We start from the raw sequence: 143,435 nt of genomic DNA, 5'->3' as shown, positions 1-143,435 counted from the left end.
TTCAGCAGAATTGTGCTGACAGAACAAAGCTGGCCCCTCACAACTCAGCTCCAGATGTCGGCCCTGTGCTTGGCACGCCTGCTGCACAAGATGATCTTCACGTACGTCTTCATCGCTGAAGACTCCCTTCATGTGGAAGACATCTGCTTAATCAGCAGCAAAGTTCTGGCCGTGTTTTGAAGTGAGAAAACTCTGTTTGCTTTAGAAGGTTCATGCAATTCCCAACTGTCTTCAACTGCCAATGACAAAAATATGACCAAAAAACCCTTCCCACTTCTCTAGGGATGTAAGTCGTAACCCTTCTCTCCAAATGGGGGAGAGAGCAAAGACACAGCAGGCCCTGAAGGAGGGGATCTGCACTTCCATTAAATGCCTGAACAGTAACTGCCTCTAAATAGCCAGAGCACTATTCATTTCTGTCTTCGAAGCTCTGGAAATCCATCCTGCTTTCTAAGGATAAAACAAGTAAAGCAAAAAGATGCTTATTTACAGAAATGTACAAGAAGTTGTAGCCAAAAATCCGTTTAACCTCATCTAAAAAACCAGAACAGCATATCCCAGGGTCTGCTTGACCATTGAGAATGGGGCGATAAAGCATTCTTGGTGCGCCAGAAGCAAAGCCTTGTGCAGCAGGTCCTTCACTGAGGTCCATCTGGGGACACGTGTGCAGCAGGGACAGTGAGAGGGCACTGCTCTGGCTGGTGAGCAGCAGGCCTGGGTGGTTGAGATTAACGTTCTAGTGTCACCAGAGAGTAAATCCTGTCTGAGGGATTTACTGCAAACTGGCAGATGGCTGTGGTAAAAGGATTACTGTGAGTCAAGTTAGATGGCAAGAGGAGCAAAGCAATAGCAAGTAAAAATAATACTGCTTTTCTCATTCCTGTTAAAGACTGAGTGAACACCCGTAGCTCCACAGCACATTGAGTGACAGCAGCCTTGGTGCCAGCTAGGAGCTCACCAGAGCTCCTCTCCACTTTCCCGTACGCCGTCCTGCCCTCCCAGTGGCTCGGTCCCTGCTGCCTGCACTTCCACCGGTTGCCTGGAAGTTTCTTCCCGCCGAGTTGGTCTGACAGCATCTTGGCTGCTGCCCGGTTGGCGCTGCGGGCAGAACTGCCCTTTCGGTGCCCCGAGAGAGGAACGTCCTTTGTTCTTCACATCATCTCCAAAAAGCCCCTGTAAATTGAATATACCAAGCTGTTGGCCATCCCGGTGTCCAGACTCTGCGTACGGAGCGCTTGGGCGTGGGGACTGTTCATTAACATGCGTGTTTGCTCTGGCACCTCTCTTTTGTCCTTGCAGTGTCTGGTGCCGTTCGGCGCCACTGCTGTTGCCGAGCAGTGGAAGAGCCCACTCCAGATGGATCCGAGACAGCCTGCGTTAACTTTTAATGAGGTGATCCCCTGGCTGGCAAGAGAGGCTGGAACAGAAATCATCTTTTCCTCTGCTTGCCGCACAGGACACCCAGCCCTGAGGTGGGTCAGGGGAGAACGAGCTGGTGGTGGAGAAGGCATCTGGGTGCCATTTCCATCTCCCCTTCCCCGGCACCAGGGTTACCAGGCTCAGCTCCTGAAGCTCTTTGGCAAGAACTTCAGAGGACGTATTTTCCTCGTTTGGGCGGATAAGGTTAGCAGTTATAAATGAAACGTGAATGGATGGTGATGACTGCTTTTCTTGGGCTGCTGATTCTGAATTATTAATTCTGTTCGGCATCTCGTTTGCCACTGGAGGTGCAGCTGACGGCCGGTGATGAGCGAGCTGCTCGGCTGCGTTCACACTGCTGGGTCTGGGACACAGACACCCTGGGCAGTCTGACACCGCTGCCCGCTCCCGTGGCACACCGTGTTAATAATGCGTCCTGTGTCCCGGGGGGCTGCAGCGTTAATGCTTGTCTGATCTTCCTAATTAGCTAACAGATTGGGAGGTCAGAGCCCTGCTAGAAAGCTTCTGCCAGGTTAGTCGCACCATGTTACTTTACTGCTGTATTTATCACGTGCTAGGAATTCCTAAGTGCGGTGTCAGGTGTGTTCTGACTTGAGGAAAACCTGGAAAGTAAATTTGGGATTCACTTTGAAAGAGCTTGCTTGTTAAAGGTAACAACAATTACTTAATTTCAGTCAGATTTTCCACTGCTTTCTTTGTGCGTTTACAAATTAAAGAAAAATTGGTATTTTTTTCCATCAGAGTAACATTTAATCTGGGATAATGTCATTAGAAAGATATCACTTCCATTAAAAAGTTAATAAATAATAACAATTCAGTATAGATGGTGGCTTGTGAGAATACGCTATCGTGTTGTACTGCTACAGCTTTACGCTTTGTGGGAACTGCGGCTTGTTGCCAGAAAGTGGGAAAAATCAAATCTTACGCGTATCAAAATGCGTTTAGCATCTTAGCTGGTGATGCTCATCTGTAACTGCAATATAAAAATCTGCCGTGGGAAGCCAGCTAGTTACTTCTAAAAGGAAAAGCTGGCATGAAACCATTCAGGTTTACAGCAGTTTTCATTGATTTAATATTTCAGAAGTGAGTGTGTGCTTTCGGAACAAGGAGTCACTGATCCCTCTCCACCTCTCTGACAAAAAGAAGGTGGGTGTAGAAGGAGGCAGGTTTGTGAAGAGCGGAAGGCGTGCCTGGCTCTGCAGACCATGGATTTCACGGGAAAAAGCAGAACTGGCAGAAAGCTTGCTGAAGGACAGGTCTAATGGGCACATCAATTCCTTGATTTCTCTGTGGTAATTATTATTTAGTTCAGATAATTACCCTAGCAAGGCCACAGTTACATGTGGCCTTATCGTGTCCAAATTTAGAAAAGTATAAAACGAACATTTGGCATCTGGAACCCAAACCCCTAAATTAGCTCAGCGTTAAGGTTTCTCATAGCCCACAGGCAGGCTGTTGCAGTACCAGGTCTGTTCTCTAAGCAGAGTTTGTGCGAGCTCTGCACTTCACTCTCCGCTGGAGACCGTTCCACAGCACTGCTGAGCAGGAGGCGCAGTTCTGCGGGGCGCTGGATCTGCAGACCACCCCGCGGCCTGGAAGCTGTGAACAGCCAGTGAGGTGATGCCCAGGACTCGGCTCATGGAGTTTGTCACCTGCCGAACAAGGGATGTCTGTTGGTCTGTCTGTCCCTGAGGGCAGCACTGCGGGTTCCTGTCCTGGTGATGCCCACAGCTAGCCAGGGGAGCACGGGTGACTCTTGGGGAAGGCTTCGTCTCAAGGAGGACAAGTCTTCCTGCCAAGCATTGTGCAGTACGGAGTTTATTTGTCACATTTATTATACGTACAGTGCAATGCATTGCTTATTTTTGAAGTCATGTGTATGTCGCAGATGCGTATGAAGTAATTCAACAGCAAAGTTGAATGAGCAATTGTACTTTGTTCTTGCTTGATAAACCTCAGAAATAACAGTTTGTTTCCCTCTCTTACTTTACTGGTCATGTGGCCGTTTGGTTTCAGGCTTAGATTTCATTCGTAGCGAGATTGCGCCATTTCTGTTTCTATATTCTAGCTGCGGCACGGGAGGATGAGCCCACACGATGCATCTTCTGTTATAAACACTCTGGTCGTTTCAGAGCGCTGCACCCCAGATGAGTTAAAAGGTGAGCTCATATTTTTCAAAGCAAGCTAAAGCATTAGAAGAATGTGATGTGGCATGAAATACATTGCTTTTTGTTGATGAACTCTGTTGGTTCCTTCATTCTCTCTCTCAGATTAATTTGAGAGCGTTTTCAGCAGTAAGAGTCAAGAGTGCGTTCAGGCATGTGCTCGTATATTGCTCAATCCGAAACTTTTGTAATATTTCTGCAATATCTGCATTGCAGTTGCTGTGGCTGAGAGGACAGTGAGCAGGTGTATGAGTTAGACACAGCACTTTTCCTGAGTTAAGACTGTGTTTCAGTCTCTAATGTTGATTACTCTGTTTTTTTTACCAGGCAGGATCCGGGAAGGCCCAGTAAGGGACAGGGCAGCTGTGCAGAGGGTGAACAGAGGAATGACCACCAGCCCAACAGTGTCACTGACTTTCTGCCCGCTCTCGTCTCAGAACGTGCTGGAGGACTTTGTTCCCCGCTCAGTTATCATACATTTCCATTCTCCTGTAAGTATCAGAGACACTCTTCTGACTAATCGGTAAGGCGATCCACAAAGCAGAAGAGTCTGATCAAAAGATCGGTCACCTGCACCAGCTCTCTTGCTTCCCGTTTCGCTTTGGAAAGGCACTGTATTGCCTTTTATTGAGAGAGTTAGAAATTGCATTGGCGTGTTTTTTCCAGCAGAGATTTTGTATAAATACCCGCCCCCTCAGATTTTACTGGCCATTATTGTTTCAGATGAGTGTTTTCACAGTCATGCTATATTAACAAAAGAGTTTTGCATGATCTTCATAGTGCCTATAGCCCTTATATTAATCTTTTCTCATAATTAAATTATTTTTCAATTTTTTTAATTTTCTTAAAATTATTTTAAAATTATTTATATTTAAATACATACATTTAATGCATTTATTTTAATAGCGGGCTTTTTTCCTATTTAGAGATAAGCTTTCATTTTGACAGAATTATTTTATATCAATTTGTCATAACACCATCATCATAATGTATCTCTAACCATGGATCTTAATCAAATGCAATTAGAAAATGACTGGTTAAGGATAAATTGCCACTAGCTGTGGTGTAACAGGAACTATTCAAGCAGTGAGCTCTAGAAAGAGGGAGTGTGAGCTGGTGGTTGCCTGGGCATGAAAAGCAATTTGATTTTATTTCAGACTCTCTGGTGTCCTGAGTGGCAAGGGCCAGCTTGCCCTCTCTGTACTCATACATAGCAAAAGTGATTTTTTTATGACAATAAGGTGATTAATACCAGGAAACTAATGAAGCTCTCTTACCTGTTTAGAAATCAGTAATGAACCAGCGTTGAGACATTTCCATGGCCCCCTTCTGTACAGCACTTTCTTACATCCTCAAAAGCATACCGTACACGTATTGCTGTGAATAGTCCTTCTCTGCCAGAGAAAGAAAAGCTGGTGCTCAGTTGTTGGGCAGTTAGGGATTTCACACATCCAACACACTACAAACCTCTGAGCTCTGCTAATTTTTCCAAGAGTCATTAAAGGAAAACTTTCCCAGAAGAAAGCGTACAGAAATGAGGCGATAGGTGAGTCCCTGTTGCGCCTTCCTGGGCAGCATTTGCTTTTGCGTTTGGTTTGTTTTTCTCCCTTGAGCTCTGCAGTAAAGATGTTGGCTGACTTTTCTCCTCCCACTCCATCAGCTGGCGGTGCCCAGCTCCGTGTGGGGCTTCCACCCTGAACTGCTGCTTTGGGGTCCACCCGCACCATCCCCCTCAGTGGGCAGCCTCCAGGGGTGCTGCCAAGTACTTACAGTGACTTTCGGGAAATAATTAGATGTAAACAACCAACAGTGCTGGTTGGGAAGCATTTCAAGCCCCGCAGCTCTCCCATGGGCCATCTCATGGAACTGAAAACCCCAGCAGATTTCTGGGTTCTTCTTTACGTAAACTCTTCCTTTTATTGGGAACTTTCCCTGAGAGCTTCAGGCTTCTCTTCTCTGTCCCTTTTCTCCATTCCATTTTTAGTTCCTTCAGTTCTCACTCCACGGCTCTCCCTGCCTGCAGCTGGGGGCTGTTCTTTAGTGACTGCAGTGAGACTGGGACTGGGATCATGACTTCTGCGTTGTGGGATCCCCCCACCAAGCCCTGGCTCATGGCAATGCAAGGCGAGGCTGGCTCCAGCTGATGGACAGGGCTCGCAGCTGCTGAGAGCAGCAGCATTTCGGTGGCAACAGATCATCCCAAACTGGTTCTTGGATGAGAGGGAAAAGGTAACTGCAGGCTGGGAGGGGAGGTTATTTGCCAGCTGGCGTGGGCGAGCAGGACTGCTCAAGCCAGCCGTCTCTCCAGGTAGTGGTACCGAGGAAGGCAAGAGCAGGGGGTGGGCCAAGCCAAAAGGTAATCCTTGCTGTGGCCACGGGGCGTGTCTGGATGCAGTGTCGGGAGCTGGCCTGTGCGAGCACAGCTGGAAGAGTGTAAATTCCCCATGGATGTACCAGAGAGCTCAAAACTGCCAGTAAATCTGGGATTCTTGGCAAGCTCTTCTGGGAAGACTGCTTGGTCATAGCCTTGAAACTTGAGATGAATAAGGACAAAGGTATGATGCGTTTGGCTACTTCAGAAATTGCTCTTTTCCCCCTCACTTTTGGGGAGATTCCAGCTGACGGCCTGTGGCAGTGAGGCGTGCGCAGCCTCTGACAGCCCTGCCAGTGCAGGGTTTGTTCTGGTCGAAGGGAGTCTGCTGTGGCACAGCCCGCGGTACCGGTGTTTCATCACCAAATCCCAGGCGCCTTGGGTTTTACGCAGGGAGTCCAGCATGAGGGTAGGCAGAAAGGTTTTAGACTGACTGTAGACATAAGGCATGTCAGTAGTGGAGATAAAATAGAAATAGCTTTAAATTTGTTATTTTGGTGCGGATATAGGCACCTTTCCTTAGGAAGTACACAGAGGGTCTTTTTGGTTTTCCCTTTTCTGCGGCGTGCTCCCCGGCGCGAGTCCCTGGCCAGCGCTCCCTCACAGCGCGGGGCAGGACGGCGTTCCTGACTGCCGGCAAGCAAAGGCCAAAGCTGATCGCACCTCCGGTACCACCGTAACGGAGCCCAGGCAGTAAGTCTGTCTGTTTGTGTAGGGGTATACACCTGTGTGTGTGCACAGGGAGTGGGGGAGAGTTACAAGACAGATGGTCCTTTACCTGCCCTTGACGTTGTTTTGTAAGCGGTAAAACTTCTGATGGTTAGACTGAAGAGCAAAGTGTCCTTCAGCGTACGGTGCAAATGCTAAGTGCTACCCATTAGAAAGCAGCAAGTGTAATTATATAAAACTTTACTTGTTGCTAACATCAGCGGAGATCTTTGCAAAACTTTCAGTGGCCCAAGCCATTAAGTCCTCAGAGGATGAAAGCGCACTTGGTTTTGGGGGACTCTTGCTGTCCTTATTTTTCTCAGAGTTGTGTTTCCACTGCTCGGTAACGAGTGACTTTGACACTTTAGATTTCTGCTAAAGCTAATGTACCATTTTACTTCTCATTGGTTCAGACTAGCCAAAAGCTGGGAGATGGACTAAGCAAAAAGTACTGCAAGAAAACGTTTTTGCGATGGGAACAAGGCAGGAAGCTCCCATCTAAATGGCTCGTGTGCGTTTAACAACGTGAACTCTCTGTAGGGGTTATTACGATATGAGCAGACGGGAATTAGTGGTGACTCAGTGCAAGGCAAAAAAAAAGCTGTCTGTCACCAGTTCTTCATCATCTTCTGACTTCATGAATGGCAATTGCTCTAGTGCCACTTCGTGGTGAAATGGAGAAACAGAGACACATAAACCTTCTCACATGAACCGTTACCGGAGCGACAGCTGAGGTTCTGACCCATGGGTTAACTGCTCAGCTCCGCAGCCCTGGTGCCCCGGTCTCTGAGCGCAGTGACCTCCCCGGCGTCAGCTCGGCATTGTGAAGGGCCACAGTCTTCCACCTGAGGGTGTGATCTGCAGGTGCTTTGGCCAAGGAGGGTGGATGTTCCTAAAGCTCTGTGGACTTCACCAGAGTACCACCACCCTTCAGCCTCCCAAGAGCGAGGACATGTCCAGCCTTTTGAGCTCAAGCTTGGCCTCATCCTAATCTACACTTGACTTTGATCCAAAGATCTTTCCCGCTGTGCCAAATATTTTTAGGCTGTAGTGTGTTCTAAATTGTAAATTGGCTGCAACTGGTAAAATCTCAGCCAGGCACTTGCACCTTGACTAGGGCACTGGGAGCTGAGTGGAACAGAGCCATCACGGCAGCTCCTCTGGTTACGTCTGTTCAAGTTGTTGTATTCATGAAACCAAAAAGAGGGGCCAGGATTTATTGTCTCTTCTGGTATAGGCAAAAATATACTCTAAAAAAGCATTACATATCTGTAAGATAGGATCAACTCAGAACTCCATGAACTTTTATTTTTTAAAGTCAGAAGTTTCACTTTGCTAAAACTGAAAGCACATTCTCAAATCTGTTTCTCAGACTTGAGCTTCATGTTCAGGTATCAGTGAGCACTATCACATCAACTATCATGACATCAAAATTAAATCCATTTACATTCCGTACAGGCTGCTCACACACAGTGCTACTCCTCCCCTGTCCACCAGCACCGATGCAATTTCCCCAATTGCAGTGGGATGTTACTTCTGAAGTGTGCCACCGTTTGGTGCTACAGCAAACTCCTGGTAAACCCTGACCCAGTAGAAATGCCGAGTTTCACTGAAGATGACAGTACCATAGGTACCTGCATTGCAGACGAGATGTTGTTGCTGTGACTGTTCCTCACATAGACATGTAATATTAATGCAAAACCCGCGGCCCAATAGAAAGGGAATGTGTCACTTCCTAAACCACTTGCAAGGTTTTTTTGCAGTCCGATTGTCACCATAATGCGTAGATTCCAGAGTTAGGTATTGGCAATCATTTCATTTTGCTGGTGATTTAATCTCCTCTTGTGCTTTTATAGTGCGTCCCTGTGACTGAAATCCAGGGTCAGGAGCTGGTGTCCTCGCAGGAGTCCCACAGCAGAGCTGTATGTCAGGAAGCGTGCTCGGGGCGTTCAAGGTAACGGTAAGTTCCTGACGTGGTTCCATTGAGGTCTCAGAGGGTGAATGAGCTAGGACAAAGCGAAACATTTATTCCCCAGTTAGCATGCGAGGGAATGTTTTTTTGTACCCTGTGCTTTGATCACGTTTTGGGAAACAGATCAGTAGTTTAATTTCAAATTAAAAATGAGAAATGTTCCAGGTAAAGTTAATTCTTACTCCTGAGTTATTGCTTTAAGTGATGATAATGAACAACCTTCTGTTTCGACGTTTTGGGCAATGTCTTAGAGCCAAAATATCCAAAATGTGTATTTTCCTCAAAGTTTATGAACATCTGATATCTTGGGTACATGAAGAAAATAAACTCATTGTGTCCATATTGCAGTATCTAACCTTCATTCCAAAGTCATTTTTCTAAGTATGTTTTTCAAAAGATTATATGTGCAAATGGCTTTGGCACCAGGATTAGCAGTCTTAAAATTTGTTTTCACAAACCTCCACAAAAATATGGCAACAGAGATAAAAAAAAAACTCGGGGCAGAAGGCACAGTGAATGGCAACAATACTGCAGAGGGTTTTGTAGGTGAGAAAATATGCAGCAAGGCCTCTATCCTCTGTAGCTCTTCTAGTTGTTATTTGTAGACATGAGGTCAGAATGGTCCACATTCAGGAAAGGTCTCCCATTAATCTGAAGGGACGAGATCTGGCCTTGGCCTCTAATTTCATCATAAATAATGAATCTCTTTTAAAATGTAGAGATTTGAAGGCTTTCAAAAAAATCCCATTTTGAATAGCAAAAGGAGCAAAATCATTTGGATCACCTGTATTCAGAGAAGATCCCAAGACTTGCGTGCCATGGTGGCTGCCAGCTTTGGCAATATGGGAATGAGAACCAAAGCCAGCTGCAGTGAAAACAGTCTCTGAATCACGTCAGAGTTTAACATGAATAGACTCCAAGTCAATACCACACAGTTCAGCTGGAATTTGGGGGAAGGGAAATAAAGGAACAGCAGAGAGAGGGAATTTCTAGTCTTCAAATTCTTGCTAGGGAGTAAAAGCTATGAATTAAGGAACAAGGTCATTGCTCTACGAAGTCTTTTCTAAGGTTTGTGAATTTTCTTTTGTACCTGTCTCGTTCAATCTGTCCACCCAGAGTGCCCCAGGCTCCTGTGTTTGGCCACGTCAGCGGTTTTGCCTTCTGATCCTATGAGCTGTGTATCCACGTCTGTGTCTTTCTGGCAGGGTTTCTCTTACACACCTGCTGACACTTCCTTCTGCCTTACACACCTTCAAAATCAGAGTAATCCTTTCCAAAGATCACCAGAGATCGTTAATCTCCCCCTGGATATGACTGCTTCCTTCCTGCTTTCAGCTACAAATTCTGCAAGAGCTGAGAAGGTAATAAGTGTAGGAAATGTCACCGAGTTCACAAGCTTTACAGAAATAATTAGTGCTGGAAATTGCAAATACCAAATTACATTTGTGTAACATGCTAATAGCCAGGCTGTGCCCTGTACTTTGCCCGGGGCAGAGGTGGAGTTCAGGTCTTCTGTCCTGAGCAGGCAGAGAGCAGGAACCTGCCACCCGCCTCCCGACCCACTGCTCCTGCCGGCAGCGAACGCGCTCCCTGTAAGCTCTCTCGGCCCCGTGCGCATCTGTACCGGCACAGCGGGCGTGGCTCGGCCTCGGGTCTCAGTGGTGTCTGAGGGGAGAAACACTGGTGGCAGAGCAAAACCAAACTGTGTATTCAGTGCCTGCTTTACTGTCCAAGGGGAGTAAGGAACCCCAAGTCCGGCTGGGTACTTCTGCCTCACCTGTAGTTATTGCTGAGCTTGGCTTGATTATGGTAGGAGGATAACTGGGGGAGACGCCTGGGTTTGACTGGCATTTGATAGAGAAGTGCAACTGCAAATTTGTAAAATATAGCTTTCAAAAAAATCCACACAATAATTCTCCATTAAAACTTCACAGAAAAATTGACTTGATAAATTATTCACTTGTGGCTTAAAAATACAGTGATATTTTTGAGTCCTAAAAGTAAAAAAGCTCTAACTGCTGTGCTTTGTCAAACAGCGTTAGTGTCACAGTGGCAGTGGGTAATGCTGGCAGCAGCCCTCTGAGTGACGCAGACGGTGGAGGCAGAGGCTGCCACGGGACGAGCGGCATGGTGTGTGTGACATGATGACAGGCAGCCCTCCGAGAAGGGACCGGGTCACTGCGGGCTCTGGTGAAGCGCTGCCGCCGCGGGCTTGCTGTTCTCCAACTCCCCGCACAACGGAACTTGCTGTTCCCCAGCTTTGTCTTGCATCGCACTTTCTAAGTCACCAGGCTGCCGTTACCGGCAAGTGGTGGTTTGGGGGTGTTTGGGGGGAAAATGAAGCGTTAATGGGATATCCCTGTGTGCGGCTGTGCCGCGGCCCTGTACAGCCGTGCTGGAGGAGCCTGCAGCTCGCCGGGAGGAGACGCTGCGCTGGGACCAAGGCAGGGACTGACAGAAAATAAGTGTGGAGGTAAGATTTAGCTGAATAAGTGAAAAGAAAGAGCCAAAGCTTTTACAGGTAAGTTCCTAAGCAACAAATGCATTACCTAAGGTCCTGAGGTGTGATGACTTTAAGTCCTCTTGGAGCCTTTACAGGTCCCTAGAGAGCCCCTGGCCTAGCACAGGCAGCTACCTGCTGCAGCACTTATTGTGCCTGACACCGAAACAGAACCTGAAAACCCACGCCCGATACCAGCAGGGAGATGAGTTACATTTTTTGATAATGCTTATACCACCCCTGTTCTGTATGTGGGCTGTACGGGAACGCTGGCTTGCAGGAGCCGGCTGTGGCCTCACAGCTGTTTGAGGCGCAATCGCAAGATGAAATCAATGCTGTAGCTGCAGCTGCAGAAATTCCAGAAATTCCTGCTCCGGGTTTCCTGCAATGCAAATCAGGGTGTGAGGCCAGGAGAACCAGAGCTAGTGCTGATCTCTCTGCTCCCTCCCAAAATAAGTGCTTGCTTTTCCTTAAAGAAAATGCGTTTTACCCCAAATTTATCACCAAAGACTGAAAAATTTTATTAGATAAACTGGCATCGCTCCATGGATGTCAAGGAGGCTTTAATTTCTGGGGTAATTTCTGCATTACGTGGCAGGAGGAACTGCTGCTTTGTGGCGGGCAGCGGGGCATGTGGATACTAAAGCCTATGCGGTAAGACATACTCTTACCTCGCGATTAAACTACAGTGTTGTATTTTGGCAAGTTTGAATTATCTTAATTGTGCAATCCAGCCTGCTGGCACTCACACCTAATGCCTTTCCGAATGTCTGTTACCTACCTGGGATTAAAACGTCTCTGTTTTTCAAAGGTACCATTGTTTGCGCCTTTCCAGAATTCTGGCAAAATGTCTTTGACAGTGAACTCTCCGGCCAGGGACGTGTCACAGTGCTCTTAGATCTCCAGATGTTTTGCTTATTTTCAAGTCCAACATGTACACTGTAGTTTAACCAAGGAAAAAAACAGATTTATTTTTTTCCATCTGTCATCTCTTTATCACTAGCTCTTGGTGAATGACTCGAGAATTTGAGAGACGCAGATGCAGCCCTCGGCTCCGGCGATGAGATTATATATAGCGTAGTGCAAAACCTCCACCCTGGCTGCAAATGCCGTGCAGTTGTTGCAGTCATCTGCCAGCTTTCTGAAGGAGTCTATGACACCAACTCCTCCTGGATTTCTGGCATATCGCTGGCCTTATAAATATTCTGAGGTTAAAAAGATGAACAGCTCTGTCTAGTGGCAGTTTCCCTAACTACATCAGCAGGTCATTATTCCTAACAGAACTCAGCCCATATGTGTTGAATCAAGCGAGTTTAAAAATAGCCGGTTGGCTTGCGTTTACCCACGGCAAACGCTCCACGTACTTCTGGAGAGAGAGTGGGTAAACATGCGAGGCCACATTCTGCCATGAGCTTTCTCCTTTCTCACGAGAGATTTGCTGCCTTTATTTAACTGTCACCAAAAGCAATAAAAATCCCTGATGCTTTGCCGTCCCTAAAGCTGTGTTTGTAATCTGTAAGGCTTTGTGCTTTCCCTCCCCCCTGAAGTATTCGGTGCTGGACGTTCAAAATCCCTCTCATGCTCACAGGGCTGTCTGCGCTGGAAGCCTTGCAGGACCAGATGTCCTTTTGGTGTGGGTTTTGGGCAAATTCCATCATACTCCACAAAACCACATAGATGAGTAATTAATTCTGGGCCCTGCGAGACCCTCAGGGCAGAGGATCCCCCTCTTGCCCAGCTGTAAGCCTGGAAAGGTCCTGTTTCACACCGCCGCTGGAGAACTCCCCGTTTCAGGCTCTCTGTGCACTCACCTGATGCAGAAAGCATACGTATTTCGTAGTGGGTTTAAAATACTTTTTTTTGGAGGCGGAAAAAAAAAACCTGGTTGCCAATAGGACATTAATATGCCCCTCTCTGTGCAGAGATCCTAGCTAAGAGTACGTGTGTTCAAGGGTTATAACAGATCATGGCCAAAGGGTAAATTATCTGCGGGCTGTTTCTTTGTACGGTGAGTAATACATGTATCTAAGGATGCTGTGTGTTCTTCATGATAGCCCTTTGGATAGCTTGCTACAATCTGAAGGAAATTCTAACCCTGTAAAAAATCTAAATCACTTAAAATTTTCTCCAAAGTGTCACAAAAAGGTGACATTTCCTGAAATATCAAAATGATGTATAAAATTGGTCTTTAAAGAACTTCATTTAACCTCAGGATTTTGGTACTGTAGAATGTAGCGTATGATGTATGCAATGGGAACAAAACCACACAAATCAGCTGGAGGCTATTTTGTTAACAATTTTGTTTTTTCTGTCTCAAAGGATGCATCTGTAAATTCATACAGGCTAGCGGGACACATCCATAGTGTCTGTTCCTCGTCATCTGTGCTACATCGCTGTTCTGTTTACGAACAGGGGTCCTGTGGGGAAGAAACAGCCAAGTGCAAGCTACTTCAGGTGAACTTTACAGGGATATTTGAAGCTACCAGGGAACTAAGATCATACCTGTAGCAACTTCAAATGGCAAGAAAAGCAAAAATTCTTTTTCTATAGCGTGCTCACAGAATATTCTCGGTTCCGAGTTCGCGCATCGGGTTTTGTCCAGGTTAGCACAAAGGCAAGTGCTGGTGTTCCACTTGCTGGAAGATGAATGGGGACAGCAAATCTTTACTTTATTTGCAGTTGATCTGGATACCCCAAGCTTTTGGATGCAAACACTATTAGCTCTGTATTTTGAGGTTCGGTTGAAGAAATGTGCTGGAGCCATCAGCCGGTTCAGATCCATCTGTGCTGTAACAGAGGTTGCTGGGGCTGCGGCGTTTCGCAGTCAGGGTAAGTACTGCCTCGGGAGCCGACGTACTGCGCAGAGATGCTTTGCGCTTGGTCCTCAGCCGTTCCCAGGTGCTAAGGTGTTATCTCTGGGCTGTAAAGGTTTAGCAGCCTGACGCCCACCTGCTCGGTCTTGCTTTTCTTGCTCTGTCGTACGGAGTTGCGTGCTCATCAAGATGAGAGGTTTTTGAAACCCAGAGCCAGCCCACCTGCCCTCCTCCACACCGACCCGCTCCTTCTTACCTGTTTTAATTGGTTCTTAGAGAATGATTCAAAGTAGACTTGTACTTAAGGTGCTGATGGTAAAAAATACCTTTCTATCAAAAGGGAAGATGGGCGTGAAGGGAGAAGTTAGTGAAATTGTTGGACTTAGAATTGATTTGCAGATTTGTGTTGTGTATGTGCATATGCATCTGCTGCCAAGATCTGAGAGCAGAACTGCCTCTGTTAGTTGTGGTGAATCAAAATAAAGAGATTGCATAAAGCATTTCAGGGTGAAGATTCAGGTTGCCATCCTTGTCTAGTGACTCCAGGTTACAGGAGGAGCAAAGGTCAGAGCCTAAAAGATAGAAGATGAGCTCACTGGAAGTTGCTCAAGGTTTCAGGTGAACCCAGCCCCAGCCGTGGAGCAGGCAGCAGGTCTGTGCTGCAGTGGGCGGTTGGAGCTGAGAAGCAGATGCTGCAGACATCAGAGATCGCAGAACAAGTGGCACAATCCTTTTATATTTCAAACTCTTGAAACAAGGATGCTGCTTTTTCTGGGCAAGCAAGGCTTTATTTCTTCATCATGGCGAGCAGGTAGAGACAGAAGTAAAGCTGTGACTAGCTGGAAGAGTCCTGTGCAGCAGAACTTTAATGTGAGGTCTAAACTTGCAGGTTTGTGTGAGCTCTCCAGCGAAGGCAGCAGGATTTGATAAAAGGAATGCGTTCTCGTTAAATGGCTCCACCCCTGCAGCACCTCCCCTCGGCGCATGGCCTGCAGCCTTGGCTCCCTTTCTGCATGAGCAAAGGCTGAAGATAAGGCAGAGAGCTGGTAATAGAAACCTGCAGGCAAATCGCCCTGCCCAGAAGGAATTCAGGACTTTGATTCAATTGCTTTCCCTGGACTATAGCTTTATCCCGGTTCTGTGCCAGTGCTTTTCACGGCGTGCCTGTCCCTTTGGTTGTCGCCTTTCTGTCAGATACCGAGTTGAATCTGGCAAATGAGGGTTTTCAGTTATTTTTGTCCAACATTTTAAAGGTACAGGTCCTGGATCATGTCTCCTTTTTCTCATTCTCCCCTTGTGCTGGGTTTTCTTTCTTCTCTCTCCTTTCAGGAGTCCTGACTCATTTCACTCTTTGTGTGCTCTCATTTGGCGTCTCCCTCGACGTCTGCCTGCCAATTCCTCGCTATCCCCATGTCCTCCTCTGCGCTCAGCGTGTTTCGTGGCCGCCTGCCAGTTCTCAGACTTTAAACTTCAGTATTTCTAGGATCTGCTCTCTTGAGACTTTTTTTTCCTTTTTTATTTCCTCTCCTTTTAAAATATTTCTAATCATTTCTCCTTTGGCCCCCCACCGGACTCTCTAGGCACAAGGAAAGTAATGTTTTTTTGCAACCTGCCGTGGAGCACACTGGATTCAGAGGGTGGCACGGGGATGTGTTTAACTGTGCTGCTGGAGGCTTTATGAAAGCACAGGGGTCTCTGCTGCCTCTCTGAAGAGCAAGGTCTGTAAATGACCCAAAAGTCAAAGTCTTAATGTGCTCCAGTGATCGATACATGCTGAACACTTCCATTTGTTGACAAACTTGGGGAAGGCAAGAGATGGCAGGCAGCACTATGCTGGCAGTTGGATTTTGTTCTTCCTATTTGCCGTAAAGGGCGTTTCCACAGCCGGTCACGAACAACCGCACGGGAGAGGCTCGCTCATTGGCAGGGGAGACGAAATGCTGGGATTTTTTTTCCATACCAAGACTTTGATTAATATGTCAATTAAAATGTTCACATCTGTGCCTTTTTACTAATGGCTCTTTTATTCTCTTCACAAACACACTTCTAAACCTTCCTCCAAGCTCAGTGCTGGTTTGAAATTCTGCTGCTGTTCTTGTGGTTCCAGCTGGTGTCAAATGGCTGTTTTCCTGCTTTTTTATAGAACAAAAAATGTGCGTGTTGGTAACATGTAAAATGAACTTGCATATTTTGACATCAAAGGGTCACAGTTGCTGTCGCATACTCTTCTTTTCCTTTGTCTTTATTTTATTTCTGTGGGAAATGGTGGCGCAGAAGGAGATTAAGTCTGTGGATCCAGAAATACATATGTGCTGGCAGAAGAACTTGCCAGTCTGTAGGTGAATTGCTGCAATCTGCATGAGGATCTGTATCAGCATTAGTAGCTGGAAGGACATTTGTTGCAGGCTTGCTTTTTAAGCTGTAATATTAACTTCTCATGTCGTATTTGCCCATTATAACTCACACCATAATCACATAGTGACACGTACAAATTGAGAGGGAAACGCTCATCTCATCCTCAGGCTAGAATAGTGTGTTACTCATTAATCTATTTATAAACTTGCATAAATAGGCCATATGGACATTCATTAGTGAATGTGCTTTGCAAATTTAACCCCTTCTTTCTGCATGTAAGAAGTCAGTCTTGACTTCTGCAAAGTATTTGTGTGATTGGAATAGCCTTATGTGCTGGACTCAAAAATTGTGTAAGTCAATGAGAAGCTCCAGGTCTTCCACCAAGCTGAAGTAAGTTGTACTCATATACAATATAGATATATTTGATATCTTTATAATCAGATCTTTCGATTATGGGGTTTTTGCGTACTAATTTTGCTCATATTGATCACTCATGATAAATGACTGATCAGGTAAGTCAGACACTACTATTTTTTTACGTAATTAGATATTTATAACCTCTTTTGTAGTCATGTAACCCTCATCAAATTGCCTGGGTAAGATGTCTACATCTATATAGACACACAGACAAGTGCCTATGTATATATTTAAAACACAAATTCCATTCTATGTGCATGGTTTCTTTGTAGGCAAAAAACCAGTGCAGAGCCAGTGCTCCCAGCGCTGCTGTTTCGGGAGGAGGCAGAACTGGTGCTGAGCTGTCCCCTCCAGTCCCTAACGCACGCTGCACGCTCAGCAGCCCTTCGGCGTTCTCGCGCAGTGGTCAGCGCCCTTCGCTGCGCCGCAGCCTGACCAATGGTATGTTCGTGCTGGGCCGTGCTGGGCAGTCACCCACCGCACAAGGCCAAACCAGACGTGCGGTGATAAACCGTGCGGATTCCTCCTCACGGACTCTTCAATACTCCCTTAATGGTTCAGTGTTTTTACAAATAACTGTTTTCTGTTTAATTTCTTGGGTTGCGACTGACAGCAGAGGGACCCTTGTTAAAGCAGCTGTGTCTCTCATTAATGCCAGATGTGTGTGTCACAGCTGTGGTACTGCCGTGGATACCGGAGGAGCTGGGCCTTTAGTGGAGTCTGAAACTTCAGTCTCAGGGTACTGTCCTCCAGCGTCTCATGCAAACCGCCTTTCATTTGTTTGCCCCTGAAATTCTTGCACTGAAGATATCGCAGTCTGTAAGTATGTCTGTCACTTCACAATGCTTACGTTTAACGCGCTCGGCTGAGGATCGCTGCTCTTGGCTGCAGCCGGGGTGAACGGAGCGAGCAGAAAGGTCGGAGACCCAAACCCTGAACTTTGCTGAGGGGGAAACCTGGAAGCACAGTGGATTTTGTATGGGGGTTTGGCTGGGTACATTTTTCAGGAAGAGTCAGCACCAGGGCACCAGAGCAAGGAGTGAGAGGCTGGGGATTGCTGCAGTTTGCAAAGTGAAGGTTGGGAAAAGGACCGTTCCCTCCTGTCTGCTCAGCAGCGGGCACCAGCCCCGGGGGTGCTGGGCAGGAATGCAGGGCGGGCGGCTGTGATGATAAGGACAGTCTGCAGTGGAGGCATCCCAGGAGTCAAAGGCAACGAGAGGAGAAACGGCGTCTGGAGCTCAGGGTCAGTTGACATGTTTGCACATAGTATGTGTTGCTCGCTGGATCTGTTTAAACTGGTTTATCTCTTACAAACCAGTTTTTTGTAAGTTATTTAATTGCTGGTTGGATGAATGCTTGTAACTGCATATCACTGTTTAAAGGGTTGTTTCCATTTTTCTCTCTCTGATGTCTAGCATTAATTCTGGAGTAATACGATTGGCAAACTAACATGCATATTATTCTGAACTGTAAATGAAAATAGCTATTAATTAATGACCAGTAGTGATTATCACACTGGATGTCTTGGCTGCAGCTCTATTTTATGTGGGCAGAATTTCAATGGGATTGGGTCAGCAGTAACTGAGTCTGGTTAAGAATCTGGGTTTGGACTCTTTGATGAAGGCTTATTGCTGAGCTGTATGCAGATCTGAAAAGAGCACAGGGAACTTGTGTGGCTGTAAATGAGAACAAAACTTAATCCATAGCTGGTTTCTTTAAGCATCCATTTCTTCTTTTGTATGCGCAAGGGAAAGGGACGGTTAAGAAAACGTAAATGCGTGATTATGTGATCTGTGAATTAATTGCATTGATTGATTTATGACCTCACCCTATGGAGAGAAGTGAAGAGAAATGTGTACTGGATACGCTGCTCTGTGGACAAATTCCATAGTACTGTGTATTATTTATTTTAGGAGAGGATTTTCTCAAAAACTCCGATTGCTGACTTAGCTCGATTCTCAGGCAAGGATACAAATCTTGCCACTCGCCTAATGAGAGCAAAGTTTGGCTAATGATGACCATTTTAGAAAGTTCTGGACCTAATACATATCTTGCATAACAACAAAGAATACAAGTTGTCCTCCTTTCCTAAAGGCAGTTGTGTAGGTCAGTTTGCATCCAGGCACGTTGCCTGTGTTGACCAATGGCGTTGGGTGCAGGTTTGCCTGGCTGCTATTTGAGGCCTTTTCCTTACGTACTGCAAAACACGGGCCGCCACAGCTTTCTGCCACACCAGCAGAAAGCAGATCAGAGGGCATCATATCTTAATGGTTCCTGGAAGGAACTTTAGTATTCTAGTTCAGGTCCTGGATGGGACTCAGAAGACTTGCTCTGAGCATGACTTAGATTTGACCTGTGCACAAACAGCAACCCTTGTAGACTGGGGACAACGCTGCGTGGCCCCGGGACCACCCTGCGACCCACGTTACAGAGAACGGAGGGAGCCGCTTGCGAAGCTGTGTTGGGGAGGTGATGGACCACACCGAGTCCTTGTCACTGCTGGTGGACCCTGTCACCGCGGGCCTGCCAAAGGCCTGTGCTGCAGGAGGCATCGCAGAAGGCAGAGGAAGAAGCCTGACAGAAACTTTCTCTCAAACCATGGAAATCAAAACAGAGGCAGTATTTATTAAAATGATTAAGTCATGTATTCTTTTTCACTGACTGGGTTTTGGCCTGTGAGTACAGAATCTGGAACTGCCTGTTCCTCGCTTGTTTTTCCATGGCTCGGACATTCTCACTCCGGTCATGTTTTGTTCCGTCCACATCCTTTTCCCTGTCAGAACACGGCATCTGCTGAGCAGCGGCTTTAGAAAAGACATGAATCTCTAAGGTAGGACACTTGTGCTTTTTGCCTTACCTTAGTAGGTGTTGAAATGTATGAAATAATTCCCAAGTGTTTTGGGAATCATAGCAACTATCCCTACTTTACATGTTATTATTTTTTAAAAGGACTCCTTTACTAATCTTACTGTTTATTAAGTGAACACCCTTTAGTAGTGTTTATCACAAATGCACATTTAAATCTATTCTGTTCCGTTCTGTTTTTTCAGAACAGTCTTTTCACTTCTCCAAAGGAAACAAGAATGGACAAAATGTGAAGCGTGTGTAAGTGAAATTATGGTGTACAGCCTGGGGGGAAAGTGGATCTTTAAAAAAACCCAAAATCTGGAAATCTTCCTGTTAATGGATTCGGAGGCTGCCTGCTTCCGTGCTTGTTAATGTGGGTCTGTCAGAACTGCTAGCTCAGCTGCCTCTGTTCAGCTTTGTGAAGAGCTTTTCTTACTGTATTTTTTAAGTACAGAACTAAAACCATGCTGAGCTTTTCTTGTGCCCTGACAAGAGCTGTTATGTGTGTGCAGCGGCTGCCTGCCATGCGCTGTCTTGTTCCTCAGCCCTGGGCAAAGCTCTGTGCATTCCAGAAACAGAGCGCCTGCATCCTGGCATCACCTCTGGTTCCTTGGAGCTTCTGGAAGGAGCAGCCCATTTTTGGAGTCATTATTTGCCTGTCCTCCCTTTGCATAAGTGAGAGAAATATCTGTTCCTTTTTGCAGGGATAGGGACAATGGAAAAGAGTACCCTTCTTGATAGAGAGACCTCAGATGCTTTGTCAGTGACAAGTCAGCCGTGAATATTTGTATTTCCCCAAACAAACGCGTACTGTACAGATACGCTGAGAGTCTGTGAAATCTCCTACCCTCAGCTGCTCTGTCCGGCGGGTTCGGAAGTACTCAAGGCATGCAGAGTGCTCTTCTGGCCGGTACCGGTGGTGATGGGGTGAGAAAAAGAACCTATGACAGTGTGATTTGTAAGCTAACTCTTTTTTTAAGAAAAGTATATGTGAATATATGAATACATACAGGTACAAGACTGATGAAAATAAACCTGCTAAAAGAGGAGAAGAACTTGCTTTAACTTTGACTTGCTAAGCAGGCATTGTTTTGTACCTCTCCGTACAGTCTGAGTGAAGAAATCAAGAGCTGAGTGGGCAGAAAGCCAGAGCTCCCCTCTCAGCCGTGTTTCCCTTTGGGACGGCTCTATCATTCCACAGGGAGCTTTTCACGTGCTTTCATAGCCCTGCCAAGGGCCTCTCCAGTCCCTTCCGTGCAGCTTGCCTCCAGCTTCTTCAGCAGTCCCATCCTCGGTAAAAGGGATGTGGCCATTCGCTCGGCCCTTTCAGCTTGGGGTGCGGCTGTGTAAGTGCCCGGAGCGGTGCGGTGGCACTGTCCTGGTCCCTGTTCCTGCCTGTGCACCTTCCTCTGAGCAAAGTCTGGGAAAGCCCGGCAGCTGTGGATGCATTTGGTGAGTGTGGACAGAAGGAACATAGATCACTAGGGAAAAAAAATACGTGCATGTATACATATGAGCATATGTATTTAATAATGTGTCTAAAATGCCCAGATAATTCATTACTTGAATTATGTAGAATAATTCAGTGTTTAAATATTCATCCCCAAATAAGGCATCCCTCATTGCTGTTCCTGTGATGAAAGCCAGCGCAGAGCGGCCTCGGTGAGGGCTGTGGCCACATTTCCCTTACACGCTGCTGGAATCGGGACAGGGAATTCGCTGTGTGCTGGGCTCCCGCTGGCCTCTCTTAGGCGTGGGGAGGGCTGCCAACGAGATCTCCGAGGTGTGTGTTATCACACGGATGAAATTCCCATTACAAGGATGGAGCCAAAGGCTCACAATTTAAAAATCCCATTTAATGATTTTAAGGGATGAAGGCCATACTTTCATTACGCTTTCCTCCAAGGGAAAAAAGAACTAGAATTCTACTGAACAATAGTGAATAATAAGATTTGAGATAGTTCGGGCTGATCTTTTTAAGCAGACATCATCTAGTGTAAGGAGCAGAGTAGCTGCACTCCATTGCTTTAATTTTTTGAAGATTGTGCAATTAATTGAAACATGCTGGGTAAAGTTAATTGTGTGGGCTTTATAAAAGCAAGGTCTTGCAGGATGAAGATGCATGAAACTGGAAAGGAAGATTTTTGTGTCATTACCTTCTCCCTTTCGTAATAATTTCCTATTTCTATAGAACTTCACATACCAAATGCAGATTTTTAAACTGAAGATCTGATTTCCCTGCGGTGTTTGAACTGTGTATATGGTGACCCAAAATAGAGGAGAAATGAGAAACCCTTCATTTATTCCCCCCCCTTCCCAGACTGTTTGGTTCCAAATATAAACAGTGTATATAAAGCCAAATATATTTGTACTTAAAATCCCTCCGGGTACAAGAATGCAAGGAGTTTATGAAAATGGGAATGTTGTTAAAACACAGTTTTCTTTCTGAAATCATAACCATGAATTAAATCAGTTGGGTAATCAAGAACCAGAATTTGATTGTGTAAAGGGCAAAGAAAGGTTTTGAATTCTATTATAATTTAAATAAATCTTTCACTCAGAGTAGGACTCTGTGAGAAAGGCTATTTTTAGACTTAAATATTAGAGCAGACCTCTTTTGTTGAAATACAGTGTACTAATAAAGTACATAGTACAATGTACCAAGAAAGTACGTTGTATTACAACAAATACCTCCTGTGTTTCAAAGATCGGCTTTCAAAACTTCTGCGTCGTAGAAGCCTGCTCTTTATATGCTTTTTCCTCAGTTGGAAGCGTCTCAGCTTTCGTAGCGTTAGTTTTGGATGGCTAGTTACAGTTAAGTAGTTTAGTCCCAGAATAGTAGTGTGGTTTTTATCACTGTGATTGGACTGCTCTGTTAATGGTTTACTTAAAACAAAGATATGTATTTGCTGGGGAGTTTGCTGGCCAGCCATAACTATCTGGAGTATTTCAAGTATTTCTAGGTTTTCACTCCCAAGGATAAGAACATCTGCTGTCCTTTCTAATGTCTCTTACTTCTAGCTTAAATGTTTCTTTTGGAATTCTGAGGAGATTTGGGAATGCCTTTTAAAACTTTAAATTACTGATAATTTGTAGCTTGACACCTAGCAGGCTGGTCTGAGTGACACTGTGCAAGACTCCGTTGCAAAGCCGATTAAAACAAGCGCAGAGGCTTCCCATGCCTTGGCTCGTCTGCCCTCTGAGTGATGCCCAGCTCACGATGGCAGCAAACAGTTCATTTCAAATGCCTTGTGAAAGATTTTGTTTATCCTTTCCAAGGTAGGAAGGGCCATCCAGACGTTTTCCCTGCACATTGCCATGGACGACTGGTGCAGCTGTCGTGACTACGGCTGGCGTTTGCCAAAGGTCTCTTACCCCGCGCGGCCGGATTCTGCCCTTGGCGGGAGCCAGGTGCCTGCCGCTGGTGGTCGCAGCAGTCACGACACGGGGCCGTGGTTAATGACTTACACAGCAGTGATTAGCGTTGTGCGGCTGTCAAGTGGTTCTGCCTTGTCTCCAGGTAGGATCTGAGTACTTGTAGTTCTCGTGCTTCGAGATAACATATCGTTAATAGAAATGAGCATCAATGCAAGGAAAAGAGAATCGGGGTACAAGAGGAAGGCTCTTTCATTAAGGCATATGCATGTCTTTATGTTCTGCAGAAAACTTTCATACATTTATTTTGTGTTTTAATTTATTCTTCAGATTCCTCCAAGAAGTTAGTTATTTTTATTCCACTAAAAAAATGAAGTTAAGAAAACAAAACAAAAAAAAAAGCTGTCATGCTGTTTGTAGTGGATGATAGCTGATTTGCACTTTGCTGTTTCTCCAGATGGCCTGAATTCCGCGTCGAAGCTACTGCAGAACTCACCCCGTGTCCCAGTTGTACATGGTGAACTATAACTTTTAGTGTGTCTCCATTGGATGCACTTAAATCTGTTTAAATCTGGCATATATAAATTGAGTGTAAAAATTAATTCTAAATCATTAAACTCATTGAGGAGTATTTTCAGAGGAGTTTGGACAGGCTCAACTGAAGGGATCATAAAGAATTGTTAGTTACATAGCTCGAGAGGTGTGGACTGTGCCATGGCTCAGACTGTAATGTAAGACCAAATTCCTTTCCTGTGAGCTTTACCGCACGGTTATTGCCAAGTCACAAGAGTCCATAGAGGCACACGCACGCTAGCCTACGGTAGAATCCATAGAAAGTATCTGGGCGGAAAAACATCTTGCTTGACAAAAATGAACATTCTCTCCCATTGAGGACATGAGAGTTCACCTCTTGTGAGCACTTGTATCTGACATCCTTGAGTTAGGTCTTAAAAATAATTGCTCATATCAAAGAGCCTATATAGCTCAGTGAGATGACTAGGATAATTTATTTTGGTAATTTGGCTACTTGAAGAATTGATTAATTGTGATACAGAGCAACTAGATATCAAGCTAAGTAAACTGGCTTGTAACATGTGTTCTTCTCTTTGGTCTTAGAGAGAAAAATGTGTTCTCTGTTTCCTTCCAGCTTCTGGCTTTTATCAGTGAAAAAACCAAGAACATAAACAGCATCATAACAGCGCCTATCATAACTGCAATGTCGTCCATCGCCTCAGTAACCCCTCGGTCAGGCACAGAACACGCTGGCACTGCCGTGGGGTAGTTCTAAATGCTGGCCTAACAAGTCCCAGCTTAATTCAGTCCTGTAGGACAGAGGATGCCAGCAATTTAGTATCTCTTCTCTTATGTGTCTCATTTTTGAAGAGAGAAAGAACATGCAGCAACAAGAAGAACAGGAAGCACTTTACAGTATCACAGACAAACTGCTGCTTGCAGTTCTCTTTTTAGGTTTTCCAAGAAATGACACAAAGGTTAAAATTTTTTTCTCTTGCTTTCAGACTGCATTTTATAATATTTTCAGCCACTTTATTTTTCCTTCATCTCCTGAGAAACTTTGAATGAAACTGTAAGTGAAACATAAGCACTTTGACACCACACATGAAACCAGATGTGTGTTTAACAGCACAGAGCTCGCTCGGAGGAAGCCAGGTAAAATTTTCTGAGATACACGAAGAAACGCTCTTGCTGTATGGGTGACTACCTTAATCCAATGTTACCTTTTTTTCTTCTATACCCCAAAGGAGCATCATTCAAAATAAAAAAAACCTCTGTACAAATACAGCCTGTGAAAATAAAACCCCAACGCACAGTAAGTAAGACCACGTACGAACATGAGCAGTGTTGCAATAGGAACCACAATCCACAGAGCTCCTTCTAATCACTTAGCAGACCACAAAGTATGGTCATCTGTGCTGTAAGACCACTGAGAAGTCTCAGTCCCTCTACTCACTCAAATTATATTTTTCAGCTCCCTACAGCCGGCTGAAAACCAGCACTGCTGATTGTTGCTGCTCAGCTTAATGGATTGTGAAAACATGCGAGGGGGCGTCCCAGCGCATTCAGGGCAGCTCACGCTTTGATTGCATGGCCATCAAGTGACGAGTGCCGTGCTGGCTTCCAGTCTCAGGTACTTGTAAGGTCTTTACAAAGCCGGTGGAACCCAGCTGAGTAAGTCCTCGTCCTTTGAGAAAGGCTCTGGCCTGTTAAAGCTCTTCCCAACTAGGTAAAGTATGTGGGCTTGAGACTGCCTCAGCAGCCTGCTCTTTATTAGGCCCACGCTTGTGCGCGCTGGCCAGCTGACCTGCTGGAATAAATCAGTTCACATGACTCTCATGCTAAGTCTTTTCAGAGTAACTTGAAAAGCGTGTAAACTCTTTATTAACATTTATAAAACAGCTTATTCTCCACGGCAGCTACGCTGGGCAAAGATTCTGCTTATTTCAGGTCCAGTATTGTCTCTCTGGAATAATGCCTTTTTCAAGGTCTTGATCACCTTCAGTTTGATTTAAGGGATAAAAGTAGTCTGTGACTAATTTTGAAACCAACTGAAAAGCAATAAAAATGTTTTGTCTAAGGGGAGTTGTTTCACAGATAAAATTAATACTCTCGGCCAAATTTACTGCTTAGGCAGAGTGCACTAGCTGCTCTCCTTCAGACAGGGGCCTTTGGCCAAATGGCTCTTTGTCCATCCTCTTCTTTTTCTTCTTTCCTTTTGAATCCAGAGTTCTTCTCTTTTGGGATTCTGTTCTGCTCTTGGCTCAGTTAGTCTCTCTACCCCCACCTTCTCTCTCTCTTTTTAGTCTTGTTAGAACTGTTGTATGAATTCTCAGACTTCTCACTCTGTTTCTCACTTGCTGTGTTTCAGCTGAAGGTCTGTCTTTTCTTTCTTGTGATATTCTGTTTTACATACCCCCTCTCCTCTTCCTCTTCCTTTTGGCTGCACCTATCAGTTCCAGAATTTCAGTTGCCAGAACCACCATTTACAAACTATGCAATGAGTCTGCTTCGTAAATTGGGCTTCTGTAACATTTTGTGGTACCGAGACCTGGTACCGAGCACGTTGACGTCTCCGTCTGTTGAGACATTGACCGGCGCTGTGCTGCTGCAGGAGGAAGTGCTTCCTGGTGCCTGTTACAGTGGCAGCTGCAGTGCTAGCGAAGCTGTGTTTGAAAATAAACCCAGATTCTCCGCTGTTGCTTTTACTGATCTGCACTGCGCACAGGCCATTGGAGGTCTGAATGGGCAGCTGGAGATCTCCTTTGTGTAGGAGAGATGCTAAGCCATAGAAAGCTCTGGTGTTGCCAGTTTTACATTTCTTATCGCAGCAGTGATGTAGCAGATGTGGAGCTGAAGTGTATGACCAGTCCTTCTTTATCTCATGACTCCTGGCTGGTGATGGACATGTCACTTATGTCTTCGTGACTTGGCAGTAAGCTGGGGAGAACGGTCCTTGCCAGCAGAGCAAAGTGCAATGACAGCACTCCAGGTACTACAACAAGTATTTCTAAGAGATGCGTGCGTTGCTTGGTTAATGCTTGTGCTTTCAACACAGACGTGCTACATCTAAGTGCTGAGATGTGCTTTGGGGTATTGTGTACCTGTTTTATGTATACATATATAGAAATATACGTACACACATAAAACATGTATAATTTAACTATGAGAATTATTTTGGTAGAGCTATACAGGTGTCTGTACAGTGCACTGCGTATCTAATTGTGTTCACTATTAATAGTCTCCTGTCTTAATTAACAAAGTTATTTGAGAGAAATGAATGATTAAAATTATTTCAGAAGGGTTTATTGTCTGAAGAAGAAAGATAATCAGTTCTGAAAATGGTGGTGCAGGAGATAAGAAAAGGTTCCGTCTGGGATGTGTCTTTGCATTCTCAAGGATCTTTTGAGAAGCAGAGATGGAAGTGAACTTTGAAGTTCTCTGTGGTAGGCTGGGAAATAAGCCACAGTCAAAGTGAAGGATGAAAAAAGGGCTTGGATAATATGACAGAAAGTATTTCCAAACGAGAACACTACTTAAATGACTGCTAGAAAATAGAGCGTGGATCTGACTAGAAAGGAGACAACTTCAGAAAACTTGAGCTTAGAGAAACCATATAGCTGAATTTTGGCACACAACAAAGGACTAAATCTCACTAATTAAAATGTATTTGAGCTAATTAGTGGGTTCAGAAGTGAATTAGGAACACTTCTAGTAGCTTGAAGAGGAAAGATAATAAAAGAAGTGCCAAATTTTCAAAATGCTTAGGAAAGGAACAATCTTGCATATACTGCTATTGACCAAAATAAAGTTTATTACGGAAAAACTTCTTGCTCATTATTTGGACAATATATTGTGTGCAGTACCCTGCCATGTAGGACTGTGCATTGTAAGAATGGCCTCTCACTCAGTAGAGGGGGGAATTCTCTCAAACTTACGGTTATTCAGGTCCAGTTAGTCCTGCTGTGGCCAGAATCGTGGTCTTGTTGAGGTCAATAACAAAGCTCCCACAGCCTTTCGCAGAACCAGGATCTCACCCGTTATGCATGCGTTGATGCATAGTTTCCACTGAAGGAACTTCAGCCAAGAAGCTAAATGAAGCATGGAATCTGAATGCAGAGAGTACAAATGGGAAACTTGAATTTAAGGAGGAAAGGCATGCTTCAGAGTTTCATCTCATTAGTGAAAAACAGATACAAGCTTCCATGCCTCCACTCCAGAGTTCCTCATCTTCTGATTCTGTTGCTATGACAGTCGTAAAATTCCAGCGTTTTAATGCAGCAGAGGGGAAATCTGGTGCATAACTATGAGTTAATCACTTGTCCAGTTTCTGAAACTAAACCAGGTTCAGCATTTCTGAAAACGAGCCCAGTTTAGGTAAGCCATCTAACCTGTGAGGCTCAGGCTTGAAAATCTCAGCCTCCTTACAACCGCTGCCCCGTCTGTAGAGGCTGCAGCGCTGCGTTCAGAGCGGTCCTGTGGAGTTACCCACAGTAATGATCCTGTCTTCCTCCTGTCGCTTGTTCAGGCACTTTCTGTGCAACATGCAGACAAAGAAAGAATAAAGAAAGAGCAGACACAGAAAAGAGCATCCTTTAGCTGCAAAGACGTGGTTTTGCAGGCTCCCAGGCTTTCTTTAGTTTCTCATAGCAACCGCAGCATGTCTTCGGCTATGGCAAGCAAAGCCTCAATCCTTTGGTAAGGAATGTTTGAAGTACCTTATCTTCCTGCTAAACTGTTTAAATAGCAACATCTTATGAACGACAGTAATCAATTAAAAGAGTTTATATCTACATTTTCAGAGGCTTCTCCTTAACTGTTCTCCTATAGAAAGGATGTTCTTAGAATTATTGAGATGGAATTCACTGTCAGAATTTCAAACATGTAAATGGAATCCTACAACTAGAAAAAATAATGTATATAAAGAAACTAGAGATGAAGGGACCCGGTTTTCAGTTTCATAATTCTCCTTTAAAATTCACAGGCATTACACATTCGCTGAGCAAAAATCAGAAATAGATGTAACTTTTGGAAAGTTTTATAACCTTTTACAGAAGTTACCCACTTTAACAAGAGAGACCTAATCCTACTGGACCTCATTATCTACACTGAAGTCCATGGAGTTTTACTATTGAGAGTATTGTAGATATAAACTTTGTTGGAAAATAAAAAAGTATCAACAAAGAAGGACATACAATTCAAGCAAGGCGGGAAGTGTTTTTCACGTCAACATCTAAAATCTGACATGCACACACACAAAATTTGGTTAAGACACTGAAATGTCAGATACTTCCTGTTGGAAAATGCCCAAGCACCTCTACAAGTGATGGAGTTGCCAGGTAGCTTCCCTCTCACAGCAGGAGATGGTCTCTGGACTCACTTCTGATGCGGTAAATGAACAGACTGCTGTTGAAGTATCTGGGCAACAAGTAATACCAGCCTAAGCGTTAGTACCAACACAGGGTTATTGTCATGATCCTGTAGACGAGAAATTCGTAACTTCCATTAGAAGAACCAACGAGGTAGCATGACCGTTGGTCATGTTTCTCAGGGTACTCATTCTTTCTTACTCTTTTTCTGCTGTTCTGTTCCAAGCTGCATCTCAGTGTAACAGTAGGAAGAGCATCTTGTTTCAGCTTGGATACTCCATCAGCATTAACAGGTTCTTTATTGCTACCGTACAATGCGATTTGCTTTTCCCCTAAAAGCTGCAAAGCTTTCTACCATTGCTGATTATTTTAACAACAGCAAAAACAACTAAGAGGAAAATAGAAATAATTAAAGAGCCTGTCTTCTGCTGTCTTTGATTTATGGTTAATATTTAGCTAAGCATTATTGAGAGTGAAATCTCTCAGTCTGCAATTGTACAGGAAAGATGGAGGGGGGAGAAGCTAGGAAGGCTCTGCCCTTTCTACACGGCATGGCTGGAGGTGCATCAGACTGCCCGTGTTGCTGGAGTAACAAGTGTCCCCTTCAGAAAATTCTGCTGCTCTGCTTGGCAAGAAGCTCCGCTCCTTTGCGGTTCGTGTCCCTGCCAGAGTGGAGAAAACAGTAACAGAAGTATGTCGCCAGTGGCCTGGCTCCGTCACACTTACATCTCGTGTCTTCAGTTTGCGGTGACCCCTGTCACTCCTGTTGTTGTGGCAGGGTTTTTGTGAGACAGTAAGAGTCTTATTCCTTCATGCATGCTAATTATGAGATAGAGATTTGCACTAATCCTCTGAGAACAGCTGGCTTTTTTTCAGCTGGCTGTAAACAGACTGCTCAAAGTCATGAAAAGAGTTTAAAAAGGATGTTACTGATATGACTGTTTCATAGCTGCCAGTTAATACAGATGGGACGTACAGCGGATTTCACTGCAGGTTAAACAGGACTTCGGCACGGCCCTTGGAGCTGTTTTGTCCCCTTCTCTTCTGCTGAAGGCGCAGAAGGGGACAGATGCTGCTGGAAATGCCAACTGCAGGAGGCTGGCTGCAGCTGAAGAGTTGTGAACCCCGCACAGCGGCGAAGCTCATCTGCACAGTTTTGGGGTCATGGCTAGTTTGGGACCTGGTTTTGGGAAAGGACAGTTTCCAAAATAATGCAACTCACAGCACACACACGGGAATTATTTCTGCGGCAGTCTGTTTCCACGAGCACAGGTTCTTGCTTCACACCTCCTTACGCCCTAAAGCTGACTGCGAGATAGAGGACTGATAAATGTATGGATTAAGAAACACTGACACAGCAAACACAATAAGTCAGTTTATTTAAAAACACTGAGTTACAGGTATTTCCTGAACATCTCTAGGTATTGGCAAGGTTTAAGAGCTATAGCCCAGCACACACCAGAGAGACATGATAGATTATGATAGATTTTAAATGGTTTTGAAATTGAACATATAAACTCTGCAAGTATTTTTCTTCCTCTTGTGTTGTTTGCCAGAAAGCACAGTCCCAGCTCTGAGTTTTTACACGTTTACAAGTTACTACATGAACATTTAAATTTTATTTTTACATAAAGATCTTACAAAAAGGTATATATTAAAACCTGTCATGTTTCCAAAGCTATGTTTAATCTTACTATTACTTGTTGACTTGTTATCTTGAGAGAATATCTCATTTCTATCTAAATGACAAGATATAATTCTGCTGTACTGAGTTGCAGAGAAGAAAATGGTGTATTTAATATACTTAAAATATGTAGAGTATGGTAGTGATTACGCTGCCTTCTATGGAAAATTATCTGACAGGACGCATACAGTGAGCACTGCATTTGGGACTGTGAAGGACAGGCATTTAATTCCCAAATAAGCCGGACTCTCACTAATGCTTTTCTTCGATTTCACAGAGAGGAAAAGTATGCTCTCGATTTGGATGTGGGGAAAAGAAGGATGATCCTCCACTTTCCTTGGTAGATTTTCAGGGAGTAGCCACATTCACCACTGAAAATACCTGTGCGTGTCTTCTAGTCTCTCTGTGTCTCATCCTGGTATCTGGTTTAGCGGCCAGCAGGTACAGAAATGCGGTCTGGTTTGGTGCAAATGCCTAACACTAGCTATTAGGTCTCTGGTACTAGCTAGGAAATGGAGGATTGACTTAAACCTTTCACTAGTGAATGGCCAAGCTCATTATGTGGGTTAACCTGCTGCGGTGAGGGGAGGGCTGAAAGCTGCACTGCTTTTCTCCCCTCTGCGGGACGGGTGTAGCGTGTTGCGGGCTTCGCACTGAGGCAAGGGTGCTCGCTCTGCTGTAGCCGTACCGAGTTCATTTCAGGTTCTTTCATGTCTAGAAAAGCACCTCGGTGGTTTCATAGTGAGACCTTGCTCCGTAGGAGGTGTTAATGACTACATTTACATTTCTTTCTTGTCTTAAATTATATAGTTGATTTTACTTTTCTTTACTGTAAGGGTTTTATTTCTTTTTTACTCTGTATGAAATGGAGCACTGAGCTGGCTGTTCAGAAACAAAAATTATGCTTGTAATTGCATCATGGTTAATAACTGTGTAAGAGACTAATCTTGTAAAAGCTGATTACCTAAGTTATTAATAATTAGGATTTACGAGGTAAGTAATATGCTGCAATTATATCCAATTCCTTGGCAAGTTCATGTGGAAAGTTGAGAGATAATTTTAGAAGTAATCCTGTGTGTGAATTTTCTTTATAATTAATGCATAAGGCTGTGAAATCCTAAGTGATAACTGAATTAGCATTTTAGGTTATGCCTGTGGCTTTTCCTTGTGTGCTTTGCTGTTTGAAGCTGGGGTGAACTGAATTAGCATTTTAGGTTATGCCTGTGGCTTTTCCTTGTGTGCTTTGCTGTTTGAAGCTGGGGTGCCTCTCTCATTTGTGAGACGTACAAATTTGTGAATTTTAATATCATTGTGCTTTGCTTAATTTTATTCTTAGAAAGATTTTTGTTTTTCCTGGCTTCTTCTGGCAGAAGAATTAATACATCTGAAGTTTATCTGTGTGTACATGCGATTGGCTGTTCTTTATGTTTTTTCTATAGTTTTTCTGATTGTTTACTACCTACTAAACAGGCTTAGTATAAATAATATCTGTTTTTTTTAAAAAAGACAATGGTGGACTTTTAATCTACTCTTGATTTTTCTGATTCAGTGATATATGAACTCTTGCAAGCCTGGAGAGGACAATCTAACAGTTTTTTTTCTGGCCCTTCCTCCTTGAAGTTCAGCCAGGAGCTCAAGCGGGTGCCCATCTTTAAATAAACAAGTTATTCTGTAGAACTTGACTTGGAAAATTGGCCCTCTCGAAAGCCAGGCATGTGTCGATGCACCAGAGTGAATTACGGCCCGCGTGAGGCTGCCCCGGGCCCCTTCTCCTGCAGTTCTGTACCCACGCGTACGTTTCGGGGGGATTGGCTGGACAGCCTTTGCAATACGGCTTGCCATCAAGTCTGACGCTAGCCCTTCTCTTGGTACAGGTCTCTCCTCTTTTCTAATGAAATTCCTTTCTTGTAACAAACACGATCATTACCTCAGCTTTCGGATTTCCTAAGTATCAGTTCAGGATTTGGCATCTGCCAAGTAGAAACCCGGTGGCGCTTTTTGGTTAAACCTACTGTCAGGGAAAGGTTGCTCCACCTTGCTCCTGCCAATCGTAGGAGAAACTTGAAGAGTTTGCTAAATCTGTGTGCTTGTCCTAGGCCGAGGACAGAGCTCTCGTCCCTCATTGCTGAACCGCCTGTGTCACAGAGGCACAGCACAGAGCCCGCTCTGCACCCCCAGGACCCTGTCCTACCACCCCCAGTCGGGTCTCCGGCCCCAAAGCTGCTGGGTGCCGGGGCTCCAGGAGCCCCTGCCGCATTGTATTGTATTGTATTGAATTGAACTGCTGGTGTGGGGCAGGCCCAGCCTCCACATCAAAGCTTTCTGTGTTTCTTTCAGTTAAAATCCGTGGAGAAATCAAGCTTGCATCTTGCAGGTAAGGAAAGCAAAATGCCCTCTCAGCCAGGTGTGAGGAAAGGCGGTCAGCCTAACAAAGCCTTGGCTGCTTCCAGCTACTTGGCCATTTCCTGAGGTCACTTAGATGTAAATAACCGGATACTTCACCGTTAGTTTGGGAAAACCTGAGAGCCAAGGGCGAGATTAACAGGAATAGGTGTGCGTCGTGTGTCCTTCAGTGCCTTTTTGTCCCACCTGCAAACCTCTGGTGTCCCGGGCCATGAAGGCAGGGCCTGGGCTCCAGCATCTTTAGGTGTCCGCAGTATTTCTGTTCTGCCGCTCCGGATTATGCAGGAACAGAAATCACACCTCCATCTGGTCTTTCCTGCAGCTGAGGGAAGCCTGACAAATAATTCAGTTTTGTGATTCAGTACTAGGAAAGCATTCTGAATTATTTTTGATGTTGATATCCAATGTGACAATTAATAGCAGAGCTAAATAATTACTCATGCTAAATACTCCATGCACTGTGAGAAGATGGCTTTGAAAATACAGGGATCGTAATTTTTTTCCAACAGAAGCAGAGAGAAATTTTAACTGCAGCGGAGCAGGTAGTGCAGCAGGGGCATGCTGTAAGGACTGCTACACGTAACCGAACACAAACCGCGTCCCTGTTACCTGCGGGCCTGGCCTGGCCGCGCAGGGCAGGACAAAGGCCCCGCTCTGCCTCTCCGCCCGCAGCAGCCCGCGCCGCACGCGACTTTGCGTTACCACGGCGGGAAGCGAGTCCCGCGCTGGCCGAGGCGTGGCTCCCGTCGCGCCCCGCGCTCCCCCGCAGCCGGGCCGGGCCGCCCCGCCCGCAGCCCGGCCCCTCCCGCTACCTGCGCGGCCCGGCGCTGGCCGGCGCTCCGCGGGCGGCGGGGCGGGGCAGTAGCGCGGTGGCGGGGGAGGGCAGGGCTGCGCGCCGCGCTCCGCCCCAGCCGAGCCGCAGGTGGGGCGGGGCGGGGAGGCGGCCGTGCCCCCCACGCCCCCCGGGCGCCGCGATGAGGTGAGGCCCTGGGCGCTGCGGCTGGGACCGCCAGCGGGAACGGGCCGTGCCCTGCGCTCCCCGCCGCCGGGGCCGGGCGGCTCAGCGCGGGCTGCTCGCAGGTGGGAGCGGCGCCCAGCGGCAGCCCCCGCCCGCCGGCGGGAAGCGCGCGGCGGGCGGGCGGGTGGGCGCGAGCCGGGGCTGCGGCTGCCGCCCCTTTCCCGCCTCCGCGGCCCGGCCCGCGCTGGCCCGGCGCCCGCCGCCCCGGGGAAGCGGCGCTGCCGCGGCCCGAGGAGCCGGGCCGTTTGCTTCCCCTTCGCCGGGCTGCTGCCGCCGGCGCCCTGAGGCGGCGGAGGCGGCCCCGCGGAGCGGGCGATGGACGAGGCGGATCTCCCGGGCCAGGCGGAGCCGCGCTGGAAGAGGAGGTCGACCCCCCGGCCGCAGCCCCGCGCCTGGAGCAAAGCCCGGCCCCAGTCCTACCAGAGCCCCAACGGCGTGCTTTTCACCGACTTCCCCGTGGAGGACAGGTGCGCCCTCACCGTGACTCAGCCCGCCGGCACCGCCAGCACCTGCCCGGGCAGCGGAGCGCTCCGGCGGGGCCCCTCGTTTTCCAGCCCCGGGATGGGATCGGTGTCCAACGGGAAGGTACGGCCTCCCGCCCGGCCAGCGGGCTCCCCTGAGCGGCCCTCGGTGCCGGCTCTGTTTTCGAACAGCTCTGTCGGTCTGACTGCCAACGGCTCCATTACCACCCCTGGAAGCCGGCTGGGTCACCCCCCGAGGGTTTCCAGCCAGCCGGCGCTTACACCGCAGCGGGAGCAGATCGTGTTTGCAGCCAGCCCTCAGCCCTCGCCGCCTGGAAACGCGCCTTCCCCCGGCCCCGCCGCCCTGCTCTCGCAATGCAACCGGGCTTCCAAAACACCTGAAAGAGTGCAGCCGGGGTCCGTTTCCCAGGCCGTGTCCCCGGAGCAAGGCGCCGCTCCTCAGGACCAGCCCGTGGTCCTGAGCACCCACAGCCCCGCCGCCCTCAAAGTGGGCACGCAGCAGATCATTCCCAAGAGCCTGGCTTCCGAAATAAAGGTGACGGGCAAAGCCAACAGCCAGAACGCGGAGGCGAGCAGGAGGGTGCTGAAGGTCCGCAGCATGGTGGAGAGCCTCAGCGTGCCCTTGGTGGCCGATGCTGAGGAGGAGGCCGAGGGCGACCTGGACAGCCCGGGGACGCTGAGGCGCGGGCTGCGGTCGACGTCGTACCGCAGGGCGGTGGTGAGCGGCGTGGACTTCGACAGCTCTGCCAATTTCAAGAAAAAAAACAGAATGTCCCAGCCCGTGCTGAAGGCGGTTGTTGAAGATAAAGAGAAGTTTTCCAGCCTGGGGAGGATAAAGGTAAGCTGCGCTGATCGGTGGCGCGGTGATGTGAACGGCCTACGCCAGGAGCATGATTTGCAGTCTCTGTATTTTCCACAAACGCTGGCCTTTTCTTCAGTTTGCTTTTTGCTGTCTCAAAACTTTTTCTAGTTAGTGCTGAGTCCTGCAGATCACTTACAGGTGTTGTTTTCAAAGGGAAGTGGTGGAGGCTTCAGGGGACTGCTGCAATCTGAGCAGCTCAAAACTGTGCTGCTGGCAGCCTCCTACATTTCCTGCTGGATTCCCCAGCACGTCGAGATTTTCTTTCACAAGCGAATTGATGTTTTAAAACCTGTTTGCCAGAAAGTAGTAAACAGGAAAAAAAGAGACATTGGCTTAATAAAGTCTGCCTGCTAGAGTAAATAGCCTGACAGAAAAATAAACTTCCTCCCTTATTCCTGAAAGATCTTACTTTGAAAATGTTTTTAAAAATCAGAGTGCGTGGTTTTTTTGTTTGCTTTGGTGTTTTGGTGGGGTTTTTTTGTTTTTTTTTTTTTTTTTTTCCAATTGATAGAGGCCACTTCAGGTATCTCTTTGTAGTGTAACTTTAATGTCTGCAAGTAATGCTTTTAAATCTTGGTTGTAATCCCGTAGGAGTAGTAGATTTATACTGAATATTAATGTATTAAATTGTAAAGGCTTACTGAAAATATTCTTGTACTTGAACATGTCATACTGTAGTCTTGTATTTCCTTCTTTTTAAATATAATTTGTTACTTTTAAAAAAATATATTGGTACCTTTCTGTGTAGTGTTTGGAATTGTGTAATAAAGTATTCAGGCTAAGGGCTAATGCTGTAGCTGTTAAAGCAACTATCAGCTTTATGACAGCTTTGAGACAAATTAAAAATTATGGTTGTGGAAGCTTTTGTGAAAATGCTACAAGTGGTGGAATAGTAACAGATGAGATTGTGAGCTACTACTGACTAGGGAGGTGGTTTGTTTTGGTAGTAGACTTTAACAGTAACTTATGTTTAAAATTGGAGAATGTGACATTGTCCTGCCTTTTCACGCAAAGCTGTTCTTGCTAGAAGCATTTTTTTTTTTTAATAGACTTCTTAGACCACAGGACTTGTTGCACCAAAACAGCTGTTTTATTTCAAAAGTTTGTTTTGGTCTCAAAACGTTAGTTTACAAAGTACTTACTGTGGATGTTCTTTGCAGAGTGCATGGAAGGAGATAGCAGCTCAGTCGTGCACCTCGTAGAAAAGCCCAGTGGCGGTGGAATGAGTTACAAGTTCATTGAACTCCTGTTAAGCTAGTGTACTCTGCTTTTGAAACATAGGAAACACTAAACACTTGGGACAAATACGTATAAACAATGGATGAGAGAAGGAAAATTAGAGTAGCTTTTCACTTTCTGTGATGAAACAATTGTTTTCATGAGTACTTGTCCAACATCAGAAGCTTGCAGATCAGGGCCTGTTAATTTGGTGCCTAAGTATCAAATGAAACAGAAGTTCTTGTTACTGTTGGTTATTGTGCATTCTTCTTTTAATGTGTATATATCTCTTTCCTGTTAGAATTATCAGAAGAAAATACTGAAAGGACAGGGGACGTTTGATGGGGAAGGTAAGACCTTTTCTATGTAGACTTGATAACATGCTCAGTCACAGGAGAAACGAACTTCAGCATCACTTTGCACACTTCTTTCATATCTAGCCAAGGACTAAGTGCCTAGTTTTTCAGTAAACTGACTACAATATGGAACCGTAATTTTGGCACTAGATGTACTTTAGGGAATGTTTTAAAGAACATAGAATGGCAGCCTAAAAATGGGGGTTTGTTTCAAGGGCTTCTCTTCAACTCCTGTCCCTCCTGATGAGCTGATTGGTGTGTCCGTCTCAGCCCTAACAGTTCTGTGGAATCACACAGGTGAGGCTTGTTCCTCCAGCTGGGGCTGCCTTCCTGCCTGTTCCCAGTGGCTCTTCCCAGGTGCAAGACATAAGCAGTTCTGGATCAGCTTAGGGGCTTGGGGTAGACACCTGAATTGTTATTCTCTGAGTTCATGGTTCGTGCAGCTGTTTCTCTCTTTTCCTCATAAGGCAAGGGTGCTGTGGTGAATTCTTTGACTTGTCTTGCTAACTAGGCTTCAGGTTTAAGTGTCAGAAAAACACTGTCTGTCTATCTGCTTTTTTATGTTGCTGATTAATTCTGGGCTTTGCCAAGTTTGCTGCTTATCCCAGTATTTCAACAAGAAAAAAACCAACTTCTTGGCTATCACTCCATGGAAGTTTCATTATAATAACTGCTACTCTCTTGGCTTTTCTCTGCTTAATGCCTCCTTAAGGTCATCTCAGCTGCTGTGTTACCTTCCTTTTGCTCTTTTTTTCCAGTTTCCAAACTTTGCACTGTGTTCTGTTTGCATCACCCCTGTCTTTCTCTTATTTTCATCTTTTATCACGTATCACCTGGTGATACTTTCCAGATTCTCTTGCAATGGCTCCCTTCTGTCTTGGACTTATCCCAACTAATAACTTTCTCTGTAATGCCTCTCAGAATTCAATTGCTGTACACAATTTCCTGTCTTAAAAGTGTATAAACTGTATAGACACATTCCAAAGAAAAAGTACAAAAGGCCAGACCTCGTGTAATACTCAGCCAGGGCTGGATGGTCTGAGCAGGTGGAACAGATCCACCCAGCCTGGCCTAAGACCTCAGGAGTCGCAGCTGTGCCTGGAGCCGCCACACCTTTTGCTTCTTTCCCCTTTCTCTTGTAGGGCAAGATTGGATATTGTCCAAAGCATAGTCTGTGTCTAAGGTACCTTTTAGAGCCTGCTTTCTTAACAGCTTAAGCTGTCTGTAGGTTATTCTGGTCTTGAATTTCTCTGTCCTTTTCTGTCTGCTTTTGAAAAGGGTGTGTGGTTGAGGAGGCTGCGGAATGGAAAGGGTATGCTCCGCACCTGTGTTGCTTTGCCATTGATGTACTGAGTTAATACTGGCGTACAAAAGGTTCATAGGCCTCGTGCTTATTCGAGCAAGCTTTGAAGTTTCTATTTGGAATAGTTCTGACCTCAAATTCTGAAATTTGAGAAATCCAAATGTCTTATTTCCTTCTCTTAGTGAAATGTGAGGATGATATTTAATGCTGACAGAATAAAAGCTGGCATGGGTAGTGGACTTATAATGATCTTGTAGATTAAAATAGCTAGACCTCCAGATTAGTGACTCTGCTCCACTGACATGCTTGTTCCATTTTTAAATTGCTGGCTAATTATGATACATTGTACAGCAAACCAAGGAAGAAAAAATTGTTTTCTGTTTTTTCTTGACAAAGGACACATCTGTTCTTTAATTCAGTCAGTGTGGATCTCTTTGGTAGTGGTACAGTGATCCATTGTTGCTGTGCTGCACCATTGTCCATCCCAAATAAGATACTAGCTTTGTCTCATAGAATCATAGAGTTTGTGAATCACACAGTGACATTTTCCTTTCTTTCATTCTTTATGTGTTACTTATATTTTTTATGAAAGCAACTAAGCTAACTTTCTAGCAATTAATGACATACTGTTATTGTTTTATAGAAAATGCTGTATTATATCAGAACTATAAAGAAAAAGCTCTGGACATAGATTCTGATGAAGAGTCTGAGCCCCGAGAGCAGAAATCAGATGAAACGACAGTTTTTCACTGTAAGCCCCTGAGATCAACGTGGAGTCAGCTGTCCATTGTGAGTATTTGATCATCGTGTAGCCAGACAAAGAGTATCTAAGCATGTATTGAAGCAAGGCTGTTTGCTTGCTACAGGAGTTTTAGCTGAAGCTTGTCATCTTCTTTCCCTTCCAAAATATAAGATGTCTCCTAATATTTTTTTTGTCTACAAGTTTGCAACTATTTTGAGGTTACTAATCCAAATCTGGAGATCTTCATTTAGGTTCAGGGTAAGGTAACTCCAACAGCTTAACGAAGGCATAAATCTATTTTCTCAGTCAATTTTAGTAGGTATTGCCTGATGTTCCTGCCAGAATCAGTTTCCCTAGTTACCTGACACCTCCCTTTTTCTAGAGCAATGTAGGCTCAGGTGCCACACAACAGACTGGTTAGGGTATGTGATTTGAAATTACCAAGAAAAAAAATTCAATGTAGTTTAAGGCGAAATTAAATACAACTTTGATATGCAAAGGGATTAATATTTTGTGGTTTTACGCTTTAAGACACACTTCTATTATTTTTTTTTTTTTTAACCTATGCTAGGCAAAAAACCCAAGCATGCCTCTCTTGCCCATTGTATTTCAGTCCCTGACTTTGTCCTTTCCACAGTCTCCAGAGATGGCTGCTTGGGCCTTGCCTGTGTGGGGTACTGGCTGCTGCACTGATGTGGGTCCTTGCAAGAGTTAGGGTTACGCTAGTGCGTGTTACTGCATCTGGCTCTTCTGAGTGGCCTACTGTCATTAAATCCTGACAGCAGGGAAGCTCGGAGTGAAATCTGTGCTTCATAGTTCTTTTCAATAAATTGGAGTGTCGTGGACCAAACCTTAAACGGGGTCTCGTTCTGGTTTTTTGGTTGTTTTTTTTTTTTAACTTTGTTTTTCATTTCATAAGAACAGGGAAGTCCTGATCAATTACTGGTCTTTGTTTTATGTAAAAAGCAACACAATTGAGGAAGTTTGTTTTAGGGTCATGTATTTGGCAAAGACAAAACTTAACTTATTCTTAAAAAAAAAAAAATAGAAGAGAGAGTGTGTATGTGAATTCACTAAAAGGGAGAATTATACTAAAGAAAAGCTTCAGTTGCAAACAAGTTTCTGCTGAATTGTTCTAAATTGCTGCAAGCCAACTCTGAGTTGATTTGCCTACGTATATTTAATGGAAACCATTTTTAAAAAGCCAAGCATTCAGATGGTGGTGTTCTGCTATCCTTAGCACGGTCTGTGAAGCATCTGCAGTGGCTTGTTCTTAGTAGCGTTGTTAAACAAAGCAGAATTCGGCTGTTTTAGTCAGTGCTGTAAGCTTGCTAGCTTCCCTGCTAATAAGCTGGCAAATTAATGACACTAGTTGATGTTTCTACAGGCTGTCATTGTATGCATGGTTTTGAGACTGAAGAAACTGTAGGAGTTCTGTGGTTAATTTTATCCTGTGGTAATTTCTGTAGCTTCTGGAAGGACATCCCTAAAATGAAGGGTTTGGGTTTTTTTGGGAGTTTGGTTTATGTAACTTGTGAAATGTTGTAGAACCTCATCTCTAGATGTGGCATGAGAAAGATTTATTACATGGCACGATCACATAGAATATTTGACAGGTGGGGTCACTGGCTGTGTATACCCTGTATAAATTAGATATTGAGCATCAGCGAGATCTCCTAATGCTATTTAGATTGTCTGCTCAGAACTGTCCTACACTTGTTGATGACCTTCAGCAGTTTAAGGTTTTGAAATATGAATCCCTCCTTGATTCAATAATTGTAAAGAAGACAAGACAATGTGGTTTTGAAAATATTTGCTTTAGATTTTCCTTCGACAAATCAAGTACTTTAAATGTAGTTAATTGCTTAACGTTGTAAAAAGGTTTGTTTATAACGAAGTCAAATTGGGGTTTTCTTCTGCCTTCTAGGCAAACTAGCAGTTAAATGTTCAACAGCTGAGGTATTTTGGAAGGAATGCTGTTCAGTAATAATGATTTCAAACCCACTAATTTTTTGTGAGACAAAAATAGTGTAAAGATCATCTCAGTATGAGAATCATTCTTGTGCCATGCTTACAATTACATAAACCAAATTGTTCTTTACGATTTCTAGCACAGCAGACTTGTTCAGTGTCTCTATTTGATTTACAGGGTTGGAAGCAGGGAGTACATGGGAAAAGGTAGTTCACTGCATTAAAAAAAAGGGGATCTTAATCTCATAGCGTCTGTGTTTATAACTCTGGAAAAATTACATGCTGTCTATGTGTATGAAAAAGTGAGTGTGGAATTGTAGCAAGAAGTCAGCTGGAAAATGTCAAAGTACTGGGTTTCAACATATGTTGGGAGAGAAGGAGCATAGTATGTTTATGGTATTTGTTAGCAGTGGCTGCGCTGGGAAATCGAGGGGAAGGCAGCAGAAGGAACCCTCTGGCTCTGCTGGGTGTTTCTGTGGCTTACAGGCTCGACAGCTGAGGCGGTGCTGACCAGACTGTCTGAGTGGGGTAGCGAGACATTCGTGTATGGAGTTGTCAAATCTTTTATGATAATAATAAAAAGAAAGTGTTTGTATTTTTCTGCAGTGTGTGCACACATGATAATCAGATTGAGCTTTTCAGAGAATATTTAAATAGTGTGCCGTTTAAATCCAGTTCCTTTCAGATTCCTCTTTTGAGCCCTCTTCCTCTTCAGGTTCCTGTTACAGATTAGGCAGCTAGCAGTAGCAAAGCAGATGATTAAGTAAAGAGCTGCCTTGTCTGCTACCTCTGCTCCTTCCAACCTTCATCTGTTAACTTAAAAGTTTAATTTAGGGAGAATAACCAATACTTCCAAAAGTTATTCCAAAAGTATCTTTAGATATTTTTCAAGAATCTCCTGCAGATCACAGGCAGTGATCTTAATTTGTGCCGTACAGTAGATGTATTTACTTTCCGACAAATGCAATGTTCAGTTCGTTTCATGCCCAGTAGGTTCAATGTATTTATGTAGTGCTGCATCAAGATCTTGCATGTTCTCTCTAACGTGACACTCTTTCCAAGCTTTGCTCATCCTGTGTTTCACTTTTCTGATCATCGCTTTCTCTGGTTTGAGACAAGCGCAGTTGAGGTTTTTCTCATTAATTTAAAAAGCTGCTGCAAGTTGCTTTATTGAGTCGCTGACACTGTCTGTTTTCCGTGACTCTCTCTTCTCTGTGGTATCAAACTACCTAGTTTTACTGTCAAGGATCTTTAGGGCTAATTGCTCCATTAGCTCTCGTTTCTCCTCCAGTATCAGAGGGCTTATGTTCAGTAAGAGGCTGCACCATAAACCAAACTGTATTTCTCAAAGAAATACTTCTAGTGAGTTCCCCCCCCAGTATCTCTTTATTTTGGGGGAGCTTCTTGAAAATTCCCACAGAGTTAACCTGTCGTTCTTTCATCCTTCGCCTCTCCGTGGTTGAATCATTTATAACTGAGTTGCTGGAAGAAAGCAGTCCAGTGTGACAGTAAGAGGATGTTAGTAGCTGTAGTGTTGGACATCTTATTTTTTTCTAGTTATCTTCTTAGCTTATATTAAGTTTTTGTTTGCATAATATCACAAATGTGATTTTTAGGCTATTTCAGCTAAAACATTTTGGTCACCTCAAAAACAGGAATTGAATTTTATTTTACAGAGTGTGCCACAAATAGTCTCTGTATTTGGGCCTCTCTCTCTTTGGAAGTGTTGTTGTTGATTAAGAATATAAGGTTGAACCGTTTGCTTATGTGATTAATTTGTGTACTTTGTATGTACACACCCATACATGACACAATAACGATCATGAAACACAGCTACAGTTTCTTGAACTGCGTTGACCTGACTGCAGATTTGCAGTTGCTGTATTAACAGGAAGCATTGAAATCTCTTGGATATGTTCATAGGTATTTCCTGTGGCGTATTTTTAGAAAAGTCCTCCACTGCATCCAGCAAAAAGTGACATCGTACTTGCTAGTGAGTGCTTTACAGCTTTCAGGTGGCTGATTGAAAGGTAGTGTAATAGTTTAATAGAAAGGCATCCAATTAGTTGGGATTTGCACCAGGAAAGAATAAACTTCAGGGGTCTCTGGTGTGGGCTTTGGTAGCTGAGCGTGTGGCTTGAGGATGTGGCTATGGCTGGAGTTCGTGATGGCTGTATATGGAGAGCTGGTTGGGGTGTGGGGAGAGACATCATCGTAGGGCTGAGAGCAGAAATACAGGGCTTTGCCATGACTGCTTAGGGTAAAGCCAGAGCTCCTCCAGAGTAGTTTTTTGGCCAAGGAACTGCCTGTCTTGGTAGTTTGTCTGCTCCTTTAGGTGTGTTTAACAGATAAACACACTAAGATTTTTCAGGCTGACTCAGTGAAGAAATTTCACTTAGCCATTTTCATGCTTCTGTGTGTGTAAAATCCAGGGAGGCTTTGCATGGTGACTGTGATTCAGCTGTGCAAGCTTCTACAGCAGTAGTTCTGTGTGTGCAGCTTGGGATAGTTTTAATGAAATTGTTTAGTTCTTTTGATAAGTCAAATAACAAATGTTATTGACTTAATTTTTCTATTTCTGCTGGTTCATTGCTGTCTTTCTGAAGTGGACAGATGCTTTAGCTGAATTCTTAGTGTAATGTTGTGATGGTCCTGGATTTTTTAGTCATATTTTTCTACAAAAGACATTAATTTTTTTTTTTAATTTATTTATTAGGTAAAGAAGAATGGATTATCAGAAGCGATCAGCCAGGAAGAAAGGAAAAGACAGGAGGTACTCTTTAAAGCAACGCATTCTTTTTCTTTGATTGTTTAGGGATGCACTGCATGCCTGATTTAATACTCTCTCTTTGTGGATAAGCAGACAATTTGATCACACCGCTTCCTGTCCTGGAGTGAAGTGTCTTCTCTCCTCACGGAGAATAAATAAACACAACCTGTTTGTTGCTGATGTGTATGTGTCCCTGCCAGTGTCCTGCGGGCCTTGCTGGAGGAGCGGTTCCTGGGACTGCTCGTTCCAGCTGGTGTAGGCTGCTTGGTGGCCGCTCAGGAGCAGCGAGTCGCTGCTGTGTGCTGTCCTGGGGAAGGTGTAAAACTAACCTTGCGGTCACGGAGGGCAGGAGGTGGCACATAAATTTTTAAAGGCAGTGAGGAACAAAGAGCAGCTTTTTACAGTGCCACTTAGTTGTAACTAATCCTGTGAACAACGGTGAGCACTGTGTACCCGGTGTAACGAACCCTTTTCCTTTCACGCTGAAATGGAGTAGGTGCATCCATGCTGTCAGCTGTACAGACAACAGCAGCAATTACTGATGGTAGTTATCTTTCTCTGTCGCTTTCCCCTTTGTTCCTTTTGTCCACTTTATCTGCTTTACCCTACTTCATTACAGGGGCTGTATCAAAGGGAATGAGAGGTGTTGAAAAGAGTAGTCTGGCCTAGCCAACTACATACCTGCAGTTCTGGAGGGATGGCCTTCAGTAGGAAAAACCTCACGTTGTTTTTTATTTTAGTAGAAACACTGTGGCATTACCTGCCATGGTAATTTGTTCCAAGATCTTCACTTTGCCTCAGGACGTGCCTCCCTGAGTGTAGCTGAGCGAGACCTGACTGAGGCTTCCTGTGAAGTTCAGAGGTGTACAGCGAGCAGCAAATATTAATTTAGCTGTGTGACCAATAGCTGTTCTGTTCATGCCGCAAATAAAGAAACATCTTGTTTTCCATACAAGAATTTTAGGCAATAGTTTGTTGGATTGTTTTTTGAGTTTTTTTTAAATAATGCTACATCTCTTTGGCTATCTTCTTTCACTTTTTGGGGGATGAGGATGTGCAACAGTTCAGGCCCTGTGTTCTGCTTTTCTGTCCCCTCCTGCTGGGAAGCCGTGAGACACAGGGCATTTATCTCAGTCGTAGCCTTTAGGAGCCTTTAGTCTATGTTTCCCGGAGTCATATTTACATCCCTTCAAAGAGAACCGGTTCCTTAGATGCCTTTTAAATGTAAAGACTGTAATGTTACCAAAAATGTGTTCAAGCCTGAGGGGTTTCTTATTTGAATACTGGAGGCCCATTCTTTCAGGGGAAGCCTAAGTAAATATTCTTAAGATGTAGTTGCACTACCAAGTCATGCTTTTGCTGTTTTTCTTTTCAATTGCCTTTTATCAGTTACTCTTTATATATTCTTTAAATGGCTTTTTAGAGCATATTAGATTTTTTTTTGTGTCATAATGCATTGTCACTGCAGGGGAGAAAAATATTTGTTTGCTTTCTACCTTGACTAAATGTCAATGTCATACATTCATACATCCCATCTTTCAGAACACATTAGTGGAGACGGATCTCTGTGCATCTTTTGTCTAAAGAAAATGTGTCATAGACAGACTGATTTCAACTAAAATAATTTTCGATAGATCTAGTTTTCTTGCAAGCTGGAAACCAACTGTGTATGTGTGTACAAACTGCAGTATGCATCTGGCCTCTTAAGAGTATGTACTGTCCATCAGGATTCAAACACCTCCTTACCTTGATACCGTGCAAATGTACCGCAGTATGATTCGAGATGGTACTCAAACACTGTCAGCAACCATCTGCTAAGTGCCACCCCAGCCTCTGAAAGTGGTGTAGTTACTCCACGTCAAAGTGAAGATTGTTTCTTAATTTTATTTTTTTATTTTCTGAAATGTGTTTGGGTCATGGTAAGGTGGTATTCTCTCCCATCCTTACACATTAGAAGTAAAGAATCTTTCTTTATCCCTTTTATTTTTGACTATGCTAATGACTTTCTGTTACCAAACTGGAAGAAGTCCCTGAGGGCCCTCAGTAATACTAAGCATAAGCAAAACCACTCCAAAACAATAATAATAAGAAAGCTTGTATATTTTCTTGTATTGAAAAATGCCTGGGTAGAAACCAATTAGCCATGGAATTCTGCAGCAATCGTTAGGTAAATCCTTTCTTTGTGAACACAGCTGGGAGAAGTACAATGAGACTGAAGATTTAACTGCTGGGCAAAGGCCACAGTGCCCTTTTTAGGCACCTTTCTGCACATTGTTAGCCAAGCAGAAGGTATATTTGCCACCAGAGTTTGACTGATGTACCTATATGTTCTCTAGATTCTTCAGGCTGCCAGAGTCCGCAGGCAATTTAATGTTACTTAAGGCATCCCCTTCTTGCACAGCAGAGCTGACTGTTGTGAATAACATGTAGTATGTTGGAGCTGTTACCTAGCTGCTGCTGTGTCTCTCACCAGATCCCTTTAGCTTTTTAGATGGGTAATAAGAAATAAGATGGAGAGACTACTGATATGTACATTCGACTTCCTGTCCTTGTATGTCTCGTGGCCCTGTAGTTCTTCTGTGGAGTGCAGTCATCTTTGCACTGCATAAGCCTTTAAGGCTTCAGCTAAAGCAGATTTTCATTTATCTATTTATTTATTTTGTTCTAAGAAATCCAAAACTTGTTATTTCATTATGAAAATATCAGTACTTTTTAGAAGGGCAGGAATAATTTTGAAAGCACAGCCTGGGAACACTGAGACTCAGGATACCCAAGAGGAAATTATATTTGATGAGAAGCTTACCTTAGGAACACCAGCAGAATTCACTAGACTTGAACTCTTTAAGAAATCTTAAGAAGTGTTCCCAGCAGAATGTTTTGGATTTTTTTTCCTGTGTCATTGGGAATATTGAGGAAGACACCCTGCCCAGAGTCTGCCTTGCCTTTATTCCTGGTCAGAGGAGAAGAAGAGGGTTTCTTTAGGGTGCGTATGTCAGACCATCTCAGTGAGCTCCTCCTGGACACTGAGCTGCCGGACCCTCTCTCTATCTCTCTGTGGCACTAGCCTTTCTAAATACTCAGATCTGCACCGTTGCATTTAAAGTATGTATTTCTCCTGTGGTTTGAGAATGCCTAGAGAAGTCAGTTGCAAGTACCTAATGAAATTATAAATGCAAGTATTAACTTTATTCTCAGTTATGTCTGCTGATGGCGTTCTCTGCGTTGGTAACGCCTGGAAGGTAGCGCTGATGCCAGATGTGACTTGGTGGAGCTCGTGACAAAAGGGTTCATGGAAACTATTTAATTTTTTCCCTCTATATATGTATAAGAACTCTAGTAGGTTAACAGCAAGTAAAACCTAGAGAGGTAAAATATGTCTAAAAGCTGAATAGGTTTCTACATGAGGTGAACATTTCCAATGGAACAAGGATGTGGATTTCAAAGTCCAAGAGTCCATTAAAAGTTTGCTTTGTATGCCAGCCAGCTGACGGAAGGTATGATGGCCACCCTTTAAGTGGCAGGGTGATAAAACAGAAGTTGTTTGTGGGAGGCGAGGGAGCGTGCTGGAGGGCTGCCTGCCTGTGTCCGGTCCCTAATTGTGGCTGCCAGCCCCTCCTGCCTGCCTCCAGGCTTCACCCGCTGCTCCCGATAGCTCGCTTCTCCTGGGCCTGCTCTGGCTGCGTGTTTTACATGTAACCGAGGCATCGCTGCTGATACCTGACTAAAACCTCAGTTCTGCCACGGGTTTTGCTTTTCTGCAGGTGCTTGGGTAAGCAGAGTTCTGTAACCCAGAACGCTTTCAAGTAAATAACTTAGCAGCTTGTGTTTAATAAGAGCAAAAGCAAATACTGGCTGGTGAACAGCAGCATGACTGATACGAGGCTTCCAACCAGACCACAGAAACAGACGTAGTTTTTTCATTCATAAAACCTGACAACAACAAAACAAACACCTCTCGCCTCTCAGGAGTATGAATGGGGAGTCATCACAGTTGGTGTTATGGTTTTTTTTGTCTTCAAACTCTGTTTGTAGTTGCATTGAAAAGTCTGAATATAGACTTTTTTTAAAAAAAGTCTATTATTAAGTCACTTATTTATAAATAAATGATGTAACTATCATGGAAATGAATATTTATGTTATAATCTCTAGCTTACACCCAGTAGCTTTTCTTTGCACCCCTCCTCCACACTTTCCTTTTTTTTTTAAAAAAAAAAAAAAAGTTAGTCAATAGTAAGTCTTTTCTTTCCCCCTTCCACTTCACAGGCGATATTTGAAGTGATATCTTCTGAGCATTCTTATTTGCTGAGCTTGGAGATTCTGATCCGGATGTTTAAAAATTCCAGGGAACTGAGCCTCACGATGACCAAAACGGAGAGCCATCACCTTTTCTCCAATATCACAGATGTTTACGAAGCAAGCAAAAAGTAAGTGTAGCAATAAATTTCTACATTTAAAAAAATATATATACAGTTTTAAAATTAAAAATATAAACGTAAAATTCAGTAATTATAAATTTAAATTATTTATAATACCTTTTTAAAATGATGCCTGAGTGAATACTAGTAGTCGAAAGAGCTCTCAGTCAAGTAATGAAATGTAGTATACAAAATAGCGTCCTTACTGTTACCACAATTCGGAGGAACAGCCGCAAGGTGGCAAATTCAACAGAAATTTAGGCCTGACAGTTTAAGAATGAGAAATCAAATGTTGCACATGTTAATATGCAGGGGCTTAGTTTTTACAAGCTGTGAATCAGTTAGAATGGAATGTGATTATCTGTTCTTTGAGAGCACCAAAATAAACGTGTTCTGCAGTGCTACAGAATCATTTCATGTAACACGCAGCTAAGGTTTTATTTTGCTAACCAGAGCTTCTGTTTCTGTAATACGAGTAAGCCCCTGTTTATTTGGATTGTATTTTTCTTGCGTACCTCTCGGGCAGCTCCTTGAAGAGCAGAGCTTTGGTTAGCGCTATCTGTGATGTACGGCAGTGTTTGCAGACTCAGGCTGTGCCTTGCCTACGCTCTTGTTCTCGGAGGGATTTTCCTCTTATTTGGAAAAATCTTAACTTTTCGTGTCAGAATACTCTCTGTTTTTAAAGTTGAACAATTGTTTACTTTTCTGTCTGTACTGATTTAGTAGGGAGAGCTTACAGGTAGGCTGAACCGGAGATGTCCAGTTACTATTTAAATACCTGTTTGAACATAAAAAGTGAGTTTCTTACTGGAATCTCAAGTAACGGTAACCACTTGTTCCAAAACTGTCATGCTACTTTGAAGATGGAAAATAGAAATAACAGTAGACATGCACAGGAATTTGAGACTTGCCTTGCCACTGCGGCGAAGCTCACGTTTAATGGGATAGGGACGGTGTTAGTTTCTCTGAAAATGGGTAGAGAAGGAAAGAACATAATATATTTCAGTAGAAATAAGTATCCTTCAAATCTAAACAGTTCCTCAGCTAAATGTTGACACGTGAAGCAGTCGTAGCTAGTCTTTGCAGTCTGTGAAGCTAAGCTTAGCCTGCCCTTACTGAACTGTTAAAGATGGAGCGAGAGTGTCATGCTTGCCCTTAAGAGCTGTCTCTTGCCAGTGTTTTCCTTGAGCAGCTGAATCACTGTTTACTTTCTGCCGAGTACGCAATGTGCAGTGTGACTCTGGTATCTTTTATGTAAACAGCACAGGCGTTACTGTTTACGATCAGTGCTGGGCACGCCATGGCACCTGCACCAGGCTTGGGCTTCTTTTAAAAAGATCATTTGCTGTGCTGTGGTTTTTGGTTGTTTGTTTTTTTGGGGGGTGAGTTTTTTTCAGTACAAAGTCAGTAACAAGAAAAATGGATACGCTGCAAATGGTGCCTAATGAAAAGGAAAAGTTGGCAGAACTTACACGGTACGACTGCTGAAAAGTCTGGTTTATGGTTGCTGATAATTACTGCCAGCGTTATTTAGTGTGGCACATGCAAGCGTATGTGCACTCTGTACTTCAGGGTTGTGAATACTTTAAACTCTATTTCAAAAGCTTGTGTAATGAGGGTTTGCTTTGTTATAAATTGTTTGTTATCCTCACCTGGGTAGTAGCAGTATCAGCAGGTGAATTCCTGTGGTCTGCATAACTACGAAATAAAAATGTCTGTGCTTCGCTGCTTGTACCTTATTTTTAGTCTGAAATCAAGCACAACGGCTAAAGGATGCCCATGGCCTCGTTCAGATACTGATTGATCTTTACCGTAGCACTGCACAACTTCAGATGTGTCTGTCTGTACCTGTGGAATAGGAAGATATTCCCCTCATTTCAGGAACGGGGCTCATGGTTGAATAAAGTATCTGTTGGGCTAGGAATATTTCTGGAGTCAGTCCTTCCCATCTGTTCAGCTTTGTGTTCCCTTTTCTTTTGTCCCAAGTGTTTCCTCTTTGTAGAAATGGTGATGTTCTGAATTCTTCAGCATTAAACCTGCATTTATCTCTGTGGAACTTCGGAAGTTTCATGTTCTCAGGCGTAGTAGCATCCTTTCTTGGCTCCTGTTTCTCTGAAGCCCCCCAAAGTCTGTGGAATTTTACATCTGTTGTGCAACAGTTTGATTTTAAATCCTCTGAAGTTCATGCAGTGATAAGGTTCTGTTTCATGAAGCATACATGTGAGAGACTCTAATGTATTGTGTCAAGTGCAAGCCTGATTTAGGAGCTGTATAGCAGGTGTTCGTTTGGACTTACCTGGTATGCCTTCATTTCTGCATCCCCCTGTTCCCTGTTGTTTCTCTTTCTTACAGTTGAGGACTTTTGCCAGAGGCTGGGTATTTTCTCAGCCCAGAGCCACTGCGGGAGTAAGAGTTGTATGACAGCAGTGTTGTCAGGGAGTGCAGGTTATCGAAGCCCTTGTTTTCAAGGAATAGTACTTTTTAAAGGCTTCTCCTTACGTGAACATGAATTGCAAAAATTCCACTTTTTAACTTTCTCACTTAAAATAGTTAAAGCATGGATGGGATGGAGAGAATGGTATTTTCAGGGGAATTCTTACAACCCTTTTAATTAATAGTCTTCAAAGGAAGTGGGGGGGGGGGGGGGGGGAGGGAAGAATGGAAAATACCACACTGGCCTAAAATTATAATCTTATTTTTTTTCTGGTCTGGAAAGTCTAATGGTTTAAGGACTTGTTTTTTTTTTTGGGGGTTTTTTTTTTTTTATAACTTGGAGTAAAAACAGAATTCCTAGCTCCTTTTTAAACTTAAATGAAAACATATTTTGTTTCCCAAGTTATGCAATGCTGTTAAACTACAGCGAAACTTTGTGCTGGCTTTCTACAGCTTCCTTTGTGTAAATAACAAAAGTGATTTTAAAACAGAAACCTCTGTCTCAGTGTCTCCAAACTATTCCTTCCTGTTTTCAACGTCTTTCAAGGTAGCAAAATCCAACTTGTTGTTATAAAATTGTAATAAATTTGAGCATATGTCTCATTATCCTGTATTTTAAGCAGACTTTACTTACAAATATAAAAGCTGAGTGTTAGTGTGTGAGTGTAGCTAACAGTAGGTTTGGTGAGCTAAAGAACGTGAACTGATAAAAATACTATCTTTAGTCAGAATTGCTTAAAGCTCGTATGTAGGAGCTTTGACTTAGAACAGATTTAATGGAAGCTCTCCAGAAACACCAAGATAGGCTTCTAATGCATGACAGGGCCGTTTCTGGTGGAACAAAGCCGCCTCTGTCAGAAGCAGAATACAGACAGCAAAGAGTCTCTGCCTTTGGGAGCTCATTGGAATGTCTCTGACAAAGAGGAGCTGATCTGAATAATTTGTGCAGCATACAGCCTGTGTTTATGAAGACATCGTGTAAGGAGTCTTTAGAAAGCTTCAGTCTTTTATTGTGTATGTGTCTGTATGTGTAATACAGGAGTTCCTAACTGACGGAACACAAACTCGCACAAACCGCAGCCCGAGCCAGTGAGAGCGGTTACACGGAGATGTAGGCTGATGGGGATGCTGTAGGCAAGCTTATTCAGAGAGGAAAGCTCGTGTAGTCCGAGAGTACTGCGCAGTCAGTCTCACTGGTGAGAGGAACGTCGTGCGGAAGAGGTCAGCTTCCCAAGAGCCTGTCTGGGAAAGAGGAGTTACAGGAAATCAGTGAAATGTCATGAAGAACAATTGATCTGACAGGTCAAGTTACCAAATTTATAGGAGAAAGGAAAGCTTTAGTGTTTTGTTTCTCTCTGCTGTTAGGCCAACAAAAGGCAGAAAGCTTGTGGAGTATCAGAGGGTTAGTGTTAGCAGAAAAAAAGACACCAACAGAAATGTTTTGATGGGTTTTAACTGTTCTTAAACTCTGTGTCTTGATTTTGTTAGAGAAGCTCCTCTAAGTTTGTGAGGGAGGGTAACATCTTGTCTGAGTATCTTAATTTAATTTTATATCTGTGAATATTCTATGTCCCACAGCACTTAAATGTTGACTGCATAATCATGTATGTGTTTCTAACATCCTGCCTCCATGGTGTTTTACCCAACAGGTCTTGGAATGCTTGTCAAGCTTTGCATAGATACGGTTTAATCCCTTTAAGATAGTGTTAGCTGGTGTGATCTTTTAAGACGACCTTTGGATCGTGTAAATTACTGTGTTTACTCATTTTGCTAATTAAAATAGACACAATATAGCTGGATTTTGTTTTAAAAAAATAAATTAGAAAATCAAAGCAACTGATTTGCTGATGTTTTTCAGATCCCTTGAGCTGCCTTCTCATGCTTTGCTTGGAGTGGACCCTTCAGGGCATTGTTTCTGAAAGATTACATGATGAAGTAGTACATGAAGTGTCTTGTTTGGGTTTTAGGGGTTTTTTATTTGGCAGTGTACATGTACCCTGTATGTATCAGCTCTTTTTGCTGCATAATCAAAACCTAATTCAGTGCCACTTCCCAAGATCAAGCACAACAGATGAAGGTCCTCGTTACAAACTGCCCTACTGACTGAAGGGTAGGGGGACCCCGTTCTTTTGAAGGGTTTTACTCAAGATTTTTCTAGATTAAATCAGTGTTTTTCAATGCGTTCTTTTTTCCCCTGACTTCCCTGAAATAACATGGTTATCATATTCTCAGGTATCTGCATGCCAAGGGAGGAGAAAAATTGAACAGTCCTGCTCAGCCCCACTCTGTGGTGGGGCCAGTTTAAACCTCTGCAGTAGGGTGAGCTCACCTGAAAAGACAGCGGGTACAGGCTGCACCTTTCACCACTTGGCTGTTTTCTGTGTTCCTCTCTGGTTTTCTCTTTTAAGTTCTTTGCAATCTCTCCCCCGTAACACTGCCTCTGGTTCTTCTTTCTTCCCCACAAATCACAATTCTGCTTCTGTATCTCACTTGAACTGGACTGACAGCAAGTGCCAGGGAATAGTCAGCGGTAGATGTGAATATTCCTTGGGAAGAGATTCCCTAGAAGAAAGCACTCAAGACTGTGAGAAGTCGGTTACAATTGCTGTGTCATCTCAACTGCATGACTGCAGGTGTGCATTTTTTTTAATTGATTTTTAGTTGTGGTTGCTGAAGCTTGATGATATTAAGTGTTTGTCAGATGAAGGGTAATTGAATTTCTATTTTAAATTCACAAAACTAATATTCTTGAATAGTGGCCATTAAAATCTTACTTTGTTTTACCTGTCTCTGTAGAGAATTACAGGTATTTTTTTTATTGCCAATCTGTGCTTGTATTCAAAACTTCATCTGCCTTCTGTCCTACCAGTATTCTTTGTTGGTTTTCTGCCAAAATTATTTTGACAAATTAATTGTCTTTGTATCCCTTTCTGAAAAATTGATGACTGAAGCTCTGTACTGTCAGTTTCTCTTCCCTGTGGAAATGCAGCACAGATGGTATGTAACTCAGTGTCCCAGGTTCTTACGAGGAGAGACTCGCTGTCAGGTCCCCTTGGAACTTTTCTCTTGCAATTAGTTTGCTTTTCAAGACTCCTGTGACACTCCTTGGCCTAGGACTTTATGTCCAGTTTTTCCTTTACTTCTGTCATGAAGTACTTTTGGAGATACTTCTTTTCCTTCTTTTTCCAGCTGAAATCCTCAGCCTAGAAACTGATACTTCTCTACCCAGTTCTCTTTTAATGACTGTTTTTGACGTGAACAGTATCACTTCTTTTCCTAAAAGAAAAAGAAATCACCCAAACCCCAGATCTTCCCTCAGCAGTGACTTTAAGATCATTTGTGTTACCTGACAACAGATAGTTTTGGTATCAAATAAAAATACCGGATTTTTAGATTAAGTATTGATTGGAACAAGGATTTTAACCATATTCTAGATGAATGGCCTTAAAATAGGAGTTTGACCGAGAGTCATAACAGCCCTCTGTTGTAGAGGGCTGTTGTAGGACCAGCTTGGTGGAGTTTTAGTTGTGTCCTTTATTTTTTTTTTTGCACTCTGATGTAAAAGGTCTGGTTTTGGTGCTGGTGGTGCCTGGAGGTTTTCCCCCTTCCCCATTACTCCTTCAGTTCAGTCAGCTGCCAGCCAGACCAGGGGATTGATGTAGCTGAAAAAACCCACAAAACAAACCTGGCCAAGAGTTTTCTTCCTCTCACCTCCCTCACATCCCCATCAGAGCGGTTCCCAGATCTCATCAGGTGTCAGCCCAGAAGCAAGTGCAGTGAAAGAGCATGGTAGGAAAAGGACTGCATAAATTGGGCAAGAGCTGTGGAAGCTGGCATTGCCAGAAATATGACATGAAGCTGCCATCTGCTGTAATATTTATTTGTATTGAAACCCATCCATATATTATGTAAACATACCTGTTTTTTTAAAAAAAATAATCCTACAGCAGGCAGCATTTGCAGCTGGCTTCTTGGAGCCTCGGACTCTTCTTCCGTGGCCTAACCCCTGCATAGAGGGTTATTTAACTGAATATTTGTGTTTAAGGTCAGTAGAACAAAAGTACTTAAAATTTTTAAAGCCTTCCAACTGTAACCCAAAGCCTGTTTATCCAGTAGGTGTTTATGCATCCTTTCTTGCAGAGCATCGCTGTCACGATCCTCTGAAACTGACTGCCCACACAGATCCTCTCGAGCAGTCATGCTTTGGGTTTTGCAGGGTTTGTTCTAGTAGCAGCTTATGAATCTTTCACTGTTTTGTTCTGGGTTTTTTGGGGTTTTGTTTTTGTTTTTTTTCAAGTTGCAGTTGTAGAAAGCACAATAGAGGAAAAGTGTATTTATCTGCATTTTTTTGTAGTAAAGTGAGTGGATGTGAACAGTTATTCGAACTTGCATCGCTGCTTTCCTTGTACAGAGACCGCTAAGGAGCGAAGCAACAGCCTTTCTTAGTTGAGACTGAGCGATAAGTCTTCAGGAGGCCAGTCTGGTTTCCGAGAACTGCTGCTGCCCTTTTTGCGTAGGAGGAATGCGTAGCTTTGAAAAGGCACCGATTTGTTAGTAAGCCTTGAAGTATCTGTGTTTAGCAGGGCTGTCATAGTGGGAGGATATATGTGTGTTCCCTCTGCTCCTCTCATGTATCACCATTCAATGTGCTTTGTTTGGATGAGACGTTAAACCTCAGGTTTGTGAGATGGAAGCTCTCATTGCAGTGAGATGGGTTACCTTGTGTTGCTGCGCGTTGCTCTGGACAAGTGAGGTTGCTCTGGGCAGTGTTTGTACCTGGGAAGTCTTGCCTGCCAAACTCGGTGTTTGCTGTCCTCCATGTCACATGGTAACATCCACTATGGATATGGCTCTGTCAATATGATCGTGTATACAGACACTTATTTGTGCATTTTATAGGAAGAGCAACTTTATATGCAGCACTATCAGAGCCTGCAACTCTTTCCCTACCTTTAAGCGTGTGTGGTAGCCTGCTGCCCCGGACAGCCTCTACAGACGTGTAGGAAAGAGGCTGAAGCGCCTACGACGGCGTGAAGAGAAGTCCAACAGCACTCGAAGCTGTGCGTCGCCTCTCATGGTGCTGTGTCCTCCTGCGCCTTGGCCTTTCCCGTGGCAGGCAGCACCGCTCTGCCTTGCGGGCAGCGCCTGCGCAGGGCTGGAAAGCAGCGCAACGTGGTGATTAGCACGCCTGCACTTTGAACTTGCTTTCCTTCGGCTGCAGGAGGTGGGCCTTGCTGGCTTGGCACAGGTGCCCTTGCGAGGGCTGACCTGGGAGTGTGCGGTCTGCCCCCGAGCAGGGCTGCGGGAGGCTGTGGCCGTGGTGGTGCCCACGCGGTACCCGCTGGGCTCTGAGAGTGAGGGGGCAGGAGCCTGATGGGGGAAATTTGTCATTTGAAATGAAATGACAAATCCCAGACTTTCCCTGGAGAGTTTCCCAGGCACTCTGTAAATCACTGTTATTTCTAGACTGTGCTGGAGAGTTCCCTGGCTCCCTTGCTTCCCTCAAGAATAAGCAATGCTTAATTTATGTTTTTATATGGCTCATATTTTCGTATTAACAAAAATTTCTTCCCATATATCAAGACTGATTGATTCTCTTGCATACCGTAACAACGTGGGTATTTGCTAGTACTAAGGCTTGGTTATGGTGAAGCGAGGGATTGCGGGTGATGACCTGGGTTTGGAGAGCATGAGACGAGTTGTGCGTCCGGTCGTTCTCTGCTCTCCAAGGTCTTTGCTGTGTTTGTCTGGCCCTTCTAACAAGTGCGTTATGTGGGAATAGCCTCATCCCTGGTGCTAAAAGCTTCACAAAGAGATTTCTAAATTCCTTGTTTGTGATATGCAGGAGATTGTTTTGTTCTGGGACAAATGAGTGTAGGTAACTCTTCAGACCTGGGGCGCCAGGCAGAAGCACCCTGCCACTTTGTGTAGCATGGGAAGGGTTTTTGAAATGAAGACTTCTCTTGTGATGTCGTCTTAATTAATCACAAAGATTTACATTTGTAGTGCCACAGAGTGTTCTTTGTGGGTTCATTTGTCCGTGGGTATTAACTGGTTGAATCGAGATTTGTTTTACCAAAATGCATACCACTGAGCAAGATGCTGTGAGCACGCACTTGCTGTCCAAGAACCTTGCTGTAACAGAACATGCTGACGAGGTTGCTGTGGCCTCTTCGTTGTCCTGGATTTCTGCCAGAGCACTACAAACAGTTGAGAAGGCAAATGCCTTACCATTAGGGCAGTTCCTCCTGGGTAGGTTTGCTGGAAGTTCCAGTTTGTTGCAGAATGAACGAATAGGCTGTCAGGGTCCGTTTTTTTTTTTTTTTTTTTTTCCTTCTTCTTTGGCTTTGTAGTTGCTCGGTGGATATTGCCTAATAAAAGATGTTTTTATGGACTGTTAGCTTTGCCGTGTTGGGCATTATAAATATGTGTGTGTACGTATTGTTTTGGCCTGCTTAATTAAAGTCTTTTACCTGCCCAATTAGATTTTTTTTTTAATTCAGTGCAATCTAATTTTGGAATATCCAGATAGGAAGCCACAATATTCATAAGAACGTTAAGTCCTACTCAGTTATCTTTACCCTAGTCTTTATCTAGGGGTGACGGGAGAGGAAATGTTGACCAAAACAGGGCACTTATTTTGTGTATCCTGTCATGGCATCTGTTAAAGTAGAACTTCTGTTGCAGTTGTACGTGAGTCACAGTTTAGGCCTTGGAAAGGTGAATTGTACGGGGTAGTTCATAACTGCACGTACCGCTGCGCGTTTGTGCGCGCTGCCGAATTAACTCCAGTTCTGGAGAAAGTTGTGGATACCGGTCAGTGATTAAAGCAGCGCCAACCAGTAGGAAAAAACAGCTGAAGAAGATTACGTGAGCAAGTATTAGGAGGTTGTTCCTGCTGGTGATTACCAATTTGCTAACGAGCTGCATGAAGACATGGGAAGACCCTTAGCAGGAGCCACCAGAACTTTGAGGAGGAAACTCTCATCATAAAGACAGGGCAAACTCCAGCGTGGTGAGATCGCGAGTATTTCTGGATCTTGTGCTGTAAAAAGAAACAAACAGGAAATGAATTAAGTGTGTATTTCTAAATTGGGCACATAGCCTTTAGGGGAGGAGCAGCTTGCGTGGTACAGACTGGACGTTTCTTTTAAACAATGTAAGGGCAAGATGAGGGAAATCAAATGCAGTCTTGTGATGCTGTTTGACCTTCACCTAATTGGATCTGACTTTACCCAGAAACATTACGGATTTAATAGAAACAAATACTTTAAATAAATCCTTCTAATAGTAAGCAGAAAATTGAATTCCTAGTTGGTTAAATAGAATATGGTTGCGCAATCACTCAGTACTGATCTTTATGACTGAATCTGTCCTAAAGTTTTAAGTTAACGGTTTTTATGATGTATCTGGTTCACTGGTTGTACATAGTAATTAGCAGATTGGATAAAAAAAAAAAAAAGACAACCTTTGATTCAAATTCCGATGCCTGATTTCCAGAGGTGATATTTCCTATAGTACATGTTGTGGAGGGTGGGACTTCAGTATGCTGCTTCTCTCTGCCGCTCTTTTTCCTTTTTTCTCTTAAATACTCTGCTATCAGACTTTTATAGGGATTGTGACTGATGTCACTGATGAAGCATCAGATAAATTCTACAAGTGGAATATCTGGCCTGGTGTGGCCAAACACCTTGTCAGCATGCCATAACATACAGCAGGCAGAAATGTTTTATTTCCTGAGCAAAGTCACTTGGCAGCACGCTGAGCTCTCCTGGCTGTAAACATGTGTGAGTAGAGCAGAAATGAATTCCAGAGTCTGCAGTTCGTGGTGGTCGGCAGCAGAAATCAGTGTGGTTCATGAGAAACTATAGACTATGTGACTTGGAGACTTCTTTTTAACTTCTTGGACCCCAGTGATGTTTCAGGCAACTGTTAATTTAAGTCTTTGTCCGTGTGTAGTTTGAGCTCCCAGTGCAGCTTAGCGTGCTGTTCCGTCAGTGACAGGCTGAAGTATTTTGTGCACTGAAATGAGATGGGTGGAGGATGGAAGGGTGCTGGAGGACTCTGCCTCCCTCGAGTGGCAAGGCTGTTAAGAAACACTGCTGCACCACTTAAAGGGGAAGAGAGAGGAGGAACTGCACTGCACTGGACAGCGTTACATCTGTTTGTAGGCGGTGTCCTGTTTGGCGTGAAATGACACTGCTGATAAACATCTGTCAGTTCACTCACAGGTAACGTGTCAGAACTTTAACAAACAAACAATCCCAAACCAAACAGAAAACCCCACTTGATTATTCAGACTGCGTGATTGACGGAGCAGGAGTCTGAAACCACTCCATTCAGGCAGCTGCTTCTAAACACACTTGAAAAAAGTCATAGTTTTAGTTAACCCGTGTTGTTAAACATTCGTACGATAAGCCTCTGCTCATCCTGTTCTCCTCCTCTTGCATGTGTGAGGGCTGTTTGTAAAACACCCTGTGGAGAGCATTAGTGGCACACTTAACAGAAAGAAATGCTGCAAGGTGACCGATACTGAAGAGCCGGTGTTAGTAATGAGGAAATGTAGTAAGGGGCCAAAATAAAATAAAACGTGTTTCAAAATATTTTAGCTTGATATGAGATCACGTGTTCCAAGTATGTCCTTATTTTTTCTGTACTATATGAGAAATTTTTTATATTATGAGAATTTTCAGCTGGTTTATTCTAGGGAGCTCAGGGTTCTTCTAGTGGATCACCTTGTACAAAGGCTGCAGGCAGAACTAGCACGGGAGAGATTTTTCAGCAGCTTCCAGCCTTAAGGATGGCAGGGATGTCAGCGTGTCAGTGTAGGTCATTCTAATGACCTGCAGTAGACCTGTGCTGATCTGTGTGAGCTCTTACACTCCAGACAGCAAGATACTTCTAACGAGCGTTACGGAAATCAAGGCTTCTGTTGTCTGGTAAAATTAGAAGTGCAAGGAGGAGTGGGAAGCTTTCAGAGGCCAAAGGGACTTCGCTGTTGAACAGGGGATGAACAACAGGGAAGCTTTTAGAAAAAGCATGTTTAGGGGGAAAAAGTCAGCTCAGGATTTGTTTCTGTTCCCATTTTCACTGTTTCCGGTCTGTTTGCTTTCAGTGGTAGATGGATGTGGGACATGAGCACGTCCAGCTCAGCCTGCTGTATGTCTTTTTGTTTTCAGTTTAGCAGTTCACATGTAACTTCATTTCACTGAACATCTCTGGTGGAGTACTTCCTTTATTACAAAAGGAAGTGTGTTAATGTTGTGCTTGAAGTTGTTTTGTTTCTTTTTCAACGGGGTTTGTGGAAATTCTCGTCTAACCAGATCAGGAATGCTGTTGGGTTTTGGCAGCTGGAGAATGGGAAGTAACTTCGCCAGCGTTGCTTATGCTGAGCTCTGCCAGGTGACACCGCCACCCTTGGACTTGTATCCTGTAAAGATTTCCCTCGCTCTCCTGCCAAAGGAGCGATGATCTCACCCTCTCACAAACCATTCAGGTTGCCATTAGGTTGTGAAAGTCATGGGCTGTGTTAGGTGAGGTGTGAAATGTTGTGAGGGAAAATCTGCTCAGTTTTTTTTGTAAAAATCAGTAATTTATTTTCTCTTTTCACAGGTTCTTTAAAGAACTTGAAGCAAGACATCAGAACAACATCTTCATTGATGATATTAGTGATATAGTTGAAAAACATACTACTTCAACCTTTGATCCCTATGTAAAATACTGCACCAACGAAGTCTATCAGCAGCGAACACTGCAGAAATTACTGTAAGAACCAATTTTAAATATGATTGCAAAATCGCCCTTTGTAGCAGCAGTGAGTAGTAGGCTGTGGTATTTGGTATTTGTGGAAACCTGTGGCTTCCAACTAAGCGCGTTCTTACGTGCTTAGCTTTCCTTAAGGAAGGAGTTCCTTTGAAGTAACTGAGAGAGAAAACACGCCTGGCTGTGAGGTCCAGTCCTGTTTGTGGCGGCGCGTTACGTTCCCCTTGCACGGATGGGAACCATTTAACCAGTGTCAGACAGGCTTTCACTGAGCCCTGGGAGTCCGCGCTCACCGTCGCATGTGGGAGAACCTGAGGTTTCTAAGTGCCAGTACTGGAGTCCCACAGTAAATAAAGCTGGAGGCCTAGCTGATGTGGCTCCTTCAAACCACGCTTTCCTGTTAGTAAAATAATGATTTATTTAAAACTTTTGTAATTCTTTGGTAAAACATACTGTTTACTTCTCTCCCCCTCTTTCCCACCAGAGCCACAAATCCCGCCTTTAAGGAGGTGTTGTCACAGATCGAGTCCCATGAAGACTGCCGGAATTTACCGATGATCTCTTTCCTCATCCTTCCCATGCAGAGAGTTACTCGTCTTCCCCTACTGATGGATGTGAGAGCAGAGTTACTTTTCTATTTTAACTTGGTGCATGTTCTGTAACGTTAGCGTTCTTTCCCGTTCAGCTCCTAGTTCATTCTACTCTCTCTATCTTCTTACTGACCCCAGGTACAGGGCTGTAGGCACTGGTCTGTTGATCATGAAGTACTGTAGCGTTTGTTCACTGTGACTGGTACACCCCGCTCCTGATCCCCGTTCAAAAATGAAATATTTAGACATTCTAATGGAAAAATCGTACAGTAAAGAGTCAAAATGATTCTGAAACCAAGGAGGAACCTAGCATAGGAATAGCGCCGTTAGGGTTAAAATGGAACCCTACAGTCAGACTTCCTGTCACGCAGATGAGGTAAGGGTCCTTTTGCCTTTGGAGGCTTTCAGGAGCAGGCTCGTTAAGGCCCTCAGGTGGGGTCACAGTGTATCCCTGAAGAACGAGCTCCATTCTTGAAGGCACGGGAGCAGCACTGATCCCTTCAATTTCCCACCAGTGTGTTACACTGAGATGTTCCTTCCTGTGCAGGATCCAGAAGCAAGACTAAATACTTTTGTTCTCCTGTATATTTGCAAATTGTGCACTGATTAATTTGATTGACCATCTGGATAGTTACTTAGTTCTTAGGCTGAAAGAATCTAACCAAACAAACAAGGCATTTTATTTTCCACTGTTTCAGTTTTGTTTGTTTGTTTTTTCTTGGAGATGGTTTTGTAAACCTTATTTATATTGAGACTTCAGAGTGAATTTAATTTTTAAGGTTTCAGTACCAGAAATATGGCTCCAGCTGCATTCAGAGAGGGGATAATTAAACCAAAGACTAATTTAATGTAAAATATCTTACAATATTTTTGTTTCTCAGTCAAAAAAAGAGATTTAACGAGTCAGTCATTGATTCAAAATGCCTGTTTCTGACAGGGCTTCATTGTTAACTGATGAGAATATCACTAGATATGTCATGTGTAAGTCACAGATGGGATTTACTTCTCGTTACTGCCCGGTGCTTCCTCTGTTTGGATGCTGCAGCTGTCTTCCCTTCCATGTGCTTTTTTAAAAAAATAAAATAATACTGTTATGTATATTTTTCAATGGTACACAACAGTGTAGCCTGAAGAGCCTTTTCTGCTGTTCCTTTGGAAAAACTTACTTCCACAAAGGTCAGAGAGCAATCTGGTACAGTTTTCTTACTGCAAGTACGGCTGCACGTAAATGGGGATTTCGGCTTCCGGGAAGCGCTTAACGTGGTACTTGAAACAGGAGGAGCCCGGTTATGTGCAGCTGCAATGGAATTTCAGGGTGGTTTGCAAAAAGTCAGAGCCAAGAGAGCAGACCCTTTCCCTTTCCTGGAAGGGTATGGCCTGCCTCTTCCACCTCCGTGGATGGAGGATGGCCAAGAGGTGCAAATCATCACTGTGCTCCAAAAAGCTTCCAAGGGAGGCGCTCCTCAGTGTGATGGAGCGCTCTGAAGAAGTGATCTGGTGTTCTCTCATTTATCCCAGTCCGTGCCTGTGACTTCGCCTCTTTGATTTCAATCCATATGTATGTAAAATGCTGTAGCTGTTACAATCTGTGCTGCTTGGTCCTCTGAAATAACTGGCATTTTATTTCAGACCATTTGTCAGAAAACTCCTAAGGATTCACCTAAATATGAGAACTGCAAGCAAGCTCTGAAAGAAGTGAGCAAGGTATGTTCTTAGAAATTTCATCTGGATGCAGAATTTCTGCTGCTTTGACTGTTTTCCTTCCTAAATTGTACTGGGTGCTTTTAATTTAAAAAATCCACCATGAGAAGGGTCTGGTTTTGGTTTTTGTTCGTTGAGAATTCATTTTTGTGTTCATTACTCGTTTTGTGCACTTGTTTCACTGTCTGGTTGGACAAAGTTTTTGTTTGCTGCTGATCACTCCAGCAGAAAGCTGTATGGTGGACCACGCGGATAAAAAAAGCCAAAATGCTGTCCTGACGGTAGAGACAAAGTCTGGATCTTCTATGCAAACTTAAGCATTCTTTTTGTTTTTACTGTAAGTTAACCAGGTCACCTTCTGTCAGTTGGTCAAAGATGTTTTCTTCTCCTGTAGTCAGGCTTTTTTTGCCAAGAACCAGTGGTGGAAGAAGAGCACAAATCCATTTCCATGCAGACTGTAAATTTCAACAGCACTTGTAGAATAAATTCTATTTCCTTCCATTTGAACCAGAGCATTCAGATTACCAGTTTTTAAAAATTGTTGGGAAATTCCAGTCCATCTGTTTAATACATTTTTATTTATATTCTGGAAGTAGACAACTCTTAAAAAACAGAATATTGTGGTATGAGAAGAAAATCTAAGAATCTAAGGACTGGCTAATTTTTGCCTCCAGGATATCAGAATTTCAGAAACTATAGTGCATCATAGACTGTTATGAAGGGCTGGGCATTCTTTAATTAAAAAAAATAAATTCTCTGCTCACTGGGGCTAGACATTCAACATCCTTGTCTACTTTAAAGGAAAATTAATGTTTTCCATGTGTAAATAATGCAAAATGGAAAAGTACTGCAGGATAAAAACTCTAAATGGTTTTATTTAAGAAAGGCCACGAGGGATTGTTTTTATGCCTAAGTTACTGTTTATTACTTAGGAAAATATCCAAACTCGCTAACACTGTACTGCTGCCAACACAACCGGGTGTTTCTGTAGGAACAGTGTGTGGTGTGAAAGAGTTTGATTATAAAAGGAGACAAGGCCCATCGAGGGTTGGGAAGGCCGTGGCTCATGTTGGGGGGTTAAGGGGAAGGTACTTCCATGCCTTTCCGTCCTTGCCTCCCTGTTTTTGTGTGCTCCCCACCCCCATGCGCAGGCTTCAATCAAACTAGTGTGCTTAAAAATTGCATTCTGCAGCTCAGTGGCAGTGAAGTGTTCTGGGATACCGTTTGCCTTAGCTTGACAAGATGGTACCTCAGTGTTTGCGTTGGGACTTTCTCCTGTGAGTGAGCTGGGTGTGCGTGGTAGACCTGCCAGCGCGTCGCACGGATGCGTCGGTCTGGAAGGCTGTTTATTTTGGAGCTGATCATTAACGTGCATCAGGGAGCTATCGCCCTTCTCAGTCAGAACTTTGGGCTGAACCTTTGTACCATCTGGACTCTCCTGAAGAACAAATAACTATCACCGCATTGTAGGATAGTCCAGGTTGAGGTGGATCTCGCGAGGTCATCCAGTCCAGCCTCAAAGCAGAATCGGCTCTCGGGTCAGACTGGGTCACTCAGGGCTGCACTCAGTCTCGTCTTGAAAACATCCTGTCTGTGACCCAGCCTGAAAATGTCAGCGCCTTTGTCAATTTTAAGCTCCCTCAGAAGTGCCTTTCATAAAGGAACAAGAGTTTAGTACAAGTCTTTGGTACGTTAAACCTGCTGAATAAATGTTTTGTTTCTAGTTGGTGCGTTTGTGCAATGAAGGCGCTCGGAAGATGGAAAGGACAGAAATGATGTACACAATTAACTCCCAACTGGAATTTAAAATCAAGGTATGACGGTGATATTTCTGACCATAAATCATGTTGCACACGAATAGGTTTGACTACCTGTGAAGTTTTGAAAGGTTCATGGCCAGCCACGGTTCTTGTCTGAAGTGTTTTTATTTTCAATCTTTGACTGAGAACTGAGAATAATACGAATATTTACTTACAACAGCACAAATAAATAAACCATCTCTTAAGAAGAGACCTCCCTTCACTTGCTAACAGAGGTGGGTAATAGTCCCAAGACTCTGGCGTCTAGAACAGAGCTTTGGAGTCTGACGCCCAGGGGCGATCCGCTTTGCGGTGTCACTCGTAGCTGTCAGGCCCACAGAAGTACCCGCTGGTGTTTCAGAGCGGCACTGGGTCAGGGTCCCTTACTTTCCCATGGGAGGAGGATGCTGTGGGCTCTCCACCCCGACACTGCGGCTGCGAGAGGCCCTGTGCAGTTCTTCCCTGTACGTGTGGCTCTCGGTAGTTTCATGGGAGTAATAGCAACTCGCGGTATTTTGTTTTTCTGTAATTTTTGTGAGTGGTTTTTTCCTTTGTGTATCTTAAATATAACCCCTTAGTGGCGCAGACCTTATCTGGGGTTCAGAGCTTGCCAGCTGGCGTGCAGAAGGCTGCTTTGGCCCAGCTTCAGTGCATTTAAGCTCTGACAGCTTGTTTTACATGGAAAGGAGATGGTATACGTGATGTACGCTTTTGGCAATTAAGGAAAAATTAATATGAAAGTAAAAAGCTGCCTCTGGAATATAATCTCTTAAGAAAATGTGATGAACTCACTCGGACCACAGATTAGAGGAGTTTTTCGTTTGTCCTCACATAGAAATCTTTCAAGTACTTTTTGTCTGTAAAACAATCATCGTGGCACTATAACTCTGTTTTATAACCATTCTAAATTAGGTAAAATATTTCTGTTCTTGCTCAACCTCAGAGTGTGTTGGGATTGTTGTTTAACTTTATTATTTTGTTAGATGAAACTGTAGAGCATTTCATGGGAATACAAGAGAAGCTACTCAAATATTATGTCACTTTTGTCCATGATTAATCTGTAGAACTTAATTTTTAATTAAGATTCAGAAACTTTATTCTTAAATTCTTCATCTTCAGCACCGGAAAGGTTGACTGCAGGTAAAATCATGGAGTTAATACCTTGTTCTTCCAGAGCAGGAGCAGTCAAAGCGCTGTGCGTTGGTTTTGGCATGGTACTGTGGGGCAGGCATTGACAAGTTCGCTCAGGAAGGGGCAGCTCAAGCGATTAACAGATAGAGACAGCCCATGCAGAATAAAGCAGACAGCTGACAAGCTGAATGGAGAAACTTTTTTTTTTTTAACAAGCATGTGAAAGGTGCTTTACGGGGGGGGGGGGGGGGGTGCGGGGCGGGGGGAAGCAGTTGTCTTCATTAGTGTAATCACACAAGACTGATAATTAATTTGAACAACAGAAAAGAGAGTGGGGAAGTTTGATAAGCACAAAGCCAGTTACATTGAAAGTCGAAACAAAAATGTGATTATTTCACTTGGGATTAAGGAAGTGGGGGGAGCTGAAGCTCATCCCGAGGAAGGACAGTTACTTGTTAATGCCACCTTTCGTAAGTGGATACCCAAAGAGATGTAAAAACTCAAAACCTTCAGGTGTGTCTTTCAAACCAGTGGTGAATTGACGATGTCAGGACCAACCTGTTGCTGATTTGGCATTAAAGTGGTTGGCTCACTCAGCCCCTACAGCTCACATACTGCGTTACAGAGCTGCCCTGGAACATCAGTACTCTACCTAGAGTAGAAAATGGATGTTACCACATCTGATTGCGAAGCCTCTGGCATTCCTCATTACCGTTTTCATCGAAAACCCTCTGCGTATCCTGATGTCCAGTAACGATGTTCAGCGCTGCACTGGGGCCAAGCTGATCTTGTATGCTGTCTCCACATCTGTTTATGCCTGCTCTAACGTACTCACAGAATACTTCCAAGTGGATTGTACGGTGTGTTTCTCCGTTAAGACTTTACATTTTTAAAATTCTGCACGTGGCACAGAACATGCCATCAGAAAGAAGGCACAGCACGATTTTCTCTGGCCTTAGGGATGTGGTGAAACGCCGTGTGCAGTACCCTCATCTCCGAGATGAGAAGCTGAAGCTCTTCTTTCTGACCGTTGAGGTGGAAAAGCTGTGAGGTATCTAGAGGAAAATCCAGTGTTAATACACGCTTAAAGAATGATTGCTTCCTCTGCAAAAACGTACGTGTTCCTGGAAGACAGTTGTCTTGCTTTTAATCTGCTTCGGAGATCTCACGTTGTCCGTTCCACCCCAAGCATGACCGGTCAAGTCTGTTCATTTTTATCTTGGGTGAGCAATTCTCTCGCACATGAGTGATCTTCACGTATTTGCAGGTCATTACTTGTGTGCTACACGAATGATGAAGGTACTTTAAACCGCGATAACCTCTGCTTTGTGCTTGTGATCTCTGAGCTTTGAGTTTATTCAAGTGTTTTTCCCCAAGGTACATAGTATTGTTACCTGATTTCTAAAAATCTCTACTTCTGAAGCATTAAAATGTTGTATTCTTGCCTTGTAGCCCTTTCCATTGGTTTCCTCTTCCCGGTGGTTAGTGAAAAGGGGCGAATTAACAGCATATGTAGAAGACACTGGACTCTTTTCTAAAAGAACTTCTAAACAGCAGGTGTACTTCTTCCTCTTTAATGACGTTCTCATCATCACCAAGAAGAAGAGGTAAGAGCTTCACCAATATAAAATCGCCTTGTGTTCAGTTCCTTGAATCGCAGAGAACAGCTGAGTTTACCGTTGGTGTATGAAATTGGCGCGATGGCTGTGTGTGCCTCGCCCTGGGGAGAGGAAAACCAAAGCTTTCTGCCTTGGGAAAGGCAAGCTGGATTGCATCACAGCATTCCGAGGTACTTCCTAGCCACCTGAAGGAGACAGAAGGAGAAGTAAGTGGGCCTGGTACATCTGCAGCATGAAACAGGAGGAAATATGGACTGAGGATGTTTTAAGTCCACTAAACATTTGTGAAGCCGTCCATATTACTTTATATGCTGTGTCAGAGAGAGAAATTACGTATGAAGTTATCTGAGTTTCTAATATTGCTCTATTATACGGCATTTAGAAATAACAAGTAACTACTTGTTCAGCAGGATTTATTTTTGGCAAACAGTTGAAATTCTGAATTGTCAAACAAATTTGGAAGTTCACCATTGATGCCTTAGCAAAGGGAAAGGTTTTGGAAAGACAAGCAGTAGTAATTGTCACTTCCCACAGCTGGGCTGTTTTCTACAGCGATGTACAGGAGACCACTTCTAGCAGTCTCTATTTAAATTTTTATCATTAGGTGTTAGGGGAGGTTTAGAACAATTGAATGGAGTGGAATTTGCATCCTCTGCTATTGCTGTTAGATAGTACTTGATAGATAAACCTTATTTAATAGATAATACTTGATAGATAAACACTACTCCTGAGGCTAAAAACTGTTTTGAAGAACAGTGACTTTGCATCTGGGTTGCCCAGTTAAGCTAAATGCCTTTTTTATGAAACTTCAAATCCATAATTTAATCAAGACACTTTGAGGAATGAGCTATGATACAAAACCTGGGAAGAAAATGCTAATATTTAAGCAAAGAGAAAGCTGAATGAAAATGGGGGAGGGGAGGAATATTTAAGGTGAAAGGGCTTTTTATAAAGATGGGAAGAAACCTGAATAGGTTTCACATCTCCTTACTGATGTGAACGTGTTCCCGAGATCAGGTGTTTCTCAAAGCTTACGCTGAAATGTTTCTGTGGAAGTCCCTTGTTAAACCACCGGCAGCACATCAGAGTTGTGTCGCACTTTCTTAAACAGTGTGTTTCTTTTCTCACGAGACTGCTGCTAACACATTATTGCCTTGGTAGCTAAGTAAATGTTTGAGTTGGGAATACAGTGAAAACGCTATTATCTGTGTTGTTACACTGTTTAGTGGTTTCCTATGTGATGGCTTGTTATCCAGATTCTAAAAACAGATTCTTATAACAACATCTCTTATCCGGACTTTGGGGTTTTGATTTATAACAGCTTCCAGCTGTTGGAACTGAAATGTCCTAAATGGGTGCAGAAGCCAAAATTAACGCTTTATGCTAGTAATCAGATCCATGGTCACTCTACCAAGCCCCCAGACAAATGGATGCAATCGAAAAGGACTGGTTTCTGTGAGCCTCCCAGCTGTTCTGAGCATGGGCTTCAGAAGTGAATGCGCTTGTTAATACCTGAGCTTCTGGTGGTGTGTTGTCCCACCCACAGTGTTCCCATGGACACCATGGCGGTGGACAGAAATGTTTGTTGCTAGTTGAGTTTCAATGTTTGTATTTTTGCCTGAGCAGTTACATTTCAGGGGATTTTTAACATTGAACAAAAATCACTCCTCAGTAGTGTGCTAAAAATACTACTTGGTTTAATCTTTACCCAAAAGTTAATCCTTAGCCATCCCGTCTGAGCGGTTTGTTGTATAGGTAGGACCTCCTGCACGCGGCTGGCGGGGGCTTGGTCCTGGCTTCTCAGAGGCCAGGCGTGGCGGTGCCCCGCAGAGAAGTCGTGATGGTTCTAGTCCAGCCAGGTACAGTGTGCATCGCTGCTCATGTCCTTGGTTCACGGACACTTTGCAAATGCCAGAATCATCGCTGGAAGAACTGCATTTTAAATACTGAGGAAATGTTCCAGAAACCTTTTCATAACGAGAACTGTTACATTTTATCTATAAAAACAGATAAAGGGAGAGCTTGGGTGGGTGTATACCTAGGTATGCTCCAGAGTTCTTATGTTTCAATTTTAATGATACTTTATTCATAGTGGTCCTCATACTCCAGATGCCCTCCTGCAACCACAAAGATCTGGTTACATACTTCAGTTATTACTGCTCAGAGTGGCCTATGAGCTAACTCTTGTGTTCTGCACAGTTCCGAACTCCAGAATTAATAATTTTTGTTATATACAACTGAACAGCTGCCCTATCCAGCTATTCAGGAAATCTACCATTTACATCCTGAGTGCTTTTAGAAGACTTCAGGTGAACTCCAGAGAGGCTTCTATTTTTGAATGAGTACACATTTATTGAATATTGTTTTCCACAATCCCCTAAGGACACCACTAGCGCCCTGTCTGTCCTAATGGCCGTACGGCTCGTCAGCTCCCGAGACAGCCTGACAGCGGAATGCAGCTGGGCTTCACAGGCTGGAAATCACCCAGCGGTTCACTGCTACCTGGGAGTGTTACCTGATCACAGCTGCCTGCACAACCGTGGCTTTTCTCAAGGTGCCAGGGGTGATTTTTCAACTTGCAGCAAGAAAAATGCAGAGTACCTTCAGTGGAACGCCAAGGGTTCAGAGTAGTGCAGCCGGAAAGAGTGAAGGACGCAGGGAGGCTGACCGAGTGCTTCCTGTTAGAGCACAGGTGGCCTAGAGCAGGGGACGTTACATCAGTAGATACTTGGTTTTCATAAAAGTGCCTCCAAAACTTGCGTGCATGCCCTGCAAAGGGATATAAAATAGTCTTGTTTCATGTTCTGAATATAAATAGAAGTTTAGCAAAAAAGTTCAGTATTGAACTGAAAATGAATGTTGGCATGTTTGCATTACCTGATTGCGGTAATTTTAAAGAAAGTGTTAAACATCCTTCCTGTTACTCCGCTGCCTGGCTGAGCGGCTTAAGTTTCCGTTTATGCCCATGGGCTCGCTCCAGCGCTGCTGGCTTCATCAGCGTGTTTCATCATCCCGTTGGACCAGAGGAGAGTTCGTGGGCCTCACAGAGGGCACGGGAGGTAAAAAGATGAGAGCTGCCTCGTGGTTTCAAATGAGACTATTTTGTTGAGTGTAGATAAGAAACAGGAAGGAGTTGTAGAGTTTCTCTGATTAATTAGTAAGGAATGAATTTATTATTAGTTTTGCAAATGTATAGAGTAGTTGATTGGTTAGTAAGGAATGCATTCTTTATTCACTACGTAAATGTATAGACTACACTTCTTTTTCAGATGCAAGAATCGCAAATAGCTACAGCAGCGTCCCTAGCTGGTTCTGATACTCCTGCCCTCGGCTGAGCAGGGATGGCCCAGGCTGAAACACTGAACTGCCTTGTATTTAACAAACCAACCAACCCACAAAAAACCCCACCGAAAGAAAAAAACACACACCAAAAACACCCACTAAACAAACAAACCAACCTTTTCCTGTTTCAGAGTATATCTATTTCAAGAAAAAAGACAGCGAGAGAGAGACTGATAAATGTTTCAGGGAGGAGCTGTGTGCACCCCCTTCCCAAAAGATAAGGGCAGACAGAATACATCTGAACTGAGATTCTTTTTGGCATCCCTGGGTTATATGCAGAAATTAAAACTTTGTTTTCCACATGCTGAACTATTGCAGATTCTCACAGCTTCTCACAGGCTCACGTTGAAGTCCTTTAATCAGACCAAAACCTGTTTGTAATCTGTGTTCTTTCTACTTAGGCACCCAGGAAGCCACGTGTAATGGTATAATTAACCTGGCTTCATTTTTACAATGCTCTCAGAGTTTGCTGTGTCCATCCTAGTTCCTGTGTGATTTACTTTTGAAATTTTTTTTGTCTCTAAGGACCATGAAAAAAACAGTCTGATCAAAAGCTAGGTTATCAAAACTGGAGTTTTTAGAGCCATTTTAAGTTCTTGTGACGGTGCTCTTGGCAGTTCTGGGATGTTTGTGCCTTTGCCAATGGTACCTGAACGGGAGCTGTGATTCCAGCCCTCGGAGTGGAACACACCAGCGGGTTGTGGGGAATTGCTCCCACTGAGACTTGGAGAAGAGCAAATGGGGAGCAAAAGTGCTCATCTTCTTAGGAGCTGCAATTGTTTCAGTTCTTGTGTATGATAAATCTAACTACGCCTCTCTGTCCTTGCTCCTGCTTCCTCTGTAAAGCCCTCAAAGTCCTCAATGAAAGATAAGAAGAAGAAAGACTTGTGAAAATTATTAGAACGTATTAATGGAACTATTTTGATTGTCTGAGAATGTACAAAATTGTACTGAAAAAAAATCCCAAGATTTCAAGTATTTAATTCACAGAAGAAAAGTAAAAACATACCCCACCTAGTTGAATTAAGAACTTTGTTTTTATACTAGATGCACTTGCAGAAAAAAATCCACAAATACCATATGATGTATAAACCTGTAGTCACTGGAAGAATAGAGAAATTCTTCTAATGCTGCGTGAGTCACGGAAATCGGCAAGAACTTGTTTGGAGTCATAATGTTGCTGAGTTGTGTTTTAGGAATTTTTTTTCTGAATGACTAAAAATAAGAATTATAAAGGCCATTAGATGAACTACTGAGGTATTTGCAGACATTTTTCTGACAGCTCACAGAACAGGCAGAATATATCCCAGCAGACATTAAGCCATCACCTGTCCGTAGGAAGAGCAGGCTTCCCTCGCACCTGCCAGAGAGGGGTACAGCCCCATCAGCATTCCAGACAGCTTCAGGTCCAGGTGTTTGGGATTTGATTTGTATCAGCTCAGTGCCTGGGTTTCTCTAGATCTCTGGCAGAAAAATTAATCTTCTCAAGTATTTATTCAATTTAAATTATTTCAGTGAGCCATAGAATCTGCGGCTGTACAGCAACTTTTCATCTCCCGAGACATATCTAAATAGATTTTACTTTAAGGTGGGATATGTATAGTTGCACCTTCCAATTTGATACATTTGATGAATACAGCAGTGCATGGGCTGGGAGGGAGAACTGCCTTTATGCCTCTGTAAGCCGTTTTACTTTGTCTTTTCTTGTTGCACAAGTGTAGGACAATAAACCTGAAAAAAGCTTGCATGAATTATGAGGTAATTAGTTTATCAGTGTCCTGGGTTGATGCTATATCCTGGTAAGCTTTCGGATGCACATAAGACAATTCTGGGAAATACGCTCACAAGCTTCAGTGGAAACAAAAAGGCCTTTTCAGCTTGCTTCTCTTTCCTTTTGATCAATCGCTATTTCTTAAGTGCTGTAGATTCTTTTAACTGTTTCTTTAACTGTGTTTCACAGCTTTAAAACTTTGGAAATGCAGAGTTATTTTCCACTTGAAAAAAAAACCAAACTGTTTCCAGTATTGTCTAGAGATGAGTAAGCAGCAAAACCAATAGACAGGATAACTGGTTGCACTCGCGTACGAGTGCTGCTTAAGATGTCTGGGTGTGCTGAAGCACACGTAAATACATCATAATGGAGTGAAGAGTGGGGGCTGAAGTGACTGTTCCCTGCCGCCACCTACCACAGTGGCACACGGTGTGACAGTGCCTTGCCCAGGCGTGCTGCTTCCCGTTTTGCCGTGTCTCCACCTGTCCGGAAGATCCTGATTCGCTGAAGTGATTCCTGCATTTAGAAATAAGTCTGCTGTTCAGGGAAGAGTGTTTTCAGTGAGTCCGTCTGTTGTTAACATCAGGAATGCTTTACGTTCTGATTTGTGATGTCTAATGTTCGCATGCTTTCACCTGTCTGGGAGAACTACCGCATCATTTGGGCGTAATCCAACATGCAGTGACTTTGACACAAGAAGTAGTTCTAAGCGCTTCTGTTTTCTGTGTCAAACGTGGTATTGTGTCAGCAAGAGAAGTTTTGTCCACCTCTCCACCTACACTGCAACCATAAGGAAAGCAAAGCTTCCAACTTGCTTAATTTCTTAGAATTCTTTCTGGTCATGTTTGGGAAGTTACTGAAGCAGCGTAGCCACCTTTATTCCTGTCACTTAGAGCTGGTGTATGTATCTACAAAGTACTTTCTGAAAGGTAAATGGCACAGTGCATTCTGCAAGACCAACAGTGTGTGACAAGCCTTTGCTCATTTTTAAAATTCATAATTGACCAAGGTTATGTTCTCAGAACACTAAAGTAGTTTTTAGACTGGACTTTGTACATGCAGATGCCAAGGAGTACAAATTATCCTGTGCTTAAAATGATGCTCAGCTATGTTTACCTGGAAGCAGTATACATACCTATAGTTTTACAGGCAAAGGGAAATTTTACTTTTTTTTCCTGTAACATTCTAAAATTAAGGTCTGTTGTTCATCTGCAGCTACAGAAGAAAAAGCAGCACACATCTGTATGATTGCTGTGCCTGTTTTCAAATTGAGTGGAGTTGAGTTTACGCCATCTCAGGAATGCCAAAGACATTTAACTGTGCCACTAAAAGGTATTCCACAGGCTTTAAAAACTCATCTACTTTATATCTTGGAAAACTGGTAGTTTCAAAAAACAAATACACAGAAAAGATGAAGATCTTTTCAGAAGTCAGAAGACTCGTGCCATACTGTGTAGTTAAAAGTGGATTCTGTGACTGAGTTTACTTCCAGACATACTTAATGGAAAACTAAACATTAAATTCTTGGGGTTTTTTCTTCCCTCCTTTGTTCTGCAGTGAGGAGAGCTACAATGTCACAGATTATTCTTTGAGGGACCAGCTGGTGGTGCAGCAATGTGACGGCGAGGACCTGCCTTCCTCTCCTGTAAAGAACACCTCCACGATGCTCTACTCGCGGCAGAGTTCTGCAGCTCACCTCTTCAGGTTGGTGGTCCTCAGCAACCACGCAGGAGAGAAGGTGGAGATGCTCCTGGGAACAGACACGCAGTAAGTCAATAGTTACACTTTCTGTATCTCACTTCATCACCTCAGCAGGCACCCTCACCCCGCGCAGCCTGGGCAACGTAGTGTGAAATGCCCAGCTCCGGTCTGTTGGCGAGTTTAAACCAAAACTCACACTGAGGCACTCCCTGCAATTCACGCTGTCTGTATCGCGTGTGGGTACTTCCACAGTGAGGCACGGTAACCCAGACAAGCCTTTCTGATTTCTAAAGAGCGGCAGAGCAGGAGAACGTGTGCACTATGTAATATCCCCCAGATACTGGAATAAATATTGCTGGAATAAAATAGAGCCTCTGCAGATCCAGTTCTGTTTCTCTAATGTAATCTTGCCGTGAGAGGAACTGGTGTGACATTAGTGTCATTCTCTTTCCTTGAGAGAGAGAATGAAGTCAAGACGCAGGTTTTCTGCCCAGCTTACCTGTTACCAGAGCCCTTTTATCTAACAACCACCATGTCCAGAGGCAAGTGCGTAAAGTACACCGGAACAACAAACCGTGTACTGCAGTTGAAAGCGCTGTATCTGCAGCCTGCTTAAACACACAGCTGTCCCACAGTTCAGAACATTACAGGGAACAAAACTCAGTGCTGAAGAACTGCAGGTTCTTACATTTCTAATGAAGGTCCACTACAAGCAGTCTCGTGAGAGCCAATTTCAGGCTCCGGGGAACAACGTTGCCATCTCATCCTGTGGCATCCCGTGGTGCTGTGCATGCCGAGTACCTGAGCACGCGCATCAAAGTGTAATGCGGGTTGCTATGAGGAAAATGTTGCTTTTGCTGTGGTAGCTAAGGGAGATGCTCTTGATACTTCTCTTGAGAAGATGACATAGAATGATCTGACTGCAGAGATTCATTTAAGCTTGTTCTGTTGTGCTGGTTTGTTCCTTGTTTTAAAGTCTCTTATCGTAACTGGCAGTTCCTCTAGTGATGTGGCATTTACACCGTGTTGTCTCTATGTAGAGCACAGTACTGGCAGGAGGAAATAGGCACAGGTGCATCCGAAGGCATAACGGTGAGAGCAGGCAAACCCTGCGGGTGTGAATGCAGAATGCTCTGTCCTGGAGCAGTGATTTGTGAGTTATTTATTGCAAGGGTTGGATGGTGCAGAAGTGGAAACAGTGCTGGAGTAAATGGGAGGAGGAGTTTGGCATTGCCTCAGGGAAGCTGTGGAGCTGTGCTGGCACAGAGGTGGTCCTTGTTCTCCTGGCAGTTTGGAAGAGTGCTCTGCTTTAGAAACGGGCAACAAGAAGCGTCTTGTTCTTTCGGGTGCAAATGTCCATCATTTCTCTGTGGTGCCATTAACTTCCACACAGCCCCTCACAAAAGTGAAAGATTTTATCTGTTTTTGTGGAAGCTGGAGGCGGGATAGAAGACATGAAACTGGGTGCTCCAGACATCCCAGCCTGGAAAAATTTACAGTTTTAGGTTTGCTTTCAAAGTTTAGAATAACCCTGAAAGAAACTATAGATCATTAATGATTTCTATTAAAGATCTCATTATAAAGTAAGCAGATGATTCAGACTTGTTTGGAAATGTGTTTTTATTGGGAAAGAAATGCAGTACATTTTTAGTTGTCTGGGCTTTTTATGAAAAGATGTTTTGTTCTGCAGATAAACAGCACTCTAGCAGATTGTCATTCAGAGGAAGAGATTCTGAGAAGTACTTCTTTATTTGAAAATTACTTATTTTTATAGAGTATTATCAAAAGGCACAGAAAAACTTCTCTTAACTTTGAGAAGGATGGGAAGGGAATCTACAACAGGAAGGCCAGGCGGGGGGGTTTAGAGTGCTTACTGAACAGAGTTTGCACGTGTAAAACGTAAATCGCTGACGCAAAGATTTCTAGCACAGTTTGATCATGATCGCTTCACGTGGTGCGTGGTTCCCAAGTACAGAAGGACCAGTGTTGGGTCAGGAACTTTGTGCCCTGTGAATAAGGCACAAAATACACAGTGCACACAGATTATGAAGAAATACATACCTAAACTTGGAGACTGTCTGGCATTATCCCATTTTTCTCAGTTGTCTAAAAGGAAATGTTTTCCTGTTAGGAATGGTTACAGGGAAAGGAAAGTACAAGTCTAACTTCACACCTGTTTCTAAAAAAGAAAAGCCACAAAGTTAATTAAGCTCATGCAAAATTGTACACAGACATGGTTATTTTGATTGAAAGACACCAAGTTTTTAGTCCCACCTACTCTTAATGGCTGAAATGATTGATGTAGCATGTGTTGTGGTTTTGGCCATCTCTGAGATCAACAGGTATCAAATGTTAATAGGACATGTGCAGTAGTTCAGTCTTTGACAAAGAATGTGTGTTGGGATTAAAAAAAAAAAAATATCATTTTTTTATTAAACGCCAGAAAACCAGTACAAATAGTTCTATTCAAAATAATCAGTGAGATTTTCCTCACTCTGAAAGAAGCACACTCAAACACTCCCATTCTGAATCCCTCAGCCCGGGAAGGGTTTTAGCCTGTGAGCAGGAAAGAGGTTTCCAGAGCTAGCTGGGAGAAAGGCCCTGAGAAGGCGCCGGTGTTCTCGGGAGAGACCGATGAACTTGACTGTGGAATGATGCGTAGTGGGATGTTGCAGCCTGGCCTTCACAGGCAAACTACGGCTCCTATGTGCTGAGCGATGGTGCATCTTGGAAGATGTGCTCTAGAGAAGTCTCTCCTAATTTGTATAAAGCTCTCATTTTCTGACACTTCTAAAGATACCACAGTGTTATTGCCAAACAGAATTTTCTTCTAGTTGCAGATATTTCAGGTTTTTGACAAAATCAGGTCTCAGCAGAAGGCAGATGTTTTTCATTACTTGTAGTTAAAAACTGAAGTTATCCAAAGATAACATCAATTTTTTTTTTAAGGGGAAGGAGAATAGGAAAATTCAACCCTGAAGCTCCCTTGTGTTATTCTGGTCCATACTGATAGAACCCTTCAACAAACATGAGAGAAAAATCTAAGGTCACCGAAATGTTTGTTTTGGGAATCAAGTTCACATTTTGATTTGCCAAAATTTGAGTTCCAGCTCAGCCGTTAGCAGGGGTGATTTAGGATTAGCTTTCTTTTTCCCTTACTGTCTGACATCACGTTAGCTTGTTCCGCTCCCTCCCAAAATGAGTTGTCAGTAATTTGCATGTCTGTGATTTATTGTATAACACTTAAAACCCAGACAGTTCTGCTCTCTGCAGAAACACTGACAGATGTAACCTGAGATGGATTATGTTTTTCCTAGGTTATACCAGGTGAGATTCAAATGGCCAGTTTAGGCCTTTGCTTGCTTATTTGTGCTGGCTCGCAACAAATGTCTCCTGAAAGCACTGAGAAAGTCTGGTTTCTTTTCTTTTTTTTTTCCCATTCTTGCTTTTCATTCCAAGTGCATGTTGCAGATAGTTCTTACTCACAGGAAACCTGCTGGTACTGTGTATTAAAATTGCTGTACTGAATTTCTCAGATGCTTTGTACATTAGATTCTTTTTTTGTATAAGATTTCTAATAAGTATTAGTCTCGACATTAGTGGAGAAGTTTACCTGCATTGCTTAAAAATAATTAAAATAAAGGTATGTAAGACATTGTGCCAGTAGGTCTCATGTTTATAGGCTTTTTTCTTTCCCTAATGAAACCTGTTAAAATACTTTATTATGTTTGAATAACATACTGCTACTAGTAGTATCACATCTTCTGGCCATATTTTGAGAGGAGGAGAAAGGAGGTTGTGTTTTGTTTTCTCTACCCAATAAGAAAGAGGAAAAATTTAAACAGAGAATCTTGAGGAGGGGGTGTAGCCTTGACTGTTATCAAGAGCGTGAGTTGGGAAACTGAGTTTTGTCTTTTCTGTTTGCAGGAGTGACCGAGCTCGCTGGATAACGGCGCTGGGGCAGGACAGCGACGGGCAGAAAACGGACAGGACCAGTAAGTGCCACTACCGAGACTTCCGAGAGCTCTGGCAGGAGAACGGTCACGCGCGGCCCCTCGGTGGGGACATGAGCAAACACCCTAGAAACGGCCGGCTCTTTTCCCGGGCCCTGCTGCTTCGGCGTAGGAGGAGCTGTCGTCTCCTCCTGTGCAGCAGGGCTGCTTTGAGGCGTTCTGTCCCACACAGAAATTTCTGTTTGCGTTCATTAACTCCACTTTGGTCAGTTGTTTCAGTCTGTCAGCAAACACGCGAAGCCCCTTCTCTCACATGTTTGTCCCAAGTTTGTGTGTAACTGCTCAGGTAGGAAGCCATTTGCATAACTTGCTGCCCCCTTTGGTTTTTTTTTGGGGGGGGGGAGTATACTCTAAAATAGAAATTTTAAAAATAAATTGTATTATGTGAATGAATTCAGCCTGGCTTGTTTCTTCCAGCATTGACTCAGGTGGAGATCATCAGAACTTACACAGCAAAGCAGTCAGACGAACTGTCTCTTCAAGTTGCTGATGTAGTTTTGGTCTACCAAAAAGTAAATGATGGTGAGTGGGAATTCTGCTGTCAGTAACCGTCTGTCACCACTGCAGGGGAATGCAGCTAGAAAAATCTGCTTCCTAACAGCAGTGGCTGTACAATGAATAAAGGTTTAGCTTCCAAGAAACCCTAAGTACAGGGGTCTAGCACAGGTTTGTGCCTAGTTGTTGCGTTTTTTTTGGTGGTGTTTTTTTCCCCCACAGCATCAAGTACCCCACAAACAAAAGTGGTTCTTGCCTGGATGTGCAAGTGCATCCATTGATATCTGCTCATGTGCTGGCTCAGTGCTGCTTGAAGCTGGCAGCATGTGAAGTGCTAAATCCTAACTTTTCATGGCGTTATTCAAGATAATAGCATCTTTGATTTCATATGTCCATTGTGCTGCGTTGCTTTCTTTACACTGCAATGATATTATGTTATTTCAAACTATAACTACAATGTAAAAATTATTACATTTGTTTTATATAATACTTACTTTTACATACAGCTTTGTTCCTAGTCTGCCTGTGTAAAAAAAAAAAAAGTCTGCCAAACCCATCTTAATCTGGTACTTTATTCACTAGAAAGGTAAATGTAGAGTGTGTGGGATCATTCTCACAAAGGCTCTTGAATGTTACTTGAACAGGTTTATTACTCCTTGCAGGTTGGTACGAAGGGCAGCGATTGCGGGATGGCGAAAGAGGCTGGTTTCCCATGGAGTGTGCTAAAGAAATCACATGTCGTGCCACGATTGACAAGAACATGGAAAGGATGGGACGCTTACTTGGACTTGAAACCAACGTGTAGACTGGTTTTGCTTCTTTAGACCAGACCAGAGGATTTGCACTAACAGCTGCCAGGGAGGCATGCTTGCGTGCCCTGCGGCGCTCGCGTGGAAGAGGTGGGTCACCAATGTGAGAACCCTAGTAACAGAGCACTGATGTTTTGGACACTCATCCCTTTTTGTCTCGAGAGCTCTGAACTGAAACCTGGCTCCACCAGAGCAGATTTCAACTAGGAATCGTTTCTCAGCTCAGCCATGCACCTCCTTGGCTCAAATTTCAGTTTCAACTTCTTTAGTTCTTCATCCCTGTCTTGCCATCTGTTGTTTTGAGCATCTTGACTGACTTTTTCTTTCAGAAGCAGAACCACACACAATCCGTGGAGCTGCTCCTCAGAAACTGCAGTGTTACATTTGCAGTAGCTGAGTGTATGTTAATGGGACACGTCCCAGTTGTGTCAAAAGGTGTGTAACCTGAGCGAGAACAAGCCTGGAATTCATGAAGGACTCTCTCTCCTGCACAAATCCAGGGACAGCCCACTAATGAGATCTCTGAGCGACACTAGCAAAGCTGATGCAAGCTCCAGGAAAGAATCCAGAGCTGTGCCTCCAGTGGTGGTGATCTCTAATATGGTGTGTTACTTGTTCACGCAGCTCAGACTTTTTCTCCTTCTAGTGCTGCAGTAGTGAAAGGACTTCTTACAGCAAGAAAGCAGTACCAACCCTGCAAAATATGTCATGTTGATTATCTCGTTCTCAGAGCCATTTTAGCACAGCTATTTCAAAGGGAGTGTGACTGCTGGACACGTGTCCATTTTTTTGTTATTTTCCCCGTATGTCTAGAGCTTCATATTAAGTTATTGCTTCAGAGGGAGGGCTGATGGAGACTGCAGAAAACATCAAATACTTTGTGTTTGGAGGGTTTGTTTGGGGTGGGGTGGTTTTTTTTTTTGTTGGTTGGTTGTTTTTTTTTTTTTGTGTGTTTTTTTGGTTTTTTTTGTCCTTCTGCTCTTCTCTACCAGAGGAGATGACTGACTGATTCTTTCCTTCTGTGGAGGCAAAAAGTCCAACTGAACTTCAGTTTACCTACATCTTTAGCATTTGTTAGCATCATGTTGAATCCACAGGCATAAAAAAAAAAGGGAGAAGTAAGACCTGTAGAGTTTTGTTAAGGTGCCAGGTCTTCTCGTCCCTGTTGTGTATCTAAGTGGAAAGACCACTACTGAGAAAGAGTTGGCTGTGATTGACAGCTCAGCCCCTTGGTGACCCTGGTACTTTGTTACCTTTGCCTTCCCCTCCTGCAGTGTGACTTGATGTCACCGGATGCTTCAAGCAAGAGCTAAGGAGGGAGGGAGAGCGAGTGACAGCTGAAGTAGTACTTGGACCTTGCTTTCAGAGGAGCTGCATTGGTGCTGCTTCACACATGCTCTTCTGTTGTAGAGACAACTCTTCACAATTGCACTACGCACAACACCTGCTAGATTTTTGCAGCTGCAGTTTAGCTTTGGAACTTCACACTAAAAAACCACCACTTAGTGTTGTGTGAACAAAATGCACTCAAACATGAAGTAAATTTCTGTGCATCTTTTCTGTATATAGGTATGATAGTTTGTATTATAAAAATCTTCACCTTTTTAAGGACCAGCTGTAACTCAGCAGGGTAGAATAAATGTTCAACAAAAATGAGGGAAAAACAAGTCATACAAAGGGTTGTTTCTTGTTGTGGTCCTTGGATTTTTTTAAAGAGGCTGTGTGGTTTTTTTAATATACTGTAATATGGCGATTCAATTTGTGAATGAATTGGATGTTTATAAAATCTCCACAACAAGTTAAAATACATTAGGAAGGCAATAATTTTGTACAAAAATACTTACCATGACCATCTGACAGTGGTTATACAGCCCTGTAAATTAATTTATAAGTAGAAGGATAAAACAGCAATGAGAAAAAATTGTAAATTGAACAAAGACTTATTTAATGTAGTAAAAACACTGTTTAATCTTTTAACAAATTTTATTGTATACATGCAGATGTTTAACACAACTGAATGAATGTATAAATCTATACATTAATTTTATTAAGATTTTCTAAATACATTGTATATATTTTTCATACCTAGTTTTTCATAAAATCCTGTAATGTTTTTTAAAGACTTCTTAATTTTCCTAGTGTTGGACACAATTCTTCAGGAATTAAAGACAGACATCTATGATTTTATAGGACAACAATCAATAAAATGCTTTTAAATCCTTATTAAAGCAAGCTTCATTTTTTCTTTACAACTTGCAGTTTAACTCTGTTTTTTAACTGTTGTCAAAGAAATGGAATCTGTCTGAGGTGTGGCATTTTAAACCTGCAGTTCTGCAAAGATAAGTGTCACCATCCGGTGTCCTCCTGCAGCTGCTGTAGATCCTGTTTACACACATGGCCAAGAAGCTGGCCCAGTGGCATAAAATGCAGAAGAGCTCAGCACCGCCCTGGCCCCCTCCCCAGAAGCTGCAGTGAGGTCCCTCCCTCAGCCTTGCAGCCTGGCACCAGCTGGGTTGCCCTCATGAGCCTCTCGGAACCCAACTGTTAGAAGTGACTGTGGAGAAACTCATTCAAAATTAATTGAGAAAGAGGGACGAAACAAGGTCCTACTGTAAAGCATTCAGGAAGTGGAGATGCTGGATCCACATCTTCTGCTAAAGATGACTGCATTAGTTACTATTAAGCAGTTACAATAAATGCTGGAAGACTACTGCAATCATCTAATTGCAACTAATCTGGGAAACAAAGAAGGGTAATTATTGCCTATACTGGTTCTGCCAGGCTGGGGTGGGGACAGGTCTCAGGACTGTCCCCTCGTGCCTGATGGGCACAGCAGTGCTCTGGGAACCCTCTCGGAAACACCCCTCCCAGCTGTGGCAGCCACAAATTCATTCCTTCCTGTGTTTGTTTGCCCCACACAATGCCTGAACAAAGGATCAAAATTATATATATAAATAAATAAATAAATAAAATAACAATAAATTAGAAGAACCAATCTAACAGAATAAAGAAAGAAAGAATCTAACAGACAGATTTATTTATAATATTTATTTATAATTCTTCTTTTTTTTTTTTAAGTAAGTGGCCTTTTGGTGAGCTGCCAAAGCAGCACTTGCTGACAAGCCATGGGTTTTCTAGGGAAGCAGCTGCTGGCATCGGTGTTTTCTAAGCCACACAGCTCCAGCCTGCGTTCTGTAATTCCTCCATGCACAGAAATACAAGACGGTGCACCATGTTCTGTTTCGTGTAGCATCAGCACGTGCCTGGAAAAGACATCTAGCAGGCACAGCACTGATTGATTGAGAACTGGTATGAATGACCTCTTGAAATACTCTGCTTTCACTCTAGCCTCAATGTCCTCGTCGCTCTAAGAGGTCTTAGAAATTCAAGACAGCATGACACACACTTTATCAAAAGAATTGTAGAAACAAGTTTTCAAAAGCTAAGGGTTTGGTGGTGGGGTTTTTTTTGCTTTTCCTTTCTAGCGATGTCACCATATTTTCATTAACTAAAAAAAAAAAGAAGTACTCTTTCTTTTAACTCTGACCCTCTAAGACAGGCACTTCTACTGTAGAGGAGATGATGATCTAAAAAAAAAAAAACCTCATTCATTGCTTTCACTAACCAGTGTGCACATGCCTGAGGCTGTGACACTAGTAACTCCTTTTTAATTAAGCAGCCCAGCAGCAGCAGAATACAGCTCGAAGTGTGTTACTGTAAAATTAACTTTCATTTTTGCAGGGCCTGGAATTTGCACCCCTTCTTTACATGACTTTTCTAACCAAGTTCTAAGCAAACTGACCAGAAGTAAAAAGGCTCCGTTTGCTATGTCAAATTTTCATTTTACATAATGGAATTAAATATACATTATGTAAGGTGGGCAGAAACCACGCGAATTAAGTAAGTCCAGCATGTATCACTGGCTCAGCAATTCGGTACGTGTATGGATGAGAACGACAGCTCAGGCTTACACTTATCCCCTACTGAAGCCACAGCCAAAGTGAACACCAGCAGTGCCCGGGGAGGGAAGCCACTCAGGCCTGGTCAGCCCAGGTGCCTTCTTCTGGTCTGTGGGCTCGTGAAGGCCACCAAGCACCCTGTCAGGAAAACAGTGCCCACCTGAAACCAACCTGTCTCAGCCTTTAAGAACAGCTATTAATACTGTCTTCTCTGCTTCTTTTTATCACCCCTGCAACATGATAAATAGAACATTTTCATCTGCTGAACTTCCAAAAAAGTAATGCTACAATGCAGTAAGTACTGTTCCTGACTTTCATGTCAAGGAATGAATTGGTTCTCCATTCTGCAAAGCCCATTTGCTGAAAATAAAAAGGTAAAAGTAGCACCACTTCAGTCACCCTACACAACCTCATGAAACGCAGACTTTGTGCAGCCTCACACTTACATGCACATACCTTGAACTCTGTCTCTATAGCACATTCACAAATTTTTTCCTCCTGCATATACTGTTTCTAGAAGTAACACACTTAGTCAAAACAAGTGGACAGAACATAAGTGTTAGAAAACAAAAAAAACAAAAAAAAAACCAAAAAAAACCCAAAAAAAACCAAAAACACACAACCCTAGGGTAAATTTTGATGCCAAGATTGAGGAAATCTGAGGAGGTCTTGTTACCTGGGAATTACAGAGATGGTTCTGCAGTGGTGCTCTTAGCTCTACTGTAGTCTGCAAATTATTTTCAACAGCTGTATCACACCACCTACGTCATTTAGGTGAACAGGAGATAACACAAAGGTCAGCAAGAATTAATGAGCACCACTGAATTCTGTTTTATTCCATAACCCAGAGTTCCAAAAGATGCTAGAAACAGCCTTGTAACACACAGGCAGAAACAGCCTTCATTAAATGCACTATGAACTGGGAAGAGAAACGTTCAGGGTCTCTGGCTAGCCATATGAAAAATAAAGTTAAAAATCTTACATCACCATTACCCAACAGATTGCTTAACAACCTGATGTCACGATTTAACCCTGGTGTTAACCCAGCTAAACCCCACACAGCTGCTCACTTGCTCACTCCCCTCCAGAAGGATGGGGCAGAGAATCAGAAGAGTAGAAGCATGCTGAGATTTCAACAGATTTCAAGGCAGTTTAACAGTAAAGCAAAAGCTGCTGACACAAGCACAGCAAAACCAGGCATTCATTCACTCCTTCCCCTCTGCAGGCAGCGGTCAGCCATCTCCAGGAGAGCAGGGCTCCATCACACATAAGAGACTTACTTGGGAAGACAAAGGCCACAACTCTGAATGTCTCCCTTTCCTCCTCTGTCCCCCAGCTTTTACTGCTGAAAACAGCGTCAGCTGTCCTGGCTGTGTCCCCTTCACAGCCCCCGCGCACCCCAGCCCACCTGCGGGTGGGGCAGGGGGAGAAACAAGACTGACCTCGGCTGGGCAGGCGCTGCTCAGCAATACCCAGAATATCCCTGTGCTACCGACACTTTCCATCAGAAATCCAGAACGCAGCACCACACACACTACTACGAGGAAAGTTAACTCTATCCCAGCCAATGTCTTTACCTGACATTGTGAAAAGGCTAATTTTCAAGCTCTGAAGAACACAAAAGTTTCTGATATTTTTCTACCTTAAAAAAGTATGTTAAGCTATTAAGCTACGCACTTTAAGCACACTTGGGAAAGCATAGCTAACACCGCTATTTATTTTACACCTTAGTCATTTTACTTTGTAAGTAAAGATCTGTCCACAGCAGGCCATGACCACCTCAGTGTGCATTTCTTCTAGTGCCCCATTACTGCAGTCTGATCCTGCACAATTTGAGGGGGAAGTTGATAGAACTCTTGTTTTTCACTTGTTCAACCAACACTGCTATTCTTACCCCAAGCTCGCTATTGCTACCACTTCTTTTTGCCCATTGTGTTGTCTGGTAGACATTTAGGCATAATTTCTTTTGAACACTCTAAAAACAAAGAACAAAACTTGTATCATCTGCCAGCCTTTACTTTTTAAATCCAGTCCTATAAGAGTGCTACTGCCCATTCTTCCTCAAAAACACGCAAATACAAGCAGTCAGGTACAACCGGCCCCAGTCCCCCCGCTCCCCTCAGCTCCGGCCGCCATCTTGCTGCCTCCTCTACCTGCTGCAGCACAACACCCTGAGTTTCCCAGACCACGAACCCGATCGCTACAGTCAAATTATTCCATTTCCAATTATCACCAATTCCCTTTTTCCCCTCTTGATCCCAGGGCTCACCTTCAGACTCCCGCCGCCTCAGACGTCCGCTCACTGTGTGGCGCAGATCCACGCGCGAGGCCCTCACTGCTCTGAGCCGGATGGAACCGGCTGCTTCCCGCCATTATCTGTGTCCCGGGTGTCTGGCGGGGCCCGGCGGCCGTCATGGCTCCGCTCTTTCTCCACACAAGCGGCTCCGGGGAGGGGGGTTTGCCGGGCCCTGGCGCCGGCCGGGAGCGGAGGCTCCCGGCCGGCGCCAGGGCCCGGCAAACCCCCCTCCCCGGAGCCGCCGGGGCTTTTGTTCTTCCCCTTCTTAAAAATTCCTCCTGCACCCACCACCCCCAGGTCTGGATTCTCCTCCTCCCTCGCTGTTGGAAGCACCTGGGGTTAATGAGGTTAAAATAAGAAACCGATTGGGGAGAGGCAGAAGGATATTGTTTTTTGCAGCTGTGTTGTAGAAATAATGAGCTTGGCACCCTCTGTGCCTTGTGAACCCAGTGGAAAGCCTTATTTCTGTACGAAAAAAAAAATAGTTTCACTTGACCAGATCTGTTTTCTTCTGGGTAAAGCTCATAAATCCTCCCGAACCTAGTGGTCAAGGGCATTTTTGCTAAGCAAAAGCAAAAAAAAAAAAACCTAAACAAGAAATAACCCAGAAATAACCACAACAGGTACCAGGGGGCTGCCAAGTAAACTGCCAGCATTTTTCAGTGCCCAGTTAAACACACACTCTCCATTTTAGCCCCCCTTCAGCAGCACGGGAACCCTGCCCGACCCCAAATCCAGCCCCCAGCACCCGAAGGAAAGAGCAGGTCTGCCACCCTTACACAAAGTTTGATCAGAACAGTATTTCTCAAGTAAGTCGCCCTACTCAAAATCCTGAACGAGCTTTGTTATTCCAACATAACTGAAAGCATTCAAAACAGAGTGACATTCAAAACATTAAGAACTAATAACAGAGGAAATAACATTTTAAAGAAAAGACTTTTTAATGTAATACTATAACCCATACATGGACTGTTTAAAAAAAAAAAAAATTGAGAATGCAATGAAGCCTTGAAGTGTTTCATTCCACCATGACTTCTATCTAACCATGTTTTCTGTAGTCTGAAATTTTAGTCAGGAGTGATGACAGATGGGCACTGAAAGGGAAGAGAGATTAACTCAGTGGGATGAAAGGCAGAAGAGAGGTTTTCTGAAGATTGTTTCCTCCCACAATACAAATTTAACAAGTGTCTTCAAGTTCAGTTTAATTAAGTTATAATTACCTTCTGTGGGATGTTGGTGAGAAGACTACTGCACAGCTGGAATAACACAGTAGGTGTAATTACTCACCACTCCCAATTAAAAAAAGGTATTTTGAGATGTTTCTACCAATAGCAAGAACAGTTTAAATATTATTAAACAGTAATTTAGCAGGTTTTTTGAATATCTGTTACCTAATAGTAAAAAAAAAAAAAAGCTACAACAGGACAAGAACCTTACATCAACTAACATCGCTAGCATTGCATTTCCCTTATTTAAAAAGCTACACTAGACACAGAACACCATGCATATACAGATATTACCAACTATTATGAAATAACTGCTCTTCAGTATGAGGGAATTACCAGCTTACCCTAAAAAAAAATTTCCTCTAGCTAAACAAATGCTATAGAAAAACCCCACAAAACAAAAAGGGTGAATACATTGGCTTTATGGATACAGATGAAAGTGTGTCAACTATAGCGTTCACTCTGGAATCGTGGAGCATAGTTTCTGGTGCTTTCATTCTCCTGTGTCGTGATTAAGTCTATAATAGCTGTCAGTACTGCTGTATCCCTGGATTTAACATCATTCCAGTCCACCGGATGTGGGTTTTCTATTTTTTCTTGTAGGAGATCATCAAGCTCTTGTCTTAAATTCTGCAAAGAGTTTGTTGGAATGAAGGAGAGAAAAAAAAAAAAAAAAAAAAAAAAAAAAAGACAGGCCATTAGAGCTACACACAACATCACTACACTAAATTCAAATCCCTTGGGCATTCTGTTCTCCTATCTTCCTCTTTACACATGCTGTTCTCTCCTATCAAATTATCTTCAGGATCAAAAGCTGCTTCTCAAAAGCTAGCAGTTTTACATTGTGTGACAGATGACCATCTCTGGATGTGATGGCCTTCAACAGCCTACACATCCATTACCTGACTATTTCAGGATTAAAAATATTTGTGTTTAAAAGGGTCTAATATTAAACACAGGCTTTAACCATAGGGCCTAATATTAAACAAAGCTCTATTCAGCTCGTCCTTCCACTGGAACCTGTAACTGCTAGCTGAAGAGCCCCATCCTCACGATTCCATATCCACGTGGACATTACATCGACTGGTCAAGTCATCCTACAGCTTTTGCCGTGGAAAACTACAGAGGTTAAGCTCTTCTAATCTTTCATTGTAAGACATTTATAAATCCTTTAAATGCACCCCATGACTCTTTGAAGCTTCCACAGTTTTTCAATATCGCCATGAATGGTTCAGCAGAGGCTGCACCAGCTCCGGGTGCCTGCTCCAAAGGCGAAACTTCTTTTTACAGTTTACCATGCGATACAGACTGTTCAGAATGTTATTTTTACTACTGTGTTTTAACTTGCATTCACGTGCACACCTTCAGTACATCTCTTTTGTTTGCTTTGTGTACTTGAACTGCTTACTGGGAATACAAATCTCTAAGAAGAACCAGTGTTACACTAAGCCTTCCATACACATTATTATTAAACTCAGTCACCTTAACTAAGTGCGCTATTCTTGCTGGAGACTGGAAAACAATCCATTCATCCACAGCGATGGTATCCTGATCTTTATCCTTCTGAATGGATATATCTCCTCCGAAGAACAAGAGACAGTATGGAGAGACCTCTGTACAATCATACAAGTAAATCTGCAAGATGACAAAATTGTCCCGTCACACTTCCAAACATTGCAAGTGACATCAGTAACCCCTAATGAAACTCAAAACAATTCCTGAAGATAACTATTCAGAGTCATTCATAAGTCTGCAAGACATCTGAAGCAACTCCATTGGAAAAGTTACATGAAATGAGATAAAATAGGAGCAAAAATGGTCCCAAATACTGTTCTTCACAAATATTTTTTTTATACCTGTCATTGCCAGAGCCTTAAAAAAACCAACCAAAACAAACAAACAAAAAAGCACCTAAAAAACAACCAACAAACCAGATGTTAGTATATTAGTTATCTGTGGAACAATACCACCAGTACGACAAAGAACACAATCTGATGGCATGTAAAAGAAATGACCCAAGGAAGGCTTCAAACAAAGGCACTGTTCACATCCCCTTTGAACCCTGATCAAACCTTAAAGAGTTACAAAAATAAATTACACAAATATAAACCTTCACATACACTGCTAGTTCTCATCTTCAAATGGTACACAAGCCAGTTATAATGGAACTCTGTTTCTTCCACGTTAACTGATTTAGGATGAATATTAACTGTTCCATCTGTCTTGGTGCAAACTTTCACCCTTAAAAAAAAAAAAAGTTTTTATTTTAGGATTGAAATAAGATTTTGAAAGTTTAGCACAATCACATCCCAAGTTAAAAAAACCCCTCCAATTATTCACTCTTAAAGTACAAGGACATTTTAAGAAACTTTAACTCCTTTCCCAAAACATTACCACTGAATCTACAGTATGAATTTCTAGACATCTGTCTCTGCATTTAAGAAGTTTGAACGCTTTGCCAAATTTACCCCTTTAATAAAACCCTGCCATTCTCTCAAGCAGAAAAAACACGAGGCATTTTTTCCAAGTGAAGGACACCGAGTTACTGAATTTGGTTACAAAAACCAAGTTTCAAGCAATTTCTTGGAAAAAACAAATAAGGAACTTTCATATCTTAACTCTTTGCTCAGCTTTAAGCAGTGTCAGTGTGGACAAGAGACTAGCTACACCACTGTCAACCAGTCCAGAGTGGTGTGCCTTTATTGTACCGTGTGCCTTTGAACAGATTTCACTCAAGGGATAACATAGGACTGCTTTGGTTAATACTTACTACCCAAACTCACATTTCCCTTCTAACATCATCGTGCCAGATGACAATAAAAGCAGAAACCAAGCACAGCATGTATGAGGCACAACTCTTCTCCTTCCCACATTTCAGGGATGTAATTCACTGGGTACGGATCACAGAGCTCTCTACTCCCCAGCAGGTGCGAGAGCCTCTCCAGAGCGGTCGGTGTAACAAAGCTCTTGTTTAGGGGATGGTAACAGGGAACCTTCCCGGGCAGCTGGCTCACACCCAGCTCCTCGGTGCAGCAAGGACACAGCCACACAGTAACCTGCATCAGGTTTGCAGATTTCCTGCGTTCAGGAGACTCCAGCGCACTGGACCCAGTTTAAAATGGAGGATCAACGGATCAACTGACTCACAGTGTCATCTACAGAGGGGTCTAAATTATGCAGTCTAAGGTAGAATTTTGGCAACCTATTCTTACTCTTTTCATAGAAATAATCTCCTTGGGTTGGTTTTCTTTTTGTTTGTTTTTTTAATTACAGGCATAATGATTGCTCCTAGCTTACTGTTTTGACGTTACACACCCAGAAAAATCAATCCACATGTTCAGCCCTTCATTCTGTCTTAAATTAGGTCCATAATGAAGGAGGTCTATATTCTGATGAGCATACTGTTACTGTGAGTAACAGTTAATAAGAATAAATTGTCTGATAATACAAATAGTGATAAATCGACAGACCAGAATTTGAGCTGTAGCCAGTCAAATAACAAGGGATAGTGTTTCAACTGCTGCTGTAGGTCAGAGATAATGGTTCAGCAGCAGTGTTACTGATATATTGAAACATTGACCATGGCATGGTAGGGTCACACAAATTCTGTCATACCAGCAGGTATCCAAATGTTAATCAAAGATCAGTAATCCCATGCTTTCATCTACCCTTCTCAAATGAAGTAACCCATAACCATGACTGAGCTATAAAGAGATTAATTCAGGCACTCAAGCCATTGTTTCACCTTGCCAAACTGCCTAGTGTAGAAAACACCTCAGATACAAAAAAACAGACAATGTAATACCCAATCCTTACATTTTTCTCTTTTTGCTAAAGCTTGGCCGGATCTTTGCAACTTTTGGATACAAACCAGCACAGATGACCGCTTTCAGCAACTTCTCATTATCTGTAGAAGACAGCAAAGTAAATAATGCAGTTCTGCAAACTGAGATTTCAGCTATCAGAAATTTTCCATTTCCTTCCACTGCTTGCCTGAGTTGGTATTAGATTTGGGATCCTTGGGGTCTCTGCTATTCACAAACCCAGCTGCAAGGAGATGCTCAGCAAACTGCCCTTTCATGTTATGCAGCATCTAGGAAAGAACAAAATTTGTCCCAGAACAATGTTGTGCCAAAAGGCTTCTCCCTTTTTCGGCACAAGCATCCACTTTTTTAAGCCATCAGGATCTTACCTGGAGCGTATTTGAAGAGAGGAAATATTCCCAACAATAGTCTTTCTCAGTTCTGAAACCACGACGGCGAGTCTCTTCCCAGCCCTAACAATTAAAGCCATAGTTCAAAGATGTTTTTAAGTGAACACTTACTAAAAAAATTAAGGACAGCAAGAACTGGAGGTAGCAAACAATGTAGTTACATTTATCTATAAGAGAGAAAGCAAATACTATGATCTCTTTGTATTATGTATACATAGCACAGAGCAGCAAAACACAACTTTGATTTTCTGAATGATTTTGAATCAAAAACTTGCTTTTTCTATGGTGAGGAGTGAAATCTAGCTAAGTACGCCAGAACTTCATTTGTTGCTCTTAACAGCCGTGGGTAGGAGTTGCATTCCAGGCAACTAATTTGTCTTCTTCTCGCCCCAACACTATACAGCTAAATCTCTAGCATTTTTGAAGTCAGCTTCACCCTCTTGTACAGGACAGAAGGACAAGAGTTAATGACTTCAGCAAGGTACTATATCTTCTTGATCTCCTTTTCATATGTCTATCCCATAAGAAATTAGGTTAATAAGGCAAGACTCCTCAGCCCTAGAAGAGTGAAAATTAATTTGCTTTCAAGTTTCTGTAGAAGCCAAGAAAGACACGTTTCAGCGCGTAAACCGATTCCTTAGAATAAACCATATTACTCAAGTTAAAGTTATAGAAGAAAAAAACAAAATATTAAAACATGCCTACCGTGAAAGCATTCACCACAGTGAGATGATCACTTTTGGTATTCTTTGACAGTTCCTTTCTTCTTGCATCCGCTACTTTCTCTTTGCCCTAAGAATATTAGAACCAATATAAAATATTCATGACTGACACAGCATTTGTCCTTTCCGGTTCTCTTTTCCTAATTAAGGTACACATATACAGCGATACTTTGTATGCAACATACATGAGAATTAAAGCTACTTCCAATATTCTGTAGGGAAAGACAATACTTCATAGTACGTGAAGGCAATCTTTTACTAATAAAAATTAATTACTAATTAACATGAAAAGATTAAAGTGCTTTTAAACTATAACATCCCAGTAACTCCCAATATCCTTCCAAGATACTTAAAATCTTATGTGTAGTTCTCCTCTTAGAAAGATTACCAGAGGAATGACAAAAGGGTCTTTGAAGCTGAGGCTGGCCGCAATTGTAAGTACTGGATCCAAGCAGCAGAATAAAGCTCCGAAGAGGATCATTTTTCCAATATGCGGTTCAACTGGTAACCGTGCTAAATGGACACCTAGTGGAGTCAGTTCTTCTTGTCTGTCCAAAGCATTCTGTCAGAAGGGAAGAAAAAAAAAAGAAAAAAAAAGAAAAAAGAAAAGAAAAAAAGGAAAAAAAAAAAAGGAAAAAAAAAGAAGAAAAAAAAAAGAAAAAAAGAAAAAAAAAAAGAAGAACACAGTATTTGAAATGGGGGAGGATTTCCCTGAAATAGCCACTGGTACACCTAGAAAACAAAGGAAAGCCTAACAGCTGGAGAACACAGCTAGCTGTAATAAGGTATGGTAGAAAAGTGATCAAGCAATTTATGGAGAAAGAGAAATGTTCAATTAGAGCCAAGAAAATGGCAAGCATCTTCAACTGTGCTTCAAGTGGTTTCCTAGGGCTCAGAGTCTTTCTGGACAACAGTATGAAGAATTATTAAACATTTGAGTGTCTTCCAATACTCCTGATGATGCTTATTTTTAGACTTACACCTTACTCTCAGCACCACTTCTGTTTTCATGTGCTCTGCCCTTTGCTACTATACACCACTGTCAGAGAACACCAAATGTACGGCTGAATTTTACTTTTACCTAGACGTTTTCACAATCATGCTATCAGTCTAAATACTGCCCTTCCTCTAAATCAGATGTTTCAATTTCTTGCTACAACTGATTTGTACAAATAACACCAGGACAAGAAGTCAGCAGTACAAATGTGTCATTAATTTCTCCTTCCCCAGCATCCAAAGGGGCCATGACATAGAAGATCTTTCTCGTATGTGCTGTATTTGTCCCCAGGAAAAGTCTCTCACACTCTTCACTAATGTGACTGGGACAGGAAGGCTTGGTGGATGCAGCCATGGTGGTGGTACAGAAGCAGCGAGTTAAATAAATATAGGGAACTTAAATGCAAGGTGCAGGAATATGTTTTGAGTCACTTAGAAAGTTCCTCTGGAACTACTCTATGCAGCTCAAACATCATGTATTATGAAAACTTATTTCCTTTGTTCAGTGAAGATCTATAAAGGGTCTACACAATAAGGCAAGGGGGTTGCAAGTGTCCAGACCCGTACAATCAGAAGGGTCTGATAACAAACAATGCACTAACATGGTTCTAAACAGATCTTGTTCCTTGCAAGTACATTAAGCAATACTTTACCAGCTCCATTAGATGATTTATGGCCAACATTACAGCATCACGAGATGGTGGATCCATTAGTTTGCTCAGAAAATAAGCAATTCCACCAAGCTTTAGAATCTGAAAGAGAAAAGAAACAAAAACCTACAGCAATTGGAGAAAGAGAGCTAACTAAATTTAGTAAGTAGTGAGCACTGTAATTTTAAAAAGTGTGAATAATTCACAGCTTGAGTTCAAATTTCACTAATTAAGAACTAAGGACAAAAATAAAAACATTAAAGATGAAATTTGGAACATAAGGATCTGTTCTTCATTCAGTATGTATACACATGGTGTTCCTTACGCGTGCATAAGGAACGCAATACAAACTGCCACAAAGGAAACTCACATCAGTTCTAAAACTACTTTTTAGTGAAATTCTTTTAAGACATCATGTCCCTTGACTTACTGGCATTCTCACTGAAGCTCCTCTGATTGAATGACACTTGGAAGCACAGTCCAAGTTTTTGTTCATAGACTTCAGCTTTTATTTGTACTAGACAGTTCTATCTTTCCTGCATCTATATACAAGTTTGCATTTTGCAAGAGTTGCTGCAATTAATTATTAGCTAAATATATTGTACGTCTGGTGTAACAGAATTTTGACTTGAAGACAATCCTAAGCTGACAGCTGCATTTAAGCTAATCTCTCAACCTCTTACTCCAAATGAAAAGTAGATAATAAATACGTTTGAAGATTCATAAGTTTTACCTTGATTTGTAAGCAGAGTTCTTCCAACGGTGTCCTCAAGATCTCTGGTAGCTGATAATCATCTAGAAGGCTAGCACGTAGTCCATTGTACAGATGGTAACAGTGGCCTGGCTGAACTCTGGAATTATTTAAACAAACAACTGTATGCTTTTTTTCCTGTGACACTGTGACATTATGATTGTGTTTATTTACAAACAGCTTTCCAAAACACCTCAAGGAATTAGAACAGAAGCGTATTCAATTGTAAAAGCCATTTCAGCCTTCTGAAACACAGAGCCATCAAAAGGAGAAAAGGCATGCAGAACACAAAAACCTCCTATCAACTGCTTGAAAGGAGCAATGAAGAGACCAGAGAAGAACTGTAAGCCTGAACAAGAGACAAAATATTCCACACGGTATTTTGAGAGAGAGGGAGATTTTTAAAAAGATTTGCTATATAGCTACATGGTATTAATTTGTAGGCAATTTTAACTTTAATGTATCACAGCTCATAAATCTGGTGTGAAGGCAAACACTACCAACAAAATGTAGAAAAAAAAAAAAAAAAAAAAAAAAAAGTGGGACTTATTCTTCTGAAGAAGGAGGGAAACTCATGAGTTACGCACAGCATAAGTCAATTTCCTAGAAAGACAAAGAGATCATTCTTTCCACAAGAACAAGAGACATTTGTGCCAACATGTGCTGCTGAACATAGGAATAACAAAGTAGTATCTTCAGCACACAACACTCCAAGACTGATGGAAACATCACAAAACTCTATCTCCATTATTCTTACCTTCCTGCTCGACCTTTCCTCTGCTTGGCATTAGCTTTACTGACCCACTCTGCTGCCATTGTGCTAATGTTGTTCTGTGTGTCGAAGTGGGTTTCCTTTATTTTTCCACCATCTATAACGAACACAACGTCATCTATTGTAATGCTGTTTAAAAAAAGAGAGAGAAAAAAAATGCAACTCTTCAACTTTGCAAGCTTGACCTAGGATTTCAAAAGAGGTTTAGCCCCTCCCAGACTGCGAGCCAACAATAAAGTGTGTTTGGAATTTCATTAAGAATTATGTTACTAAGTAGTTCAAGAAAGAGCTTGATTTATTCTCCTGGGTCTGGCAGAAGTCGCCACATGGGGTTATGAAGCCTACAGAGAGGATAGGCAGCTCAGATTTATCATGTACAACAAAGGCCAGTCTTTATAGTAACATCCATGTTTTAATTGTTTAAAACAATTAAAAGGAAACTCCTGTTTAGTCTATAAACATTTCTAAAGATAAAGTGTTATAAATAAATGGTACAAATAGAAACCCATATATTTTGGAAACACTAAACAGGTTTATACTGTAGATTACAGCTTTAAATTATTTGGTTAAACGTATAGCTTTTTTTGGTCGGTACAGCTAGCTATTTACCTAGTCTCTGCAATGTTGGTAGCAATCACGATTTTCCTTACTCCTGGCGGGGTCTTCTTAAAAACCTGTAATTATCCATGGCCCATTTATATGTTTGCCAAAACCAAACATATGCTTAATTTTTTTTTTTTGCAATTGTGTAATATGACAGTAAAAGAACAGCATACCTGAGTCTGGTTAACAGTAGGCATCAATGAATGTAAAGGTATGATAATAAACCTATCTGAAAATTAAAAATCAGTAAGAGACAAGGTGTAAGCACAAGAACTTTAATTTTTACAAGAAAGTCAAGTACGCAGAATAGAGAAAACATGCTGCAAGTAAGTCTGCTGTTTCTTATTCTGAATTCACGGGTGTATGTATTGCAATGGCAAACTCTAAAGTAAAAAGGTATAAAGGAATTTTTTTTATTATGTTATGGTGACTTGGCAAGTTTAAGAAATATATGAAGTTATGTACAGTAATTTTTTAATTCTCAAATTATTTAATAATTGCTCAAGTTTAATAAACTGACACTCTCCTCAATCTTTCAATAAACTGAAACTCTATTATTGGAATGTACACAGCATGAACTGCAAGACAACTATCTGAGTAGTCAAGAGCATAGTTAGGCAAGTTAGATGAAAATCTGAGTTATGTAACAGGACAAACCTAAGCGTATCAGACAGGAGTAGGATATTTTGATTTCCTACTAAAAAAGCCTCTAGGAATAAATAGGATTTAAGAGAACTAACAGCAAAGCAGTAGACAGAAGCTGCTGAAGAATCAAGAGAATAGGAACACAGAATGAAGAAAGAGTTTAGGTTTGGATGGAAGTTGTCACAGCTACAAGAAAGGACAGAAAGTCAAAGATGCAAGTCAGATTCTTTTTCAGATTGTTCACTCCTACACTGAGGAAAATTAGTTGTTATCATTAGCAGATGAAAGATACTACAGAAATGCAAAAAATGCTGAACACACTGCAATCATTTTGAGAGGAGATATGAGAAAAAAAAAAAATCCAGTGCAATACCAGCAATGACATGCAAGAATTAAGTTTGCACTAATACTACTGCTAGAATTCCCATGTAAAATTTTGTTTTTACCTGACTTAAACATGACTTGTGACATCAAGAGATCATGCAAAGTGCTAATGTTGTCCCAGCCTGGAAGAAACACTAGAATTGCACCATCCTACACATAACAGAGGGAGTGAGGGGAAAAGAGGTTAGAATAAATTACACATTGTGCAAAGAGCCAGCTACTCGCACACCAAAACACTTAGGTTAGGTAGGTCAGGTCTGAATTCAGAACAAAGTTTATAAGATTGTTTTCTAAACAAAAAACAATTAGCTACATATATTTATCTGAATGTAATAAATAAAAATTTGATTTTAAGCATCTTTCCCCTGCAGTGTTTTAAACACTGCCATGTCAACATCAGAAGAATTTGAGCTGCAAATAAAACGGAAACTAATATATAATTTTCAGCACAGGAAGAACAAAATACAAAATAGCAACTCATCCTCATTACCCACAGCTTAAATGATCTATCAACTGAAATATTAAATTATTTAATATTTTTAATAATAAAAATTATCTTTAAGGAATCAGCCAAGGTGCCAGCTCATCCACAGATATTTTTGAACACAAAAACAAACACATAACTTCAGGTTCTGACAATCTACACACATTATACATATGGTAAGAGAAGTTATTCTTACTTCATGTTTGCCACTGCTACAGGCACAGTATCCTTCTGCTAGTAATATTCTGATGATGTTATTGCTAAACAGCAAGGTACAGCACATTTGGGGATAACTATTAATGCAGCTGTATTAATTACTCATCTTGACAAGTGAAAGTTGGAAGAATCTCCTAGCTGTGTGTCTGGTAAATGTAACTAGACTTTTGCTAGGCTGTATAGAAATTCAGTCTTCACAGTGTTTAAGTCGTATTTAAATTACTCAGGCAGAAAAAAACTAAAAGTTAAAATTTAATTTGTAATTCTCTTACTTTCCATCAAATAACTAAGGTGTATCATTAATTTGAAGGCTTATGCAAGAGAAAAAAATGCAGCAGTCTGAATCAAAACGGCACCCAAACTTTCAGATATCTATCCCATTTTATTTACAAGACAATTCCTATTCTCAGCGAAAGAATTCAGGCTCCTTTTTATTCCTTGCTCAGAAAGGACTATAAGGGATCATATCAAACATACTTCTAAGTTTTCCAAGTTTCTTATGTACATAGCTCTCATTGCTGTCCACAACCACCAGTGAAGAAAATGCTTAGACATGTGCTCCCCTCTAAACATGAATTCTATCCCATAGTTTTAATAAACGCTGTAATTAACCACATTCTAAACTCAGGGCTTAGCTTAAATAGTAATTAGGTATTTAAAGCCATCAATTACTTCTCAGAAAAGCAAGACAAAATTATTCTTCTTTGTATCTGTACAATAAGCTCAAAGTAACTATCAGCTCTGACATTCCCAATAGCCGCTGACAACAATTTGGCCACATCGTTAAACTGCAATGACAGGAGACAGAAACGTACCTCTTCTTCCAAAACAATGTGTCTGATAAGTGCTGCTATCAGGTCAAGGTCGACCTTGTCATCATCCATCATTTCCAAGGCATCTATGGTGCTGGCTGAATACCTACGGCGTAGAAAGCACACATATTGGCAACTTACGATCACACAGAGTCGTGCGCTCACGTTTCTGGGTAAGGCGCTGCGATCACACACCTGTGTAACCCACTACTGTTCAATTTCTTTGTCTGTTCAGTTACTGCACCTCCACGGTACTCTTGAGATTCTGTTTGGCACGATTATGGTCAGCTTAGAACAGTAAGTTTAAGAATTACCGTGTTATGACTGCACTGCATTTGGAGCTTTACATCGTCTCTCTCCCCCTCACGAATTACCTCGGGTCTACACAACCGGAGTTCACCCTTCAATTTATCCCTCGCTCACGCTCAGTACAGGAGGCATCTCATCTGTTCAGCCCTTTGCTTTCATGCAAGCTAATGCTACAGAAAGAGTTGCCAATTGAGTCAAAAGACACAGTGGGAAAGTGAAGGAGGAATACAAATGGGATGAGCAGAGCACCGGATAGACCAGACAAAGATACAGCATTGAGGACTTTTCCCTTAGAAAAGGGAGGTAAAACTGAGCCACCTTATATTCATCGTTGTTACCAAGCTGGATATATAGATAGTGCCAAAAGGCAAAGGAGAAATAAGACAGGAGAAAAACAGGAAGATGCTATTCCTGAAATAAATCAGCCCAGCTATCCGATTAATTGCTTATTCAGATTGCCAAAGCAGTAAAATGCAAGAATGTTTCTTTAACAAGTGCTCAAGGGGCAAAATTATTTAGCTTGGTTTTAAATCCCTATAGAGGAATATTAAACTATTCTGAGGAAAAGGTTGTGGAGGGGTCTTTTTGTCGTCTTTTTTTTTTTTTTTTTTTTTTCCAGAATTCACCAGAAGAGTGACCAAAAGCTCAAGAAGCCTAATGTGATATTGGAAGGCTGTGACAGACAACAATACCAACATCAATAGGAAGCAACCTGACCGCTCTAAGTTCTCTTACATGCAAAGGAAGCCAATCCTCTGTGGTAACTCCAAAGCACTTCAAGGGCTACCAGCCAACTGTACCGGCAATTCCATTATTATGGTTATCCACAGCAGCAACTATCGCATCATTAATAAAAGCACAGTAATATAATAGAGCACTAATTTATGTTTCTTAGTTAAGAAGTGTCCAAAGACTTCATGCAAAAGAGTAACTTGGGAACAACCTGCCCCGCAGCTGCCTTAAATAGTCTGGCCATCGCTCCCTGTAGATTTCCTCTTTTTCTTCTTTTTCTGGTCTGCTGACATGTCCTTGCATGAAGCCTTTCTTCCATCGTGGCCGTCGGTCTGTGTTTTCTGGAGTATACCTTTAAATTTAAATAACAAACGTAATTAAATTTTAAACTGAAGTCATTTAAAGCCAGCTGTAAGAAATCTTAGTTATAAAAACAGGTACCGTCCCTAGTAAGCATGAGAATGTGTAGGAAAAAAAGTCTGAACAAACAGAAAGACCAGCTTGATTTAGTAGCCTGAAAATTCACCACACCAAAAGAGAAAAGACAAGGTTCTTTTCTCCTCAAGCCAACATTTCCAGGTTGCTATCTGCCATTTTTAATTCTGTAAAAGCTACTAAAGGTCCCTTGAAGTATGTTTTCTGTTGAAAAGCACAACTAATTTTCCACAGGCTATTTATTTTCAAAAATTATCTTGATATATGTACTACACAAAAACCCCAAAACACTATGTATAATCATGTTCAGAAAATACACTTACCTCAACTTCTCAATTACATCTTCGAGAAGATATTCCACCACAGGGAACGTGAACCCAGGTATGTGAATCATTGGACAATTATCTGTGGAGGAAGGAGTAACTTCCACAGTTTTTAAACAGCAAATAAAATACTGTATTGAAATAACAGAGGCAATAAACATCCTACATTATTTTTGCAATATAGCTGCCAAGTTTTTGTGTGTTTATTTTTAAATTCTCATATACTATGCAAATTCAATTCCAAATAGAGTTACTGAATAAAACAAGCGGAGTATACTGTTCTCCAGCATGTTCTTCTGGTTCCAGCTACAGGATAAAGCTGGAAGACTGAACAACTAAAGGCTTCAATCTGGTTGCCCACTCACACCATGACTTCTAAAACATGGTAAACAACAGTAAATATTTAATATGAAAACACTCTGGAGGTACTGTTTCCACGATATGTCTGAATAGCGAACACAGAAGCAACAGACGCTCCCAATGAGATAAAATTAAGGGAACAAGCATCTCCATCAGCTGGCAACTGTTTGTAAAATTGAAGTAGTTGTCTCTTTTGATTTAAAAAAAAAGAAATATAAAAAAAAAAAAAAAAATCAATCCAGTGCATTACACTGTAGAAGTCTAAATTACTGAAGAGGAACATTCACAGGAAGCATTTCACCTACCAAAATACTCCGAAAACTTCTCTGCATTTAAAGTAGCACTCATGAGTATGACTTTCAGATCCAAACGAATATTCAGAAGATCTTTAATAATGCTCATTAAAACATCTGACTGAAGATTTCTTTCATGAATTTCATCAAGGACTACATGACTAATGCTGGACAAGTGCCTAAAATAGGAGAGCAGGAAGTTAAACATTTTTTTTTAGCATCATTAAAAAACAGAGCAGAGACTGTTAGAAACAGCTCAGTAGTCAAGTCATTTCACAATTGTATGCAGTTTCTTATTAAACAGGAAAACTTACTTATCTGACTGCAGCCACTGTAGGACAATTCCTGTGGTACAGTATAAAATCGAACCTTGTTTCCTTGGTAACCGACTGAAAGAGATACAGTAAGAATTCCTCAGTTCTGTATTTTACAGAGTACTTTAAAAGCTTAAAATCAACATGCAGATCGTCACTACAGACATTATGAAATATGCCCCATTCTCTAACTTGCTCACTCACAGTGCCATTGGTGGAAAAAGGACTTAGGCCACAGCCACAGCATTTTTGTTGATGGGGAATGAACTGCTTAATCTGGCAGAACCCCTGACTTCCCAGACATCATTTTGCATTGATCTGCTGACCCCAAATTCTTGCAGCTATCTAAATGCAGCACAGATGACAGCTAAACATACAGCAGTGTAACATTCTTGATTAAATAGCAAAGAAAAAAAAAAAGTGAGATTCTCTAAACTCAAATTAAAATGCTGAAAGGACTAAACTGTCATCTCTCACCAGCAGTTTTTCCTCAATGATAACCGATATTCCATTATTCGCTGGCAACATTTCAGATTTTTTTTTTTAATTATAGATTACATTTGGAGTAATAGCCTTTACTCTAAGGCACTGCGTCTGTGAACTCTTGTCAACGCACCTAAATTTACTACCTGATCCCAGTGGGATTATTCAGTTACTGCAGCAAATACACAATTTTCCCCAGAAATATGGCTTATACTGTTGTCCTTCAGCATTTCCATTTTTCCTTGAAATCCATGGATGAGGGACATCAGTGTTATCTCTACCTGTAGTAGAACCTTTTAGAAGAGCTGAAAAAAAAGGACTGACTTACAAAGCACAACTTGGTGCTAGCCATTGCTACACATTGCATAAAATATAATAATCACACTCAATCTTCTTGCTAAATTTCATCAACTGTACTCTACTACACATGAATGCAGAATGTCGAGGGAGCCTCTCTTACCTCTGCAGACGAATTTGGTATCCCGTACTCTTGCCGTTACCACATGCTTCTGCCCTTTCAGCGGCAACTCTCTCGGCCACCTTAGAAAAATAAATAAAAATCAAAACAGTGCATTAAAAAAATATTAAAAATCCCACAAGGCTGATCTATGATTTAGCTACTCATCATCAGCAAATACTGAGAACCAAGATGTGTTGTAAACAACACAAACACCCTGAAAAATCACTTCTCCTCCTCCTCCACCGAGAACAGCGTTTCCTGTCAGCAACCCAAGAACAGGTTTGCGACATGGGGCATATTTTAAAAAATAGCAATACAGTCTCCCTTTCAGTAGGGCAAGCTTTTCCTCAGGTTCTATAGTCATTTGATACTTAACTATGAAGAAGAGTTAACTACTGTGCACTTAAAAGCCAAATTCTTTCCTGCTCATTAAAATATCTCTAAAGGGCCTGACACAACATTAGTGTTTACCTTAATTCACACTTGCACTGCCCAAATCCATAAAAATCACAGATATAAACTGTGATTAAGTTCCGGGAAGAATGAAGCTTGCAGTGCCAGTACCCTATTAGCAACCAAAACTTATGAGATATCAAATTAGCGTATATTAACAAAATTGTTATTTGCAACAGAACATCAGTCGACTGAAAACAAACACACAAGAAGCCATCTTCACTGTCCACTACAGCCTAGATGCTTATCTTGAGCTTCAAATTTAGTACGAGTACATACGATGACAGAGCAGTTTCTCCGAGTGGTGCACAGCATTTATCTGTTAATTTGGATTTTTTTTCAGATCTTAACTTCAAATCATCTAGCAGATTGTACCCTCAGTTCATAAACTTGCCCACAGATCCTAGGGCCAGTAAGAAACATTTTCATTCCGTGATTCCAAGTAAGGCAGTAATTTTTCCTCAGATTTACTGGGAGTGGCGGGGAGGAGAAAGGCGGAAATCACAAGCAGCAAGTTACTCAGTTTGTCACAACGGCACTTACCGAGATAGCGCTGATCCTCCTGGGCTGAGTACAAACAATCCTGCACGTAGACCCTTTCCCTCGCTCTATGTAATCATCCAAGATGAACTGCGTAACCTGGGTTGTCTTTCCACAACCCGTTTCACCACTTATCACAGTTACTCGATTATTGTTTATAAGGTTCACAAGCTCCTGTTTCCAAAGACAAAACATTTACTGTATTGTTATTCAAAACAGATTTTAGCAGGATTTTGACAGTTCTCTTCTACTGTGCGGTGAACTCAGAAGAAAGCATCATAGCAGCTACAGAAACACACTCATCTGTTTCTCACAATACTAAAAAAAGTTTAATTTAAACCACACAGAAGTAATTCCTGCACACTTGCACTTTGCATGTGTAAGGTTTAAAGCAGATAAAATCTGAGTACTAGTTTTAAATACTTACGATCCTACATGAAACAACATAAAGTAACTGAAATGAAAGCCTGAAATACATTTTTTAACTTTTCTCCCTACTTGCCTTCTGTATATTTTTGGTGACTGAAAACAAGGTTTTTCTGTTGGATTGCAAGACTGCACTAACTGAAGATTTCCAGCACATTTTAACATGTCTCATGCCACTGTAACAGATGTCTTACGCTCCCAGCCTCTACCTCCCAATCCCAAGGATTGTAAAGGGGAGCGCAAGTGTTTTAAGAAACACTAAGATAAATACGTTAATTTTAAAAATCCTTCATTGAACCCGCAAAACAAAACATAACAGAATACTTGCAGTATCTATTTTGTATAGGTGACATCAAATGAAGAATTAACATCAATTAATCATAACCCATACTGTCATTGATTTTATATTCTCACTGGGAAATGAGTGTCAGTACCAGCCAGCAGTACAGCCATAAAGTCTGTGATTACAGAAGAAAAAGGTTTAATCTCCATTATATTCCATTCTAAATTGGGCACATAGTCAAAGAATGGCCACAATTTCATGTATATATAAGGAAAAGAAAGCATGTCAATCTATGCAGTGGTCAATTACTCTATAAAATCCAAGTAACTGGGAATGTTCTAGAAATTTAACTGGCGGAGAAAGAATAGAGATCTCTACTTAAAAAACAAAATACAAAAACAAAAACCACAGCCAGTACTTAAGCGTATCTAGCATTCAATACCATTTCCATGAATAATGCTGCCCCTGCTGATAAAACTGTACGTGGCTCCAGACAGCTTTGTACCATCGTGCAGCAGTGAACCTGAGCTACTTTCTGGAAGGAAGACACACCCACCCAGTGTTAGAACGTGGGCAGCTTCAGCACCTTCATCAAAGGCAACAAAGGTTTCCTGTTAGTCCCAGTGACACAACCGTTTCCTCCTGTTTCACAACAAAGCACCAGTAATGCTCACTCGTTCAAATTAAATACACATTTACCTGTCGCATCCCGTACGAAGGGAGTTTCTCTCGGAATCTCTGGGGGAAGAGAAAGTAACAGTACATGTCTTTAAACACCTTCTCAACACTGAAGTAATAAAACACATTTCATCTACGATCTAAGCTAAACTAAGGAATAACATGACCGTTAGGCTAACACTTACATAAACACAGGCCCACTAGAAATAAGTTTAATTCCATGCATGTTTTCAATTTCATTAAATTTGTCAAAATTATATAAAACCACAGGTCAGTACACGAACAGGTATGTGCGTACAGCTGCAAGGCTATGGCCTTGCATCGAAGGGGAACCGCCTGTTCACCGCAAGGCTGTTTTATTTGACAACTTTCTATATGGCTATGAGAACAACACAAATTACGCTTAAGAGGCAATTCCTTCAGAGCCCATTTTTGTGCTTTCAGACATAAATGCAGGGATACAATCTGTCTGAAAAACAAACAGAAAATCCCACGCAACTAAACAACGTGCAAGCTTAAAATTTTAGATTTTATGCAATCAGAAATTATCACTGAAAGCCTGCTTTTTAATCGCTGCCCTATTAATAGATATGTATTTGTAAATTCTGAAGGTAATGTTTAGCCAAAGTAACAGAATTACAAATTCCTAGTAAATAAATTGCAATATCTTATGTTTTCTGGTTAGTGTAATTAAAACAATAATAATTTCAACGAAAAGCTTTTTACTTAACATATAGAAAAGTACCTGCATTTCAATGTATCTAGGATCAGACTTCTTCTTTCTTAAGTCTTCTTTAAGTTGCTCATCTAAATCAGTATCTTGCTCATTTTTTTCAAAGAGATATTCCACATCTCGATCAAGACATGTGTTTTGCAAGACTGGTCTCTGTCTTACAGGGGCTTTTTCAGCCTCTGGTTTCACTTTTGCCGGCTGTTCTGGAGTAGGTCTGAAATAAGTGCAGAAAACAGAAGCATCAAAGATTACCCAAGATGTGCCAGGCCACTGAAGAGCACACTGAACCGCTGAGGGCAACCCTTAAATCTGTTTTTGAGGCATGACATCCATGAGCCACTTAGAATCATGGAACGGTTAGGGTTGGAAGGGACCTTCAAAGGTTGTCTAGTCCAACCCCCCTGCAAGGAGCAGGGAATTGACTGAGGAGCAAGGAACTTGATCCTCAGTTAATGAGAATACAGTGTATGTTAACATTAAAACAATTAAAGTCTGAGAAATATCAACCATTAAAAATTTTACATCGTTATCTAGAAATGTAACATGCTCTTCTGTATCAAAGAAAGCTAACAAAGGAACAAAACATCTCCAGAGTACTACTGCTTATCCCGCTGTCAGAACCACTGCCCTGGAGCTGTGGTAAGTAAAACTTTTAAGTAAAAATTGAACACCCCAAACTCCACAATAATCTGGAAGGGAGTGCTACAGCAGTGGTTACACCCAGCCGTTCCAGTGTGACAATACACGTAGAGAAAACCGAGTGTATCTGTTAACCTAATTCACTCACTGAATGTAAATATATTTTATATATTTTCCTGCTAACTTGTGGGACGTTTGTTCAATTCAAAGGGAAATAAAAACATTTGTAACCGTTTCTCCTTACCCTTCTTCATCCCCAGACCACCAGGACATGGCTTCCTGCTCTTTTTCATTTTTAGTCTGGACAGTACTCAACAGCTGCACAATTTGCTCTTCCCTGCGTTCATCCATACGCACAACAGCTCTCTAGTGAAAAAAAAAAAAAGTATAATTTTCATGAAGATGTACTCAGCGTGCCCACAGTCATTGTGTTAGTAACACTCTGATATCAAACTGGCAAGACTCTGGCACGGTCAGAAGTGTGTTTGAGAGCTCTTCTTTAGGGTCACCTCCGCCGCGCGGAGACAAGCACGCCTTTCTCACCCCGCCAGCCAAGCGCACCGCAGACGCGGACACTGTGCGACGCGGGCAGCTCTGCAGGCCCAGCCGGCCAGGCCGCTGCGGGACGGGGGGCTCCCCCGCCCCCGCCCCGCCTGGGCCGCGCTCCGCTAGGCCGGACACCCGCCCCGCCTGCCCCCCCCGCCGCTCCGGGGAGCGGGCCGCCGCCGGGGCCCGCGGCCGCCCCTCACCTGCTGCCGGTCGGTCTCCTTGCTCTTCTGGCCCTGCTTCCGCGCGTACCACAGCCCGATCTCGCGGCCCTTGAGGTGGCTGGGGTGGCGCCCCCGCCCGCCGCCGCGGCCCCCGTGTCCCCCCGCGGAGGGGGCGGCGGAGGAAGAGCCGCCATCGCCGCCGCGACCGCGGCCCCGGCCCCACTCCCGGCGCTGCTCGCAGCTCATGGCCGCCCGGCAGCCGGCACCCACCGCCACTGCCAGCCGCCGCATCCGGCGCCTCATTTCCGCCCGCCGTCCCGCCCCGCCCCCGAGGCCAGGGCCGCCGGGCCGCCAGTTCGAGACCCGCCCCGACCCCCCCCGCACCCCGCGCTGCGCCTGGCACCTCTCCTTCTCCCAGGTCCCAGATCTACGTTTTGATCTCCCTTCCTGAGGCTGCAGACAAGATCTTAAGGAAGTATTCCATGCTGGCTTCCGTCAGTACATAGCGGGTTATTACCCTTCTCTGTACCAGACGGGTATTGCATACTTCATTAAATAGCTGCCAGTCTGCTGGCGGACTGCTGCTGCGTGCCGTGTACTTTGTCCAAGTTCACGGGAGTGTTAAGTTACACCTTCTAAATTAGGTAAAATTATTCACAGAACTATTACTCTTTCAACAGTTAATTCATATTATTTTTGTTTGCTTGAATACCATTGTGCAGCTATAAATGCCTCCCCAACCTCCTTCCTTTACCAGTTCTTTTGCCTTTTCTTTGTTGGTATGATTTATATTAACTTAAAAATTGCTAGCATTCAGATCTCTGAAATACAACGGTACGCACTGATTTTCAAACTTCTTTTGGGAAAAGGACTGCTTCCTTCAAAGGAAACCATTTTCTCTTTCTTTTCTCTGCCCACAGTTTACCTACAATTACTCCAGCAACTCCCAGCAGTCAGCTGTGTAAAGAAGAACTAGGTGCTCGAGCTAAAGACGTGTGTTTTCTTTCTTCTTTCCCCTCACAAAATGCTTTACGCATTGAAGTAGCCCTGTTTTGCCGCGAGGTTTATCCTTTTCCACACTTAAGGAAATGCTTATTGCCAAGGCCTTGAAACACGCAGACCAACACCAGAACCCCGTGTCGTAGCCTACACCGGCAGCCTTTTACCGAAGACCCTCGGGTGACAGACCTGGGTGCCAGGGCAGCCACTGGAGCCGTTACTGGTGACCGTGGCAGCAGGTGGCAGATGGCTGATGGGGGCTGATCCCCCAAGGACGAAACCGCACCGCGCTGGATCTCCAAACTCACCTGGAGCTCCTCTGTTTGCCCCAGGAACAGCACGGCACCATGCCATGGTCTGACACAGAAGGGCTTGTACCAGAAACATCACGGGGTCCTTTTTTAGTTCTACCCACTTTTCAGGTACAAGGAAATCTCAGAGAAGCTCGGGTTTTAATTTGAATAAAGAGATAAGCAAAGAATAGAGAGCAAGATCTCCGAGTCACCAGCACAGCGAGTAGCTGAACTTTGGGTGAGGTTACCCAGAGAAAAGAGGAAAAAGGGAGGGGACCAGGAACAGAGAGTACAAGGACTGGAGGATCCTGAGGAAGATCATCTGAAAGGCAAATTAGAGGAAGAAATGTGGGAGAGAAATGAGAAATCTAGGAGGAAATACACTTCTTCCTTACTTCTCTTCTCATCCTGTATCTGCAGCTTAACGCAGACTGGGGAGTGCACTGCACAGCTTCTTGCATTCGCCGTCCTACACAAAGCCAACAGTCATTTCACAGCATTCTTCAGAAGTCTCATGGTGGCAACCAACTAGCGAGTAAAAAAAAGAGCCAAAGAAAATTAGCACAAAATAAATTATTCAGAAACCTGAGAAATGTTAAAAGATGCCCTGATTAAATGTCACTGGCTTACCCATACAGGCCAAACAAGGGAGGGCGGCCCAGGTCCACTGGGAAGGACAGAGCGGGTGGGATACTAGACGGGACGCCATCCCGCTGCTCCGGTATGAACTTTCCTGTCAGTGGTGCAGCACGACCCACACACAAACGAGCTGGCAGACAAGCAATGTGCCGGCCACGCTCAGATGCTGCCTGGCACCGGGGTGTCTCCCATTAGGCCATGCACGCCTAAGTCAGCTTTCTGTTGTATCTCCTTAAAATTACTGAAGTGTTCTGGGGTTACCTTGAATCACTCAGGTGACTTAGCAGATTTATTCCTTTTGATCCTGCATTTCTCCAAGACCGTGTGCTTGGACACCTAAGCCGTGCACGCATTTGAAATAAATGGGATGTTAGCGCAAGAGGAAATCTCCATATGCATGCTTGTAGCTACTGCATTTCAGCCGTGTCTTTTTAACACTGTGAAAAAAGCACACATTCTAAAGAAAAGATTACAAATTCGAGTATTTTTAGTGGATCTGTAGATTTAGATGTTGGAAATAGATGTGCATCTATTCATGTAAAGATCATTTTCTAATCTGTAGGAAAATAAGTGTTTCTTGGAATGACCTCAGTGGTTTCCCTATTCCTGGGCCTTTCCAACTCCTTTTATCACCGCTCACGTTCAGTTCTGGTCCCCTTCAGCAGCACGCTGTCGTGATGTAACGCACTGCATCCGCACATAACGGCCTCTGTGCAGCAGCGTGCTCTCACAGGACAGAAGATCCTGTTCCCCTTTCCGCACTTTGAAGGGAGATTCCTTGACACCAAATTCCGAACAAGGAAACAAAAAAACCCATCAGGTAAACACTGAGAAGGGGGAGACACAATAAAAGAGGCTCCGTTACAGCTCTCGATCCACCACCGCACCCCTGCAGTCCTGCAGCCAGTAGGACAGTCACTGTGAGTGAAAATTATCTGTGCAAGGACTGAAGGTTTGTAAAATCAGTTTGTATACAGGACTACACAGATACGGGTATTGTAATCCTTGCAGGAGCTGTTGCTGGAGTCTAGAAAAGCAGAGTTTATTCTGCTCTGAGACAGCTAAAACTGCAAACTGCATTAAAAGAAAGGAACGTAACACTCAAACCTTCACCTTGGAAATCACTGCAGTGATACACACCGGGAAGTGAAGTCATGTTCCAGACTATGCATCAACCCCAAATCTATAAAGGTAAAACAATGTATAAATAACATTTATTATTTTAATGAAATTAATGTATTTTAGAATAATATAATGCAGCAAGATATGTTTTCTATCAAGATTAGTATAGAAAATTTACATTTCAGCACCTGGCTCTTTCTTTTATTTTAAGAATCTAAATCCTTTGAGGCATTTGGGATTTTTGGGCCTGACCCCCGCTCATTACGGATTTATTTTTCTTGTAATTCTGCTAATGTAATGTTGTGCTCAGTGTACATGAGTGCCACTGAAAGGAAACTCTTTCCCACTGCATACACTGCTTACCAAAGAGTATCTCAAAAATTATTTCCCAGTTTCTTGTTTTCTATCCTTTGCATTATTCAACAACCCACATCCCAAGGCCGGGCGCTGACTGAAGTAACATTTTCAAGGGATTTTTTTCAGTCAGTCGCTGGGGTGTCTCAGCAGAGATGAGGTCTCTTTCAAGTCACCTTCACACGGCCACTGACAAACGCTTTGCCCTCAAATGTCAAGCTGTCACTGAAATACATTAAAGGTCAGACAGGGGAAAAACAACAGAGGAGGAGGAAAAAAAAATTCCTTAAAAACTATCATAAAAGGATTGTTTTAAAAATTAAGTCCAAATACATTTCATAAAATGATAAATGAAGACACTTTAACATTTACTTGAATAAACAAACCAGAAGCACATTTTCTCAACAGAAAGTTTTCTGGTGCTTTGTGCAAGGAACTGATATCTACTCAATAATTACAACTTGGTTTTTCAGAACTTTAAATTGTTTAATGATGTGAGTCATTTAGAACAGAAAATAAAACAGTCAGACATTTGTACATTACAAAATTCACAGATTCATTAAAGAAAATGTATGTTTTATTACAGCAGCAAGACAACACTCTACAATTCGGACAAGCTCCGGGTCACAGCTATGCAGAAATGTAATGCCTCCAAATCTTAACCCTTTGTAAATATGGCCACCAGAGATGAACACATCAGCACGTAATCTTGCTAGCGCAGTCCAAACCACTCCCCAGGAAAACAGAACACCCGACCAAACTGAAGTTGTGATGGACTGCACCCTCCACCGCGGCTTTGCTACCTTTACCTGTGTCTGTTGTACAAAGACACCTTCTGCGTTCTTTCGACAGAACACAAAGCAAACCAGCGCACTGAGACAGCGGAACACATCTCTCTGCTCTACGTGTACAGACACAGATTTATTCCACAGACTTACCACTGATTGCTCCTTCTACAGTCGTTCCTTGCTCAATTTGAAATATAGCACAGCATCTCAGGGGAACCAAGAGCCTTGAAGCAATCTCACGAGAGCCCTTGTCCTCACCTTGGCAGGGCAGCACACGGGAAGCACACCTTGCGGAGCGATCCATCTCTATCACAGCGACCTGCAGCCTTCGACCCTGATCTTCTCCAGCGCTACATCACTGTCACGCCAGCAGAACCCCACCGACTGCAACGGCAGGCCTGATTTATGCCGGTGAAGTGAGAAGGCAAGTCACCTGCTTGTTTTCATGCCTCTAATGTAGGTATTACATATCGATCATGTATAAAGCAGTAGAAAATTAAACCATTTACATGTCTTTTAATCCTCTACTTAGTCAACTAAATGAGCTAGTCTTAGGTTTGGGCTCCATTTTTTCAGATAAATGTTTCAAGTCTGGCACACCAGTAAGAGCAGAATTGCAAGTCAGCCACAACTGTTGTAACCTCACAGGTGTGGAGCTGCTCCCTCATCTTCCGCAGGTTCCCACAGACAGACCACCCATGCCAACAAGCCACCCAAGCTGGTTCTTAAGACTTTATTTAGGATTCCTTTTAGACACAAGTGTTCCTCAAATAAATACATATATAAATAACTTTAAATTCACAATGCAAAGCTGTAAAGCACTTTAGTATTTGTTATCCCATCCATCTATTGTTAAAAGTTTTAATCTATTTAACAGTGTACCCAAACAAAATTAATTTATATGTTAGGGAAAAAAAGTTGATATTGTATTTGCTAGGGTAACTTGAGTCAAGAGGAGCAATGTCTGTCAAATCATTTAAACGTCTGGATTAAATGCCTTTTAATTGCTGTTGCCATCTTCTTCCCGTTTTCTGTATGCTTTATTCAACATCTGAATTTCTTCCTGATAACCACCTCTTTCCATGTGCTGCTTTTTACTGTTCTGCCGATGAGCTTCGACAGTGTCTGGAATGGATATGTTAATATCGCTGTCGGGATTGTTTGACGGTATGAAGAGGGAGTAGGAAGCAGTTTCCCCTAAGTCACATGAGACAAACCTGTTTTCTTTCCGTGAGTAACGCAAGGATGGAGACCTTACCTGTGCGGAGGACTGGCTGATATTGCTGATGATTGACACGGTATCCAGGGCCTCTTCATTGTCACAAATTTCAAGAACCTCTAAATGGATTTTAACACTCGTGTCAGCAAACGTGTTAGGAGGCTCCTCGGGGTTTGGCTCGTGACCAACACTTTTAGATCGATACACTTCGATTTTCTTGGAGGTGGGTGTTATTTTTTGCCCTTCCGTGCTTACCTCGTACGTAGACAAAGACAGCGTTTTTCCTGTGGGTGCCTGAAGGGACACAGTTCCTTGAAATGCACACAAAGGGACAGCCAAGGCCCCGCCTGATCGCTGAAAAGAGAAACAACGATCCATGTTTAATGCTGATTTCTGAGATTATCTTCCATTATAAATAAGCTAACTATGCTTAGTTTGTTAACTTATTTTACTGTTGTAGACTTTTCTTTGCAGTATTTTAGAAACCTGGTATTTAGGACTTTGGAGAGCAGCTAGAAGTGTTTTGTAATTATACACTTCAGTATGAAAAGTGCAGTCTCAAGCGACTGACTCAGCGACAGCTTACGGACACACACCCTGTATCACAACGGCCTACACTTACCCTTCCATTGCAGCCGGTCCTCAACGAGACAGCCAGCACCAGCGGCACCTCTGCAAGTGTTCTCACTCTGCTTTGCTCAGAGCGAGACACTGATCTCCTCAGGCTTCTCATATGATGATGGAAGGGAAAGAAATGACACCGGGAGGTCTGTTCAAAACCAGGACCCTACGCTGACAACATCTGTTTCCCTTGGGCACTCTCTCTTAACTACTCCTAACTAAATTAGGTGCCTCAAGTTAGATGGCTTAGCTACCAACCTAGACTTTCCAGGACAACTTGTCAGATATTATTCAAGGAACTTTTTAGTGCATTTTATTTTTACAGTGGAAATAATGTTCACTCGATGGTCCCAGCTGGAAATCTATAATGAGGATTTACAGTGCCACTACCTTGACGGCCAGAGGGCCCGCCCAGACCCCTGCTCCCAAACACATTTCACAGCGGTTCCAGAAGCCACTACCGGATTTTTTTCCTAGAACAAAGCTGAACTTACCAGTAGAGAAATTTTCACACACTTGAAGGCAGAGAAAGAAAATTCAGTTACAGCTCTGCAGTACTAAAGGTCATGATCAAACCAAGAGTTTTTAATAGTTGCAATGAAAATAGTGTTTCAGAGGCTGTAAAAGAAGGAATCAGTGCAAGTGCCTGCATGGAGAACCAAGGACGTGACTTGCTCCTATGTGGACTGTGGTGGCTGACTCAGTGGTAGGTTGTCATAAAGTCCCTTCCACAGCGCAGCAGGACAGACCCTAACTTTCTCTCACGCTATAAAGACTCTCATTTGTAACCGGGGAGGCTGCCCAGTGACTCCTGTTGGACAGGACAAAAGTGATGGCAGAAGGAGATACACACAGCAGAGAAACATCGGACTCGGGTTCTGGAGAATCGAATAGAGAGAGAGGAAGAAAAGGAGCAGTGACAGAAAGATCAGGTCTAATAAATGGCAGCGTGGGGAATTGCTAGCATTAATTCTGTGTAATGCTTCCTTTCCAGTAAAGCTGAGAAAGTGAGTAGAAGCAGAGAGGTTTAGGATACCGACTGGAAAGGTGAAATTCTTCACTGGGAGCTGGAAGGGCAATTATTTGCTGATTATTAACAGAAGATGTTGTGATGAGACTTCTATCGAACCAGGCACTACAACCACACAGCTAAATCACGTGCCACGTTACCTCGCCCTCACTACAGAGAAATTAAGTTTCATTGTGTAGAAAAATCTTGCCAGACTCTGACTTAATGCAGTCCTTCAACAAAGGAATTTGCCGGGCAAAATCCTAGGAGCTGGCTTGCCCTGCTGGAAGGAAATCAAAGTTGTATTAGTCTCCTTAATAGATTTGTCAGAGAAAAATAATTCTCAAGTGTTCTTCCAATGTGCAGTTACAGAGGCAACTATTGTGCTGTGTCATCGAGCCGGCACAGGTCCCAGATGTGCGAATGTCAGAGGACAGCAGCTCCCTGCCAGCTCCTGGCCACAGCACAGAGCTGTGGCAGGAACGGGGCTCCATCAAGTGCAGCTCTCCTCAGGGTCAGCCCCAGCAGCCTTTGCTTCAAAGCAATGACAAAGGAGCCTTTTTTAAAGCACCTACATTTTCTGTAGTAATTATTAATTAGGATCACTCCTCCAGGAAAGGAGTAATTTGAGAATAACCATTGTCTCTGCTGCAGGAAGCTCTTGTCCACTTCTCTTCCATCCCAGGGGCTTACCGAGGCCTGCAGAGCACCGAGCAGCAAATTCAGCTGTGGGAAAGAGCAAGTGGGCAAAGCCGACTGGTTGTAAGCAACACAGATGGAGGCACAAGGTTAGTGTCCTGAATATTGCAACAGATAGAGCCTGGATACCCAACCGTTTTGGCCAGACACCTTTAGGGCGGTGTTTCTGTTGGCTACAGGCCCTACAGCTCTGTTTCCAGCCCGCTGTCCCGTTCCTGCAATCAACACTGGAAGTCCTTGGTGGGGTCTGTTCAGAGTGTCTGCACTTCTGGTAGGTAATCAAGCCCCGAGTCTGGAGAACAGTCTAAACCAGCGCTTAGCTGCACAGAAAGACATCTAAAGGGTATGAAAACAAAAGTTAAATGAGAACTGATTACTTCAGAGCAAGGTTACATTCTACTTAATAAAGCACTGCAGACGTGTCAGACTGAACATCAAGAAGATGGAGAACATGTCTGAGGCACCTGGAGGGAGAATGAGTAATCCTCACGCACTGGAATCAATACTCCAGTTCTGGAGAACAAGAAATTTTCCAGTGAGCACAGATTTAGTGGCTTTTCTGGAAGTCCGTTTTCTGCTGAGAAATCAGTATTTACTTTCAGAAGTGAAAGGGACATAGCAAGGCTTCACGCCACTTCCCAGTCACTAGCTAGGAAGCCAGTAAACAATGTCTTTTCCACTAGAAAAATTCCAGTAAAATACTGTTCAATTACAGATGCCTTCACCTGTTTCTGCAAGTAGGAATCCATTTGTCTCTTTGCAAACATGACAGTGACAGATGCCTGCCTTGTAACCCCTGCCCTTGCAGGGAGCAGCTTTCAAACCGCAGCTTAAACTCCCTCCATGCAGCAACCCCGTCGCAAGGACACTGGACTAGAAACTGCCCGCCCTGACCAAGTCCATGAAACAACCCCCTGCATCCATCACCAATGCAAAACGGTTAAAGTTTTAAAAAATCCACGTAATTACTGAAAAAAAGTAAGCAGCATTTGCATGGCGCTGTAGAACTTACTAAGCCGAGTTTGATAACAATTAAACCAAACCCTGAAATTACACAACAGGGGAAGGGAAGAATAAAGCCCAGGGAGAGATCTGAGCCACTGAACTGAAAATTCACTGCTAAGCGCTGAGGAGAACCAGCACTCCGAAAGCGCGCCAGCCCCAGGAAGACTTCTGAGCTCCAGGCCGGAGAGGACCCGCTGTGGGCACAGACGGCGGCTGTCCCTCTGCAGCCAGAGCCCCCGAGAGGACTCCGCACCAGAGCCAGAACCAGGCTGGCGACTCAGAACTGGGCCCGGGCCCCCCCGCTCCCCAGCAACGCGCGGGGCTCCCAACACCACGGCCAGGCTCCCTCCCGGCCCCAGCGCTGCCACCCGTCCCGTGCTCGCGTTGCAAGGCTCGCTCTGGGGTCACGCAGCCCAGCAGGAAAACGCTACCAATAAAACCACTGTTACTCCAAAAGAGGGAAAACCGCATTTCTGGTTTTATGTACAGCCAGGTAAAATACATTACTACTGGAACCACTTTCACTACGAATTACTATTAATGAGAACAGAATTTGACCCTTATCTTGCCCTTGACATCATTATCAAATATCCATTTTTGCTTCTTAAGACACATCCATGGCAATAAACAGCAATCTATTAGCAAAGCAGACTACACCAGTATATCCCGGGAAGAAGTGTTTCATCTTCCACTCCCATTGTTACCTACACTTCAGCTTTCTGATTACAAGCCTTACAACGCCACTGAATTCTAAAGCCACAGGAACAGGAACCATTTCAGTAGTGCTTAACAGTGGCCCTCAGTTCATCCATCCAGGTTCTGTATCTCCTCTCGGCATTATTTCAGTGTCGCCAAGAGCATCTGCAGTTGCAGAAGGGTTATGATTCATTTTTCCTTCAGAAAACAGAAAGAGACCTACTGTACCGTTTCTGAACGTCTGCCACCTCACTCTCCACAGCCTGGGCCCAAAATGCCCCTTGGAAGGGCACTGCTCCACCGACCTCTGCCCACACTCCTCTGTCTGCACGCTTTGTATTCCTGTATTTAAAAGAAAACCGAGGTTCTAAAAGAAATGCCCAGATTAACTCCTGCCACACACTTCGTATGTTCTCTTTTTAAAGCACTTCTACAAAGATGTTTTAAGAAGGTACAGGAAACTTGCAGCCACTCGTTTCCCGGACCATCTTCAGAAAGACAATGTTTTGATGCTGTCTTGACAACGCATGCAGGAATCAGGCACTGGCATGAAGAGGTTTGTGAAATAAAATTAAATCCTATCTTTTCAAACAAAGTGCCGTTTTGCAGCTTTGTGTCTCAGTAGTTTTGCAGGGTATTAGGTACACATATATAATTATTCCTGAATAAAATGTAGAAATTTTTCTACAACTCCAGCATTGTGCTAGTTTTACCAGAATTAGCTACTGCAGGACGTGTAGTACTATCACAAGGACACGCCAGAGCTGAAGGGCATCCTTTCTAACTCTCGTGCATCCCATACTGGTCTGGCCTCCATGGTAACTACGCAGACAAGGAAGCCTGGCTGTCAGCGACTCTGATCCCCTCACGTGAAGACTTGTCTTTCTGAGACCTTACGCTCAACTAGGAGAGGTGAAGGAAGGGTCAGACACTTACCTGCTTGAACACAGCAGATTTAAAATTAAGTCTCTTCTGGCTCTTACATCCACTTGTAAGTACTTTTTCTCCAAGTGCAAACATGCATAGATACATACATACAAGTATTGATATATTCATTGTAGACACACATACATGCATATAAAATATTTACCTTTTTACAATTAATTGCTTAATTTCTGGTAGGACTCAAGGAAAGGTTTCAGTTTGGAAATGCTCAAATGTTTCAATTAAAAAAATCATGGCGTTCCCCAATCAAAACATTCTGTAAGCCAAAATCGCTGTCTGTATGCTGAGGCCAGCTTTTAACTGCACCCCCCAGAGCATCGGGCGGCTCGGCCAACGGTTGCAGGCTAGCGCTGCCTCCCAGCTGTCCCTCCAGCGACGGCCTTCTGCAGGTTTGCATCACAGGAACAGCAAGTCGGTAATTTCTGAAGTTGCTTCATACACACCCACAGGCATTCCAGCACTCGGGAACGCTGCAGGATCACAAGGCTGTGCTGTTTGCCACGCGTTTCTGCCATGGGAGCCGGCCCTCCCCTGCCTACTTTGACTTTTTGCGGGGAGTGTTTCTTTCCACCGCGTCCCAGCACAGGGCAGCTCCTGCCAAGACGGCCGCAGGCTCCCCTGTCTGTCAGAATCTGGGCCAAGGATGTCACTGGAGGGCTACACGTACCAGCACATGCATTTTTAACAAGCAAAGACGAAAAACTACAATGAACTAAATCACAAATGTGCTTGTTCCTTAAGGAGTGCTGATGCATTCTGAACAGAGAAATCTCTGCATAACTGATCAAGCAAATCCTTTCATTACTAAATTAAACCATCCACCTCCCAGATTTCAGAGAAGACAGGGAGCAGTTGTTGTTGCTGTGAGGCAAACCTTCCTCATCCTCACTGTAGGTTAAGACTGAGCTCCCCTGCCCCGTTCCAGCTCCCCGAGCAGAGTTTAAGCCAGATTTACCACAGGAAAGCTCCCGGCACACAGGGGAGGCCTCAGCCTCCGCAGAGGAACCCACCGAGCCCCACAGCCGCTGGGCAACGGGCCCTGGCAGAAAGATTTCCGTTCAGAAACGCTCCAAGCAGTGAGAAAGGGCCCAGCAGGAGCCATCCATTTTCACACGATCCTACTGGGGTCATTCATGGAACCAAGAAACTCCGCAGCCTTCCCTGAACCGAAAGTAAGATTTTGATCCCTATGGCTTTTTTGAGGGGGAAGGGAAGGAAAGAGGAAGGTTACAGAATCTGGTACTGTATTTCTCCTTGCAAACTGGCAGAAACCAAAAGAAAACACACTTTTCTCTCTGGTTTGCCATGAAGTAGTTATACTTCTGTGAAATATTAATAAGGGGGTATTAAGCTGCAAGTACAGTCGAAGAAAATCTTAATTTCATCACTTGCCAAAGCAGAGCCTTGTTCTGCATGCTGCTAAGTGCTTCCCGAGGGAGCACAGCATTCCCTCTGCCTCCCGTCGGTGCCTGCAGGAGCTGATCGCAATTCGCAGAGGTGGGTGCTGACAGAAAAGTCAGGAATGTACAGCTGCAATCAGCTGCTTCTGACATATCTGATGTACACCGTTCCTGTATTCTGATGTTCAAAAGAATTTAAAACTCCAGTCTACAAGTGATCAAGGATTTATTCTGCTAGAGGAAGCCTAGAAAATTCTTTAAGGCTAATGTATTAATATTTCAAGTACCAAGCATTTCTACGTACTTTTTGCATTCTCTCTTGAGTGTAACTGGATTCATCCTGTTACAACGATCTGAAACTCAGTGGTCCCTGTTCTCCAGTGCTTACCACCTGCAGAAACCATCTTCCAGTCTGGATAAGCACACACTGCCCCGGATTTCCCAGTAATTACTGTTTCAGGGAGGGCAGCATGGAAAGGAAAGCATGAATAGCTCCATTTGCCAAACCTGGTTATCAATTAACAATTCATCTTCTGAGAACAAGGCTGACTGTTCCAGAAGTGGATCCTTAGCTAGGTAACACCTGTTAGCAACTGAAACCAAAGAGAACTGCTCAGAGCCGCACCACCTGAACGCTGCCTCATGTAGCTCACAGCTCAGCTTGATTTTAATGACAATAAATTGCTCTTGCAATATGGTAAAGGCCAGGGGAGAAAAGAAAGGTTAACAGGGGGAAAGAACGGGAATGCTTAAGAGTCTGGAATTCCTACACGATCAAGGGGAAGACGACAATCTGTTTGGATGACACTCCAGTGCACCTCAGTCCGGAGCTGCCCTCCCTGACCATGCAGGGAGGCTGTGCACTCAGGCATTTAAAGGCTGAACCAGTTACCCAGACGTGGTGGCCTAGTGCCATCAGAGATGACACAGAGGATTCAAGATAGCCGCAAAAAATCTCCAGATATAACAGGACTGATGGGAGACCCACAGCCTCGCGCAGCAGCAGCTGGAGGCCAGGCGGGACACACTAAGGCATCCCAGCCGGTTCCACGCACCGTGTCTGCACAGCGGACTCAAGCACAAGTAGTCTGTGAAGTCTCCCTCACAGTTCCTAATTTTCAAATGTCGTGAATCACAGGCCCTGGAATAATAAGATAGGTGTAACATCAGTGTTAAAGTGAAGTACAGATCATGTCGGAGTGCATATCTCACCTCTGGAAAAGGCAGGAGAGCTCTGACGTGAGGTCCCGGGACGGAGAGCGACACCTCCAAACCTGCCGAAGGCAGTGGCAGAGCCCCGCACAGATGGCAGGTTTTGCTGCGTCCCAGGCTAACGCCATTCCCACTGGGCCGTGCTGCCTTCCCAAACAGAAATATCAGCAATCTAAATAAAGCTCTAATGAGTTTGCATTCCTAATTACTTTGGTGGAATACAGTTCTAGCTGAAAAGTTCTATTTTTAGAATGTTTCCAGTAAGGATCGCTTCTTTCCAGAGACAATGTGTTTTCTGTTTATTTTAAAATAGAGGCTTAGTCTTCCATTTCCCTAAAAATCAAAATTAGCTGCAGTAAAATTAGTCACTGCAATGATGTGCCCTTTGAGGAGCTGGCTGCAGTAAATTTAGAGCTAACAGGGTATGACAAGAACAGACAAGCTCGCCTCAGACGACCTGAAAACCAGTATGTGTCGTTGGCCTGCCCGATCAGGACGGACCTTTGTTGGGAGGAAATCAGTAAGAGAAAGCACAACAGAGGCATCCAAGGGAAGAACACTTGATCTACACACCAGCGCTCCTGTACCCAGTTGTCCGGGGCTGAAGTGAATCAGCTCAACAGGAAGCCCCTTAATATTCCACCAGTAACGCGTACGGCACCCTCCGTGACCCCCGCAGCACGGGCGCAGCACAGGCCGCAGGTCAGAAGGTGCCCGGCGTTACGGCCACGCAGGGGAGTCCATGGCTCTCCTCACCGCTGGGACTCACCTGCCGCGAGCTGCAGCTCCTCTGTGCTCTCTAATCACCGATGTGCTGCAGAAGTCTAGATGCTCTGCACCTACTTACCCTAAAATTACTACAAAAATCTGTATTTTCCTGTAACGATTTGCTGTTTCAAATCTATTACATGGAAGTCGTCTTCCTCATAGACAGAACAGCTGATTTTAGAAGAAACAACTCTCTTCAATATGGAAAGAGGCTGCCCTGATGAGATCTGCTGAAATTTCACCAAACTGCTTGCCTTCCGGACACCTGTCTCACATCCTACACTGAGCTCAAAAATAAGTGGGAAAACAGAAGTGCTTGTTTCGATTTGTGTGCTTGTTATTTTTAATAAGATTTTCAGAACAAGTACAAGGACTTGGTCCTTATGTAACTCTGTGCACTTGTTCTCACAACACAGTCTGAGATATTTATGACAATTTCTAATAATTTAGTTGCACTGTCAGGTAAAAAAAGAGCATGCAGAATGAAAATTTCAGAGTTAGTTTTAATTATTTGCATGAAGATAAATATTTGAGGTGTGTGCAAGAAAGAGATATTATTTAAAATCTATATTAGAGATTTAAATTGTGAAGCCATGCACCTGGAAGTATAAAAATGCACTGTGGCTACCCGGGTAAATGAATTCTGGCTCTTTTATTCTGTCTTGTGTGGTTTTCTCATGCAGTGTGGGCAACAATGGACCATGTAATTGAAGGCTAAGGTCATGGGCTCTGTAGCCATGAACATCTGAAAATCACTTCGAGTGGTCTTGACTGAGAGGGTTAATTGCTGCAGAAGTTTGGTATTGCAGAAGAGAGGTTTATTGGGCAGCACGTGGTGGGAACAGGAATCAGAGCTTGACATGTCTCTTCCCTACCAAGAACTGGTCCCTCTTTACACAGGAGATGATCCGCTGACATTCATTCTCTTTTTGTAACAGCTGCAAAACTGAGCCTTACCCTTTCCACCAGATTTGGTGAAGTTTATCCGATGTGTGTACTGCCAGTCCTGGAAAAAAAGTGCAGAGTTCATTTGCAAGGCTTTCTGCTGAGCTGCAGGTATTGTAAAGTTAAACTGAAGTGGTGGTTTTGCTCACCAGGAAAATACAATGAAGAAAAAGATGTTGAAGAACAGCACAAGCCTTTAAAAAATGGAGAACATATCAGCCTACAATGTAAGGGCTTTCTTGGAAGGCGTCTAAATTGCACTGCTTTTGTAACTCCTATTCCATTGAGTGGCATTAGGGCCAACGTACGAGGATGCCTTGTTCAGTGCGGCATTGATTTTGTTTGTAGCATTGTCTGTTCTCTCAGAGAAAGAACGCTGATGTCAGTCAGCAGCAGCTTTGTGCAGGGTTCACTCCCGTAAGAGCCTCTGACATACGGCATCATGGGCCAGCTCCACAAGGTTTACTTCTCCTCCAGATTTTTATTTCTTTTCTCTGGTTCCGTGTGTGCATGAACACTTGTATCTAGCATTCACAAAAACCCGTTTAAGCACCAGATCTGAAAGCTGTTGCTTATTTAACAGAATCAACAGCAGCCACTGGAGCTCGCTGCTTCACACTGGGGTGTGGCATGAGGGGAGCGCCACGGGAGCTGGCCCATACTCAGCCTTGCCCTCCCGGGCAAACATTTCCACTCTCAGTATTTCTCCTGCTCCTACAACTCAACAGAGTGCCAGGTGAAGTTTAGCTGCAAGCAGGACCGCGCCGCATGGTCCCACCTGGAGCCAAGTTAGAAGGTGATGGTGAAACGTGACATTGATTTTCCAACCAAGGGAACATCACCTACAGGGAGAGACCAGAGGAGACCACCACAGCAGAGCCGCACGGGTACGGCAGTACAGACCAGTGGAAAGCAGACACAATCTTCCAGTCCATTCATAGCTCAGCTCCTACACTGTGGCTGGTGTTCACTGGCACGTTTACAACTTTCCTGGAGCAAGAAAGACCCCGTGTATTATCACAGGTAAAAAACCTTCAAGCTGCAGACATACAGAGATACACCGCTGACAACTCCTAAGTGAAATCATTTACACAGCCTCTCCCTCTTTCTCTTGGCAGGGCACATAAATAGGTTCCATACAGAGAGCCTCTTGAAAGAGTTTGCTTGAGGCAACGCATAGATGAGGCATCAAGTCAAAGAAAAAAAATAATCAGAAAGCCTATAACGTATTGCAAGCCTGGGAGATTTCTGTGGCCTGAAGGCAGTTAAGTACAGCCAAAGAAATACATGACGTCTTTACACTCAGGCTCTTTAGGAAAGGGAGATACACTGGTATTTTATGAGACGCTGAAGGTATCTTTCAAAAACGCAGCTGAGCAAGAGTAAGAAATGACAAGTATCATTTTTTTCTCTCCCTCTCCATTATAGCTAGCCTACACAGGTATTAAATAAAACCCACTGCCTCGTTCTCGTTTCACGCCACTTCCATTCCAGAGGAATCACTTTGATGGAGTAACTCTTTGCTCACAGAACAGACAATGAGGAGACAACCAGCTACGGCATCATTACCGTCACTCCAAGGCAGCGCCATCCTCCAAGCAGAGCTTCACCAGAAAATCAAAGGCGTCACATACATCGTCTGGCACCCTACTCTTCAAAAAGCTAAATCAAAGTAAACGATGCCTTTCTCACTGCTTATTTAAGGTCTGAAAAGAACAGAATAAAAATATTGCTTTTACAACACAAATTAAAACGGGCAGCCTTCTGCGAGTATCACTTGTTGCTTAGAGAGTGAAAAAGAAGTCACGGAGGGAGAGACTTCTTGTCCCTGGTTTTCCTGCACCGCTTCGGGCAAGGGGGCCGTGCAGGCCAGCTGGCACGTGCCACCCCTCCTCTCAGCAGACAGCACGGAAAAATATTCAGTCCGGCTAAGAGCTACCTTCCCCTGAAGCACTGCAGTGCTTGCTGGCATCAGGCATGCGAAATACCAGCAGCTTTTCAAACGAAAGCTTTACGCAGACTGCGACAAAGCCTCACCAAATATAACGGAATATTTACGTGGACTTGGGCTGCTTTGGATCAGACCACTGTTGACTGACCTAGGTATTTACAAGCTTTAGTAAAACACAGTTAGATTTTTTCCCCATTTAAATAAAGTTTAATTTGCTAAATGTAACACACTCACATCTGCTTCTGACTTTCCGACTTCCAAAGCCAGCCCCAGTTTACTACCTGAGATAGGAGGTATCTTGAGAGCTGTACTTGTCAGCACTATTCCAGTATCAGGCCTCCTCCTGCTGACACGCAGTCCGCGGGCGAGTCCGCAACCCTCACCCCTCGGACAGCCGTGCAGCGGCTGCCCGCGAGCACCACCTCGACAGTAACCGCAGGACCGCGTGTTTAACTACGAAATCCGCACGCCTTCATCTCACTATGTGAATCAGGTAACTTTAAAATCAGCAAAGACAAACTCACATTCACGAGGATCCAGTTGCATGTGTTATTGGCGGGGTGTAAATTTTGAAGCACAAAGTCCTCAACGCTGGCCAGTTTCCAGCTGAAACTGGTCATCTTTTGTCAAGGTGGTGACCAGGTTTTCACATTTTAATGCCTAACCACAGTGCAGCTGAGTGGCCCGGCCATACCAGACCGCAGCACTATTTCCAGCCGTACCTGACCTGAACTGAGAGGAGCCAGCAGTCCTACTGCCTTACTCCGGTAATTTTGCGTCAGAGGCGCAAAGCCTTTCACTGGCTCCCCACCCTTACCGAGCACTGCAAACTGCCTTCAAGCGAGACGGAAATCCTCACGCAAAATTCAGTAACATTTCAGCAAGTCCTTTGCCTCCGAGGTTTTTCTTCCTATTAAGAAGTGGTACGCACACTGAGCCAATCCGCCCAACATATCCTGTAAGCCTGGGAGTAGCAAAAGAGGAAATTTAACATTTCCTTGTAACTCAGAGAACAGCACGTATGACCATCAGCGTGACGACTGTAACCATTTAACACCTCCGAACACCTCCTGCTGCACAAGAACTGCGAGGAAACGGACAAGACGGCTTTGTAGGACAGAAGCGCAAGGGGACACATTTGTAGGACAGAAAATGTAGGACAGAAGCGTAAGGGGACAGATTTCCAGGGCACGGCGTGTACTTCAGCCTCTTGGCTTCCACTGGTGTTAGCGGGAAAACACAGCTACCTCAGGATGCAGCCCAAGAGGGCAGTTTTGCCTGCAAACCCTGTGAATACAGCACTGCCCCCAGTGTTCCCAGCTCTGCCTGCGTCTCCCCAGCACAGTCACTGCCATGGGCTAGCTTTGCAGCGGGACAAGATTTATGGAAGCTCTATTTTTGCGTTCATTTTCCCCAGGTTGAAACAGAGGCAAAGGCACAGCTTTTAGGGGAAAGGGCTGAGTGAATTTACTGGAAAGTGCTAAAGAAAGAAAGAAAAAAGCGGACGTGACATGGTAGGAAAGAGCTTGGGGGAGGGGTGGAATAGGGGACATTTTTCACCTTTTCACATACTGACATGCAGGAAGGCACATCAATCCAAAGGCTTAAAATATGTAAACCAGTATTAAAGGAATAGATGTCCTTCACACTCATTATGCCAAGCTGCTCCTTCCCCCTGCTTCTCAGTCCCAGGGAGCCAGGTTGTGATGTTCCCCTTCAGCTGCCACCGGGTTTTGCTCTGCCGAAACGGATGCACTGCCGCTTGCAGCACTTCTGCAGCGGAGCAACGGCTCAGCTCTGGCTATGGAAGAAACAGAAAACTGGGAAAAAAGGCCAAACACAAGCTGAGGAATCTGTTGCATTTCTTTAGAACTGTGATACCGTACAGATAAAAGCTTTATAAAAGGGTTCAAGGATGGATGTACTGCAGTAGGCTGGAGAGCAGCTGCATCTTCCCTTTCCTTCTTAGCATCTCCTCTCGTACCTGCTCCCACTCCCACTGCGCGCGAAGGCTCTGCCAGCACCCCCTGCCCTCCATCCCATCCCAGCTCCGCCGCCCTTCTGCTGCAGCACTGGAGTCCTGGCAGGGAAACTCCCAAAGCCTGCCTCAGGCTCAGCCTCATCCTATCAGACATTTCTTCCGTCTCGTAGAATAGTTTGGGTTGAAAGGGTCCTTTAAAGGCCATCCAGTCGAACTCCCAAATGGACTGCCCGCTGAGACGACAAAAAAAAAAGTAACACACAAACATTGCATCTCTGCTGGCTTTGTGTGGCACTGGTGTTGCGCTCCTTCCAAAAAGCAAAGACAAAACTGTCTCTAACCAGGCAACTGGCAGGCACAGGATGTGCTGCCATGCAGAGCCATCTCAAACTTCAGCTTTGCTGGATATTACAGCTGTGCTGTGACCAGAGACCGCAGCCGGCAGCGGCTCGTCGTACCGCTGGGCTGTACGCGTATTTTGCCCCAAGCTGACTTGTGGGAAGCTCAGTAGAGTTTATCCAGAGGATGTGCAGGACACAGCTAAATCCCACGTTCTCTTCCTGTTCTCAAGAGGATTCGGTACTGGCTGAGCAAGCAGACTCCCACCTCCAGCTCAGCCTGGGGTTCCTTCCCCTGGGCCCTCCCAGCGAGGGAGCCAGCAGATGAAGGAGCAGAGCAGGGGACTGGGCACCGCGGAGCGCCTGCCGCTGCACACAGCGGCTTTCCCATGGCAAAGGGGACTTACTGGAGACACTGCAGCTCCGCGGGCCCTGATCTCCAGTGGCAGTATCTGACAGTGTTTGTATTACATGCATCTGGGTTTCAGAAGAAACCAGTAGACTGTCAGCAGCGTAAAGATGCAGGGGTACAGGAGCTGCCTGTACTGAATTCCTAAGGTAACCCAATTTTGTTTTAAGATCACGATTTGGATCAACTCTCAGTGAGAGCAGCAGTGTCTATGATCAGGCAAGGGACCAATTAATTTCCATGAGATCAGGTCAATTCCTTTTGATGGCAGCCTCCAAAAAACTGCAGAGAACTTTAAAGTACTGCCAGCACAGGCAGAGCTTGTAACAAATGTACTGCAAAATAATCAGGGGTTTTGTTGGTAAGTACAAGGGAAAACACAGTCTGCACATATGGATGTTTCTGGAAATGAAAAACACAACGCTTCATACCCTGCTCTTACGGTAACTTCTTTTTGTGGTCTGCTAAAAGCTTGAGGAGCAGCCACTGTACAGTCACTGGAACTGGCTAATAGCACAAGACTGGGTGAGGAACTGGAATAATTTAGTGAACGCTAAAAAAAAGGATCAATAAAAGGGGTGACAACAGGCCCTTAGAAAGTGGGGCACACCCAGCTCATTTCTGCTGACCTGTGCCGTACAGAAAAATGTCGTGGCCAGGACCAGGGAAAGACGGGGGCAGCTCCTTGGTGCTGCATCTGCACAGCACAGCCAATGCTGATGCAGCAACGGAAGCAGTCGGATTGTGTTGCAAAGGGCGTACTTGTCCTCTGTGAAAAATCTCTGTGCCTGGCTAGCTGCTGTCTGGAGATCAGGATGAGACCGTTGCACCTTTTTGTCCCTGACCAAAATGTTCTGGCTTATGGCACTTGGCAAAGCAGGTTTTACTCCAAATGGGACACCCGGCAGCCACAGCACCGCACACCGTATTACTCATCCAGCAGCAGCAGCTCTCACAGTCATTTCTTCAATAGCTGGCTGAAGTTGACCACAGTCCTCCCAACTGTAACGTCAACCAGCACGGTATTTTCTAGATGAGATTACCATAGTGCTCCCCATTTTGCTGCAGAGCTGCAAATTGTGTGAGTCAAAGATTCTGCCCCTGAAGGAGCACAGAAGCACAATGCCAGGAGGGGGAACCCTCACAACAGCCTGAGGGAAACGGAGCACCCCCACCCCGCTGCTCCCAGGGGAGCTCCTACTTTCAAAAGCTTGCAAACCAGGTAGTACAACAGAAATGACAAAATAATATTAATGCGAAAAATGCATTCTAATTTTCTAGAAGACAACTAACTCACTGTCCATCTTTCAACCGGTATGTGCAGGACTGATACGATGCTCTTCTCAAGTTCTCGTGCTGAGCATCGATGCCCTTTGCTAAGTGGAAATGCAGCACAAAGGATACATTTACCACATCAGTTAACAGCTAAGCTGAAAATCCAGCTGTTGTTGCTGTTCTTCCTCCTTGTCCTGGTTCTGGCTAGGATGGAGTTAATATTCACCTGAGCTGGGTGGAGAACTGAAGCTGGTAGCCCCTACGGCTGGGATAGTTAACTAATTTGTATTCCATCACAGTTTTGTTTTCTTCTGTCATTACTGTTAAATTTACTTTTTGTTCAATCTCAACCCACATGTTTAGTTTTTTTCCTGGTTTTCTTTTGTTTACCAATTCTTCCCCTGTTCTCTCGGAGGGTGGGGGGAGCAAGAGACTGCATAGTCTGGTCCCGATCGGGGCTGAGCTACGACACTCCTACTGTAAGCTAGTACAAGTTCTGCTAATTGAAAAGCAAGTACTCTAATAAGAACATCTACATTTACATCTGTGATCAAGCATTTACAGTTTGAAAGTAATAAAGATAAGGAACTTTTATCCTATTAGGATAATCATCCGTTTCTTTTTAAGCTTTGGTACCTTTGCCCCAGTTGGCGAGCTTAATTAACAAATTAACCAGAAGTTCATGGCAAATAAAAGCTAGGGAAAGACTAATTTTTTTAACAAAGGTGACTGATGAGGAGAAAGTGACTTTTCTTAGATACTCAGGGACTTCCAGACAGCATAAAGGAAAGAGGTGGCCTTCAACTTATTTAATGTTTGGCCCGAATTGATCTTTTATCCAACATACATCTGAGAAATGCATTAAAGTTATTTTTACAATGCTTGCTGGAGTTTCATATTCTGCCCTTTTTCAGCAGCAAAGCAAATGTCAGTGCGGTGAGGCTGGGGAAGCTCAGGCTGAATGTCAGAAACACCGAGATCCGCAATGCAGAAGCCTTGAACTTTTAGACCATAGGAGCCTTAATGCCTGGCAACCGCACACTGGGCTGTAACTTGGGAAATGTCAGAAAAGGATGAATTGGGATTCCTTGCAATGCAAGTAGTGAAGAAGTATGTCCCAAAGTGACACCCAACGCCAGAGGGCAAATAAAGCCATCCACATGCAGCCGGTGCCAGCTGCCTCACAAAGAGATGCTTGTACCTGCTACCACGGAAGTCACAGGTCTCACAATTTGAAATGGCAGCCACAGGAGATGGGAAAAGGAATTATTTTTTTTTTAACACCATCAGGAAACTGCTGCAAGGAGAGTGATACACTGACTTGATGAACCAAACTATGCATGGCACACAGGGGGTTAGCAAGAACTAGCAGATTAAAACCGGGCTGAGTCATCATTTACCCTTGCCCACAAACACAGCAGTTCACCACTGTGTGCTGCAAGAGAGTGAACATCTGCTTTTCGGGAAAGGGATTGCGCTGGTTTTGGCTGGGACAGAGTTAATCTCCTCACAGCAGCTGGTATGGAGCCATGGTTGGGATTTGTGCTGCTAACAGTGTTGGTAACACAGGGGTGTTTTGGTTACTGCGGAGCAGTGTTGGCAGATATCAGAATTCACAGGAACAAGGAGCGACTACTCAGTGTGGAGTTCACTGAAGCAACACGTTGGAAAGATTAACAGATGCTGCGGTTCTGCATCTACAAAAGCATGCCAGTCCCACCTGTCCCAGTCAGCACTCGCTCCAGAACACAGGGTTCTCATAACCCAGGCAAGGTCAAGTCAAGTCCTTCCCTCCCATTCAGACCTTAAAATTCAACTTCCTTAATGCAAGTTTCCCCTTCGAAACACTGCCCGGAGAGCTTGGGAAAACCAAGCCTTCCAGCAAAACTACTGACCATCTTACATTGCTCTTGAACAGGGCATAAACATGCAACTGCGTCACCTGGAAACGTGTTTCTCAGATTTACAGACACTTCTGCTTGTTTCAGCGGAGACACTTAACCCCCTTTAACTGGCAATGGATACTTCAGTTTGCGTGACCGCTGAAGGACAGTGGGTGAGTAACTGCTTCCACACCACAGGAAACAGCTTTCCCAAAATATAAAAACATCCCCCTGAGCATTTAAGTTTTCAATTAAATTTTTGCCCTTTCCTCAGAAGAGAGATACACACTCTTGTCTTCTCTCAATGTCACAATCCTAGAGAAAAACGGAGGATACGCTTTTCCTGTGGCCAGTGTGAACTTCTCACTGTGCAAACACAGCGGAAGAAAAGCAGTAATTTTGCCCCATACTACAAAAGCTCCTGAAATTTGATCAAATAAAATGAAAACTCAACTTCAAACAGTATTACTATTTACTATTCAAATACTAATCAAATATTGTTTAAGATACTTCAGTGTTATTTGGTTCAGCCCTTTTGCACATGTTTCCTGGCTGCTCACGCATGATAAATCAAAAGCTGAAAGTGGCTCCTTTTGGATTCCACCAAGGTAGAAAATTCCAAAGGTGAACAGGCAGAAATGACATTTCAAGTTGTCTCAGAGTCAATTTACAGCAGCAAGATGAATCTGTGCCTGTGTCACATATAAAACACAAAAACTGCACTTACACGTACACAGAACTGTCCTGGTTTATCTTGAAAATGGCCACATACCTATGCTGCCCGACGACCATCATATACACTACTCATGCAGACCAAAATTGTGTACTGGAGCACAAACGCCGCAGCGCGGAAAGGTGCACACGGCAGAAGCAGACAACTGCACGATACTGTATTACCTCTTCACTCCTTAGGCCACTCTGAGATGCTTTTTAGAGTCCCGGATGTGACAAAAGCAGCGCATAAATTCCACAGGGATAAACCTGTTGCTCACTTCCGTTTTCACTAGAGATACCGCATGGCATAGAGTCACAGAATCGTTAAGGCTGGAAGAGACCTCTAAGCTCATCAAGTCCAACCATCAACCTAACACCACCATGCTCACTAAATGGCACGGCAAAAAAATTCACAAGATGTCTGGAAACGTTCTTGAAAATGTAATCTTTTGGAGTATTTTCGAGCCAAAATTCCTATTAATTAAGATGAAGTAACATAATTCATACCGAATTCTTACCATATACAGATCCTGCAGGTGCACAAAAAAAAAAAAAAAGGAGATGATTAAAGACTCATGATTAAGAAGAAAAGTGAGAAATTACTGCAGGATCAGAATCTGCAAACTGGTGTGTGGTTTCTAAAATACACAACGCTAAGTATGATTTTTACTAGAAGTAACCACACGACTAATGGCAATTTCAGTGTAGGTTAAATTATTCTTGGTTTTTTGGTAGGGTAACTGCTACGGTCAGAAAAAACCGAGGACAAATTCGAGTTTTACCTGCCGCGGGGTCCTCTCCGATTTACTCCTGCACCACTCCCAGTCCGTCAGCTCGGGTTTGTGCCCCTCCTCGTGGGACAGCCTCCTCTCGGGCCCCTCGGCGCAGGGCGGCCCCAGGCCCCCCCCGGGCAGGGCCGGGCCGGGCCGCGCCCCCCGCCCCCGCGGGCTGCCCCGGGCGCTGTCCGCCGGCGCCGTGGTGCTGAACGCCGCCGGCCCCGGCTCCCTCCGGTCAGCGCAGGCGGGGCTCGGCGGGCCGCCGCAGGACGCGGCTGTGCCGTCACCGCGGGGGTGGTGGTGGTGGTGGTGGTTTTCCTGGGATATCTTGTAGACTCCATAACCTTGCTGGAATGACAGGTTGAATTCGAAACCCCGACGCTTGGCTACGCAGAAAGGGAAGAAAGATATTACAGAGAGTCAAAACCAAGAAGAAAAAGGAGACTGCATACGCAATGAAAATGACGATTTTCTATTCATAAAAAGAATGAACTCTCGAGAAGAAAGACTTCTCAGTACGTTATTATACCACCCTCTTAATGAAATTATATATTCCAAAGTTAATGCATTCCCAGAAACTGGTAGATTATCCACCATTTTCAAAAACACACAATACATGATGTTTTATGGGATACACACAAGAAGAAAACATTTAAATTTCATAATATTTTTTTTTCAGAGTCTGTTTCTGCTGTATTCCTAAAGGTGAAAAATTGTACAAAATGATAAAACATTTCTAAGAATCTATAACTAACCTTCAATATCAATAGTCAAGCAAGAAAAACCAGAATTCTACAATAAAAAATAGATACTTGAAGTCCTCACACAATGAAATTTTTGTATATTCTCCCCTCTGTGCAGACACATGAACACTGGAGACTGCGGTACTTCATAACTGTGACCCGGAAATTTACAGGAAAGCACTCTGCAGTCTTTTAGCCACAAATATGATGATGCTATTCACGTCTGCAGAAGCCTGAATGTGCTTTTCACTACAGAGAAGTTCATGGAGTGATAGCTATAGCTCTTTGTCTTCTGTTTCCCTTAGTACTACCACATGATCAAGTTATGGAAAGAACAAAAGTCGTGTAACCACAGGAGACAGGCTGTGGCAGTCACTGTGTGCAGGGATCCTCCAGCTGGTTTTACACGGAGGCCCAGACAAAAACCGGGCGTGAGAAGATTCCAAGAAGGTTACCAGTGAAGGTCTGGCATCCTTTGCTACACCAAGGTAAACTGTATAAACATGTAGGGAAGTATTTTTAGGCAAAAACTGTGTAGGAGTTCCTCAGCTTTCAACAAGCGCCATGAACTCACTGAGATGCAGGCCCCTCCCGCAAATCACATCCTTCTCTATTTGCTTATTGGTGCCACTGTGATTTCTGGTTAGCAGCTACAACGCAGGTGTACGAACAATAGCTCCTCTCCTTCTTATAATTTGCTTGCAATTATATGTTCTTTTCCCCCACAACACTAAACATTTTAAGCATGTTCCATCTATTTGATTAGCAGAAGTTGGATTTTGGTAGATACATCTTTCCCAGGATAGGAGAAGAACGAAACTAGGATTCTGAGTCCACCAGACTCTGCCAGATCTGACAGTGACCTGGGAAAATCAGCCAGGCTTCTGTGCCTCAGTATCCACCGTTTCCATCCAGCTGTCTCGCATGGATGTTCTGAGTCTCATTCACCATTCTGAATAATGCCTGTATAATTCAGGGAAATGGTTTCAAGGAGTACAAAGCACCGGGACTGTCCTCTTTAGTGCAAGACACATTCCAGCTGTGCCTCGCCCTCCCATACTTACTTTTCAGTTCTTCTGAAGACACGGCATACGAATTCCTCCTGCAATTAATGATGCAGCCACAGGGCAGGTGGATCCAGTGCTCTGACAGGACAAACACTGGGGTGACCGTGGCAGCCAGCAAAGTCAGCAGGAAGCTAAGAGTCTCAAAAGAAAGGCTTTGAAAACCAGTGATGTGCTGGACAACCATTTGTATCTGAAAGGCAGAACATTTTGAAATTTAAATCACTTCAGGCACACGAGATACTTCCAGGAATAAACAGAACATCTCACCAGGAATATGACACAAGTAAAAGACACAGGTTGTCATTAACGTTCGCTGAGCCTAACAATTTTGTTTCTAACAGAGAGCAGAGAAAACAGAGTGACAGACACTCTCCTCCTCGTTCCGCGTTTCTCAGAACAGCCCTTGCCTAAGCTCAGTACAGATGCCCGAGCACTGTTAAAACGAGCAGCTTCTTACAACCCAAACCACTTAGAAGCGGCTGCTAGCGCAGCCCCTCCTGCACGGCACCGGGGAACACCAGCTCCTGATGGGGCACAGAGGGAACTGAGCACCACACAGCGCTGCGCTGCAGATGCTCTGTGACGCTCTCCGTCCGTTGAGAGAAGCTGAGGTGCCGAGCCCATACACCCCCGGGGCCAGGGACAGCCCTGCCCAGACCCACGGCTCGTGCCCCTTCTAATGCTCCCAAACACACCAGCGCGTGCACACCCACAGCACTCCCACCCACCCACCCCACCCCCCAACACTACCGAGATTACAAAGATGCAAGCAAACCTCCTTTTTCTATCAAACTCCTATTTTTCAACCTGTCTGGCAGAGGACGTGGCTCGCAGCCGAGAGGAGGGGCAGAAGAGCCAGCGCAGTGCAATCCACAGACCCGGCGGGGCTGAAGAAATGCTGTCAGACGGCTGGCAGCACGGAAGAGCGGACCTTACCCATCCTGTATTCAGGTGGGACAAATGGTGTGATGGTAGAGTAACACAGCGATGAATCAGGCTCTGCCAAACCTCCTGAAAGCCAGGTAAATTCATCTAGTGACACAGAGCTGCTGAAAGGGACCTTTGCTGGCACAAACTACACTACAAGGAACAACTGCAATGGCTACTGTTCATCTGTGTCACTACATGGCACACCGACTCACGTCCCATTTACATGTAAGTAAACATTAGAAAGCAAAGCAATCTGACGATTTACCATCATTGGAAGCCAGAGAACGACTTTTGTCAACGCGAGAATCAGCGAGAATCGTTTCTGGGCGAAGCCCACCGTGAAGCTCCTGCTCTGTATGCTCTTCACGCCGCGGGGCTCGACTGCACCGCTCTCAGTCACGCCTTTCCTAAAAACGGCCTCTGAGCTTGGACATGCATTTGGGAAACGCTTCAGGGTTTTATCCACAGGGTCCACGGGTGACAGAGACGGGGTAGCAGTACTGCAGGCTGCAGGCGTCCCCGGGGTGACGTGGCCTCCCGAGATTTCCTGGTAGTCAATGTGAAACAGCTGCTGCCCATCCGAGCACAACAGCTGGTAAGTGAGAGGGACAGACAGCACTGTGAGGAGGCAAAAGCACAGCGAGTAGACAATAAATAAAAACAAGACATAGGAACTGGCAGAGTCAGCGAAGCAGCCCCAGGAGGTGGAGATGTACCTGCCCCAACCACAGAGAGGCAAAATGCAGATCAGCAAACTGACAATCCAGATGATAAGAATGGCCCATGCCATGCTCACCCGTCGCTTGGAAGTACTGCAGCTCATTGTCTCAGTTTTGTTGACGGTGCAGAAGTTGTAAGAAACTATAAGAGACCCTTTCAGGTTGCTAGAAATGCCCTGGAATAAATATATCAGCGCTGAGGTGGTGCACAAAGGCCGGGGGAGGACATCAATTGACCACTGGGTGAGCATGAAAATAATCACTGGCACAATGCTGATCAAATCGTCTATGGACAAAGAGGTCACAATCATTGAAACCGTGGATTTGTTTTGCATTTTTAGCAGGGAAACTAGTGAATAAATGCTGCCCAGAAGTGCTGTGAAGGCAATGATAAAAGTCAAGCAGAACAGAAAGACATTCAAAGTTCTCTTCTCACTAGGCTTATCCGTAACACTATGATTTTCAGCGAAGAAGCTTGTCCCATTGAGCGACAAATTACTAGGTGTTATCGACATTGTCCTTGGCAAATTTTTTTTCTCTCCCTTCTCACTTCCTCTGCAAGTTTTCACTAGCTGAGACCAGAACTGTTAGCTCCACATCAGAAGTTTCTTTGTTTTCCTAGACTCTTTTGTGGCATCTGATGAAGAAATATCCAGGTGAAAGCACCCCTGATAACCAGAACAACTCATGCTCTCGAAAAATCAGGCAACAAAGTAGTACCAAAGGTGCTGAAAAAAATGCAATTCTTCATAATCCTCTCTGTACTGGAAGACGGTTAATTTAGGCTCTTCAGGTAATAACATGCCATTCACTTTTGACAGGTATCAGGCAATGTGCCTTACTCACGAGTTCAGCTGAAGCGAAGGCAGAAAATCAGGTATGCTCAACCTCTAGTAGCTCAGGGAGAAACATAGTAGGAAGGAGAGGCTGTAGGATTCACCCTGCGCTGTTCTGAGCTGCAGGAGGGAGGAGTCAGATGCCAGCAGGATAGCGGAGCCGAGGGGAGCGAGCATCCTCCCAGTCGGAGCTGCCTCTTAGCTGGATGAGAAGACTGAACCAGTGTCCTCGCTAAGCCACACCTCCGATGCCGACACTGAAATCCAATGCAAATACTCACATCTGATGTCAGCCGTAAATGTCGTTCCCTTAAAGCCCACGGCTGCTCCAGGGCCGTGCATCACGAGCCAGAGCGCTGCTTTTATTCTCTCGCACTTCTGCACGCCAAGCCTGGCAAGGGGAAAAGCCACAGGAGCCTTTCCCGAAGACGACAGAGAAGGGGTGTGTCTGCTCTGCCCCTCTGAATTCCTGCTCCCGCTGCAAGGGTGCGTGCGTACGCGCACACACTGCACATGGACGCCAGCCGTAGAGTTACACGATGACAACCCCTCATCGGCGCCAGGTAACTGCCACGCACAGCAGCCAGGCGTTGCCTGCCTGCGTGGGATCTCCTCTCCCTCTGGGGTTTGTCAAACTTTCATTTCCCGCATGATTCAAATGCGAGCCGCATCAAATGCTGACTGCCTGCTCCGGCCGGGTACACGGAGAGAACCACAGCCAAGTGCATTCTGGCACGCTGTGCATGTTTTCTCTTGAGAAAGCACAACACCGGTGAAACTTATAAGCTGACAACATTTCCAACGCAGAGTTGTTAAGTGGACAGGTAGGCTCAATGCAATCTTCTTGGATGACTCTGCCTCTCTTTTCTTTTGGCACCACTTTGAGTTCAAATACGCGATGAGGATGCAGGACAAATATTTTCTGGTTAAGGGTAATACTGTAAGGCTGCTGCAACTTCTTGCTTCTCTGGGTAACATTACAAATTCACTCAGAAATCCATGTTATTAACAACCTGATCCTTGTCAATTCTACCCGCTTTGAAACGCACCAGCCGTGCCAAGGCAACAGCTGGATCGCTCGGGCATTTTCCCTCCTGCCAGGGCAGGGCAGGTTGGCGGCAGCGACTCCCAGGTGCCGGAGCCCCAGAAGGGGCAGGCAGTGGAAGAGAAGGCACGGCCGCAGTTGCGGCGTGTGACAGGAGTCCACCACACCAGGATCAGAGAGAAGGGCCGTGACACCTCGTCTGAATAACCTTCATTTCTGATTTCCAAGCTGCCCTGCCAAGGCGTTTGGAAGGCTTACGCCCCAAAACAGGCTAGGTCTTCCACTCACCCCATGTGCCCCGTACAGCCACAGGTCCAGATCGAGAGCTGACCCCTCTGCAGGACCCGTCAGAAAGCTGCACTCCGCCCATGCAGCCTGACCATGAGCCTCTGCATCTCCGTTCTCCCGTTCACATCACAGCTGCCTCTGTTTTGAGGATTCTGCATTATTTATCGGATCAACTGTCAATCCTCACATCAGAAATCTGCAAAAGAGAAGTGCATCCATACCACCCTGCACACGAGGCTCAGCTCTGGATCTGGACCATCCATCTGGCCTTTAACTATACAGGATTTGACTTGGCTTCTGTGATTTATCTGTCCTGCTGGACTATTGATTGTTAATCTGTGCTGTGCCAGCTAAAGGCCAGGGCTCATTTCCTCCTATTTACAAATCACAGTCACCTCTGCCCTCGCAAGCCAACTTTAAATTAAGGACAGTGTTCTAAATCTTAAGATTAACAGTGTAAGCCTGGTCAGAAGTACAGTCAAAAGATAAGAAGAGAAAGAAGCATCATTCACCCTTGTTTGGACCGTTATTTTTCAGCCTGGCCTCCTCAGGAAGCACACGACCACGCTGCCCGAGTGTGGATATAAGCCTGCACATGTCTCTCTCTTCCACTCCCCATCCCTCATCCCAACCCCCCATCCCAACTCCTTTTGACAGAATGATCGTTTTCATCTCAAGCTGGCGGTATCAAAGCTATTAAGTTCCCACAAGTTTTATGAAAATGAGTAGCTGATCAGAAGAGCCAGATCACAGCAGGCTCCCTAGACAAGACACAGGATGCAGCAGACCTCCCTCTTCACCAGAAACTGGTGAACACAAAGCAGAGGCTTTATAAATACTCCAACCACAGAGAAAGCTTCAGGTGAAATTTCAACTAATTTGGATGCTGAACTGTGGGAAACCAGCTTCATTCACTCTGGCAAGTCCTAGTGCTTCCTGATACGTGATCAGTTACTTTAACTCTTAAATTCCCCGTTTCCATCACCTGTGTCATCTTCATTTGCTCTTGCCATATCACTGCTGGCTCTTTAGAAACAATTTTAATGATGCTGGGGAAATTTTTTTTTCCTACTTCAGAAAATTTTTCTCCTGTATTCCGAGTCATTACACCTACACTGGGTGTCCAATAGCCCTGACAGCAGGTATCAACCATGAATTTTCTGCAAGTTCCCTCAGTACATCCCTCTTCCCGTACTTTACTGACCCAGCTTTGGTGGCTGTGCATACACAGCCTCTACGCCTCTCTGTAGATTTTTTAACAGCTTGGAAAGAGCAGCACATTCTGTGCCTTCCCTTTGTATTTGGAATGAAGTGCTCATCAATGTTTTTAAGAAGAAAGTCACTTTTATTTATCACCATACCCATTCAAGGCAGATGATGATATTACTTACTTCAGATTCTCTTCCCTAAAACGTATTTTATTATATGAACTGCACCTTGCTGTTCTCTGTGGCAGCTTTTACCAGAACCTGCAATACGGTTAAATGTTCCTTCTTCTGGTCGTTTCACAGTTACAAACCGAAGGGCGTAGGAGCAGTGAATTCAAGCAGCTTCCTCTCTTACTTATCCTTCTTTAACGTGACTGATACATTCCAATAAAACATGTACAGAAAGATCAGTTTCATCTTAAAACTAAAGAGAGAATTCGGCTGTAGTAAGAAACAAGCAACTCCATAAAGAGAAGCATGATTTTCCACAGAGCCGTGCCTCTCGGCAGAGGAGGCTTAGACTTGCACGCCCTGTAAGTCTAAGCTCTGAAACTTCTCTTCTGGCTGGGGGAAACAAATCTGAACTAGGATCTCTGATCCCTTCTAAAGGATGAGTTTATACCGCCTTACTACCTCTTCCCTTTCTGCTCTGCATTGCGCCTCCTGAACTCTGGGAGGTTCCTGATGCAAACACTGTCCCTTCCAATATAGGTATATATCCTTTATCCCGGTGTGAATTCTCTTTGCTAAGGAATGACCCGAAAGAGAAAATACATTAGGCATGGACATCTCCTCTCTGGCCTCCTTTCAAACAGCACCGCACAACAACGTCCCTCTAAAGGAAGAATCAGCCCCACTTGACAGTCTATGAAAGGATTTCGAAGAGACACAACGCATGTGACAATTCAGAAATGCTTGTAAAGAGAACCAAATATTCACCACTCATAAAATGCAATCAACAAACAGGGTATTAAAAAATTTATCCTATTTAGTGTATGAGTCACATTTTGTTTTCATACCTTGCACCGAGGTTTGACTTATGGCTTTGCTTGCTTTTGTCACTCAGCAGAGACAAGGTTATTACAGCAGCTGTACAATATTTCATTTCAGAAGGTGATCTAACCTCTGTGCCAGGCATAAATGTATACGTACAAAATTCCATAAATATCTTCATAATTTATTCCTCAGTAACATGTGAAAGAAAATGTTTTATTTTTTTCTAGAATTCTTTTAACAGACTTTTAAAAATACGATGCCGAACTCCATGATCATTTTTGGTCTCCCGGATTCAGACATCACTCTCAGATACACGACGGTTAAACTGCAGCTAATTATTTCATCTAGCTATTTGTCCCAGATGAACTAAATCAATGGTGGCTTCTACTAAAAGGCAAATACTCTTATACCGCATCCATTTCTGCTGCAGCTGTATTGCAGTGCGCTAGGAAAAGGACACTTACTGATTAAGAGCAATTAGAGCAATGTAAATCAGGAGTAATTCCATTAAACCCAAAACTATGATTTAACTCATGTGCTCATCATGGGCAGGGCTGCAGCAGCTCCAGCTCAGGCGAAACAGAACCTTGCTGCGTGGATGCTCCCTTGGCCCTCGCAGCAGCGCGGCACAGGCTGTCCCTCCGCGGGGCAGTGCCCCCCGAACGACGGGCCAACGTTAAGCAGCGCCCATTGTCAGAGCTCCCTCACTTCAGGTTTTGCTTCCACGCTGTAAATACAGACAGTAGATTAAGACTGAATGCTTTTGGAGAATTACGGAATTAGTAAGGGACAAATGGAGCTAAAAGGGAGCGAGCCCCGAAGCCTCCACCGGTGAAGGATAATCACGGTGCGCGGCTTTCCCCAGGACTTGCAGGAGTCTACAAACAGCGTGCCAAGGAAAAACGGAACTAGTGCCAGCACTTCAGTGAGGCTGGCAATAAATAAGATGGCTGAGAGATGAGAATGAATCCGTCCGGATTGCGCTGCACACACGCTACCAGAGGTGATTATGAGCTGCTATTCAGGAAATGTCCAAAGTGGGACCAAGTGGAAGAGGAATGAGCAATTATAAAATAATAGTTCCAGCATGGCAATGCTGCGAGGGAAGAGGTATTACATCTGCAGTGTATACAAGAGGAGAAAGGGACAGCTCTGGTCAGGAAGTTGGTATTTCTCCAGTGGATGCAAAATCTGCAGCTATCAAAGTGGATACAAGCTCAATTCTAGATAGTGTGGAGAGTAAGACGTTCTGCTAGGTGTGGCGTAATTGCTCTCTCGAGACAAGACACTTGAGAATGTCACTTTTATCGAGCAGCCGCTGCTCACCGAATGGAAAGGAGGAGACAGACAGCTAGCAGGGAAGCAATTCTTCAGTACAGCTCCTCACAGCTACCCTTTCCTTTCTGATAGAGAGCACAGCAGGCGAGGAATATAATTCACGGAACAGCACGATATGAATGCTGTTAATTCTGCTGCACAGCTCTGCCAGCAGCAGAACACCCGTCACGCAGCTGTATTAGCGCGATCATACCTAATCACAGAACAAATCCGGCAGATGTAACGTTGTGCTTGGTTAATCGCTCCTGCCTTAGACACCGAGAAAGGTATGCAGCGTGCTGGAGAAAAAGCAAACGTCATGCGATCTAGCAGGAGCTGGGCGCCAGTGATACCACACTACTGTGGAAAATTGTACCAAGAGAGTTAACTGGAGAATCCAAACAGCTGGGAAGATATAATTATCCCTTTCTGAAGGAAGGAAAAAAAAGGAAGAAGGCATACGCCTTCGAGTGACCCAGGTATGACCCCAGCTGGAAGCAGCAGGAAAATCAGCTGTATATGGAGAACTTTCTCCAATAGTAATAAAATTAACGACCGCAAGAGCCATTTGTAATAGTGTTTGCACATTTCGCTGCCTGCTGTGCAGTCTCATGAGATCTGCAGTGGGTTGTCTTAGCCCTTCATTTCTCTTTCCATCGTAGTTTCCTCATGGTCTTCACTCCCACTCACCTTCAAGGAAGGCTGAACGAGCAGACCAGGAAAGTCAGCCCGGGAGTTAGGATGGAATTGAGTTTTAACGAGTGAAGATTGAAAGCTCTGGAACCAAATTCTCCCTCTAGAGGTCTAAGAACTTGCATTTGCTGGTTATCACTGCTTTCACCTATACCAACCAAACTATTGCCTTTCTAGCACTGACCTGTTTCCTGACAAGATACTATTATTCACCAAGTATTTCTGCAAGGAAACCAGGCTGTTAAGTGTGGCTTTACCCTGAAATCACCAGTATAAATGCTACCATAAATCACACCCAAAGAATGTGGACAAAGCATAGGACACAGCTTACTGCAGGTGAAAACAAAGAAAACTTTTTTTTTTTTTTTTATAACAAAAAGGGACTCCTCTCTATTCTATGCACAGGTTACAGAGACTTTAAGGGAAGAGATGATTTTTGTGCAGCAGACTAGTACTCCTTCTCCAAGTCAGGAGAGCAGCAGAAACGCGCTGCTCTTGCTCAGAGGAGCCCACAGAGAGGAGCAGCTCTGCAGGGAGACGGCAGCCTTGCGCTGGTCTGAATGGGCAAAGGCTCCAGGGAAGTTGCTGAAGCTCGCCCATTTAGAGAAGGCTCCTTACAGTGTAAAGATTTTCCTGGGACTTCCTCAGCAAGACTTCGATTCCAACTTGAAGCTTTGGAAAAGTTTGGAAAAATAGGGAAAAAAGAGGGGTAAAGCTGAAAAAAACCCACACTTGATATTGTAAAAGCACATTCAGTGGACTTCAGATATTCTGTGACTGTTGAAAAAGTGTTTCTTTTCCATGGCTTTAACACATTTGAAAAGACACGAAAAGGCACACGGGCTGAGAACGCACGTGCCGGCTGTAGCCACAGCCTTCTGCAATAGCTGTGTTCTGGAGTCCCTACAAATCACACTTCTTCACACAGCCATGTCCTCTAGCTTCTTCCTCAAAGGGCAACCAAACGTGCGTGGGTTTTTGAAGCGGTTTTAGAGTGCTGAATAAAGAAAGGACTGCTAATTAATTCTGAGTGACAGTAAAAAGGTCTATTAGCTTTGCTGATGTAAAGGATGACTGAGTTTGTACTGGAAAGGACGAAAAAGATAGTAAAAGAGGATACTGGAATACAATTTTTTTTTTTTAATGGAAAGGTTTAATTGAAGTATGAACTCATTAAAATGCCAGCATTTTCACAAAATCTGAAGCATGGCAAGGAAGGAATACTGCAGATTACCAAAGAAATCAGTTGTACTTTCCAGCTGTCTCTCATTAGGTGATACATGTTTGAGAATGAACATGTTCACTTCAGATGATGTTTTTTAGTTTCAGATTCTTCTAAACAAACTTCACTTTTCAGTAAGTGGATTTTTGTCTGTAAAGTATTTATAGAAACCGCTGTGCAAGGCCAAAGGCCACCAGACTGTGAGGCAATGCAACGTGAAGAGGTGTCCGGGCTGTCTCTCCGCCAGCTCCCTCGGGTACAGGAAGCAAGGCAGCTACGCTATTCCGCACCCTGCCAAGCCAGTTACATCCCGTCTGCTGGTTACCCAGCGCTAGCTCTGGCATTCCTGCACAGCACTAATATTCTGGGCAAGGGACACGGTCATCCTTCCTCCACAAAACCTTTGCTAAAACACCCCAAAGCTCTCTTATGTTACTGTCACCCCGCGGGAACATTCCCCTAGGCCTACCCATACTGCTACCAGTTTTAACACTCCAGCGTTGGGCTGATCCTACCCACAAAGCAGTGACGGCCTCTACAGCTTGCTTTGGAGATGCTGGGAATTGCCCGAGTGCCTTTCTCTGTAACTACCAGCTCAAAATTCAGGTCACATAGAAGACCTTCCCTTTCAAACCACACAGTATAATCCGATGTTTGGTATCATCTCATGTATTTGCACGAACTTAGTAAACAAAGACGGGCACTGATAACAAACCTTTACTAGTTGAACTTAAGAAAACGTATTATTTAAGGAAAAAAACCACGCATTCCTCCCCAAACCCACCTCCTTCTCCAGTCACTTCAATATCATTCGTGGGTATTTACGAACAGGGACCTAGTAGCTCACGAGGTAATTTTTCACACAAGTGAGAGCTGAATTAGTGTAACAAGCTGTGTTGCACCAGCAAGAAGCAAAACAAACACAATGGTTTCCTGTAAATACATTCATCATTACTATCAAACTTATTTTTGTCAACTGCTTACCAGGTTCTGAGGCTGTGTTTCCAACGCAAGGGCAGAAAGTTTCTGTACTGTGACCCAAAAGATCTGATAGCGTTGTTCTGTAAAATCTGTGAAGAATGGATGAGACGCCCAGTTTTGAGATAGGGGAGCATTTTCCCACCCACTTCAGAGAAGCCCTCTGGATAAAGACGGAATGAGAAGAGAAGGGCATTCAGCACTGTTTCACCCTGTGCGTGACGATTCCTGAACCTCAACATTTACAAAGACTTTCTCTGGATTCAGGCCGTAACTCCATTAGTTATTGAAAGCCAAATTAAGTTATATGCACAAATGTGAGCTGAAAAATAATGCCAGAGTTACAGAAAATCCATCCCTCTTGTGAAATGTTCGTATTTTCTGTGTTCAGTCTTGGAACAAAGTAAGAAAAACCTTTTTCTTTTTTTACCCCCAATATGAATATTGCATTTTAGAAGAGAGGGGAAAAAACACATCTTCATGAACCTTGAAATAATTTCAAAGAAGATTATGACAAATTTAACACAATACTGACAAAGGATGGACATAGGCTCACGCCCTTTTTACACTCAGCTTTCTGCAGGCCTATAAAGCAAACCAAGGAACTACATCTGACTTTAAAGAGTCTTGATCCCACGGCTTTGACGGGTAACCCTCAACCCCACTGTGGGAGCTGCTGAACAGCATCAAAAATCCCTACTGATGGGTGCTGCTAAGGCACTCTCCCAACAGGAAGAGCTGCTTGGTGTAAACTCTCTTGACACTTGGTGAGAGAAAAGTGCACCTATGAAAAGTGATGACCTGAGACGGCCCAAAATGGAACAGTTAAAACAATTTGAATTGATTTTTTTTTCCCATTCTGGATGCAAACTAACGGGGTTAGTCAGTATGCCTCCATCTTCCCATTTTTGCTTTAAGAAGAAAAATCTTTTTTACTGTGAGGGTGTTCAGTCAATAGCACAGGTTGCCCAGAAAGGCTGTGGATCGCCGTCCTTGGAGATATACACCTCCCGACTGGACACGGCTCTGGGCAGCCTGCTGTTACCGACCCTGCCTGAGCAGGGGTGGGATGGAGGAGCTCCAGAGCTGCCCCTCAGCCTCAACTCTGCTGGGCTTCTGCGCCTTGATGAAACGCGCTGGCACGGTCAGCATCACTGCTCTCCACAGCAGAGTAACTCCCACATGTTGTCTGAGGAAGGGATGCTCTCTGTATGGAA

The 143,435-nt window shown here is 43.6% G+C and overlaps 3 protein-coding genes across 4 annotated transcripts; 1 reads left to right on the top strand and 2 right to left on the bottom strand.

The window, feature by feature from the left end:
- Positions 1-34,171: 34,171 nt before the first annotated feature.
- On the top strand, positions 34,172-79,566 carry ARHGEF26 (Rho guanine nucleotide exchange factor 26). The gene is made up of 14 exons (XM_086754790.1): positions 34,172-35,270; positions 36,814-36,862; positions 38,815-38,960; positions 43,601-43,657; positions 47,918-48,078; positions 60,115-60,267; positions 60,749-60,878; positions 62,484-62,558; positions 64,280-64,369; positions 66,938-67,092; positions 73,775-73,984; positions 77,846-77,913; positions 78,349-78,453; positions 79,089-79,566. The coding sequence occupies exons 1-14, from the start codon at positions 34,266-34,268 to the stop codon at positions 79,229-79,231; spliced, it is 2,547 nt and encodes an 848-aa protein (XP_086610916.1). The 5' UTR covers positions 34,172-34,265; the 3' UTR covers positions 79,232-79,566.
- Positions 79,567-86,407: 6,841 nt separating this feature from the next.
- DHX36 (DEAH-box helicase 36) lies at positions 86,408-106,426 on the bottom strand. Of its 2 annotated transcripts, XM_086754584.1 has the most exons (26): positions 106,175-106,426; positions 105,670-105,791; positions 104,799-105,000; positions 104,075-104,113; positions 102,670-102,840; positions 101,674-101,753; positions 100,731-100,805; positions 100,429-100,595; positions 99,764-99,845; positions 99,217-99,357; positions 97,968-98,070; positions 96,515-96,602; positions 95,597-95,652; positions 95,430-95,494; positions 94,806-94,949; positions 94,031-94,148; positions 93,301-93,399; positions 92,040-92,213; positions 91,635-91,721; positions 90,909-90,992; positions 90,710-90,809; positions 90,533-90,623; positions 88,837-88,957; positions 88,199-88,351; positions 87,131-87,346; positions 86,408-86,584 (listed from the first exon to the last, which is right to left on the bottom strand). In XM_086754584.1, the coding sequence occupies exons 1-25, from the start codon at positions 106,424-106,426 to the stop codon at positions 87,161-87,163; spliced, it is 3,000 nt and encodes a 999-aa protein (XP_086610710.1). In that variant the 3' UTR covers positions 86,408-86,584; positions 87,131-87,160. The 2 variants fall into 2 exon arrangements, with proteins under 2 accessions (XP_086610710.1, XP_086610709.1); XM_086754583.1 differs by having other exon boundaries at positions 86,408-87,346.
- Positions 106,427-110,748: 4,322 nt separating this feature from the next.
- GPR149 (G protein-coupled receptor 149) lies at positions 110,749-134,156 on the bottom strand. The gene is made up of 4 exons (XM_086754926.1): positions 133,182-134,156; positions 131,984-132,176; positions 130,183-130,562; positions 110,749-111,903 (listed from the first exon to the last, which is right to left on the bottom strand). Exons 1-4 carry the CDS (start codon positions 134,148-134,150, stop codon positions 111,331-111,333), a joined length of 2,115 nt encoding a protein of 704 aa, XP_086611052.1. The 5' UTR covers positions 134,151-134,156; the 3' UTR covers positions 110,749-111,330.
- Positions 134,157-143,435: the final 9,279 nt, after the last annotated feature.

This window comes from Chlamydotis macqueenii, chromosome 9 (assembly GCF_036417535.1).
Source record: "Chlamydotis macqueenii isolate bChlMac1 chromosome 9, bChlMac1.mat, whole genome shotgun sequence".
Lineage (NCBI taxonomy): Eukaryota > Metazoa > Chordata > Aves > Otidiformes > Otididae > Chlamydotis > Chlamydotis macqueenii.
This window is presented reverse-complemented; position numbering and strand designations above follow the sequence as displayed.

Coding starts and splice junctions, on each gene's coding strand:
- ARHGEF26 (XM_086754790.1), top strand. CDS start 34,266: ATGGACGAGGCGGATCTCCCGGGCCAGGCGGAGCCGCGCTGGAAGAGG. Junction 48,079..60,114: donor GTTTACGAAGCAAGCAAAAA/GTAAGTGTAGCA, acceptor CTCTTTTCACAG/GTTCTTTAAAGAACTTGAAG. Junction 78,454..79,088: donor CTACCAAAAAGTAAATGATG/GTGAGTGGGAAT, acceptor TACTCCTTGCAG/GTTGGTACGAAGGGCAGCGA.
- DHX36 (XM_086754583.1), bottom strand. CDS start 106,426: ATGCGGCGGCTGGCAGTGGCGGTGGGTGCCGGCTGCCGGGCGGCCATG. Junction 95,653..96,514: donor ACAAGTCATGTTTAAGTCAG/GTAAAAACAAAA, acceptor TTTAATTTTCAG/ATAGGTTTATTATCATACCT. Junction 87,347..88,198: donor GAATAGCGCACTTAGTTAAG/GTGACTGAGTTT, acceptor AACTCTTTGCAG/AATTTAAGACAAGAGCTTGA.
- GPR149 (XM_086754926.1), bottom strand. CDS start 134,150: ATGTCGATAACACCTAGTAATTTGTCGCTCAATGGGACAAGCTTCTTC. Junction 130,563..131,983: donor GTCTTCAGAAGAACTGAAAA/GTAAGTATGGGA, acceptor CTTTCTGCGTAG/CCAAGCGTCGGGGTTTCGAA. Junction 111,904..130,182: donor CGGAGAGGACCCCGCGGCAG/GTAAAACTCGAA, acceptor TTCTCTTTTCAG/CGATCAGGCGGGGCCTTGGC.